The sequence below is a fragment of the Pezoporus wallicus genome, unplaced genomic scaffold, assembly GCF_028554395.1.
Source record: "Pezoporus wallicus isolate ANWC-B61680 ecotype Strahan unplaced genomic scaffold, APGP_CSIRO_Pwel_v1 contig_6275, whole genome shotgun sequence".
NCBI lineage: Eukaryota > Metazoa > Chordata > Aves > Psittaciformes > Psittacidae > Pezoporus > Pezoporus wallicus.
The window spans coordinates 1,816,290-1,952,243 of NW_026636901.1; the positions used below are offsets into that span (position 1 = coordinate 1,816,290).

The 135,954-nt window shown below is 41.6% G+C and overlaps 3 protein-coding genes across 7 annotated transcripts; 2 read left to right on the top strand and 1 right to left on the bottom strand.

The window, feature by feature from the left end:
- The first annotated feature begins 1,516 nt into the window (after positions 1–1,516).
- Positions 1,517–59,727, top strand: MAMDC2 (MAM domain containing 2). 4 transcript variants are annotated; one of them, XM_057402163.1, is made up of 14 exons: positions 1,526–1,818; positions 1,934–2,047; positions 30,818–31,083; positions 31,816–31,900; positions 32,835–32,972; positions 36,238–36,494; positions 39,133–39,226; positions 41,830–41,976; positions 42,819–43,084; positions 52,786–52,879; positions 54,592–54,744; positions 57,592–57,851; positions 58,977–59,061; positions 59,387–59,727. In XM_057402163.1, exons 1-14 carry the CDS (start codon positions 1,788–1,790, stop codon positions 59,446–59,448), a joined length of 2,052 nt encoding a protein of 683 aa, XP_057258146.1. In that variant the 5' UTR covers positions 1,526–1,787; the 3' UTR covers positions 59,449–59,727. The 4 variants fall into 4 exon arrangements, with proteins under 4 accessions (XP_057258147.1, XP_057258148.1, XP_057258149.1 ...); XM_057402164.1 differs by lacking the exons at positions 57,592–57,851; positions 58,977–59,061; positions 59,387–59,727 and adding an exon at positions 55,364–55,462 and having other exon boundaries at positions 1,517–1,818; XM_057402165.1 differs by lacking the exons at positions 57,592–57,851; positions 58,977–59,061; positions 59,387–59,727 and adding an exon at positions 55,364–55,417 and having other exon boundaries at positions 1,517–1,818; positions 54,592–54,740.
- Positions 59,728–65,120: 5,393 nt separating this feature from the next.
- On the top strand, positions 65,121–110,481 carry SMC5 (structural maintenance of chromosomes 5). 2 transcript variants are annotated; one of them, XM_057402155.1, is made up of 24 exons: positions 65,121–65,275; positions 67,240–67,381; positions 68,484–68,536; positions 69,893–70,055; positions 71,131–71,265; positions 72,343–72,483; positions 79,704–79,865; positions 81,560–81,631; positions 82,561–82,816; positions 83,933–84,087; positions 85,742–85,855; positions 86,960–87,054; positions 87,260–87,392; positions 88,555–88,728; positions 88,861–89,030; positions 93,906–94,029; positions 96,736–96,858; positions 101,836–101,961; positions 102,656–102,751; positions 103,147–103,251; positions 103,465–103,584; positions 106,878–107,057; positions 107,153–107,248; positions 110,074–110,481. In XM_057402155.1, exons 1-24 carry the CDS (start codon positions 65,139–65,141, stop codon positions 110,212–110,214), a joined length of 3,213 nt encoding a protein of 1,070 aa, XP_057258138.1. In that variant the 5' UTR covers positions 65,121–65,138; the 3' UTR covers positions 110,215–110,481. The 2 variants fall into 2 exon arrangements, with proteins under 2 accessions (XP_057258138.1, XP_057258139.1); XM_057402156.1 differs by lacking the exon at positions 85,742–85,855.
- Positions 110,482–120,306: 9,825 nt separating this feature from the next.
- Positions 120,307–135,359, bottom strand: KLF9 (KLF transcription factor 9). The gene is made up of 2 exons (XM_057402175.1): positions 134,299–135,359; positions 120,307–121,404 (listed from the first exon to the last, which is right to left on the bottom strand). Exons 1-2 carry the CDS (start codon positions 134,765–134,767, stop codon positions 121,172–121,174), a joined length of 702 nt encoding a protein of 233 aa, XP_057258158.1. The 5' UTR covers positions 134,768–135,359; the 3' UTR covers positions 120,307–121,171.
- Positions 135,360–135,954: the final 595 nt, after the last annotated feature.

Below are 135,954 nucleotides of genomic sequence, written 5' to 3' on the forward strand. Positions count from 1 at the left end.
AGGAGGCCGTGAAGATGCTCAGAGGGTTGGAGTACCTCTGTTACGGAGACAGGCTGAGAGAGCTGGGCTTGCTCAGCCTGGAGAAAAGAAGACTCAGGGGATACCTTGGAGCAGCTTCCAGTACCTAAAGGGGGCCTACAAGGAATCTGGGGTGAGGCATTTTACAAGGGCATGTAGTGACAGGACAAAGAGGAATGGATTTAAGCAGACAGAGGGGAGACTGATATCAGATATTAAGAAGAAGTTTTCACTACGAGGGTGCTGAGTCACTGGAGCAGATTGCTCTGAGAAGTTGTGGCTGCCCCATCCTTGGCAGCGTTCAAGGCCAGGTTGGACAGGACTTTGAGCAACCTGGCCTAGTAGAAGGTGTCCCTGCCCATGGCAGGGGGGTTGGAACTGGATGATCTTTAAGGTGCCTTCCAACTCAAACTGTCCTATGATTCTATGATTTTGGCTCTGAAACAAAAGCTAAACAAACAGTTGTAAATTTTGTAAAGAGTGCAGGCAAATGACAGAGCAGAGTTCAGGGCACCGCCAGTATAGTAGCCCCTGTGGAAAAGGGGACAAGGAATTTTTGGAAGGTGAACTGTGCAGCCAATATTGTGTACACTACTCTCAGAGCAAGAAACCTGAGACTGTTGCTCTGGAAACCCATGAATGAGGAATCTCAGTATTAGTATGTCTGGGGGAAAACTGAAGGAATTGCAAAGCAAACCTTAAATTGCCGGTGGGCTTCTCTAAGGTAAGTGCTATTCTAACCATCCTAGAATGGATTGGCTGAAAGTAAGGATCTGCTGTTTATGCACAAGGAAGTCTTGGGTAGGAGAAGGGTGGAGAGAGGGGAAACGTAGTTAATAACTTTATGCAGGTTACAAGACTTTCCATAAACCTTTCACTGTTGTTTCCCAAAGCTAGTAAGCATGTCTTCCCCATAAGAATACAGAGTCTATTCTTCTAGGTACAAAACTAATGTCTTCTGAACCAAACACATTTGGGAGTCATGTATTAAAGAGGCAGATTATGTACATGGATTATCTTCCCTCCAAAACATAACAAAGACTGTTGGCCAAAAATCTTTATGGGCAAAACCTGAACTAGGCAAGGGCTGGAGGGATCATGCAAGGTATTACCAGGGCCATTAGCAGAGCTGACTAGAAGCAGTATCTAAGTCCATTTAAGGGGAAAAGCCCTAGGGGATTCAGAAAGGGTAATATGTGTGAAGTAGTTACATCAAAGTTACTCAGGATTTTAAAAACTCTGTGAGTGCAAAGTGAAGCCACTTGTCTTCTGCAGGTGGGCACGAGTGGGCCTCTTACTGAGGTGTGTGCAAACACCTGGCAGTGGATTACATCAGAAGGCACCAGGCTTTCTTAGTGGCGCCCAGCGGTGGCAGCCAGGCCGTGGGCACAAGCTGAAACACAGGAAAGCCTACTGACACCTAAGACAGCAAGTTGCTGTGTGGGGTGATGCACTGCAAGCAGGTTGCCCGGGGAGGCGGCGGTCTCCTATCCTCGATGGCGCTCCAGCTCCAGCCGACCCGACCCTGCTCCGCGCCGGGGGTGGGAGGAGCGGCCCACCAGGGGTGCCCGCGGGTCCTCCCCGCCTCTGCCCTCCCCTCCCGCGGCAGCGGCTCGGCTCCCTGCGCCCCTACGGGGTGCCGAGGGGCCGCGCTCATACCCGCTATCGCTGCCGCCGCCTGCCCCGGTTAGGCGCGGCCGCGCCCCGCGCTCGCGGCCGCCGTGCCCGCCCGCCACACCGCGCCAGCCCCGGCTCCCCCAGCGCGGAAGATGCTGCGGCTCTTCCTCCTCGCCGCGCACGGTAAAAACGGCGGCTTGGGGCACGGGGTGGGCCCTGCTCCGGGCTCGGCGAGGGCTGCCGACCCGCGGTCCCTAGGGCGGCAGGGCTGTGACCGGGACTCGCTTTGTCGTTGCAGCTCTGAAGCTCGCCGGGGCGGCGTTGCTCTCTCCCGGGTCGTGCAACTTCGAGGACAGTGCCTGCGGCTACGAGTGGGACTACGCGCATCTGCCCTGGGCGCTGCATGGGGAAGGTAAGAGCGCTGCCGATCCCCGGGCGCACATCCCCTCTGAGGCGTACAGACCACCTCACTCGCGCAGCTCCCTCTCCCGGGCGCTAGTGTCGCCCCCCGGTCGGTGCCGTCTCCCCGGTTTGCACTGCTGGAGCACGGTGCCGGGCTGCTCAGCTATCCCAGGGAAACTGAGGCCGTCTGATCCGTCCCGTCTGCAGTTTCCTTTATCTGGGTGACAGTGCCCTGACGACTGATCTGCCGTTGCTGCGGGTAGGCGACTGTCCGTATCTGCATCCGTCTGTCCACGGCCCAGAACAAGTCTCTACTCAGGCTTCTGCAGAATGCCTCCAAAACCTCCTTCCTATTTCTTTAATGCTGGGAAAAGGTGTCTCATCAAATGGGCTGTAGGTAACTTACACTCTTCCTGTCAAATTCCTATGAAGCTGCATTATTGTTTTTCTAAACATACTTTGAGTTCTACAGAACAAGCGGCTGCATTCTCAGAGCAGGAGACAATCTTTGTGAAGAGTATCTTTACAACATGTTCAGTTAAGACACTTTGTCTATTTTATGGTAGCTATAGTTCAATAGGAAAAAGATAAGCATTAGTGTCTCAGTAATTTTTCTTAGACTTTACAAAGACTGTTGAAAGAGAGAACAAAACCCAGTCACTGTACAGAGCTTCCATGCAACTGTAACTCTCACTTGGTAAGTTCTTCATGTAGGCTCTTGGTTTGACAGAATCAATGGGAGCAAACCAAAGACTGAACAAAAATAAATACAACATGATTATAACTTGGCTAAAAAAACCACCAAACAGTCTTGCTTACAGTGTGTTGGTGACAATGTCATTCATACAAAGAAAGCTGTGCTCACACAATAAAAGGAATTATGTGTTTTCAAAGTTTTTAAACTCTAGAGCAGGTGGCAAGAATAATGAAGAGGTGAGTACAGATACAAAGAGATGGACTCCCCTTATTCCCCCTCATTGGTTCCCTGTTCAAAACTGACTGGTCCAGTTTTGTCATTCCACTTGTTACTCAATTGGTAATGAAGCTTTTTTAAATTCTTTTGTTTCTAATTTGTATCCAGATTTGTACCAAAGTAATTCACCTTAATTGTTTATTCTTAGGTTAATCATTAGGGTTTGAGAATGACTCAGAACACTGAATTAGAAGAGGCTGTGAGGATGTAATGAGTAAAATAATTGCTTTTTCTCTTAGTTTTTGTTATTTAAGTATACATAGATTTTCCTGTATTTTTTGAAGGTGTACTCTTGTAAATCTAGTAAAATTTAGTAGATTTAGAAATCTCAGTTTTCATAGATGGGCCTGTTAACATCATGCCCTCTTAAAGCCACCTATCTGGGAAACCATGCGTCCTCCTTGTGATTAACAGGGAGCCGGGTGGTAGTAGTATTGATTCAGCTCCAAGGGACTGTGAGATGCTGAGAGGAGTACCTGCAGAAATGGATGTGCCTCATGTTGTGCATATCCATGCTGCTGTGTTTCAAGAATCAGGGAAATTTGACCAGAGATTTGGATCAGCACTAGCTGGTCTACCTTTATGTGGCTCACAGAGCCCTATTTCAGTTGTTGTTTGACTTTTCTATGTGAGCATAAGCATACCAGTGGCTAGATAGCTTCTGTCGTGTTGTTTTTCAGAGATATACAACTGAACTGTTATACTCTGGGAGCATATGTGGTATAACAGCTCTCTTAATAGGCATAATTCTGTCTGCATTTCCATTATGAACCTTTTTTCTTCAGTCTAATTTAATAATAGTAAGTTGTTCTGTGCAAACATTTGGCACACAAGGGATTAGCCTCTTCAAAAATATATTCATGGAATCATCACAAAATCTAGTTGAAAATAGTTAATCCAAGTCTATGTAGCAGCTGTGCAAAACTAGTCTTCCTTCGATGCTCTTTTACTCTTTTATCTTGTAAAACAGTCCTCCATTTGGCAGCACTGAGCCCTGGTATTTGCAGGTCAGTGTATGTACATGTGGTAATGTACTGTGGCAACAGAGGAAGTTGAGGATGGGAGTGGCAGCTTAGCTATGAATTGTTGCACTTCTTGTGTGGCTTCAGAATTGTTTTATAGTTTTAAGATACTACTTGTAATATAGAGTTATATACAGCAAATCTCTTATAGAGATTATCTGACTTGCAGTGCAAGTTCTTTCCTCTTTCAAATCTCTCCATAGTGTGGTCTTGTGCCAAACTATCATGATGATGTAAATATAACTAAAATCCTGCCCAGAAATTTCCACTCCATACTTGAAAGTTTTTTGCCCAGTTGCCAAAGAAGCCAATATCTTCTGAAGGGACAGAAACAGAAAGGAAGTGTGAAGTTAAATTCTGCTTTTGTTTACAGCTATGCATTCACACTTAAATGAGTAGGTTTCTAAGGTTCAACTGTTTTTTTAAATGTCTCTGGCTTCTCTTAGTTATGCTGGTATTTCTGGGATAAGAGGGGTTTCTGGCATTTACTTTTGGAATTATTGGTTTATTTGATTTATTTTTTTTTTTTTTGTAGCTAAAGTTTTTATACCTACAGTTGGCTGCATTTTAAGGCCCATTTGAATCAAGTGCAAAAGGAAAATAAAATCAAAATAGGCAGTGCTAAAATGGATAGCTATTTCACTCTTTACTGCTTCATTCAAGACTGGCAGATCAGGCCCTAATGAAGTGGGTGTTTGTAGGATAATAGCTACACAAGAAATAACTCAGGCCTTTTACTGTGATACCTACCTAGTGGACCTGTGCTGCCATAAAATTCTGCTTCGCTCAAACCCTCTGTAAGCCTCAAGCTCTTACATGGCTCTGAATTCAGGAATAGGACCTTCAAGTGTTAACATCAAGGTGCTCTTTTAACTGTCAGCTTTTTTAGTCAGTCATTTTCTAACTCGGTGCTTGTATTTTAGAATTATAAAGATTTTTAGCAGACAATCACTGTGCAAAGAAAAATGTAAAATATAGAAACAGCTGAGGATATATATTTCTTGCAAGCTTACCTATGGCTGAGAAGCACACCCAGCTGAGGTCACTGCCCAGGTTGGGTAAATATAACATCATGCTGGAGGCAGCATGTTTCCTAATGTGCCAGTTCTCTTTTGGTGTAATTTGGGAAATCCCATGCAAACATGATGTGCTTCATGAAGTGGGTGATTGTAGGATACCAGCTACACAAGAAACACAGTAATGTTGTTGCTCAGGAAAAGGGCATCATCACGTAATCCTGGTTCTCAAATCTGATGAGCAACAGATAAATTTGTGTGTGATCAGTGGACCAGTGATGCAATCTGCAAGCTTGAAGTGATTTGCTTGTACACATAAACCAAGGTGTCAGTGGTCCATTTTAACTTCAGAGGTGTAGCCATGCTCCCATAAATATTCTTGCATTCATTACACCTCTGAACAGATGATTTATTTTTGCAAATCCAGATACAGAATGTAAGACAAAGATCAGACTGCTTGGACCCAACTAATAGATGAGAAATTCAGAAACCAGTTCTATATCCATCATTACTGTGTTATTTAGAGATAGCTGAGAAGCTCGAATACCATGCTGCTTACCACTAACACCTACAGGTATATTTCGCATGAGTTCATGTCCAGTTGCATTGGAGCATAAAGTTTTGCAGGTGCATAGCAGGTGGTTTCCACAGGAATTTACTTCTGTGTAAGTAGTGTATGTATTGCAAGGGGAAGACCTGCTTCATTCTAACACTTACTGTCAAACTTTGTATGATAGTATTTCATCAAATACTCTTGAAACTTTGTTTAAGCAAATTGTACATTTATTTCAGAGAACACATGTGCTTTGTAAGCGTAAAATAAATGAAGATGCTGTACCTAATAGGAAGAAATCCTGAGTAGAGTAAAAAGTGAAGCCATGTAGACTCACTTGAAGTGTCAGTAGGAAACACAGCCTTATACCTGCTGCAGCCATTCTGCAGGGTTGGATTTTGGCATTTTTTGCTTTCCTCCCAGCCCCCTCCAGCACAGACCCAGCTATAACCTGAATGTGAGAACATCCAGCTCCTAGCATTATACAGACAAGTTTCATTAGGCACAATACCTATGGCATGTCTTTTCTGTGACTCTGGACAATGTTTTTTGCCAAGAATATCTGTACAGCATTTGGTGTTCCTGTATCTATGGGCATGTTTTGTTCTCAATCTTCCCTCATTTTAACAAAACCAGTTTTACAGAACTACAAATAATGTGCATTTGGGCTTTCAGCTTGAACTTGCATTAATAGATTTTGCTGTGCTGCATCTGCTTGCCTGGATTTAAACATAAGGTAATAAATTTGTCTACAACCACTGCAAGCCATAAGGAAGGTAGTTTTTTCATACTAGCAATGTGCTTCAAAACACAAGTGATCATAGTTAAATGTTCCCATCCATTGCCAGTTGCCCTGGACTTGGGGCTATTTTAGTAGTAGGAGCAACAGATTTTGTACAGTTGTCTCCTTATCACCTTGACTCTTCTGTGGGGTGTTCTTGAGTGACTTTTGATATTGACATTCTATAATGATCTATGTGGCACTCAACTGCTAAAGCTGTAACTGGTAGTGGATACTGCCGTGTGCATCTGGTTCTCATATGATCATAGAGAGCTCTAAATGTATAGTTTTGTGTCTGTTCCTTTCCTTCTAAAATTTTGGGAGTGTGTATTACTTCAAATGGATATATTTTAATTGAGTGCATTTCAGAGTTGTTTAATAATGTTTTCTCTTTCTGCAGTATTCCAAAGGAGAATACCCTTTAAAAAGAGATAGGTTTCATTCAGAAGAGTGATGTAGTAAATTGTGATATATATATAAAAATAGCCTGATTTTCTTCTCCCTTAAACATGTCTACTTTTTGCTGCATTAGTCCAAGTCTGTTTCTGTGATACACTCAAAATGGGCGTCCCCCAGGGAACAGTTTATGGTAAGCGAGTAAGCAAGCAACATCACTAACAACAGCGTCAGGAAACCAAACTTGTCCTTCGGGACATACTTATCATATACCTACACTTCAGCTACGCTTTAAGATGGAAAATAATGTCAAGAGGCAAGGACAGCCATCCCAGGGCATCAGATAAGTCAGGCATGAGAGCAGCAGCATAAGGAATCTCAAATCTAAACACTCCCTGCATAGCATTTAAATAGCTTGTATTTACAGCTGTGCTATATGACTTAAAACTGACCTCCTTTGACTTAATCGCTCTTGTTTGGAATGCAACATCATTCAGTTGTAATATGCAAAGTTAATGAAACAGGTAACCACTGGTGACGCTAGCTTTTGTTGCACAGCAAGCACGATTTATATCTGATGTGTTCTGCATTGTGCTCAATTGCCAACAGATAGACTGGGACGTCTGTAGTCTCATGTTTTTTTCCAGCTCTCTGCAGTACTTTCCTGTACATAGGCAAGGAAGCAACTTGAAAATATTAAAAAGGTGTAACACTGCTGGCTTTGTACAACCCTAAGATTAGACGAGTGGTCTCACATGTTCACATGTGATAACTGTAATAGGGAGCAAAGTAGAGGGTAATTGAGGGAGACTTGCACCAGCTTGTACCTAGCTGGAACCGAACCAAGCTGGCATTCCACAATGCTTGCTTGCTGGCAAGGTTTTCAGCTAATAAATCCACCCTGCTACGGGAATTTATTGGTTTGGGTCTTCCAGACCTGTAACCTGGGTATCTCTGCTCTAAATGCCATGTGATAGAGTGGAGAAGCTGTTAGAACTGGAATACAGTCTGTTTTCCTTTGAGTTATACTTAAAATGTTTGTCTTCCTGGCCAAAATAATTGCAGTTAGAGTGACAACTCTTCTTCCTAGTCACTCCCAAGGAGGAAAAAAAGAGCTGACTCTCACATACTTCTGGTACACTTAGACCCTTGTGCTTTTATTTCTCCTTCACCTCTTTAGTGACATTTCTCCTGTACACTCCGCTTTGACTACTCAGCCACTACTCTTGTTTTAGCAACTCATTTCTTCTTGCTATTTTCTTGTTCAGCTTGTCACCAGCAGCTTAACAGGCCTTGCCACAGCCTATCCATTGTCTTGCTGACACCAGCAGGAAACCAGACATTTTGCTTGCCCAGGTATTATCTTCTATCGTAGGCTTCTGGACAACAGTGTTTTTATGGAACTATGCCCAAATTACAGGTATTAGCATACTTTCTGATCATTGTCAGAGGCGTGTCTTGTGCAAAAAAAGATGGCTGAGAGCTCTTTATGTTCATGGAGGGCTTCAGCAGCACCTGCCTGTGCGTGACACTTTCAATATGTCTTGGCTTTCCATTTGCAGTAGGAGAACAAACTAACCCTAAATTGTTATCAGTGAGTCACTGCATGAGAGATGAGTTTCAAAGCATTCCTCTCTTCCACAGCATAGTAATGTTTTCTGAAGTGTATTTTCACATACAGATGTTAATGATTCAGTGCTTAGAGAGTCAACAAGCCATTTTAGTGCATTTTATGCTGAGCTGTGGTGGCTGGCCATGAGGAAGGATAAACATAAAATTAGCGATTACTGAATATACCTGCAACTCCCAACAACAGGCTGAGCTTTGTTTTGCATGAAAACAACTGAAAATAAGTAATTTACCGTTAGAATCTGGGGAAAAAAAACCCAACCTGTAGGATAGCAAAACAGTTTTTGGAAGTTGTGATGGAGGCCAAAAAACCTCAGTCAAACAAACAATTTGTATGTAACCCCAGGTAAAAACTGATTCCCTCCACATAACAAGGTTTCTAACTCATGAGTAGGGTGGAGCAACTTGTACAATTCTCTGCCACTGACACAGCACTGTAAACCACACTTAGTAAAAACTGACCTGCAGCTTCATGTTTCAAAATGCTGCATGTTTACAGGAAAAACATCTGTGCACCTGTGTAGCAGCTACTCAGTATGAACCTTCAGCTCATTTAGACACAACCTGGGCTAGCTTTAATTCGTAATGCAACAGCGCATGCTGGTAGCACAGCCTACCCAGATAGACTGCAGTCACACCACTGCAGCTTGCACATGTGTGCAAGGTGGCTATACCCTCAGTTTCCTTGAAAGGCTGTAGGTATGTGAGCACGTCTCAGACAGATGCTGGAGGGTGAGATACAGCTTCCTGGCTGAGATCACAGCTGTTACAGCTGGCTCTGATGGAGATGGATAGGGCCCAGGATTAGGAAATCAGTCTAGATTTGTATGGTTATCTTCTCCATTAATAGGAAGTTGAATAGTGTGTTTTCAGCTTCTGTTATAAACAGGATGGATACTGACCTTGCAAATATTGTTGAAATTTGATGAAAACAAGTACAAACATGCAAAATCACTTGCTGAAAACAGCTAGAAATGTTTTCAATTTTCTTAAAAAAATAAAAATTTCAATGAATTGACCTAAAGTTTCTTTTTAGGAATTTCAGGGTGCCTGCATGGAGTAAGTTTTTGTATCAGTAAAACTGGTAACGGGCAGTTCTTTGTGATCACTGTGGGGGTCATGTGTTACACTACATCGTTATTTTCAGCACTGTCAATTTTCAGTATAAATTTTGGTCAATTTCTAATGTGGGTCAGGATCTGTAGTGAGGAAAGGTAAGCTTGTACTTGTGCTGAAGGGTGACCACAAGCATTTAAGAAACATTTCTACTAATAAAAAAGACCTTGTATATATGGTACAGACTGTTCAGAGTTGTAATACTATCAGCCTGAAAATACACTAATAGTCTGATTATATAGGGTGCTATCAAGTGGAAATCTTTGAAAGCTTATTGAAAAAAAAATAGCTAAAACCAGTTGGAACTAGTTGTGTGTGTTCCCTCTTGTTCTGTAGTTTTCCCATTATATTAGCTTCTGAGATTTTTTATCTGCTGCCACCGTGTGCAATAGTGTTAGTCAATGCTATGGTTTGTTGACTGACTAAACTCATCAAAGGAAGTAATTCTCCAGATTTCAGTAGAAATGCTGAAAAGCATACTTCAAAAATGTTTTCAAAGGGAAAAAAAATAATTTGTCTCTTTGTTGTATAAAGGCACCTTAGCCAAGATCAGTTTAGAAATAGGAAGCCTATGCTTTTCTTCCTAGAGAAGTAACTGGAAACAGCTGCTGAGGCTGTAGCGTTGTAAGCAATGAGAAGAAGCTGAAGAAGAAGGGAAGAGGGCTTCCAGTCCTAACTTGAAACTTTTTCAATACTTTTTGCACCTATTTACATTTCACATACCTGGAAGTTCTGGTTTGTTTATTTTTTTTGTTTGACTTTTTATATGTTTAAGAACCTCATAGAGAAGCTGATGAAGACTGAAAACTGGTTGAATGTTTGGGCCCAGCCCAGAGGGTGGTGATTACTGGATAGATGCCTGATTGGAGGCCAGTCACTACTGGTTTATTCTAGGGGTCAATACTGGGTTCTATCATGTTCAACATCCTTATTAATGGTCCGGATGATAGGGTAGAGTATACCGTTGGGAAATGTGATGATGACACAAAACTGAGAGGAGTGATTGGTGAATGGAGGGACATGCTTGCTTCCAGTGGTACCTCAACAGGCTGGAGGAATGGGCTGTCGGAAACCTCATGAAATTCAACAAGGAGAAGTGCACCTGGGGAGGAGCAACCCTGTGACAGAACATATGCTGGGGGCTGCCTAGTCAGAAAGCAGCTTGGCAGAAAAGGACCTGCAGGTCCTGGTGGATACAAAGTTGAATGTGGGCCAGAAATGTGCCTTTGCGGCAAAGGCAACTAATGATGTCCTGGGCCTCATTAGGAGGAGTGTTGCCAGCAGGTCAAGTGAGGTGATCCTTCCCAACTGTTCAGGACTGCAGAAATCCTGTCTGGAATATTGTGTCCAGTTCTGGCCTCCACAGGATTAGAAAGGTACAGACGTACTGGAGAGAGCTCAATGAAGGGTCATGAAGGTGGTGAAGAAACTGGAGGATCTCTCCTATGAGGAAAGTCATAGAGCTGGGACTGTTCAGCTTGAAGAAAAGAAGGCTCAAGGGTGATTTTGTATAAATAAATATAAATACCTGAAGGTTCTTGAAGATTCTTTGAAGGTTCAAAGAGGACACAGCCAGGCTCTTTTCAGTGGTGCCCCATAACAAAACTGGAGGCAACAGGCATGGACTGAAATATAGGAGGCTCCCTCTGAACATCAGGAAACACTTATTCACTGTGAGGGTGGCTGGAAGATAGTGCAGTTTCCATCCTTGGAGATACTCAAAAGCCATTTGGACATGGTCCTGGGCAGCTGGCTCTAGGTGTCTCTGCTCTAGGTGGCTCTTGAACCAGATGACCTCCAGAGTTCCCTTTCAACCTCAACCAGTCTGTGATTCTGTGGTAACTTCATAATTTTTTAACTGAAAGCTAACAAAAGCCCCACTGCAGTGGCCTTTCAGACAGACCTCCACCCACAATGGAGAACATAAGAATTTCCGGTACTTTGTAATGTAAGAATTAAAGAGAATATTGACATGTATGTGTATGTCTGAATCCATTTATGTGTATGTATGTATTGAAATCTCTGCACACTCATTCAAGAGAAGACATGATAGTTTGTTGTAGGTCCTGTTAGGTGAAGGATCTCTGAATTGTTGTTAATGGGATATGAAGAACTTGTTCCTTACTGGTATTTTTGGGGCTTCATTATCATATAGCTAAAGTTTTCTAATGCTCACGGCTGCAAGGTTTCATAGGAAACAGGTAAGTTAAGGTGCAGCGCACTCTAATGCATTTTGCAAAGGGGTCTGTTCATCATTTCCTACTTTTTTTTAGTAATTCACGTTTGAAGACTTACTGTCTTTGGTGTGTGCTGTTTTACACATAGTTGTTATCCTGAAGAGGCTTTAGCAAGGCAGTTCTGCTCCATCTAATCACTCTTGGCAGACCATTCTGCAAATGAACATCCTTGACTGAAAGTACCATCTCACTTTGGCTGTTTAGCCAAAGTGACTTGAGTTCATTTAAGGCCATACGACAGAGTTGACAGTAATTGGCATTACTGTTTAGTGGAGTCAGCAGGGAGGCAGAGTGTAGACTCTTGAGTTGCTCTCAGCTCATCAGAATAGGTTCAGGCAAGTGATGAAACAGACGTAGATGTCTACACTGTCTGCTTTGCATCTGTTTGGGAAATAAAGGCCTTAATTCTCCCAAGCCATATGTCCCCAAGATGACCTACAGTTCATTATCAGTATTTATTACGGTTGTCAGCTTTTTGCAGATCCCTTCTTCTCTCCTTCCCCATGTGCCAGGTGCCAGAGAAGTGTATTCTTTACTTTAAAGGTGTAAACTCTTGTGGCAAGCAGTCACAAAAATTTATAAGCTCTAAGTAGGGGCTGGAACTGCAAGACAAGATACTTGAAGACACATTTCTGTGTATCATGCTATGCTTCACAATATTACTGAGACCTTTTTTATCCCATGAAAATCATATCTGAGTACCCAAGTGTAAGGTGATAGCCAATTTTGTCATGTATGGTTATGACAGAGCAACAGTGAGAATCTGTAGCAGAGCTGGGATAATGCCATTGTTTTTATATCTTGCCTATACAGTGAGTAATTTTACATTACAGAGCCCTACAGTTTGGTGCCTTCCTTAAGCGTTCAGTAGAAAATTGACTCAATACAGGCAGCAAAAAAATGAGCTTTTAGTACTGCTCATGCTTTGAGCCGTTACTTAAGCAGTATACTCCCATGGCTGCAAACAAATTTGGAGCCTTCCCAGTAATCAGGAGGTAAATGGTTATGGTTTTCCTGAATGTAAACTAATTTGTGCTAGTTTAAATTCCTAAGTTCTTGTAAAATGAAGTAGAGGCTACCTTAAGTGCTAGAAATGTAATGAAAACTGTAAATACAAGCATCCTGGTACCCAGATTTTTAAAGTGTGCCCAATATGGCAAAAACAAATATGTTTAAGAAAACCAGATTTATCTGACTTATTTTTTTGTCCCTTGGATATATGCCTTGGAGATATGATAAGGTCCAGGGCACAAATAATGATAAAATCTGTCAGTATGCAGGACAAAGTCTGTGTCAGTATACTGGTTTGCTTAGCATCTACATCTGCAGTTACAGATTCAGCTTCAAAGTACTGACAGCAAACCAGTAGTAAACAGCTTCATGTATATCCTAGAAAACTTACATGTAGCTTTATGAATGCTTAATTTTAAGCTGTTGCTTACAGCATTTCAAGCAGTGTGAGCTGCAGAATTTCAAATATGTATACATACAGTTAGTCAATGCTAATCTAAGATGTTGCTTTGTATAAGATTAGTTGAAGTTTAGTTATTACAAGCAGGAGGAGTTCAAACACATGATTTTTTACTAGTTCCTATATAGCCATTGCTTTGCAGTTTAATTCTTGCAAGGCCTTTTGCAGAGGGATTTCTTTCCTGGCCAAGCTTAAGTGGAAACATGAGAAGACTTATACCAACACCAGATTGCTCTCTAAATATAGCCTCTTCCAGTGTCTATTTTAAACAGAAAGTGTCAAACTGGAGAGTTATTAGGGCATTAACTGTAGTTTGTTTGAAAAAAATGAGAGACCTTTGCACAGTGAAGTTGTCACATATGGAAATAAGATGAGTGGTATGTGTAGTTTGATCACCACATGTAGGTAGAAACCAAAGAACTGTAATCTGTATTTGTTCTTATGTAAAAAAGCACTCATGAATTTGGAGACTTTACAGCTGGTGGGTGTTCCGGCCAAAAACAGAGTTACATGATCAGTCATGCCTTACTAGCAGAAGACTCCAATCTTTTCCTGTGCTGGGTCATCTAGATCTTTTTCTGTTAGCTAGCCTTTCCATTGTCACTTAGCTTTTGTGCTGTTTCTTTTTGATATGCCGTTCTGTGGTTTTTGTTAATTCTGCACTTAGGAAGGGACTTCACTGCTATGCCTTTACTCAACCTGCAAGTTAGTCCACTATTTTTAAAAGAAATGACCTAGCTACTTACTGCAAGATTGCATGTGGCACCCACTTGTCAGTTGAGGTATCTCTGTTTGCTACTGAAGAGAGAAAGTGAGAAGAGAGGAAGAGCTCTAGGCGAAACCCTGAGCAGTAGAAGTTTCAGAATAAGTCCATGGTTTGAAAATGTTCAAATGATTCTGTAGAAAGAGAGGAAAAAAAAAACCAACAAACTTCATTTTGAAACTTGCTGGAAAATTAAATTGTTGCCTGCTGGACATCTGCACTGGCTGAACCTCCCTCTTTGAGGCCTTTTTCAGTTTGGTTTCTAATTTCTAGTTTATTCAGTGTGTATGACAGGTATCATACTGCAGTAAACACCCTGAGAGGGAAGGGTGACAGTCTGAAGGGTCTTCATAGTAACGCATTGCTCTGACCTGTTAGAAGAAGGCAACCTCTAAGATCTTTTGGAGGGAGATGTTTGCAGTGTACCTGCACAGTGGGTCTGTACATTTCGATGGTTACTCTTCTGACATGTTGCTGAGGAGGCTGCAGGATGTGCACAGGAAATCTGCTGCAGGGTTTCCATTATTACTCCTATTACCCATTGAGCTACAGAGCTGCATGGGCATGGGTGAGTCTAGAGTGACAGAGATTGTCTCAAGTCATGAAGGCATTAGACAGATCACAGTGAATCTCTTGAGAGAGGGGTGCTGAAGGAGTCCAGGTCAAGAAGGAATTGATATGCACCATGGAATTTTTGTACTTAACCTGAAGTTATGGCTCTGCTTTTTAACCAACTTAGCTTTTCCAGCATTTTATGAAGGTGAATTGTCAAACAACAAATCTTAAGATTTTCCCAGAAAGCCACAAGAATTATAAAAATTATTAAATCCCAAGGCCTCTATCCCAGCTGTTTCTGCTGCCCATCACCTGTAGCTGATAGTAACGGCCTTGTGTCAGCAACATGTCTGCAAGCACCCATAACCAAAGAGCAATAACCTGTGAGGGAGGATAAATCCTTTTATGTATTGAAAAGCTGCAGTAACATTGCTCTGGGACCTTCTCTTCTTCAGGCTGAACAAGCCCAACTCTCTCAGTCTGTCTTCATAGGAGAGGTGCTCCAGCCCTCTGATCATCTTTGAGGCGCTCCTCTGGACCCACTCCAACAGGTCTACGTCTTCCATGTTCTGGGAACTTCAGCTTTCTGGGCTTTCTGGGGTGCGAATGCACACTGTGGGCTCATGTGTGACTTTTCCTCCACCAGTACCTTCCCAAGTCCTTCTTTGCAGGGCTGCTCTTGATCCAATCATCCAGCAACCCCACATTCTGCATTGATACTGGGGATTGCACCAGCTTGGGTGCAGGACCTCACACTTGGCCTTGTTGAACTTAATGAGGTTCACATGGGAGCAGTCCCTGAGTGTGCCAAGGTCCGTCTAGATGGCTTCCTTTCCCTCAAGCAAATTAATGCCACCACTCAGCTTGGTGTCATCCGCAGACTTGCTGAAAATGCACTCAGTCCCTCTGTCTATGTCACTGATGAAGATATTAACCAGTATTGATCCCAGTATGGACCCTTGAGGGATGCCACTCTACTGGTTTCCATTAGGACATTGAGCTTTCGATTATAACTCTTTGGATGTGGCCATCCAGCCATTTTTTTATACATCAAGTAGTCCACCTATTAAATCCATGTTTCTCTGCATCAAAGATTGTTCCCGGTATCTGAGAATTTCCTGAGGTTAACAAATGACTGCTATTTTTTAATGTAATAATTAATACCTGACTCATCTTGTGCAGGCCTTGAAATTTATTGAACCTCATTTTTATGTTCAGCTATGCTACCAAGTTTCTTTCATAGTGGCACAGAAATTACTGCAACAGGTCTATTTGATGAGTACAGACCTGTCGTAGTATATTTGTAGTATATGTAATTTGGTTGCAGTGGAATTTTCTTTCTGTTTGTTTACACACTACAGTATTATGATTACGTCTGTTCGCATGATCTGTTGCCCAGTTTTCCGTATGTTGTGATTCTATGGCAACATTGTACTAATACACAGTATGACCATGTAGGCAAACTAAAAGTAAAGTTTCAGCTCTCCTGGAGTAGAAAGTATGCTTCTCCTTTACAGTTAATGCTTATTAAAAGGTCTCCCTGAGGCTAAATTCTAGCACTTAACTCTGAGCTGTTGTGGAAGGGCATTCTAAAAGGTGAGGTGTGATTTTATTTGAAAATTCATGCTGTGATGCTACAATGGGAATCTCCTTCATCATTGCTGCTGCAGAAGAAGTAAATGATGTTAACCAGCCACTCTCAAAGTATGACTAGTTTGGTTTAACTCGTTTGTTTTGATACAACCAGGAAGTCCCACAAGAAGGGCAAGTATCTTTAAAAAGTGGCTCACAGTCGCTTTTCAATGAGAAAGACTTGCTAAACAATTTCATTGTCCTGTCAAATGTCTATGTACACTTTTTCCCTGAAAGGAAAGGATATAAAATGTTCCCAGAAGGAAATGTTGATGTTAGGGATTTTGGATGTCCTGGAGATTCAGCAGAGGGGTAAAGAACGCAATGAGCCTGACAGAAGACACTCTATTTATGCATTGTGCTGGTCACACCAGCTATAGCAAGACTGCACACTGTGTTCTGTAGGTGAGTGCTTGGTGGGGAATGTCTTCATCAGTTTTAACCATGAAAATTACTCAATAGGGAATGGCAATGTCTGCCTCACATCCTGCAACAGAGGACTCCTTTCCTGTCTAAATGAAGTTACTTGATGCTTCTTGTGACACATTTCCTCCATGCCAAAGAGCAAATGTTAAATGCCAAGAGGTCTACACAAAGGTGCAGCGGGTTTTGGCAGCTGCCAGCCGTCTGCCTGTCACTGATTTGCCTGTCTGCAGGCTTCTTTGCTGTATAGTTATTTTGCATTATCTGGTGGCAGCCACAGGGTTTGCTTAATATAAAAGGTAGCTTGTGCTTTGAGTTTCTTTCCAGTGATCCGCTGGCAATTCCTTGGGCCATGATTAAACAAAGTTTCCAGTTGATACCGTTTGTTTTCCACTTTTGTAGCTGATGCAGAAGTTAAGTCTTTGCATAATACTAAATTACTTATGGAAGGAGACGCAAAAGTAACTACAGGTTTATTCTCCCATTAAGTAGCTAACCAGAGGTTGAGCCATTCAGTTAGATCAGTTTTCGGTAAGGCTCTGTGGTTTTAATTTTCTCCTGACTGGTCTTCATGTGGCACAGAGATGTAGAGGAAGAAAGCAGGTGTGACATTTGTTGTATGCTTCCCCTCCTGGACTCAGTGTATATTCTCCTGAAACAGCTTGGCTCATGAGTCTGAGAACAGCAGGGAAGCAGAGCCATGTTCCTCTCCAGAGGGTTGCAAAGACAACCACGGGCATTTCTTGAGGCCAGTTTCCTGACTTTAATACTCTATACTTTGCCTCAAGAGTCAGAAGCATAACAAGGAAACAATTCCTTTATGTGTAAATATAAAAGATATTGCAGACTTTGATTTTTCTTTTAAAAAGGATTTCTAAAAAGCCGGGGGGGGGGGGAATAAATTCCTGTAAAAAAGGAAATAGAGCGCTTTTAAAAGAAAGGAAACAACCATGCATATGAATATCTCATTGGCTGCTTTCCTTGTGTTTCATGCTTGTATCCCTTGCTCAAAAAAACATTGATTTTTTTTTTTGATTCTTAAAAATTTGCAGAAAATGTAGTTACCTGTTTGCATGGTGTACTATAGTGACACACACCCATCATTATAATTTTCCTTTTTAAAAGTGAAAAAAACCCCAAACCAAATAGCAAAGTTTTGGTTGCAAAGATCTTGTGAATTTACTTTTTTGCTAAATTATGAATGTGAATATTTTTATCCTTAGATGATTATTGTATACTATATACTACATCAGCTTGAATCAGCTTCTTGGTAGTGTCAGAGACCAGACTTTTGACGGCTGGTGTGTGAGACCTTGTGTTTTCCTCCCTCAGAGCACCTGCAGTTACAGGAATACTGGCTCAGTACTTTGGGTTATTTCAGTATCACACATTGAAAAGTTGTCTTCCCCAACCCCGACCCCCAGGTTCCCAACGGTCATAAATATTTCCCTTGTTTTCCAAGATGAAACTTGGCAAGCATCTATTCTTCTGGCCTAGTTTAATGTCAGCTTTTGAGGTGGGGGGGAGGAACAGCAGCTCTGGGATTTTCAACCTCTCTATGCTGTGGAAATGGGTCTTTCTCCTGCTCCACATTAAAGGGAGAGGCTGAGGACCATGTCAGAATGCTGCACTGATAACACATTCCATGGCAAATGTGTCTTGTGTATGACTTCCAGTGCAGCTGTCAATGTTGTTTGGTTTATAGCTTGGAGAGAGGCTGCAAAAGACAATCCTATACTTTCACTTCTAAGAGAATGGCAGCATATGTGTGATATTTGAACCTAAAATAAAGGTTATGGAGCCAGCCTAATCACTTGTTAACATGTAATAAGGAGTTAATTGCCTCTGCAATCCCAGAGATGTTCACTGATGCATCTCGGGGAGTACAACTGCAAGTTTCTTCTGTAAACACTGAGCTTTCTCTGTGGGCAGGCAGCACAAGTTCCTGTCTCTGCAGGGTAACAGGCAAAACTGGTGGGATCAGCTGCTAGGACAAGTTTCTTGACACCAGAAAAGCAGTGAGTCACTGCCAGTGACCAGCCAGGCACGCAAAGGTTTCAGCCAGCACTGTCAAGTGCAGAGGGCGGTGTATGGGAGCACTTGCATGCACACAGAGTGAGCTCCTGATGCCAGTTCCCCCCTATAGGCTGCGTGTTTGCAGAAAATACTCCAGCAGAGAATTCAGTGTTCCTGGGGAAACTGTAAACATGCAGAAAATGTACTGGGACCAGTACTGAATGTGTTCATTGACTCTGTTTAAACCTTGGTTGCACCTTCAAGTGTTCCAGCATTTGCTTTGTCTCAAATAACTTCTGAACTACACTTTATGGCACACACGGCACTAAAAGGCTTTCTCAGAAAAACTGGACTGTGTTTAGAAAGACCGCACAAAGCTTGGTAGATGGTAGAGCAAATTTGTTTCTGCAGGGTTTATTTTCGGCGTGGTTGCTTTTTATTCAGGATAAATACATGCTACTCATCTGTTGTTACAGCCAATACCAAAACCACCTCAGGCAGTCCTGCACACTGAAAAATGGCAGCAGGGGCTGGGAGGGCATGGGGTGAGTGTCTTCATGTGCTCATTTTGCACTTAATTCTTCCCTGCTCATCCATCTGGGATCACTGTTGGGTACTAATAGCCAGCTGGGAGGATGTTGGGATGGATCTGCTAGGCCTTTTGGGGTTCTTTGATTACATTGTGAACAATAAATCAGGGTGCACATTTGCAAGGGAACTGTGCCATGTGGGTAGTTTTAAGTGCCCAGTGAGATTTGGCAGCCCAAGTGCGCAAAGGTAAATTACTCTAAATGGTCTCTTATGGATCTGTCTAAAGTTCATTAACATCTGGGTGATCACCTTAAACTATTTAGGATGTAAAGTAACTAGAAAGAGGCCTAATAGACAATAATCCAGTAGGGAAAACCAAATAATAATAATAAAAAAACTAATGAGGGCCTGTAAACTCTAATACTTTGGAAAGCAAGTAAGCTTTTACTTACTTTGGCAGCAAAACTGGAGTCATTGGGGATATCCTGTAGGAAACAGTGTCATGAACTGGCAGGGTCAGATTGATAATGACCAGTTTATATCTCAAGTGCTATTTCTATCTTGATAAATTTGTCTTATATAGATCAAATATAATCTTATAAATACCCTTGCAAGTGAATGCCTGAGGTTATTACTAAATATTCACTGGAATGACATTACAGTAAGTGCTGAAATATGCCAAAACTTTCACTTCTGAAGTCATCTTGGAAAAAAAAAGCAAACAAACAGAAATATCTGGGGCCTGTCTAATCATCTGCGATGACAAGTGCCCCTGGCAGCTGGAGAGAGTGTGAAGTGGCTGCCTGGAGGAATTTATTTATTGACCATTGCCTAGTGAGGGGAAACAGAGAGGCTACCACAACGTGACAAACATGTGAACAGTGGACTGAGCCAGACAGATGGCAGAGCCCTGTGCATAATCAGGGTGACATCCGATGGCCTGAGAAGAATTCAGATGTGTAAGGTGGTTCACTAACTTGGACTCACTCTCAAAGAAGAATTTGAATGGCTGTTTTAATTAAAAAAAAAGCCCAGCAAAGCTAAAATTATAAGAACTCTGTTGATTAGAGTCAGCAGTTAGATACCTTGTGGAAAGCAAAATACTGGTTTCTAAATCTCCTAAATGCCTAAACATTCACAACATTCATTGGCATCTGTTTCATACTGTCCCCTTAGACTGGAGTTTGCACAAGGAGGTGTTTTTTGCTTTTGATACAAAGTCATCCTTACAAACATAATTCTGGGTAGTCCAAATGTCTTTCTTGGAGCAAAAGCTCCACAACTGAATCTCCTTCCAGTACTAGAGACTGCAGCTATTGAGGCAGAGGGGAGGGAGTCATAGGGCTCCTCCCCACAGCATTCTGTAGAATGCTTTGTGAGCTTTTGAGTTTTGAGACCAACACTGAATTTATCAATGCCCAGTTTTCTGCAATCCCTGTAGAAACTATAAGGTCTTTATGGGATCAATGAATACAAGCAAGGGTTTTTTTTTGGGAAAAAAAACCCAAACCAAACCAAACAACGAAAAACCCAAACCCAGAGCAAACTTTCATTCCTGCCTTTTGATTTGTATCATTTTATATTTTTAAGATTATCCACTCAGCAAAGAGTGATAGAGAGTAATAATTGAAGAATTAAAAACAAAAGCTCAGAATAGCCTCGATAGGTTGAATTCTAGGCTTCCTGGGCTGCAAAATTAGCTTCTTACTTAATTTTGCCAGTTTAAAGAGTTTCTGTGTAAGGGTACGCAGCCAAATGTTATCATTCATGTTTTTTGACTGAAGCGCCTTTCAAGGAGTAGGGTTATAACTACAGCCCCATGCTCAGCTATCAATGGATGTACTCTACTACTGAGTAAGAATATGTATAATTCAAAGCGTACTTTCTGCTTGAAGGGAAGAGGCAGGAAGATGGGTCTGTTATACTTGAATGAAAAATCCTTTGGCAGACACCTCTGGACACAAGGGATTTGATACCTAGTGAATGTGGTGGTACAACAGGTTATACTTAAAGCACAAATGGCAAATGTAGATTTCAAGATTAAATGTACAACTACTTTCCATTCTCCTAAAATGTGCATGAGATGTTTTAGAGATTACAGTTATCTAATGTGGGGCTTTTTCGATAAACCCTTGAAAAACCCCATTCTCCAGTTCTGTGGATTTTGGCACGCTCTGCATTGTACACACTCACACATGTCTTCAGTTGCTACCACCTGCCTGCCAGGCAGGAACGATGTGCAGGACTGCAAGCCTAGAAGCATCCCTGGTAAACTGAAGCTGGCAGTGTTGATCTCTGAAGTGGTAACTGATGGGTGCAGTTTTGCAGAGCTCCAGGAAATACTAGCCGTGGTCCTGGTGGTTGCGATGTTCAACATCAGCAGATGTATTCCTTGGCTGCAGGTTTAGTGGTTGCAGATGCTGAATCTTCACCATTCCGTGTTTGTGGTCCAGGATGAAGCTTGCTAGGCAGAAGATGAGTCACTGAGGCTGCTTTCTTGCTTACAGTGGATTACTTGAGAGTGGCCATTGAGTAAACACAGCAGCAGCTAAGGGGCTGCCACAGCAGCAGTGGTGATAAACTAGTTACAAGACAGAAACCTCCAGCAGGTTTTGGAAACTGATGGTGTGGCTAGGCTGGTTCCCTCAGGTGACCTTCTACCAGGTTGCTGCTAGCACCCATCAGGGTCTGATTAGCTCACCTGCAAGCACACTGTAGCCAGCTATTTCAGGACATGGATATAAATATGTACCTCATCTGTTAGCAGCTCTGTATTTTGTGACATGAGATCCCCGAAGAGCCCACCATGAGCCTGTTAGTCATCCTAACGATTCTGGTATAAAAAAAAGGAGTATAAACCAAAAATGGTTTATGGAAAGCAGGAAACTGAACTCAGGACTTTTGAGGCCAGTGAAACCAGGTAACTATTTCAATTATTCTTTCAATCTGTGTAGGACTTAGTGCTCAGGTGAGTATGAGAGCAAATATAATTTATATCGGAAATCACATTTGCAACTTTCCTTGGAGGAATAAGACTTGTGTGGAAAGGCTACATTTTATTACTTAATCTGGTGTAGCTGAGAAAGATAGACAAGCATTTAGGTAGATGAGCTGTTCTTTAGGGTAGTGCGGTAGGCCAAGTGATTTGACAGACACAGAGTGAGCAGATCCATACAGTAGAAAGTTTTGCTTTTATAGTGTTTCACTGAGTGAGTCCCTGTGGTTGCAAACACACACCAGAAGTTTACTGGTTGAGGGGTTTTCATTCTCCATGGGCAGTGTTGCAGCCTGGCTCAGGACCCCCCCTGCATGCTGAGATCTCATGCATGCTCTCTCATGCACCTAAGCCAAGTCATGCTGGGCAGATTTCTGTTCCTGCTCACCCTAGCTCCAAGGCTCTTTTGTCTTCTCCCTCCTGGGCCACTGCTTGCTGTGACAAGAGTGTTTCTGCTTCCCTGGCTGAGGGCAGGTTTGCTTCAGGGTTTTGCTTAGATGTGAGCACCATGGGCTTTTAGTTTAACCCTTTTGGAACATACCAAGGAAGTTTATCAACCATGAATTCTTTGCTTTTGAAGCAGAAAAGCATGATCTTCCAGATCAGTGTAAATTCTGACAACAACCAAATCAGGGTTGCTGGGGTTGGAGTATGTCTTCCTTACCTCTCTCAAACTCTTACTGCCATGACTGTGCTTATCACTCTGGTCTGAGGAGAAGAATAGCCCCAGAAACCCCCCTTCTTAAAACAAAAGGAGATGTCCCTTGTCTCATGGTCTGACTCTCCAGCTTCCTCCTGTTGGTTCCTGTATGGGATGTGGGCCAGCATTTGGTCTGGTTGCAAATCTGACAGGTTTTTCTTCAGAAAAGTGCTATTGTTGTGTGAACTATGGGTGTGTAGGTTTGCCTTCTGCAGGCTGAGACATGTTCAGCACATAATACACAGCAGAGCTCATACTACATACTCGTACTCATACTAAATGACAACATAAAGTAAGGGAATACTGTAGGAGTGAAACTACATACTCTTTGCTGAAGGATGGCAGCCCAGTGATGCACTCTGCCAGGACAAGCAGCTGTGCTGGAAGAGCCATCACAGTTCTTTCTCCTGTGTGCTTGATCCTGGTGGAAACATGATTTAGCAAAGGAATGGAGCTAGTAATAAAAGAGATGAGTACTGTGAAAATATAGATGCATGACGATTTCAACTTTATCTTGGTTTTATCTTTAATATTCCTTGTTCACTGGGAACAGAAACTGATTTAGGATGCCAAAGAATAAAGAAAAAGCTTTTCTGAGTTACTTCCAATTCAGAAATTCACAGCAGAGTCTTGTGCCTCCAAATCTCACCTACATCCTGCTCAAGTGTACTAGCTAAAAGAAATCATGGAGAAGGCTTTTTGAAAAATCTGATGCAAGGGAAACTGGAGATAGCAGAGAAGTATCTGGTAGCCTTTGTGTCAGCAGATAGAAAGTTGTCAAAATTATGTAATGAACAGCATGAAAAGGAGAATCAAGTGATGTGAGCAGTAGCTGATGTGTCAGTTGGAATACGCAGAAAGAAAACTTGAAAAGGATATAAAAATCCATGAGGTCATTGTGAAAGAAAACAAACCCACATGGCTATGTTCAGAACAAACAGAAGACCTGATAAAGTGTGTGCATGATGTCTCAAGAGGGAGGGCAAGAAGAGGACCCAGCTGTTGCCAGCAAGCTCTCACAAGTTCAAGCATCCCCTGCAGTGAAGCAACCCTCTAAATCAGCAACAGAAAGAGGCAATACAAGCTGGACTTGTGCCAGATGTTCATAGTCATCCTGACAGATGGAGGCTGGAATGTTTTGCCAGTATGGTGGTAGCTGTGATCAGATGCCACAGTCACAGAGTGTTTCAGGGCTGATTGTATTGCTTTTATGGTTTCTAACAGGCTTGCTAACAGCTGTATTTCTGAACTTTCTGGTGAGCAAAGGACAGGGCAGGAGCTGGAGCTGGTAGTTAAGCCCTCCTCTGGGAAGGAATAGGATCCTTTGAAGATTCATTCCTCTTGGCTGGGAAACACGACCTCTCTTGCCTGGTCTGGTGGCAGTGGCAAGCAAAGTGTCAAATGATAAATCTCCGTGGGCAGTAAAGTAAGGTGAGCTGGAGAGAAAGCTGCTGGGGAGCTCCAGTTGCCAGGGCTGTCAATCCTGCAGGAGGAAGGTGTGTGAGTGCTGCAGTGTTCATCACTGGAGGCCGTGCTTTTGTACAGAATGCCTTTGTTTTACATAAATACTTCTCAGCTCTGTGGAAGTTGTGTGGAATCACTGTTCTTGGCCCTGAAGAAGCTGAGCAGTGCAGGGGCAGATTTAGTGGGATTCGCAGGTGCCCTCCCTGGCTGGGAGAGATAGGGGTTCAGGCAGCTGGCAGCAGCCTGGCAGGATCACAAGCTTTTGCTGCAGAAAGGTGGCAGCTTTAGGCTTGGGGTGCCCCTGTAGACACAGAAGAGAAGGAAGAGCTTCACAGTAGCAGTGTATATCAGCCGCTGCGGACAACAAACACAGAGCACCTCCTGCTTCTCCATGCCTCAGCTATTTTCACGGAGCTGCTTTTAAGAAACTGCAGAAGAGACAAGGAGGTTTCCTATGATGACAACAGTAATTGGTCCCAGCATATACCATGCAGTTCTTCTGGTGTGAATCTGTGGCTTGAAGGGAATGAAAATTCCAGTTATGCCCTACAGAGTCAAGTAGCTTTAATCATGGCACCACCCTGGACTGAGCCTCTACGTTCACGAGCCAGGCTTTGCTGCACTGTGCCCCATATGCATCTGTCTGTCCCAGGGAGAAACTGCTGCCACAAGTCTCCTGAGGGCCAGGGAGAACTGGTTAAACACCAGCTCCCACAAGAGTGGACCACTGCTGCAGCACTTCCCCGTCTGCCAGATCCGGCTGGGGTGATGCTACTGGGAGACCCTCTGGGGGCCTGGGGGTGGACAGACCTCCTAGGGTCCAGCACCACTGGTGAGAGGTGATGCTTTGTCCAGTTGCCTGGGATGCACTGCTGGTACCGTGACAAGAGGTCTTGGTGGGTTTTGAGGCACCAGGTTTGGTGACACTGTGGCCAAGGCTGCCCAGGGGGGATGTGCCCCCCAGAACAACACTGTAGGCCCTGGTTAGGTGTTTGTGCAGGCTTTTGTCCATTTGATCGGTTTCAGGATTTCTTTTACTTTACTGGAATTGTAGCACAAATCCTTTCCTTCCAACTGAAAAGTCACTTGTTAATGCAATTATGTGCTTCCCAAAGCACTGCCTAAAAAATATTGAAAAAAAATTGCACCTCACCCCCCAACTCTCCCTCTTCACTCCAAAAAGCCTTAACAAAATGCATGGTGACTGTTCCTGATTAGAGAGAGGATTTTCTTCAGAAAATCTCAGCTTTTCATAGATGGACAAATTTAACATTGACCCACACAGTACTGTTTTCCAGGACAAATTATCAGCAAAAAATGTCCACTTTAGTTGAAAAGTTTGCTTTCTACTGGAAAGAAATTGAATGAAAAGCAGAGTGTCGATTCTGAAGCTTTCCTATTCAGTGCCACCAGCCTTCTCCTAGGTTCACCCAAAATCTCATGAGAAGTAGCTGGTAAAATTTCTGTGCTCTTACTCAAACTCTGAAGCTCCATCTAAACCTCATACGTACCCAAGGATAGTCTCCATGTGCAAACACTTGCAAAATTACGTGTGCCTATCTATATCAGTAATAGTTTTAACTAACTTTTCCTGGAGATTTAAGTTTTAATAGGTCCTAAAAAATTTACTGTTTTTTTTAGCCTGTACAAAATAAAGCCATGGCCCAAAATCCAGGCACTGAGATTCCAGAGAAGTGGTTTAGATTAATTTTTGTCTTAAGAAACTCTGATAATATTCTTTCCTGTTTCTGCATGGGAAGTACAGAGAAAACCCAAACATGACTGGCAACTTTTAAGTCACTTCCTGAAACTTTTCTGTATAAATGAGTGCCTAACCAAATGTAAATTCCCAGACTTTTCCTGCTTCATATTTCCTTAATACTGTTTCTCTTGTAGCTCACTGCTTATATGCAGTTTTTCTTACAAAGCTGCACTGTTGCTGAACTAAGAAAACAGCTGTGTCAGATATAAACCCCATGAAGGGCCTAACACATCTGTGGTTACCCTCCCAAATTTTTAGAGGAAATACATCATTTAAAAGCTAACTGGTAATTTTAGTTATCCCAGCTGGGTTTTTTTCATTTGTCAGTGGAATTGGGTTTAGTTTATTAGCCACTGTCTGGCATTTTGTGTTTGTGTTATTTACAAAGAAAGCAATCAGTGTAGTTTCTGTGCTGTTCTAAGGAAGAAGTAGTGTTGCTGGTCTCAACCCCTCTTGACCTCCTAAGCCATTGATGCAATCACTGTTGACTGATGTATTGATGCTTATTTAGTAAGTAAATTTAAATATATATATATATGGAAAACCTGGGTGGATGACTCATGATATATCATCAGCAGTAACTGAGGGAGACTCTCTATGGAACTGCTTATTAGAGCAGTTAGATGAGAGACATGCATACAGATGGATTTTAAAGGTTTCGTTTTGTGAGTCTTACCGCTGCAGTGCATAGTTCTATTGCGGAGGGGTAGGTTGGAAACACTGGGTCCTAATCCCCCCTGGGCTAAATATTTTGCTAGGACATGGAGGAATGTAAATTGAAACACATGCTTGGTCCTGTGCAGCTTGATTCAACTGTCAAGTAGAAGAGAATGAAGTTACACTGTAGGTAAAAAGTCATTGCAGAATGTTGGTAAAAAGTGCATTACACACCAAGCCTGAGGAGTGAGTGGTAAGGGAAATACATCCAAGAGTTCCCTTTCTCTTCTGGTTGTGTTTGCATTCACCAAGGAACTGCTGCCTGTTAACAAAAGGTCCCTAGCTTTTCTCATCTGTGAAGGAGCTTGTGTGGTATCTTCACCATAATGGCAAGGTCCCCATGCCATTCCCTAAAAATGGAAACAAAGTGCAGCTTTCCTGTACTTGCACAGCCCCTTATACTGCTTCAGGCTGCCTCTACCCACTAAGAAAGTAATTGTGAGAAATGGTATGCTTGTGTTTCTGTGTGTTTCATCAGGCTTTTTCTAGCATTTTGTGACTACCCCTTTTTGCTTTCCTGTGATTTTGAAGAGAAGCCCTCTTTTGCTATCTCCTGAATGATGGCTATATATTAAGTGCTATGGGCATTTGGAGGAGGAAGATTTTGAGGAAAAAAGATGATGTGGCATACTGCAAAATGAATCATAGAATCATAGAATGGTTTGGGTTGGAAAGGGCCTTAAGATCATCTAGTTCCAACTCCCCTGCCAAAGGCAGGGACACCTTACACTACACCAGGTTGCTCCAATCTTGGCCTTGAATACTCTCAGGGGTGGGGCATCCACAGCTTCTCTGGGCAACCTGTGTCAGTGCCTCACCACCCTCAAAGGGCAGAGCTTCTTCCTAACATCTAATCTAAATCTCTCCTGCTTAAGTTTGAACCCGTTACCCTTTGTCCTATCACTACAGACCCTGATGAAGAGTCCCTCTCCGGTACTCTTGTAGGCCCCCTTCAGATACAGAAAGGCTGCTGGAAATGAAGCTGCACGTTACATTTTTAATGAGAGATTTCAGGCGATAGCACTGTGCATTCATCAGTTTCTCCACAGACTGCTAAATATCCTTCTGTTACTCCCACAAACACATGTGGAAAGTTAACTGCTTCTTTACTCCAAGGAGCCCTCTCTTTGCATTGATTTGCTCTCACAATTGCTCTGTGTCAGCCCTTGACGTCTGCATTGTGAGACCTTCCTTTCTGCAGCAATGGCACATGTCATTACTATTACTGAAATACAGTTTAATATAAAGGTCATTTAGTCAATGCCAGCATTCATTTGGAAGAAGTTTAGCCTTAGTATTTTCTATGCTTGATACTGTGGAGTGCCAGGCTTCCTGATCCTGATTAGCAAAGCATTTAAACTTGCACATGAAGATCCCTATCAGTGCTCCCTTTGATTTCAGTAGAGCCAATCACACATTTAAACTTCCAGAAGATGCTAAAATTATTAGCCGATCAGGAATGAGACCACTTAATTTCTGGGCTTAATGAATGGGTCAAATTAATCTGTGTTAAAAAAGCAGCCCTCACCCCCCTGATTAAAAAGAGAATTCACAATCTTTCTCACATATCAGTGGGGAATCAGACCAAGTGAAAGCAAGTGTACAGCAGACAGAAAACATAGAGGCGATCATCCCAACTGGAAACTCATAAAAGGTTTTCTTTTTCTTTTAAATCACTGTTTTTGTAGAAGAACCTTAGTCTACTTATAATCAAGTCTTAAAGCCAGGCAGCCATTTAAGCCTTATAGCTGGTAATTTGAGGTCTTCATGTGAATGTGTTTTCCTGTGCCAACACTAACTTATTTCTGGGGGGAAAAAAAAAGATGAGTATTATAAGAAGGCCGTTTCCTATGGGTTTTCTCATGAAGTGCAGACAAAAATAGGGCTGAAATCTAAACTGAAATTGCCAGGCATGGATTTCGAATTGTAGGTTTCTTTGTAAGCAAAATTATCCAAATTCAGACTAGCCTGAAAACATAGATTCTTTATCTGTACTAGATATTGACACTTATATCAATTAAAAACAAATGTGTGGGAAGAATTTGACTTCTGATATAGCCTTGGTGATTTCACTTCAACCTCTGTGCATGAGAAAAAAACATGCGTATCTTCGGAGTAGAACATGCCAGCAAATAAATGCTCTGCGTACCAACTCTTGTGAACTAACTGAATGTCTGTATGTAAGTGAATATTTTATGCACTCACATTTTGCGTAGTGGCAGATTAAGTATTTGGCAGGCACATTAGGTGCCTATTTTAAAATATTTATTCCTGTGTTTATTTTTCTTTCATATGCTCCTGCAGTAACAAGTTACTTGTACTTAACCAGTGATTTGTGTATTTCTCCAAGAGACTGAAACCAGACACATTAGATGTAAAGAGAAGGCAAAGAGACAAAAAAGATTCCATTCCCTAAATAGGGAAAGAAAATGCAGCTTTTCTGTATTTACACAACCCCTTATACTGCTTAGGGCTCCATCTGTCCCCTAAGGAAGTAGCAATCATTTATCTTACATCTGTTAAAGAAAAATGTACTGTACAAATGGGTTGCTCTGCAGTGTCTGCAGGTGAGAAAGGGAGTGGATGCAGGGGGATGCAGTAACATGCATTACCCAAGGAATCAGACGTTGTTGATTCAGGAATCAGATCTGGTACCTGCTTCTGGCATCTTCCTGGAGGTGCATGAGAGAGGACTTTAGGATCTTCGTAGACCAGATCTGTACCTGCTCTTTGCCGTGGAAAGGGGGGGGGGGTGTGTGACTGTCCACGCAGATGATTTTTTTCACATTGGAGAGAATACTTTTGTAAAGGCAATAGGGGAGCTCCTAGGAAGCAACCCTGGGGTGGCTTGGTAGAGTTGGAGGGTTCAGGCAGGATTTGGGATGGGAGGGTGTGCCTCAAGGGCAAGCAATATATATTTAACATCAGTCAGGCTGCTGATGTGTCCAAGTTACGCAAGTGTTTACGTATGTATGGAAACAGACAAGCTCTGAGGTCGAGTGAAATGAGATTAAAGAAGAAATATGTGGTCTGAGGGAGACCAGCAAAGATAAGTGTGATGTTCTTCTGCATGAAGGACTGACTCAACACAGTCCCTGACAGCTCTTAGGACTCTTACTTGAGCCTGACTGCTGAGAATTAATATCAGGAATGGGATTTGTCTGATATGCATTGCATTCCAGGTTTCTGTGACTCCTGCATTGTGTTTTACCCTCCTGGTCTTGGTTTTGGTGTGTTTGTAAAGTCACCAGGGCCAGGCTTATATTTCACTGAGATTTATTTACTTTTGCCTCCTTTTCCTGCATGTTGTTTCTTTGGCATTTTTTTGGCTGCCTTGTGCATTTTTAGCTTGTCATCACATCCTTTTTTCTTGTTTGTTCTTATGAGGAAGGCTATGTTTTATGCTCTGCTCCTAAAATATCCCCACAGACAGTAATTTTAGAATAATCCCATTGAGACTCTGATATGTTTAAACGTAATTTTACATTTAGCATTTTACAAATCAGCAGACATATTAATTCTAGTACTTGAGAGTATCCTTCTAGTTTTCTTCTTTGAAAACAGAAAAGGTTAGGGGGTTTTGGCTGCAATGTATTTTTTATGTGTTGGCTTAACATATAAATTATAAAAATGGAATTTAAAAGTTTTGATGTGTAAAACAACTAAATATTCCTGCAGTATATTTCTGCTTGTGTAAATTATCTTGTCAATCAAATTGTCTGTCTAAAGATACCAGGTCTGGAGAGCAGTGTTTACTTAATAATCTACTTTACACTGATAAAACATCTTTCTGTGAAGATTTCCAGTAATTTTTGGGTTGCAATTAAAAATGCTTCATGCACATGAAGTGATGTTTATGAGACTACAGTGGGATATCAAGAGGTTAAATGACTTGCTTAACAAATGAGTAGTAGTCTCAATCTCCTGACATAGCCCCAGAACAATTCCTTTATAAGTAAGTACTTCTGTCCAGGGATGCAAAAGCAAAACTTCTGACATTTATTATTCTGATGTGTGTCTGTTCCAAGGACATTACATTTCTGTGGATACATCTTACGAGGGTGAGAAAGCAGTGCTGTCCAGCCCTGAGCTGTACTCTGAGGAGTGGAGCTGTGTCAGACTGATTTATCAGATAGCAATGACTTCAGAGGCATCACCTGATCCCGCCAGGCTCAACCTGTACCTGCGGCAGGAAGGAGAGAGCTTTGATCGCTTGCTGTGGTCAGCCAATGAGCCTTCAGATAGCTGGCTCATAGCTAGCTTGGATTTAATGAACAGCACAAAGAAGTACAAGGTAAGCCTGGTTTTAGAAAGTACCACAGGCTTTCTGGTGCACGTGTTGGGGTGTATAAACTGCTTCTTGAACATTTCCACCCTGGGCCCTGTTCTGGGCTTTCACTTCTACTGTTGGCAGCATGTGAGCCAGTTGACCCCTCTGTCCCTAAAATCAGTGAGCAGAGCTGGCAAGAGCCAGGCAGTGGATGCCATTCCAGTGAGTCTGTGGCATGTCTCATGGGAATTTACAGCCAGCTGAGCCATGGGGTGAGGATGCCTCACCTCACGGCACCCCTGCAAACCTCCTGGCATCCTGTAGCACATAAAGAATCTCCCACATCTTGGTCTGCAGCTGCACTTACTCCTGTCCTCTGTGCACATGTGGGAGGATTCAGAAGCTGAGAGGACAGTATTTCTACCCCAAACCCATCAAATCATATCTCTCACAATAACATCCTGTATAGCCACACCTGAGGAATCTGGAGTCCTATACCCGTATATGAAGTGTGGGACATTTTGGCCTTGTCTCCTTGTCCTTCACTAGGCCCTCTGTCCTCAAGGAAGGGCACTGACTCCATCTTTCTTGGCAGCTTTCTGCCAAGCTCTTCCAGGAAAGGCACCTTTTCTGACTTCAGAGATGGTGAACCTCCCACTATATTTAATTTGTTCTCCTGTTTATCCCATTTAAATGCTCAGGGTGGTAAAGGAAATACCGAATCCCTAAATTTACGGTTTGGTTTGTATTGTGCAGATTGTACTGGAAGGTGAAATGGGACAAGACAAATCTGCCAGCATAGCAGTTTTTGAAATTAAAATAACTCCTGGATATTGTATTGGTAAGTACTGGCTGTTCAGCTCCCACAGTATTTGCATAGAAAAAGAAAAAAAAAAAAAAAGCCTTGTTGGCAGTTTTAAATCTGAATTAAAGGCCTAAGTTTAGGAAAAAGGCAATGGCTTTTTCCTTACTGAAAAGCAAGCTGCCATACATATAGACATTTTTTAAGCTAAGGTTGAACACACTAATACGGGGTTTTCTTCACCCATCTTTGTGATATATATAGACCTTTCACATACAAGAATTCATTCTAAAGCTATTTATTGCTCAAGCAGGAACAAGTGGTACATTTTCACAAAACTAGACTGCTGCAAATATCAGGCGTAACAGCTGTGACATTAATTTTTGCTGTCTGCCTGATTGTGCTTCCTTACAGTGGCATCCTGCAGGCTGCAGAGTGAAAACTCTGTTGATACTTACTGCTATTTCCTTATGACATCTGCCAAAACCACTAAAGAAGTTCAGTATCTAGGAGGCTGGGAGACCTTTGCATTTCTGAGGAGCTCTGGTGGACTCCAACCAAATTGTCACAATTCTTCCAGTCTGTGAAGGAAACAAAGCAGTCTCATTACTGCTATTAGTCCTGCTTTGTTTCTAGCCATCCCTGATTTACAAGGGGAAGTTCTGCCCACACCATTTAATACTATGAGTGGTGTATTTGGTTCTAAAGTACAGCAGTCCCGTATTGCCAGATAATGAAAAGTTAGATCAGAGTGAACAGGATGGAAATGAGAATTTTGCCTATTACTGATCAAAATCTATTGGCAAAGTTTTCTTCCTTTTTCATAAGCTGTTCATTGCTGTGTCTAGTTTTATAAATATAGATGTCATTTGCCCTGCCATATGTAAAGTGAGGCCAGTGATTAGCAATAGTCTCTCTTCCAATTTCTGTAATGAAAATGTGTGCACTTAGCTGGTGATGTCTGTAATTGCAGAATGTGACTTTGAAGAAAATCATCTTTGTGGCTTTGTGAATCGCTGGAACCCCAATGTCAACTGGTTTGTTGGTGGAGGGAACATTCGTAATTCTCAGTCCATCCTGCCCAAAGACCACACACTTAACAGTGAACTGGGTAAGCAACAAATGTAGAACAGAGTATAGTGGAAAATTTGAGTCTGAGATCCATGTCTGACTCTTCAAATTATTATATGAAGTCTTCCTTTTCTCTTGGCATGGGGGGTGGAGGGTAAGAATGACTTATGTAAAAAAGGGGATTAGAACAAGATGGGGGGAATTTGCAGAAGTTTACACAAACTTTCTTGTAAGCTTTCTAATAAGGTTGCTATGCCCTTTGCTAGGCTTCAGAATTACTTAAATAAGGATAAAATTTTGGATGGAGTGGGGGGAAATTCTGTGGATTCTAAAAGTACAGGACACAGTAAATTTTAAGATCTTGTACCACTGATCTGTACATAGAATCATAGAATAGTTAGGGTTGGAAAGGACCTTAAGATCATCTAGTTCCAACCCCCCTGCTATTGGCAGGGACACCTCACACTAAACCATCTCACCCAAGGCTTCATCCAACCTGGCCTTGAACACTGCCAGAGATGGAGCATTCACAACCTCCCTGGGCAACCCATTCCAGTGCCTCACCACCCTAACAGGGAAGAACTTCTTCTTTATATCCAGTTTAAACTTCCCCTGTTTAAGTTTTAACCCGTTACCCCATGTCCTATCACTACAGTCCCTAATGAAGAGTTCCTCCCCAGCATCCCTGCAGGCCCCCTTCAGATACTGGAAGGCTGCTATGAGGTCTCCACGCAGCCTTCTCTTCTCCACGCTGAACAGCCCCAGCTTTCTCAGCCTGTCTTCACACAGGAGGTGCTCCAGTCCCCTGATCATCCTCGTGGCCCTCCTCTGGACTTGTTCCATCAGTTTAATGTCCTTTTTATGTTGAGGACACCAGAACTGCACACAATACTCCAAGTGAGGTCTCACGAGAGCAGAGTAGAGGGGCAGGATCACCCCCATTGACCTGCTGGTCACGCTCCTTTTGATGCAGCCCAGGATACGGTTGGCTTTCTGGGCTGCGGGTGCACACTGAAGCCAGCTCATGTTCATTTTCTCATCAACCAACACCCCCCAAGTCCTTCTCTGCACGGCTGCTCTGAATCTCTTCTCTGCCCAACCTGTAGCTGTACCTGGGATTGCTCCCACCCAGGTGTAAGACCTTGCACTTGGCATGGTTAAACTCCATGAGGTTGGCATCAGCCCACCTCACAAGCGTGTCAAGGTCCCTCTGGATGGCATTCCTTCCCTCCAGCGTTATCAACCAAACCACACAGCTTGGTGTCATCAGCAAACTTGCTTAGGGCGCACTCAATCCCACTGTCCATGTCAGCGACAAAGATGTTGAACAAAATCTGGAAGGGCTTTTCTTTCCAGTGATTTTGGGAAAGTTGACCAGGAAAGCTAAGGTATTGAAACATGTTTGAAGAATCTAGGGTTAAATTGCGTGGTTCATGGGTTTTGTTTCTTTCATTTAAATGTGGTGCTGTTAATACAGCCTATTGGAGGCAGAATTTTGTGAAGATTTAAAGGATTTTCGCCGCTTGCCCTGTATGAAGTACTTGTCCCAGGCACCTCTTTGAGAGGAAAACATTTTACATAGTCACAGAGAAGGGCTGGGGTTTTCTTAGCCTTTGACGTAGTGCATGAAGAACCACAGCAGGGAGCAGTCAGAAGATCTGGCTGCTGCAGGACACTGTGCATCCTGTAACAATGTGACATCCTTGTTCAAGGAATCGCATCATGTAGAGCAGGGCTGATCCTCTTTCCTTAACTCATGCCGCTGTGCCTTTTCTTATTTATTTCACAATTGTGTGAGTTGAGTACAGAGTGTCAACCCAGCCCAGTATCACCCTGCAGCACGTACATGCTGGTAAAATTTTCATGGAAGCTTAATTCACTGCAACTTCAGCAGCAGACAGTGGCTCTACCTATTAAATAAAGTACTTTATGTGATAGGAAACACTGCCAAATTGGAATGATCTGTTTTCTTGTAGCCACAGTGTTTGTTTTTCACACCAAACCCCCACTGCTGACTATGGACTGAGAAAAGCCCAAGAAGCCAATAGTCACAGAAGAGCCTTGTTTTTGCAAGGCTTGTACTATGAAGGTACATCAGTGATGGAGATCATAATTAAGCTACAAAATGTGGTAAAACTGCAGAGCAAAAGTGAAGCGCAGAAATCAGGCAAGTCCCACTGAAGTGTCACCAGTCCCGTGGCAGTGGGCAGGGTGGTGGAGCCAAGCAAGACCTTTCCCTTCCTTCCACTGGAATGAAGCAAGAAGTGACATCTCCAGGTTTGAGAACACTATTAGCTGATTAACATAGAGGTGTAGATACAAACCTAATGGCACAGCTTGCAGTGTCCATGCTGAAGTACCCTGTCAGTTTGACATTTGTGAAGAACCATTTTTCCATTCATCAATTGGTACTGTTTGATGCTGTGCTTCTGGGGGTGTAGAAGAAGATAAACTACAGAAGCACGTTACATCCATCCACATGTATGTGTCTTATTTGAATTGAGATAGTTCTCCTGAAATCAACGTCTGAGAAGCTGTACCCTTCGAAAATCCTGCAAGTCATATTGGCGGTTGGGGGGGAAGCAGTCTGCTAACCCGTAAAGATTTTTTCTGTTTATTAACATGTCCCAAAAGATAAAACAATTAGAAACCAAATCTTAGATAGACCAAGCAGAATTATACAAGCAGTGAATTGTATAGAATAAAGGTTATTTGTCAAATTCTTTGATATATATTAAATGAACTGCTGAGTAAAACATGTGAGGAAACACATGGCTTGTGGTCTTGTTCATTCACCTGGGTTGCCTCAGTAAAAACTGCACTTGGAAAAACACTAAATACTATAATGAGCTGTTGGGAGACAGAGAATTTACTCAGTTGGGTTTTTTTTTCCCTTTATGAACAGTTCTCAAAATTCAGAGAGTTTATTACTTTCTTTAATATAAAAGTCATTTTTCCCTTTATGAATTAATTTTTCCACTTATGAACTCAATTTTTCCTTTATGAATGGCTCCCAAAATTCAGAGAGTTTATTACTTTCTTTAATATAAATGTCTCAAATAAAGACTTAAGAAAGAGCTGAGACTGACTTTTGTCAGTGGTATCTTGCCAAACAACTTTGGGCTGTACATAGGAGGAAAGTAAGAAAAAAAAATCTCTTGAGAACTACTAAAATTTCCTAGGAACCACCCATTGCTGTCCAGGTTGTAGAAATACATGTCTAGTTCCTGCTTATCTCCTGATACTTCTTGTTAGTGTTATCCTCTAAAAAGTGTCCTCATAGCAAGTTTCTTTTGTACTTCTAGGTCACTACATGTATGTGGACTCTGTTTACGTGAAACTTTTTCAGGAAGTGGCACAGCTAATCTCACCAAAGACCATGGCCCCAATGTCTGGCTGCTTATCTTTCTATTATCAACTTAAGCAGGAGAGTAGCATTGTTTTTACTGTTTACTTGAGAGACACAACTGGCTTTTATGAAGAGATCTGGAAAACAGACAGTGCACCAAGTGTGGACTGGGCACTAGCGGAAGTTGACTTCAATGCGCCATACCCCATGGAGGTAAAGCAGTCATTCCTGTACAGTCCAGCTACAACTTCCAGGTTGCATCAGACAACAGTGCTGACTCAGGCCAAATCATGGACATGGCGGTGGTTGCTGAGAGATGGTTATAAAGATGTTGGTGATCTGTTGTTTTCTTTGTCCACTGCATAAGGGTCAAGGACGAATCAATTTCCACATGGGTGCTTGATTTTCAGTGTAGATGAAGTCAAGTGGTAAAGTGCTTAAAAAGAATTGCTCGATAGGTTGTAGAGTCCTACTAATATGAGGTCTTACTACATAATGTCACATAAACAGGCCCCTAATAGTAGAGTAGTCATTAGATGTGAAAGCCAGCTCTCTGAGGTTACTTTAATTAATTTCAAGAATATCAGAAAGAAACTGCATTTTTTCTTCCCTCTGTTTACTAAAAACATCCAAACCTCAGAAGACTGGAATAAACATTCACATATATATGTATAAATATATATATACACATACATGTATATATGCATAAAAATCTATGGGTACGATATATAGAGTCACATATATAGACTGTATCTTTATATATGTAAAATATAAATTCTTCTAACACACATGTAAATATCTTAGAAGACTGCAATAACAGTGTATATGTGTTATCTATACACATATATATTTACACATTTATAAACATATATACAATATACATATATGTAATTTATATGTCTATACTCTCTCCCAGTAAGTATACTTCTAAATCTAGGATTACAGCTAAATTGGCTTACATTATAGTTGCTTTAACTCTACATAAGTTACTTGTTATTTGATGGTAAGCCTGCAGATTTTCAGAAATCACTAGTGGTAAAGTTAATTTTTGCTAGATGTTAAATAGTCCTTTTATACTCTGCAAAGTCAGTGACTCCATATGATATGGGAAAGAGATTAGATCCAATAAGGTCTCATAATAGTGAATGGTACATAAATTGTGAATTCAGTAAACATAAAGTAACATGCAAGGAGAAAAACAGTCCTAGCACTATAGATAGAAATTAATTAATGATTGCTTAGACCTTGACATTACGGTGGTTAGCTCTGTGAAAATATCCTCTCAGTTCTTAGTCGCATTCATAAAACCATCTGGAATGTTGGAAACTATCTATATGGAAATAAAGACCAACAGAGGATGTCATACCACGGGCTGAATGCAGAGAGTTCAGCAGAGATGCAGCCTCAACCTTCCCAATTAAAAAAGAGTATCCTAGAACTACAAGAGGAATATAGAGATAATCAAAAGTATGGAGAAGTTACATTAATAAAATAACAGTTTTCAGGCTGTAAAAATTACTTTAGTAGAATATGGTTAGAGGTTCATAAAAATAATAACACAGAAAAGATTAACTGTTCCCTTTTTCTCATAATTTATGCTGCTGTTCCAAATTCTTAATCACCAGGTAACAGTTTTAAAAGAAACCAAAGTGAGGATTTTTTCCTACATTGTATAACTGTAGAACTCATTTTCATAGCATACTATGGATACAATTAATCTGATCCATTTGAATACTGATTAGACAAATTAATGGGAAAGAAAGAGTCCATGCGGAATGCAATGTGAGGGAAGAACTGAAAACTTGCCATTGTCTTCAGTTCTTTATGTATGTGACCTCTGCTGGAAACAAGACTAGATGGGCCTTTATTCTGCTCAAGGAATTTTTATGTAATCCAACACAGTCAATATTTTAGAGGTCACTTTAGAAGTAAGATTATAGAAGTAAGATTAGACCTTGTATATCATTTCTTCAGTTGCTTCAAAAAGGTCTTCCTCTTTGTTTCATGAGGCTAAAGGATATCGTCGAGGATTCTTTCACAGCTATATTTGTTTGGCTCCCATCCCTAGACAAGACATCACAAGCATTTTTACTGGACAGGATCTCACTCTGGAAGCATTTATTATTATATCACTGCTTGGTCTCTGGAGTTGCCATAAGATTCAGGCCTTTTCTACATGCTTTTCCATAGCTCAGAAATTTTAAGACAAGAATTATGGATTGTCTTCCACTTACTTGAGGAAATGATGTCGCTTGGCAACAGCTAAGTACAAACATTGTTTGACTTGGTAGCAGTGATATGTTTTCTAGCTTTTCTGGTTCTTAATAAGTTTTTTAAAGCAACTCTTCTCTGCCAGCTTATGCCAGGACATGGGTTTCAGTGTGTGATGATGTTTAGGGAAAACAATAAAACTTGATATTGTAACAGCAGAATAATCCACACAGTCTCATTTTAGCTCATGATCCAAATAGATTCTAGATATAGTAATAATTGGGCAGCTTTGAAGTACTAGTTGTTACAGACTGGATGACCCTGAATACTAGCTTTGTATGGTATCATGACAGTAGCCTTACTGCACATTTAAAACTATTGCTTCATAAAGCAGCAGAAGAGCTATGTTGCCCTTGATCTTTCCTTGACCTTGAGTGCATAAAGATCTGGTGCCAGGATCAGGCTCTGATTTATATCCCTAATAAGTGATATGATTTTATTTGTGCCAATACCTCAGTGCTGTTTGAGATACCCTGAAATCTGTCTGCGACTTCTGATAAGAATTCTGTAATACAAAGATGTGTACCAAAATTATTGTTGTGTATATGGTAGATGAATAACAAAAGATTGTCATTTCCAGCTAATATTTGAAGTTGCTTTCAATAGCGCCAAGGGAGGTTACGTTGCCCTTGATGACATTTCTTTCTCTCCGGTTTACTGCAGCAATCACACAGGTATGACTTCTTATTGCTATTTGCCTTCTTTGTTTTCCCCTTTTGCTTTGCCCTTCTGAACTGCCTGTAAGTACTTGCAGTATTTGGTAGTCATATGCAGATAACACCTTCTCAACTGACCAGCACCACTGGGCTACTCTTCCTCCTGGTGACAAAACAGCAGATAAACACTGATACCATTCATTTGATGCAGAAACCAGACCTTGCTTCAAGCATCTGCAATTGAAGTGCAGGACTGAATGCTGTATTTGCATACCCCCAGCTTTTGAACAAATTACCTCTTGTAGGCATGTCACAGAAAGAGAGGGGTATTTTCCTAGGTGTGATGGTATCAGGAAGAAAATGTCCTATGCTTTTCATTATTGCCAATGTAGGGAATATTTTCTTCAATGCCGTGTGCCCTGAGGTGTTTTTCAGAGCCAAAACAGGAGCCTTGCCTTCCTGTCTTCACTTTTCCAGGAGGTATTATTTATCTCAGACAGTGGTGTGTCTGTCAGATTTTCATTAAGCTTTCACAGCAGCAGAAGTCAGCTGAATCCATGTGATCTCTGCTGTAGAGACACTTGGGATGAAGGACTTTGTCATTTCTGAATACAGCCTCTTAAGTAGCTGTGTACTGGTTCCTTGCATCTTACTGTAGCACTGAGCAGTAGTCAAAAGTAGATTAGTAGTTTCCCACTAAGCACATCCATTCTTTTGGTAACAAGCTTGAATTTTGGGTTAATGTTTTGAAGTGATCAAGGAGAAAAAGATTTGTTACCTGTCTTTAACTTCTTGAAGTCTCTGCTGCACTGTTGAAGTATCAATAGCAGGTAGATTCCAGTTACGTTATTAATCCACAACTCTTGGCTGAGTAAATCTAGTTGTTTCATTAACTCCTCAATGCCTATTCTGTTTTTGCTTTGGTTTGCAACAAAAATAATGGTTTATATTTTTAGTATGCTAAGGATTGAAGCTGTTTGCTCATGGTGTTTTCCATTTTAATTTTCAGATGGCTTATATGTTCTGAAGTATATGATAAATTTTGTAGTAATTTCTGCCCCAATCCTAATTTAATCACACTATCACAGCTCAAGTTCAGATCTTCTCTAACTGGGAAATTTGATAGGGCCAGTTAGAGCTTTCCCTACTAACTCTGATTTTGATGTTTTGTGGTGGTTTTGGGTTTTTTGGTTGTTTTTGGTTTTGTTTTGTTTTGTTTTGTTCTATTTGAGAAATGAATGTCAATCATTTGCTTTATATTTTGTTGTAATACAACAAAGCTGGTTAATCTTGCAGACTTATCTCCTATTTCCATCTTCAACTGTTTTAATTAGAGATGTTAAAAAGCAAGAGATCTTTATTCTTCTTATCATAGCAGTTTGTATAAAAGCATCAAGTTTTTTTCTGTATTCGTCTGGAAGTTTTGGTCAACAAAGGTCTCAGTGTTAAATAAATGGGAAAAAAAAGGTATCAGAGTATTAAGCTTGCTCACCAAAGGATGAATCAAAAGATGGGTTTAAAATGCTGCATGGACCTGTGAGGGCTCCAACTGTGTTTTCTTTATCTAGGAAACCCATGGGGAAGGGCCAGGCTGCCTCCTTTTTCTCTGTAGTCAGAGAAAGACACATGGGCAGTGCTTAAATTTGTCTTATTCGAGGCTGAAAAGACCACAGGAATCTCTCCAAAGCCAAAATCTCGCTTCTCCTGAAGCCGATCGATCACCTGTGTCTCTGCCCGTGCCAGGAAGTCCCTCTTAGCCTCCATGCAGAAGGGTGGTATGTGTGCTGCCATAGGCTGATGCTCACAGGGTCCTGACTCCTGATACAGCCAAACCCATGACTGCTTTGGGTTGCACCCCTGCTTCTCCCAGCATCTGATGCAAGTGACTGATGAGGCTTTCAAAGAAGTACAAATGTTATATTTAAAAGCATCCATTCACCAAGGGGATTTCTTCAGGCTAAAGCACATCCTGACCCATGAATTCCACACTGCAGATCAAGGTGGAGCCATAGGCAGGGCTGGGGGGCTTCACTTAGCTGCAGTGCTAAAACATGCGAGGCATAGTTCCAGATGTCAGTAGTTACGAGATGAAGCAAATACATGAAGCAAAATATTACATACTTACAGCATGCATATGCACACACATTATGCATTACTACAAAAGTTTTTTTAAAAGTGCTCTTTAAAAGACTATTGAATGTTTATGTAAGAAAGTGATCCCCTTGAAAACTGAAATATGCGTCACCCATGAACACACATTAGCACAGTCATGCTTATTTTGTCCAAACATCTTTTGGATGAAGGAGCAGGATAGAGACAAATGGTCTGAATGCCTTTGTGCCTTATGTCCTGAAGGAAGAATCTTCTCTTAATATCTGTATTTTTTTTATATTTTATAAAGTCTGTGAAGGAGGTTACACCCCATCTCCAGCATAAAATACAAGAAAATAACACCCCCTTGCAATACAAAGTTGGTTGTCTGATATCACTGTGACTGTGCACTCATTTTCCATAATACAAAAAAAAGATGAAACAGTATACTTTGGCATCCTTGTGCTTCAAATACCTATGCTTATAATAATGTGCTCTTCCTAACAGGACATACGTGTCTTATCTTTTAGGAACTCCTTTCAATCCTGCTGCAGCAGGCTGCAATTTTGAGGAAGGTCTATGTAATTTTTACCAGGATCACAAAGATGGCCCAGGATGGAGCAGAGTGAAAGTGAAGCGTAATGTGTATAGAGCAGGAGATCACACTACAGGGTTTGGTAAATCAAAACTCGTTTCCACTAGAAAGTCAAACTGGATTTAAAGGTTAACCTGTTGTATCACTGTTCCCTCTCTTAAACCATGTCATCTGGTTAGATTGCCTCACTGCAACTCCCTGCCATTAAAAATCTGTGTACACCCCTCTGTCCCAGCTGGGCCTCTGGCTGTGTTTCCCCACATGTATCACCCATTGAAGAGTCCCACAGGGCCATAAATCAGAGTATCTTCACTGTACAAATCTCTAGTCACTGAAGGGATGATTCCACAAACATATGCAAACAAATATAATACTAGCTTAATGCATTGCTTTTGATATAGAGGAATGGTGGGTTCTTAGTTCTTCCAGGCTTAGGACTGTTGGCATTTTTAAGGGAAAACTGTGAAATGTTGTGTAGGGAAGCCATGTAGTGAAAGGCCTGATAGCAAGTTCTGAAACTCACACATCTTTTTGTGTATTCATGTTTCTTAATCAAATGTGCTGAAGCCTCACCTCTTTATACTTGCTGGAGGGAATACAAGGCCTCGTGCCCTATCCTTCATTCTTTGGTCGCAGAGTGCTACCCTTGAAACAGACAGGTTTCCAGAATGGCCAGAGAATTTTTCATTGTAAATTTGAGAAGTGCTTATTTCGGGTAACTTAGCCATGTGCCAGTTTAGCTTGAAGCATCTGGGATGCTTTTAGAGAAATACTTCCTTTCAAACAGAATGTGATAATCTGTTTCCTGCCAGTAGAAACTGTTTTTATAACCAAAGTCTGATGCAATAATGGAAGCTGCTTTAATACCAAATCAGCTCTGCTAATTGTGTATTAGAAATACTCAATAACTGAACTGTCTTGCAGGCTATTACTTGTTGGCGAACACAAAGTTTACATCACAGCCTGGGTACATTGGACGTCTGTATGGGCCAATCCTGCCAGGAAATTTACAGTTTTGTCTGCGTTTTTATTATGCCTTATATGGGTTTTTCAAAATGAGTGGCACTCTTGCTGTTTATATCTTTGAGGAGAATCATGTCGTTCAAGAGAAAATCTGGTCTGTCTTGGACTCTCCAAAGGGAGTTTGGACTCAAGCTGAAATCTCCTTCAAAAAGCCTATGCCTTGCAAGGTAAGAGTCAGCTCTTCAAATCTGCCAAATTCTGGATGGAGATTTTCCTTGCCTTCTCATCTGAGGGCCATTTGTTATCTAGGGATTAATCCTAAGTGAGCTATACCTGCAAAGTGAAATACTGTTCCTAGGCAGTACTGCAGGGCTTAAGAGTATTTCTTTGCAGCCTGACTCCCATGGGAACCCTGATACAGGATATCCTGACACCAGGAATGGAGCAGTGCTGCCCTGCTGTCCTCAACTGTAATCACAGTATTTGTGGAGATTTTACCAGAGGAGCTCTAATGAAAGCTAGTTGTGTCTTGGTTTCTCTATAGGCTCCAGGTTCACTCATTTTTGTTTGTTTGTTTCCTATGTGACTCGGATCAACGTACTTGATTACAGATTTTAGTCCATCTAAAAAGTCAGTACTGACGAGTTCTGGTCAAAATGGGGAACTGATCCTACTATTCTAAGCTCAACCACTGGGTTAAAATATGGAATCAGAAGTCCGTGTAATTTAGAGCAATGGACTTGAAGGATTGAACATCTGGTTGGAGAGGTCACTTTGTTATCTCAGCGACTTAATAAAAATAACATAGTATTTCATATCACCTCCTGAATAAGTCCTCAAGCTGCTGTTATTCCTCATCTGCACTTTGTTAGTCAATCAAAAAAGATTGACTTTTACACAAATTTGTGTAAGTGCTACTTGTGATTTCTGTAATAGGTTTTCACTATCTGTGAGTCATCTAAGGAGGACCAGATGGATAACTACATGGTAACACTGAGATAAATCCAGCTTTTTTTCCATTGTGATAGTACTGTGAATATATGTCTGAAAGCCTGACTTACAACTTAAGTATTTCTAAAATACAGGCAACCATCCTAGGCATCTTCCCCACTATAAAACTAATTTTTGAAGTGGCAGTAGTTACTGAGTTTAACTTTTCTTGGGAAAAAAATAAAAGAAAGAAGAAAAAAAGTGTTTTTCTTTGAAATAAACACACTATAAAAGAAAAAATTCACAAAAAAAAGGTGCGTAACTGTATTGAAAGGGAAGTTTAAGCTGGAAATTCAAGTCCTAATTGCTGATTAGTGTTTTCTGTCAGGCATTTGATATCTTAAAAATTTGACGGGATTTTATGTACTTTTTTAATGTATAAAATTTAATAGAATTTCTAATTTGCTTCTATTGATATAGGAAAAAAAAAAAATCTGCCAAGCAAGTGCATGATAGAAAAGTTTCTCATAGTACCACCCCAAAATATTAACTGAAAAGTATTTTTCTCTATTTTTAAAATCATGAAAAGGTATTGGTTAAAAAGGCAAGCTTATAGCCTGCTTTTGCCACCTCCTGTTTATGTATTTCTTTATTATTTTTAAGAAGGTTTGGTAGCTTGTGTAATGCAGTACATTGTGTGAGTACTGATGACAGCTGAGCATGACTTAAAAATGGTTTATAGCCTTGGAGGTGGCAGTGTTTTTACCATCTGACATTTACATGGAAAGACTTTTCCAATATGAATTTATGAAGAACTAGTTTTATGTTTTCCTAGAAATTGGTATATCTAAAACACTTGTGAAGAAGTTTGCCTAGGATGGAAAGCTTTTCATGAATTGCAGCTTTCAGGACTGTAGTTACCAGTCTGCCTGTAGGCAGTAACAGATAGGGAGCATCACAGAGGATAATAAGGAAGTCAGGCAAATACCCTCGCTGCTTCTGAGCCCCAGGGATGAAAAACTGGTGTAGTTACAGGTTGTCTGATTGAAATATTCACAAGCAGGCTTGAGTGAAGTTGCACAATGGGCCAGATTCTGGCTTTTCCTTGCAGTATCATGCCCAGATCTTCAACCTTAATACTTATTTTGTTTGTTTCTTCTTTTCCAAGCCAACAGAAAGAAATGAAGGAGCACTATATGGCATTGTATAAATACGTAGCTTAGTTCTCTGTAAAGCTGTGTCTGCCTAGCACCTAGTAAAATAGCTGTTAAGAAACAGTAATTTCAATGGCCATTTTCAATGCAGACCAAAGTGGAGGTGGATCAGAGCAGTTTTGCTTGACAGCAGGGAGAGGTGGGAACCAGCAAGTCAAGGTTCAGGTTCTGGAGGGAGAAACAGTATACAGAAACATGAGAGAAACTAGCTCACCAAAGCTTGACTTCTCTTGTTCTCTTTCCTCCAACCTGTCCTTGTGTCTCTTGCCTTCTCACTGATGCACATTTGTCTTGTCTAGCCTGCCCCACAAGCAGCAACACTCCCCTGCTTCCCTTCCCCATCTTACTCCTGGCATCTCAGCTCCAGGTAGTCCAAGTTTTTGTCTCTAATCCTGCCCATGTTACAGTCTGTTTGCCCTGCTTAGCCCAGTTCTTACAAATTTGTTTTTAAAAAACTAATGACTTGGCAGAAAGCACAGTTCTGGCACAAAAAACAAATCCTGACACTTTTCATGCTCCTACTCCAAAACCTAGGAGTGCTCAAGCTTTTCAGAGAATTTTTAAATAGGGGTAAAATAAAACCTTTTCCATTTCCGAGACTTGTTCTCGGAAATCATGGAACTGTTTTGGACTAAATCTTCCAAAACAAGCCTGAAGGAAGGACCCATCATGGAAAATCTGAGCTGAAATCATTGTGCCTTGGCAATGTTATAAACAAGTTTAAAACAGTCTTTTAATGGAGTGAGGGTGGTCTCAAAATAAGATAGAGATACTACCTTTCCTCTAATGCAGATGTGATGGCGTTCCATCCCTGGTGGTGTTCAAGGCCAGGTTGGACAGAGCCTTGAGTGACATGGCTTAGTGTGAGGTGTCCCTTCCCATGGCAGGGTTGGAACTGTGTGATCTTAAGGTCCTTTCCAGCCCTAACTATTCTATGATTCTACGGCTGATGTGCCTGTTGCATTGTTTTCTGAGATGCATCATGACTAGACTTGGATGATAAGATGTTGTAGGCATGCACAGTAGTTTGGCTGATCAATTTGTTGGTTACCGGGTGTGACTTGTAGGTTGGGTCAGTGCCTGTGGAAACAGTAAACAGTCTCCTGTCAGTTCCTTAGCAGACAGTAAAGTCAGCGAGGCAGCTGTTACGCTGCTTTGCCAGGGAGTCCGGAAGGTCGTTGAAGATTTAGCAGCCAATTGATCTAAAATACCTGGTTACCTATGTCCTTTATCTTTCTTCCACTGCAAATACTGCTCCCAAGGCATTGAAAACAATATAATATCCGTTTGATGTGTTTTAATTTTAATAAATTTGTTTGCATCTGGACAATAAGAAAGCTAAAATTTTCATCCTTGGTTCCTGTCATGGTTTTTGAAAGTTCTTTTTGAATTAGCTAACTGCAGTCTGGCACAGATTGCTGGCTTGAGTTGTGTGAACAGGAAATGTGAAGCTGACCAACAGGCTTTAATGCAACACTTTGAAAATATCATGTTGAAAAAGGTTAGGTGGGTATGAGCCAGCTAAGCAAGTCATAAATGTTTATATACACTCATATATATATATGTATATGTGTACATACTGCAAATATGTAAACTATGTAATAGGAAGAAGGCAGGAAATTTTAAATCCTGATTTCTCAATTTGTACTTGAGCAAGTCTCTTTTTTAGTCAGTGTAAGTTCCTATGACCCTATACACATACAGTATTGTTTTCATACTCTGTTGTGCTCAGGAAATAAATGTGAGAAGGAAGAATTAAAAAAAAAAAAAAAAAAAGAAAAGAAAATAATTTCCTAACCTTTTTTTTGAACAAATGGAGCCCTTCATTCGTTGTTGTATAAGCCTCTTAAAGGGCAGTGTAAAAATCTAAGTCTGAAATATGTAGATTCTTTTGATCTGATTGAACATACTGAAACTGATCTAATACATGTCAGGAGAATGTCAGAGCCAATTGAAAGAAAAATTCACGTACGGTATATGTAACCTGGAGATGCTCACATTCACTGTGGAACAAAAATCTGTATTTTAATATTGTGTCTGTGTATTTGTGTGTATATGTCACCATGAAAAGATAATTATTTTATGCAACTTCACATCAAAGTCTAAATGCCTAGATTAAAATGACCCGGTTTGAGTGCAGCTGGGTCTGCTTTTATCAGTTCTGTTCATTTCTGCTAGATTTGGCTCAGCATTCTGAAGCTCAGGTTTTCAAAAGCAAACATCTCATGTTGTTTATCCATCCATGCAAGTTACATAGCACTGTAGTGATTGAATACCTTCCACAGAGTTTAAAAACATACCCTCACAAAGACAGCTGGCATTTTAACAGTCCACCCTACATCATCAGAGTGGTTGTGGCAGCATTTCCTGGGTTTTCATTCTTTTATTCTGCTTTTTCTTCCTCTTTTTTTTTTTTCCCTGCTCACTCTCCTTGAGTTCCTCTGTTTGTTTTCACTTGTCTTCTGTAGCTAATTTTAGTTGAAGTTTCGAGAAAGCAAAGTCAAGTGACTGAAAGTTGCACTTCAATATTTACATGTTTTAAAACAAGCAAAAGGGAGGACTTTTTCAGAAATGGCTAAGCACTGAAACCCTTTGCTGTGCGATGCTGTGGAGGCCAATAGCATTTATGCATTTAAAAAGGGATTAGGTAAATTCATGGAAAATGGACCTCACAGTGACTGCAAACATAGTGGTAATGAATGACCCCCAGTTCAAGTTCTTCAGCTCTCTGGGGGGTTGAACACAATATAACCCTGTACTCTTTTCCCTAAATATGTTACCACACTCCACCTTCCGAGGGCTTGATATGAGGGTTTTCAGACCTTTGTTCTCATATCATCACTGTGATGCTGCTCAATATTAAATCCTACAATTTTCCGAGCATTTCTCTTTTTCTGCTGAGAAATTTGTGTCTCCTGCTTGTCCACGAAAGTCATAAGTAACTAAAGCAAACTTGAACACAGGATGAAGTCCTAGGTCCCTGTAATCAAGTCACTAGTATAAAGGACACAGTTATCCGGTCTGGCACCAAGTAGAGAAGAGCTGACATCCTAGTCTTCATCTCCTCCTCCTCTGGAAAACCCCCACTTGTGTCAAATAAAGGAGCATTTTGGTACTGTTCTGATGCAGCCCTTGATCAGTCATTCCACAATAAGGTATGCAACCTAAAGAGGCTGAAATGACCTGCAGTTTTATAGTATGGCTCTTCTGCCCTTCCTTCTCTCACCTCTAAACCAAGAAACTTGTTAAAGAACAGTCACCAGAAATGCCTGTTTAAAATAAGAACATTAGGATCTGTAACAGTAGGATTAGTGCTTGCAAAATGTGAATCCCACTGTCTGTGGTGTTTGACTTGGTTGTGGAAACGACATACTAAAAACTAAAAATTATTCAGGCTAGAAAGTGCTGTCTAAGTGGCTTGCATTTCACAGTAGCTAAGCAAGGAGATATCTTGCATGAAATATTTATTACATACCTCCTTTTGGTATCTGTGATATGTAACTGACATTTCCTTTTTTTGCTCCATTCTGGGTACTTAATATTGTGATATTACCATGCCACATCATCTGACAAGACTCCTCAGTTTAAAGGCAAGAATCTTCCCCTCTTATAAAAAGAGCCAAAGAAAACTGTTTCACTGAAAAGAGGATAGAGCCCATAATAACAGATATCTGGAAATCCAGGAGAGGCCTGTCAGGCAGCTGAGGACACCATTTCTGTGCAGGCAGTATTCTCTACTAGATAGTGCAATCCAGTGAACATAGATGTAGCATTAAAAGCCTCTTGTCCTAGGTAGTTCTGTTAATGTTTTTCTTTCATTGTTTGTTTCTGCAACTCATTTATTTGCCCTTGGACAGGAAAGATTTTTTAAAATATTTGTTTAAACGTCACAAGCTTATTACCAGTATTATCCAATTATTTACGTAGAAGCTTTCATAATCCATTGTTTTCCTGCAGAAGCTTATTGTATTTACTTGGCAAGAAATTGAACTTGCATGGTGAATGCCATTTTAAATCAATACATTTTTAAATGACAGATGCTTGCAGACATTCTAATTTTAGCATAATAGCTTACTTGCATTCTTGATAAATGAGATTCTGACTGTTTAAGACAAAGAAAAACAAGCCATTTATAATCTGTTTTAATTAAGCTTGCTAAAAGTAATTTGGATTACACGGATAATGCTTATATTGAACAGCCCTGGGACAATCAGAATGGTTCTTCCATTCTCCTGTGCTGGCTTACACCCTTGTACAGCTGTGTACTAGTGTGACTGACTGGAAAGTCAGGCTTACTCTTTTGTGAAAATATCTTGACTGCTTCTTTGTGTCATGTCACACTTTTGTTTCTGGTGCTTGAATTATTTTTGGATTTCATAATACTGAGCTTTTCGTTGCTGTATGGAAGTTACAATAGTTGATTCTCACAAAAACCCACCTCAGACTCCACTGTAACTGCCTTTCTCCCTTAAGAAATTGACCATAGATATGTGTATAAGCAACAGAGTTTTGGGTCTACACTAGTATAAAGTATGTAGCTTAGTAATATTCACTAGGCAGAACCAGGTAAATTACTTTGCTGCGGAGGAAGAGCTTGCTCTTAAGTCACCACATTTGGCTGCTGTCACAGTTTTTCTTCCATTTGGCTGCTCTGGCTCTCTAATTGAGCAAGAGCTACACTCCCTGGGATAAACAAGTAGGAAAGAAAATACACAGAACCCATAGGAGTCTAGGGGCATCTTCTTTTATCCTGTTCTCAATCCAGCTCCTTTTACAAGCTTCCCCATTAGTCCTTCCTTAAACTGGAGTTACCATACTGCATGTCCTACTCTTTCTTCTCCTCCAAAAGAAGGTAAAAGTTACATACATATGTTTTAACTCGCACCTTCTTGTAGAGATGCAGAGTGCTCAGGATGAGAAGTCCCTTCTACCTCACTCAGTACCTGCAGCACAACTCAGCAACATGCCATGGGAAAAGTGAAAATCTGCTTGCTCTACCAGCTGTTCTCATCTAGCATTGCTCATTTCTGATATAATACAGAACAAGAACTGATTATCGATACTTTGAGGCTACACGGCAAGGGAACATTAATTGAGTACTGGAAAATAAACAAACCAGCTTCCAAGAGCAAGGGCAATGATTTGGAAGGAAACTAATGCCCTGGCTGTGTCCTGTTACTGGAACAAAAAGAGGCATGAGAAGAAAGTGTGTTTTATTTTTCAGTAACATAGGCAACAACTGAACTTTGATAATGTTTTTAATTTAGCCTCCAAGATAGCATGCAAGTCCAGGAGTTACCTAGTTTGAAACAATTAGTATGTTGTTCATCTGTTATGGTTTATGAACAAAGTGTGAGCTGAGCACAAAGATCCCCCTATTCTCTTCTCCAAGGCATGAGATAACTTCTTAAAAATTTACTTTGGAAGAACTGACCTAGGAAATATTTTAATTCAGACCAAGAACAAATGTAAAGCTTCATGAGATTAGTCCTATAAAGACTGTAGAAAGGATTCAGAGATCTGATGCAGGGTGAAATTGAGCAGCTGAGTAAATCCAAATCGACACAATTTTGGTAGGTAAAGTTCAAATAGTCAAAAATGTCTCTTTATGAAAAAAGAAAAAGAGTGACCTGTAAATAAAAATATCTTCTATCTCATTACTTAAAACTAAATCAAGAATATAACAACAGTTAGCCAAGGGGACAATGAACAATTTCAGTCCATTTGCTGTAGCTAATACTGGAAACCACATTCCCAAGCAAAGTTCCCCCATCCCTTTGCAATTATAAAGTCTGCCCATGGCAGCATGTCACTCAACACCACAAAAAGCAAGTGGAGAATTGGTAACACCAAAGCTACAGATGACAAAGCTGTACAAGTTTACAAGTGTCACCGAAACGGATCAATACTTTGATTGTACAAAAGCTACTGGGTTAATGGCCTTTGAGAGACCAACAGTTACTGTTGCAGTGCTTTTGAAATAGAGGGCTTTCTGCAGATCCAATGGGTAATTATGTACCTTGTATGGAACAAATTATTGCAATTTAAGAATAAAGAGCTTGATCCTGCTCCCAGTGATGTCAATAGGAAAACATCACTTAAAACATGATTCCACAGTGTGGAAATGTTTCACAAACAAGGACTGACTGATCTCACCCTTTCATGTGTGGTTTTCTGAAGATTCTTGGGTTTAGGACTATAATATGTCTTTAGTTTATTACAAATGTTCACCAGAATGCTTCCATTAAAAGCCTGGTGAATGATGTCTACCCAATGTCTGTATTTATTGTATGCTTAATACCAAGAGATGCCACCATTTTTAATAGATCGTTCCTGTTTCTTGAGAATGAACATTGAAAGTAGGAAAGTTTTTGTCCTGTTAAAGTTTAAGACAGCAAAAAAAGAAGGCAGGATTTAGGCTACTATACACTCAGCAGTTCTGCATGCTATGCAGGAGCACTCCTCAAAGTCCTGTAACACTTTACAAGACAGATAATCACTATTACTGGGATTGGTAGCATTGAATGGAAAATGGTTTTAAAAATTGCTCCATCCTGGGCAGCATCATCCATACATGCCGCAAAGGTTTAAGTGTAGTTATGTCCCAGGCTGTTTCCTAAGCAGATAGGTAAATAAATACTACAGAGCAAAGCAGTCTTGCAAAATCAGGAATAATGACCACATTGAAGGTGTTACCAAGCCTGCTAAAAAAGGACATATTATAAATATACTTGACTTTATAATGACATGAATGACTTTATAACCTTTTTGTGTCCACATGAAACTGTGTATTTCTCATCCAACAGCATTTAACCGCAAATATGTAACTGAGGTGTTTATGGTTATTCCAGAATACTAAAATGTTAGAAGTCTAACAGTCTCCAGTCACTAGCTCAGACCTCATCACAAAGGAATTGTTTTGGAAAGCTCCTCCCAAATTATGGTCATAACTTTAAGGGTCAGACAGATGGTTTGCAGTGGTTAGGCAAAGAAAACTGTCAGCAGTGTTTTCAGAAAACAAACCTTATTGTGTCTTCTGCAATTTGAACAGACTTTGGTCAACCTTGGGAGAAGGGCAGATGGGAATCTTACAGTCTCTTTAGATTTTATTTTGTCATCTCATGGATGACATATTTTTCATGGCAGAATTAATGTGTAGACAAATAAAACATCTTGGACACTATTTTTAATCTTCACAAACCCAGATAAACACTGTGAATGATGCTTAGCATTTCCACCTTCCTGCTTTATGATATGGCCTTGTGTCATTTATGAATAATCCCGATTTATGCAGTAGTTTCATCTCTATTGTTCTTTGTATTTTTGCCATGGCCATTTCTTTTGGCCATTGCTCTGCATTACTCTTTCAGATGTATTTTTCCATGAATAAAACCTCCTAGTTGTAAGGATAAGATAGCCGAGGACATTTTTTTAGCTGTTCACGTTGGTTGTGCGGGGGGCAAAAAAACTCAACAATCTCAGTGAATCATGTTTTGTCATACACTGAGAAACACACACTCCCCTAATAAAATGTTAGCTACATATAGACATATATCATTTGCCTATAAAAGTGAGAAAACACTCTCGAATGAAAACACACATCTAAATCCCACTGGATTTGAAATTTAAGTCATTGTCTGTATTAGTATGTGCCAAAAAAAAAGTGGGCTCAAAATTTCTGTTCTGTAGATGTGAAATTATTAGCACATTTGGAAAAATCTAAAATTTCAGACTCTTAATCCCAGCTTTTGTTGGATACCTGAAACTTTCTTCATGTATTGCAGGTTGTCTTTGTAAGCTGGTGTAAAAGCTTCTGGGACTGTGGACTTGTGGCCCTGGATGATGTATCATTGAGCCTGGGAAGCTGCCAGGCTGCTGGTAAGACCATGTATAAAGACCATGTATATTTGTCATCCAACAGCTGCTACCCTTTTTACTAAGAGTTCATCGCATACCTTCGTTTTCCAAGCCTATCCTACAGCTGCCTTCATCCCACTGTGGTTTCTTTTCCTTTTCCAAAAAGTACTGCATAAACCCTATTTTTGCAGTAGCAAAGACCAGTTTTTGTTCACAGGCGTGCCACCTAAAACCTAATCAGCATCACATAACTGACTCTGGAGCAGAGTATATATATATGAGCATCCCTTGGGGCACTACAATATAAACCAAAACAAGCAAACAAACAAAAAAAACCCCAAACAACAGAAAACCAAAACCAATAGTCCAAATGAGGGGAAAGGAGTTTTCAGATGGCTTTTAGGAAACCAGGAATGGACCCAAAAGAAATATTTTCAAAACAGTGTCATTCTTTTAGTCCAGAAGTACAGTTGTGCCAGGCCAATACATAGTCCCTTATCTGAACTACAGTTCTCTAATGAAGACAGATGAGTCTAAGTCTCTCTTTTGTAGTGGGAGGAACTGAATGTTTTTGAGCAAGACTTCACCCTCAGAAATGCACAGGCTAACTTCTCTGAATCCACCCAAACTCCCTCTTCTGGGGCTCTTTAAGGCTTGACAATGCAACGATTGTATTCTAATTTGGAAACCATTCTCATGAGACAGGCATCAATCTATAATCCCATTCTTCTTCAGAATAAAGCCATGCCTTTGAAATGGTGATGAGGGCATGCCATTTATACTCCCATGTAAGAATAACTTTTTAATGACCTCTTTTGACTGTATTTCATGCATTCAGGCATCTAACCATTACAGAACCGAGAGAAATTACATGTATAAAACAAGGTGCTATTTTTCTAAAGTATTTTCAATAGCAGTCTGTTACCTTTCTGTAATTACTAAGTAATTTGAAAAGGAACCAAAGGTGCAGAACTGATACTTGGATGTACAGTCATACTGGATCTTGTCACTGATGGCAGCAGAAACATGTCCCAACAATGCCCCATGAGGGCATACATAAAGTTATCAAGGTTTCCTTCTTTGCAAAAGGTGAAAACAGCTCAGAGTGTCTGCTCCTGAACTACAGATTGAGATCACAGTAGAAGAGCTGACAGAAGCTTCCTGGCAAGCACCTGAATTGTCAAGTTACTGTCTTCTGCATAATCTAGTAGAATTGAAGTAATGAAAATAATCTAGTAATTGCAGCTCTGTGGTCTGTTGTATGTGGTATTTGAATCTGGTGCCATGGCAACATAGGAGAGCTAAATGTGGTGTTTGATTTCAGATAGAAACTCCAGTCTTTGGCAAGGCTCATTTAAAATGCATGTTATACACACTGGAGCTCATTAAACTGCTTGGGGTGCCACAATAGTGAAGAAAACTACACTGGTATAGCCCATTGCGCAATAAGAGTTAGAATGAGGTAATAAACTCTGTAAGATGTTTTACAGAATACTAGTACATGTTAGTGAGCCAGACACGGGTACAGATTTCCCCAAACCTGTGAAGAAGATGAAATTACTTTTCACAAATCAGTTTGAGGCCAGCTTTTTTAAGCTTGTGACTACTGGAAATATTGCTAGGTAGATATGAGTGATTTCAGCAGCTGAGTGAATGCAATACATTACTAGTACAATTTCTCCATATATCTGTCTAATACATTTGCAGTTTTCAACAGTGTCTTCTCCTTATAGATCCACTGCTGCCCAGTCCTGGAGAGTGTAATTTTGAAAAAGATGAGTGTGTGTTTACCCAGAAGAAGAGAGGTCGTGGGAGCTGGCATAGGAGGAGGGGTCCAACTCCCACTTCTTACACTGGACCAAAAGGAGACCACACTACTGGGGTAGGTGAGTTAAGCCCCACATTGAACTTTCAGAACACAGATCGGTAGTTAAGCAAAAATTCTTTGAAATTATAACCTAGAATAAAGTTCTTACTGTTCTGTTCAAAACAGTTATCAATGAAATGAAGTAGGGACATTCTTAGGGACATGAAAACGATTTTGAGAATGTGACATTTAATCTGAATTATCCACAAGCCAACTGGATAATTTAGTCTTCATGTTTTAAAGTAGCCCTTTCCTTTGCAAGAAAAAAAGACAGGATGACTTTCTAGACCCTGCAGAAATGTCTGCTTCCGAATCCCTAGTTTATATGTGAATATTTAGTGAATATTTAATGAATATTCACTACAACAGGCAAACAAGTGGCTGGGATCTCTTCTACCTGAACACCTTGCTGTTCAAACTTAGAAGAAAACATGAATAAGAAAAGAAGTCCCATAGACTCTTTGTCTTGAAAATCTGCTCCATAACCTCACCTGTGTAATTTAAGGTATTTAGGCAAGCGGGGCCCTATTAGCATGAGCGAGCACACAGAAAACTACAGCAGAATTGCCCCCATACTTGAGGCAGTACTGATGACTTTTGGTAGTGATGAACTGCACTGGGTGCTGGTGTTCCTCCAGAGAAGGACCTCAGTAACAACTCCACTTACCTTAGCATAATGGGGGAAATATAACCCCTAATTTCAAGAAGAGGAAAATGGATGACCCAGGGGCCTACAGACCAGTCAATCTCACCTCTGTGCCTGGCAAAATCTTGGAGCTGATTCTCCTGGATGGCATGCTAAGACACATGAAAATCAACAAGGTGCTTGGTGACAGCCAGCATGGCTTCACTAAGGGGAAATCCTGCCTGACCAAATTGGTGGCCTTCTATGATGGGGCTACAGAACTGATGGACAGGGGTAGAGCAGTTGACGTCATCTACCTGGACTTGTGCAAAGCATTCGACACTGTTCCACACAACATCCTTGTATCTAAATTGGAGAGACATCAATTTGATAGGTGGACTACTCGGTGGATAAAGAACTGGCTGGATGGCTGCATGCAAAGAGGTGTGGTCAATGGTTCAATGTCCAACTGGAGACCAGTAATGAGTGGTGTCCTTCAGGGATCGGTGTTGGGACCAGCCTTGTTCAACATCTTTGTTGGTGACATGGACAGTGGGATTGACTGCGCCCTCAGCAAGTTTGCCGATGACACCAAGCTGTGTGGTTCGGTTGATACACTGGAGGGAATGGATGGCATCCAGAGGGACCTCAACACGCTTGTGAGGGAGGCTGATGCCAACCTTATGAAGTTTAACCATGCCAAGTGCAAGGTCCTACACCTGGGTCAAAGCAATCCCAGGCACAGCTACAGGCTGGGGAGAGAAGAGATTCAGAGCAGCCCTGTGGAGGAGGACTCTGGAGTGTTGGTCAATGAGAAAATGAACGAGCCACCAGTGTGCATTTGCAGCCCAGAAAGCCAACCGTATCCCAGGCTGCATCAAAAGGAGCGTGACCAGCAGGTTGAAGGAGGTGATCCTGCGCCTCTACTCTGCTTTTGTGAGACCTCACCTGGAGTATTGTGTGCAGTTCTGGTGTCCTCAACATAAAAAGGACATGGAACTGTTGGAACAAGTCCAGAGGAGGGTACGAGGATGATCAGGGACTGGAGCACCTCCTGTATGAAGATAGGAAGAGAAAGTTGGAGCTGTTCAGCCTGGAGAAGAGAAGGCTGTGTGGAGACCTCATAGCAGCGTTCCAGTATCTGAAGGGGGCCTATAGAGGTGCTGGGGAGGGACTCTTCATCAGGGACTGTAGTGATAGGACAAGAGGTAATGGGTTCAAACTTAAACAGGGGAAGTTTAGGTTGGATATAAGGAAGAAGTTCTTCCCTGTTAGGGTGGTGAGGCACTGGAATGGGTTGCCCAAGGAAGTTGTGAATGCTCCATCCCTGGTGGTGTTCAAGTGCAGGCTGGACAGAGCCTTGGGTGTCATGGTTTTTTGTAAGGTGTCCCTGTCCATGGCAGGGGGGTTGGAACTAGGTGATCCTAAGCTCCTTTCCAACCCTAACTATTCTATGATTCTATGATAATGGATGCAACTGCCCATAGGCTTGTGAACTTCAAATGCTTACATAAGCTTAAAAGGCTTTGGGGGCCTTTGGATTTGCCCTCTTTCACATTGGTTAGCATTCATTCAATAAGTTATAAAGTCAGTTGCAGACAAGCTGGTTCATTCACAGTAGCTATCTATCTATCCAGTCTGTTAAAAATTTTAGCCAGATTACAAAAGCAGTTGGACTGCCTAAAGGCTCACCAAAAGCTATTATTATTCTGTCAACTGTGATCGAGTGTAAACCATGTTAAGCATTATCAAGCATTGTTATTTCAGCTGTGCATTTGAAGTTTCACTCTATGAAAGCTCAATTCAAATTACTCTGGAAAACTAGTTTGGTTTTAGCTAACAAAATATCAAATACTCCTAGTTAACAAAGTAAAAAATGTTTTATCTTGTTTCAGATATCTTTATCTAAAAAGATGGCTTTGTGCATATTCAGCAAAATCTCCATTTCCCATCTCCTGGTAAAATTTCTGTAACAGCTGCATCCTGCAGATTGTATGGCCAAAATTCTACATGTGGAATTGAGAATGCATACGGGAATATTTCTTTTTGGCTTGTAATATCTGATCACCAGCTAACTATGTTCTTCCATTGTTAATTCTAAATAGTACTGACTCTGGCATAAAAATCTTTATCAAAACAGTTTCAATAATAGTTTTTTACATACTGAGCTTGTTAAGCATAGTGAACATGCCAATAGAATGTATTCTACTTTGCTAATATTTGCTTGTGTATCTTTTTAAGGATATTACATGTACATAGAGGCATCTGACATGGTCTATGGACAGAGAGCATACCTAGTTTCAAGATCACTAAGAGGAGTCTCTGGAAAACAGTGCTTGACATTTTTCTATAATATGTATGGAGCTGGGACTGGATTATTAAGTGTTTATCTAAAAAAGGAAGGTGATGAAGACGAGATTCCTTTGTGGAGGAGGACAGGGGAACAAAGCATCTCATGGCTAAGGGGACTGATAGAATATGAAAGTGATAGAAATTACCAGGTAAGAAAAAAAACCCAACCCCACCCAACCCACAAAACAAAAACAAAACAAAATCAAACGAACAAAAACCAGTCAAAACAGAATATTGAACTGAACAATGTGCTAAAATCCAAGTTTTGGATTGTATGAAGAAAAAAAAAGTTAAATGTAGATAGCATTGAATGGACACCTGAACAAGCTGAAGTAACATGTAATTTCTTACAAATGAAGGTAGGGAAGGAATTACTGAAGACATTAATAGGCTTCAAGTATGAAAATAGTTCATTAATTAAAAAAAAAAGTATTTAAATGCTGTTTTCCCATTATTTCTTGTCAGCAGTAATATATTCTTATTTATATCACTTGCAGAATTTCTTTTCCTTTAGCTGTCTAAAGTCCTGTCTAGATCTGACATAACCACTATGCTGTGATAAAACGGCTGCTTCTTGCAGGACAGTCTTTTTGAGGTGGCACCAAAGGCAAGGGAAGTTAACCAAGCCAGAGCTCTGCCTTTGGTTTCAAGAGTGCTATCATTTCAGTAGTGCCAGAGACAAAGCTTGCTTCAGTTTCTCTGTCAAAGAGGAAGCTGAAATTACTGGCCTGATCATTAACCAAAGATGTTGTCTGTGTATTTTTATTCACTTTGCCTTAAGAGTCTGGAAATTAATTAGGAAACAAACAATGAAATCAAAACAAACAAAACCAACAACAAACCCCACACATATGACAAAAAGAAACCTTTTTGAAGAAAAGAAACAAGTTTACCCTCATCAGTAAGACCACAACAATATTGTCATGCTTTTTCTCCCCTCCAAGTTTTGCTTACCTACGGAACACACACAGCTACACACCTGGGCTGAAAAGCAACACAGAAATGCCACATTGCTAGAGACAAATTATGAGTGGTCTATAACACACAGCCATTTCCTAACAAACTGTGCAAACAGATTTGCTTCCTTTAGCACACCACACACCCAAATTCTCTGACCAGGGCAATCAGTCCACTGACGGAGCATAGAGGTTTCCTTCCGAGAAGCAGGCTTTCCAGACACACTAGATCATTGAACAGACTGCTTGGGTACTATTTTTTTTTTTAGTCCTTCCTCTCCTGTGGGATTCATGAAAAGCTGTGTTTTACCTTTACAGATTATTTTTGAGGCGATCCGTGGTGTGTCAATAAGAAGTGACACTGCTATTGATGATATTCTGTTTCAGGCAGGACCCTGTTTAGGTAAGTTTAAACAGATTGTTTATCTTAGGAGACACCCAGCAATTCACAGTGCATCTTGTAATTAGAGAAGTGATACTTCTTCCCTTGAACCACCCTGAATGGATCTGAATTTAGTATTGTGCTGCTGGATTAGTGAAGAATTTTTATTTTCTAATAAGATGAGAGACAATCCTCAGAATCTGCACTAGTAGAGATGCTGTAGACTTCAAAAAACATATGGCAGTCTCACTTTAATACAGCATGGTAATTACATTCTGTCTTATGCATTCTTATGTATGATAAAAATACAAATAATTACAGTATTTTCCCCTTCTTTGTATTCTAGAAGTGGAAGAAATTCAATTCTCATCAGGCTATCCTGACAGCTTAAATGAAATTGAATATTAAATACAGTCCGCTGAATGGAATGAAGTGCACAGAAGACCCATATGTGAGAAACTGCACAAATTGTTTATTTTAAAACATGTTTTAAGTAAATACTGGTTTGAGTATGCACCAATGTATAAGAACACAGAGCACTTACGTTCCTCGCCTTTGAAATGAAATTACTGACTCAGGGCTTCTTAGACTGTTGGGGGATTTTTTTATATTTTTTCTCTTTTGCATGAGTTTTGCATCAGTTATTACGTAAACGCTTCCCATTTTGCACAGATCATTCATTTTAATGCACCTTTTAAAAAAATAAACAACAACCCACCTTTCTGGTACATAGGTAAAAAGATAAAAGGTGCACAACTAGGATCCAATATTGTGTCATCTTAAATCTGCATTCAGTGAATGTTTTGTGTTGGGTACAGAATGGATTTTTGTTAAGGAAATTATAAATATTTTGAAATAATAAAGAAAATAGTATTACCTATAGTTATTGCTATAGGTAATACTACACCTATAGCAATACTAATACCTATAGCAATAGCTATTACCTGTAGCAATAGCCTACAGGTTAAGTGCTATTACTCATGATGACAAATCTCTCTGGGAAACTCTTAACACTCTGCTAGCAATTTTTTGTGGTTTTGTATTCTTTAACAAATATATTTGTCTTCCTTACCAATAACAAACTCACTTTTAGTGTTCCAGTATAATTCAGTGTAAGCTGCTGACATTTTGAACTATATGAAATGAAACCCTTTGAAGCCATGCTTTCTGGCATACAAGTCTTGTTTGGTTTTTTTTTTTTCAATTGTACACTCACAGTGAATGTACTTACACTTTACCCAACCACAGATGCCTTGCATTGTATTAGTAGGAAACTGAATTCACACAACTTACTAATTTTTAAAATTTGATGTGTTTGTGTACAAAGTTTTGTTTTGAAATTATAACTTCCTAATAAAATGTAACTTTGAAAATCATCTTATTGCTCTGCTCTAGACTTTATAGTTATCAATGCAATGAGAAAAAACTGACTCTAACAGCCTGAATTCACTATTTTGAATATGCGTGGGTCACATCACCTAAGACATCTGACAGAAAGCAATCTGATCTGCTACAGGAAGTTCTTGTATTAAGCCATTGAAACAGTTCTTACAATCACCAAATTCAAGTTGTTGCCACAAAACGTGAGCTCTGAATAGTGGGAATAGCCTTTTCTTTCAGAACAAAGCATATTTTTCCAAACAGCCTGTAAGGGTAAACAGCACCCAGGACAATCTAGCTCCTTGCATCTGCAGTCAGTTTTCATGTTGGTGACACAAACAGTTGAAGAAATTGTTCAGTTGAATACATTCAGTATTAATGTGTTTATTTGACCACACAGATTGAAGCAGTTTATTATTTCCTAAAGACTAAGGAAGAGCCAAAAGTAACTGACAACTACCTATCCTAGCTATCTACAGTCCCCATTGGCAGCTGATTATGAACACATCACTTTTAACATTATTCTGAAAATTAAAACAATCAGAAACAATGAACTGTTTCTTAAGAGTCAGTGTTGTTCTGTAAAGCATATGCCTTTGGGATCGACATTCAGATCAAATTATTTAAGCAGAAAATAAGTGAAAATGAAGTGGTTAAATTCATCAGGCTTGCTGGTTTTCCGTAATTCTGATGGGACTTTTCTGTAAACAAAATGAAGCACAAAATATAACTACTGGATTCCTGTCTCTAACAATTTATGCAGCTCTGCATAATGCCATCCAAGTAATCAGATTTAGGCTGACAAGAATAAGAACATAAGCAAAGTACTCCATCCTGCTCTCCATTGAGTGTCCTCTAGAAACCTCACTGATAAGATGATTTTGTTGATATCACCGAGGGTAGTTTATCCACAGGGTGTGAAGCACTGTCCTGACTGCAAAAAAAAAGCGTAAATTCTTCCTTCAGTGGGGAACAACAGCAACCTTCCACACATTTCTGCTGAAGGCACTAAAGAATAGATGGAAAATTTCCACAATTACTTTACATTACTTCAGTGCCTGCTGAATATCAGTCTATAGAATAGGAAATTCGGAGACTAATGAAAGAATGGCTGCAAAACATCTGAAAACTAAGGAAGGTGCATTTACATTTACCCCCCATCAAACTTCAGTTTTATGCTGATATAGAAAACATTCCTTCAGCTCTGTCTAAATAAGAAACTCCCCATGCAACTGATTTCTGCCCTGGATCCGTTAATATTTATTCTCGGATCCCTTCTTACTGCGGCAGTAGCCATACAGGGACCAGAGCAGGGCAAAGAACAGTCCTGAGTTGTGCTATAATAGGCTTGTTTACTGTCTGAAAATTTCTTCAAAAGCTACTGAGGAACCTACAAGTAACTGATTTGATTCAAAAGGAGCTGTAAAATCCCAGACACTAACAAGCTTGTATGTGATGGCTCTAAATGTAGCTTTGTGCAGAGTGGAACCGAATTTGTCTGAGATAGAGAAAAAGCCCTTTTACTGCCCTCTTGTTTAATCCTGTCTTTATTATTTAAATATCTTCCATTGGTTAACCTTTTTTTCTTCACTATCCTTATTAGTTATCAAAAAGAGAGCCCAATTTAGATCTTAGTTATGCCAAATAAAACACAAAATAACACAATATATAACTGTCATTCTAGCTTTACACTGACATAAATGAAACCATATTCTGGCTGGCTATTGTATCACAGAAAAATAAGCCTAACATAAATCCAACTCCACATGACGTCATGAAGCTTCACTAGAACAGCTCAAGCTGAGCACTTAAAGACCTAGCATTTTATTTACCTGGGTCTGAACACAGGTTACAAGTGTGACTGCCCACACTTCAAGAGACCCACTGCTCCATTTGGACCACTGTGTAAAATAAAAGGCTCAAGAAAACACGCTTTTCCTGAAACATGACACACTGCGTCAAAAGGTTCTACCCTTCATATTTTTTGAAAAAGAGAAAACATCAGTCTTGTCCTGCCCCAAAAACCCCACGAGGTGTCAGATGGCAAATTTGTTTAACATTTCCTTTGGAAAAACATTTCAATTTGTGATACCAAGTTTCTCAGTTGCTTGAGCATGAATGAATGAATAAACTTTCAATATCCATTACATTACTTTGCTCGATATTCATCTTCTTGCTGTTTTCTTCTAATACTTCCTCTGTTGTTTCCCTGTCCACCTCCCTCACCTTTCTATTTTTCCCACCTGCATATGGTTTTCTTAAATATAAGCATTTTGGTCTCTTAGCCATGTTCTGCTATGTTCCTTTGCTCACTGCTAAATACTGTAATTACATCCCGCTGCTCTTACATTCTGTATTGGCTTTTACATCCTCCCTCCATTCTTTCAAGAACTCCTCTGGGTCTAAGAACTGCCTACTTGGCAGCCTCTGACATCTCCTTTTTCCAGCTGTCACTGGCACTCATACCCATCAGATCCTGGAAAATGCTCCCTAACAAGCTCTAGTAAAACCAGATCTCTTCAGCAATCTTTAGTGGGAATATCTTGAAATGGCTCCTTAATTTACCTCCTCCTTCTCTTTTGGCTTGAAGTCACTGTTTGTAAGTCCAGCTCTACCCTTTTGGTCCGCAAGCGTGAGACATAACTGATTTAGGAGACTATATTAACTAAGTGAAACATTGCTTACTCATAAATCAGCTAATACTTTAATTAGCTAGACACACTGTCACGGTTTATGCCTAGCCGGTAATGCAGAACCATGTAGCTGCTCACTCACTCTCCCTTTTGCCCCCCCTCCTACCCTCAGCGGGACAAAGAGGAGAATCAAAAGAATGCAAAACCCATGGGTTGAGATACAAACAGTCCAATAACTAAAGTATAATACAAAACTACTACTACTAGTAATAACAATAAGGGAAATAACAAGTGGAGAGAATATAAAACTAAAAAGGGAAGGAACACCACCCCCCACCAAACCAACAATAAATACAAGTGATGCACAATGCAATTGCTCACCACCCACTGACCAACACCCAGCCTGACCTGAGCAGCAATCTTGGCCTTCTGGGTTACTCCCCCCAGTTTATATGCTGGGCATGACCTGCTGTGGTATGCAATACCCCTTTGGCTAGTTTGGGTCAGGTGTCCTGTCTCTGCTTCCTCCCGGCTTCATGTACTCCTCCTCACTGGCAGAGCATGAGACCATATTTGAAGCGTGGCTACAAAGAGAATGGAGACTCCCTTTTTACAAGGAGTCACATGGAGAAGACAAGGGGTAATGGGCACAAGTTAGTCCTAGGAGATTCTCATTTGACACAAGGTGAAAATTTTTCACAGTGAGAACGAACAGCCATTGGAATAATCTCCCCATGGAAGTGCTGAACTCCCCAGCACTGGGCACATTTAGGGTGCTGGGACATCTAGTCTAGGTCATGCTTTGCCAAGAAAGGTTGGATCAGACAGCCCTTGAGGTCCCTTTCAACATGGTATTCTACAATTCTATGATTTGCAAGATACTATAGACACAGTTCCTTAGGTACAGGTACAGGCAAGCCTCTGCCAAGTATCTGGTTGATATTGAAAAAACACTGTTTTCCTTGCAAAATTACTAGGACAAAAACCAAACACACTCTAGTTACGTGTTGATTCCTTTACCTAGTTCCACTTAAGCAAAGCAGTTTCTTATGTCTTTGCTTTAGCAGTCTTATCAGCCTCCATATCCCTCATAGAAAATTTGGCTATTTAAAAGGTCTTGTGCTCCATCAGGAACTCTTGCTCTGGGAGGAAAAGTAAAGCATGTGGAAAAAGTAACGTAACTTCAGGAGTCCGAGTACCACTGGTGATCGTCCAGCTGTCAAGGTGCCAAAATCTCACACACAAGCATTCGTCTAGGATCTATAGGACCTGTCCTTTGTGCGGACTTTCTGAAGGAACAGATACTTTTCCTACTGTTTCGTTAAAAACGAAGAAAAAGCAAACAAACTCAGACAGGTGCTGGAATATGAAAACGAGGAGAGCTCGCCCGCCCGGAGCCCACGCAGAACTCGTGAAAGACGGGGGGTACCAAGAAGGTGCCCACGCCTGCAGCACCGGCCGCCCGACTTCTCGGCTGTGCTGCCACCTCGTGGGACCGCCGCTACACTACTCCCTCCACGGGGTCTGCCGCCAGCCCCCGCAGAAAGGCGGCTACCGGACAGCGATATTCGAGAGGCCGGGTGGCCAGCCCCCTCCCGCTCCAGCCTTGGGCCTCCGAGAAGGCCGCTAAAGGCGGGCTCCGGTGCTGGTCGCTCCTCTTCTGAGGGAAAGCACTGGGCCGAGGCCGTGGTCGCCGGCACCAGCACAGTCCCTCCGCTCCACGGCACCCTAACGGAGGCGGGCCGGATAGACGCCGTCCTCCCTCCGCAGTACCCACCGGGACGTACGGCCAGCGAAGCAAGGGGGGATGCCTCCCACCGGCCGGGACTGGCCCAGGCCCCGCCTCACGCCCGTTAGGCCGTGCGATGCCTCAGATAGGCACAGCACGTCCCTACTGCTACTGCTCCCGCCTCCGCGCAACACCCCAACCTCCTTCCAGGGCCATATCCGTGCCTGAAACCCAATAAAAAAGCTTCAGTAGGGCTCAGTCCCTCCCTCTCAGCCAATGAGCGCGCTCTTCACCTGCCCGCCGTTTCTTGCCTGCTAGTGAAAGCAAGGCGCGGTGTCGCGGCCGGAGCGGGGAAAATGGCGGTGCCGGAGAAGCGGAATCAGGATGCCTGTCATTTTGGCGCCAGCGGTAACCAGGAGACCGCGGGGAACGCTAAGGAATGCCACCGCTTCGTCGAGGGCTCCATCGTCAGGATCTTCATGGAGAACTTCCTGTGAGTGTGCGGCGGACGGTTTTTCCTCCTGGCTGGCGGCCGCCGAGTGGCCGCCATTGGCCCCAGCGCGCCTGTGAGCGCTGGCGTACGGACTTTAGCCGTCCCAGAGGTCGGTGGCTAGTTTGGGCGACCTCGGCTTCTCTCCCGCTCCTCTGGCGCCCGGGAGCTGACGGTTAAGAGAGCAGCAGGGCCAGACCTGGCGTAGCAGGCTGGTGGGGCAGGAGCGCGCTCGCTGCTGCCGGTTTCTGCCGTGGTGCACGGAGCACGGTGTCACCCTCCGTTAACTGCGGGGCTTGATAAGGCCTTAGGTACCGAGGGGAGGGGGGGCTGGAAGAGGGAATAAGCGAAACGTGTGTTCCCGGGAAGGTGATGCCTTGCTCAGAGCTGTCTGGATTGTTGGCCTCATGTAGGCTCTTAGTGTAGTGTCGCCGCTGCGGGGGTGCTTTTCCCGCTGGTGGTCGTGTCGGCCATTCTTCCCCGAAGGTGTTGGTTCTTATTTGTATTAGCCTCTGCAAGCATTTTTTTCTCCCAGTTACGTGATTGTTAAGCAGTGAAGAGGGGAAGAGTGCAGAAGATGTTCATAAGGCAGTAGTTTCCAGCAGGTCCTGGGAAGCATTAGAATAAAACGTGGCATTACTTTTTGTGTATGCTTTCTTCAGCTTCGTTGTTAGTAAGAATACCATTCTATTTAGAGCTGTTATACTTCTTAGTAGAAGCCTTCAGGTTCTTTACTTGTGGCTGGTGTGCTGACAGAATCATTAAATCATAGAGTGATTTGTGTTGGAAAGGACCTTGGAAATGATTTAGCCCCAACCCTCCTGCCACGGACAGGGACATCTCATACTAGATCAGTTTGCTCAAAGCCCTGTCCAGCCTGGCCTGAAGGGCTTAGAGGGATGAGGCCATGCGGCATAACGCTGTAACTTAACATATAACTTCCAGGCATGGGGCATAAATAGCTATATGTCAGCCTTGAAAGCAGTTCTGTGTAGTTAACAGGTCATGCTACAGATGTCAAATGAAGCTTCAAACATAGTAGTTTAAGCCTCGGCATTAAGGGTTCAAACACCTCTTCTAGAAGTACCTAGACTATGTTACTGTGTCAACCATTAACTGCTTTTTCTTCTTTGGGGTTAGTGTCTCATTTTGTCTCTGTGTGTTTAGTCTAGTGCAGGAAGACAATGGAATGATGGAGATCACTATAAATTCAGGGTGTTACTATCGTACAAACATTAATAGTTTGAGTTTGTGTGCTGGGGCTTGCTGTCTTGTAGTTGCAGTAGGCATGCTGGATGCACGCAATGAAAGATGTCTAATATAATTTTTAGAAAATCACTGATAAAAGGCTAATTTTTTAGGTTCCTGTAACTCAAGAAAGCTATTGCGTGATGTATCAAGATGGAGTTCCACAGGATTCTTGCGGAGCTTAAGACCCAAGTGCATTGTATAGGCTAGATGAGTGGAATCTCCTGTGAACTGCAGTGCAGCAGGCAGCTGGAATTAAATGTAACAGACTTGACTGAATTAATTCCATTTTCAATTTTCTGTCTTTTTTTTTTTTTTTTACTTAACATGTAAAATAACATGATGTCGTAGTGAAGACAATAGAAATTGTCATTATGTGGCTGAGTTTCATCCTTCATAATAATTCATTTTGAAGAAAGTTGTAAGTACTCTGGTAGGAATGTATTCCACAGTGTTTCATTGTAGCATTAGTTTTCACTCTGGGATTTTATTACAAAACAGTATTTGGTAAAATTATCTGTCAAATATCTTTAATATAATCATAAAGTGTTTTTAAGCAAGCAGATGTTTTTTGTTTTCTTTTTTGTGTTGGTTATAGTGGTTTTTTGTTGTTGACGGTGGTTGTGGGTTTTTGGTGTGTTTTTTTTGTTTGCTTGTTTATTTTTCTTTCTAAGGTGACATAGTGTTTGTAATGTTCAAGAAATTATTGTGCTTTCCAGAACATACGACACCTGTGAAGTACATCCAGGACCCAATCTGAACTTGATTGTAGGGGCTAATGGAACAGGAAAGTCAAGCATTGTTTGTGCCATCTGTCTGGGACTGGCTGGAAAGCCTTCTTTCATAGGGCGAGCTGATAAGGTAGCTATGAATTTATGTAATTTTCATGTTTAATCTGAATTTCATCAAGAGTCCTCTCCAGCAGAGGAGGGGGGAAAAGACTGTCTTCCTTCATTTGCTTTATTTTTATAAAAAGTGGGGTGTTTAAACTATAGAATAACCTGCTCCAGAGAGGTTTGGGAAGGCTTTTCCAAAGGGGTTTTCTCTTACTTAACTGCTTGTTCTCTTGACTGAATTATGAAGTGGAAATGCCAAAATTGTACTGGGGCCTGAGTAAACTGGAGGTTGTATTTGAAGATATCTTAAGCACCCACAGTTGGGTGCAAAAAAGCCATCTAATGCATAAATGACATTTTATCCAAAATACTAACTAAAGGAGAAATAATTAAAAAAAAAAGAAAAAGTCTAACTTAAATTTCCAAGTAAATAGAATCTGTAGAAATAACGTATTCTTAACTTGTCTTAGAGTTTATCTGAAATCACGAAGCTGCTGATCTTTGATTTAAATGGAAGTTGGATTGTTTTGAGTTGTCCTACTATTATTTTAAATTTTATATTTTTTTTTTTCTCCCAAGAGATCATGTGTTGACTTTACAGTAGGAAGCTTTTATTTGTCAATTTTATAAGTTTTGTTTCTTGCTTTCTTGGCTGTTCTGGTTGGATATAATATATTTCAGTAGATCTTTGGAGCACCAAATCTGGGTACCTAAATATCTCTGCATATTTTGGTTACAGCGTAGTTTTGAGCAAATGTAGATATGGATATTCACTGCGTGGCAGCACTGTGTACTGGCATTTTTATTGTCATATTTACATATTTTTAAACTATTAGAATGGGCAGTTCTCTTAATGCGGATGTTTGGCAATTTCTTTCATTTGTATTTCTTTGATCCTTGAATTCATAAGAACTTCTTCTTCTCCGTGGATCTGTTGATTACAATTGGTTCAGTTTTAGAGGTTGAAATAGATCAGAAATTGTAAACCTTTGAGGAAGATTTTATTTGTAAATTTTCAATAAAATATCCTACAACAGCAACTCAGTGATTCAAATATGTATTTTTGTAAGAGATTACTTTGTAATATAGTTACTTTGCAATAATAACTTCTGTAATTAACTTTGTAGGTTGGTCTCTTTGTAAAGCAGGGATGCTTGAAAGGTGTAGTAGAAATTGAACTGTAAGTAGTAAAACTGTATTTCCTCATGTATTTTTAATGAGATTATTTCCTCACATAGGCATTCAAAAAGTTGTGAAAAAGAACCTGATGTTCAGAGGTCTGTCTTTATGTCCGTGATTTACTTTTTTATGCAGACTTCAGTATTTTAGGGTTAAATAATTGTTGAACAGTAAACAAGCAGTGGTGACTGGTCTTAATTTCACTTTCTAAAGCATTTTACCATGTCTTGATGTACAAAGAATATATCTCTAAAGATGAATATATGTGGTGTGTTTAGCTTTTGCTTACATTTAATGTTCAGATGATTCAGATGATGTAGTGGTTAGAAATTATGTTTGAAGAGGAAAAAAACAAAGTCTAAATTTTAAAAACAAATGTTCTGCCTTTCGTATACTGCAACTGCTGGTATGTGGGACTCCTCTTCATTCTTACTGAAAACATCACAACTGAAATAAGAGAAAAATTCCTTAATTTGATAAAAGAAATGAGTATGGTCTTTTGAAGGAAGTCTGGAATATTAAAATAAGGTAGTAAGCACTTATGAGGAAATAATCATAGAGTCTTCAAGAAGCAGGCTCATATCCCTGTGGTACTTATTGCAAACACTGGAAGTTGTTGAATTACTTCTACTTTGACTGCTGTCCTTAAGTCTCCTAAGGTACATGGCTGCCAAACTGTTACAAGCCCTTATCCTCCATTTTTAACAATATGCTGATTGAACAGGTACTAGACGATTTCTAAATCAAAATAGCGGTCAAAATTCTCAAGAGTTGACTGTCTCACTGCTCATTTGTTATTGATGTATCTTAACCAGACAATTTTTGAAGGTAACTATTGAGCTAGAGAATTAAGTGTACAATTGATGCATGCTTGCTGTTCTTGAAAAGCAGAAAATGAAAACAAATTAGTATTTTTCATACTGTATGATACTACTTTTATTCTCAAATGGAGGCTGTTGATATAGTTCTGTGCACTAATATGTAAATGTCTAGCTTCAATATGCACCTCCTGCATCCCAATTTTAGAACTTCATCGCATAGAAAAAAGTACACTCTTACATAAACTATGCACATCTGTAACAGTGGCTTGTACTTTCAGCAGGAGTATGTAATTTATATAAATAACTTCCTCTGAGTTAAGATGTGCAGATGCTCTTGATGTTTTGTGTGTGAGATTAGTTTACCACTGAAGAACAAGACATTTTCCAAGGCACAAAGTGTGAATCTGCTGCTATTGTCCAGTTAACTTATATTAAATATTTAGCTATCTAAAAGTTTTAATACTGTAAGTCTGACATGCTTTGACAGTAACTTTTGTGTATTCTCAAAAGTGTAAGCACTCCTTTTTATTAATCAGGTCTAAGACACCTGAAAATATCGTCATCACACGAGAGATTCATGTGGTGAACAATGCATCAGCATGGTTTATCAACAGAAAGCCAACAACCCTGAAAACAGTAGAAGAGCAGATTGCAGCCTTAAACATCCAGGTGGACAATTTGTGCCAGTTTCTTCCTCAGGTATGAATGACTTCTGAAAGATGGTGCAAATGGAGCGCTGTGTTTTGAGAAGGTTTTGGTGCTTCTTAGGTTTTGTAGCACTTCAGCAATTTTATGGGACAGCACAAAGAATGGAAGTGATGAGGTAGACATACTGGTGTGATGGTGAAAGAAAGGAGAAGTATGTGACCTTTAAGGCTCACTAGTTGAGCAGGTTTTGTAACTGTTGTTGACAGTGAAAGGAAAACTGCTGATGTTTCCCATGTTAGTGTTTGAGTGTCAGCACTGACTGTGGTATCTCTCTGTCCTGTCTGTGCTGCTCTAGGGATATTCTTAAGTAGCTGATCTGTAAGGAAATTTTTAAGATGTCTTGAGGTCTAGCACTCTCTTGTACCTTTACCTTCATGGTTCCTATAGTCCTGCATCCCTGACTTTCCCAGTCAATCCCTGCTTGCACTTTTCTCTCATTATCTCCAGTCAGTTCCTCAGGCTTGGATTCTGAAGTGGAAGAGTTGTCTGAATGTCTTTCTCCATAAAACAGGAGGTAGTTCTACTAGATAACTCTATAGCTGCAACAGAGGCCGTAGCAAAGCTTCCTGGTACCCTTGGCTTCCAGCCTTAATGTTAACTTCTTTATGGTTTAACTTTTATGTTAATCATAGCATTCATAGTGGGAAGGTGGAGCCTGAGAACCAATTTTAAAAATACAGTTGAATAAAACCTTTAATTGTCTGTACTAGATTGTCTTGTTCAGAAGAATGATAGCCAATTCAAAAATAATGAGCTAACCCGTGTTCTCCACAGCTACCCTCAAAAGCTGCCAAAGAGCCGGCGTAGCTAAGGTTCAAGCTTGAATCATTCCAGAACAGCTCCAAAAACTCTTACTAATGTTGAGGAGGTTTTGGTTGCTAGTCTATGAGAGGATCATCCTATGTCAGAGCTGTCTGGTGCAGAGGTATAAGTGAGGTTATTTTCATAAGTAAACTGAAATATTTAAATCCAGTATTATTGTATTGCACTGTCTTAACTAGTACTGTATTTTTTGCTACTGTTTTTTTTGTGGGTTTTGTTTTTTGTTTGTGGTTTGTTTTTTTAGGACAGAGTTGGAGAATTTGCAAAACTGAGTAAGGTTGAGTTGCTTGAAGCCACTGAAAAATCCATTGGCCCTCCAGAAATGTACCAATTTCACTGTGAACTGAAAAACTTCAGAGAAAAAGAAAGAGAACTAGAGGTAAACATGTATATTAGAGAGCAATGACTAGGAAAGTTAGCATCATAAATTGTAACAGGATGTCTTACAGAATTAGAAGGTAGTCCTTATTTACAAAGTCTGTGGAAAGCTTATTTTATCAAATCATGCTCATCTTTTTAATTCATTCACTCCAACACTCACATGCTCATAAGCATGAAGACATATGTGTGCAAGTGGTCTGGACACAGATGACAAGGGATGCCTGTTATCAAGTACTGATCACTTCTCTGTGATTCTTGACTGACAACAGCTTTTCTGGACAGATCTTTTATGGCTTTTCAGAATCACCAGTTCTTATACTGTGATCCTTTGCTTTAATCTTGCTAACTTCAACTTCCGTAAATTACAGACAAAATTGTTACCTGTTTTTCCTAGTTTGGATTATTAACAGATAAAGAGGATAAGGGAGAAGGAATGCAGTGAGCTGCAACCTTGTTGCCATCCTGGTTTTAGGATGCAGGCTCTTTCCCTGACAGTAACTTGTACTGTGATCTTAACCGAGTGCAGGCTTAATGGTCTTTGCAGAATTTATGTGTTCCATGCAGTTACTGCTGGGAATGGTGTCTGTTGTTAGCCATACAGGCCATTCTTGTAATCCTTTGTTTTGCTGTTTTTTCTTGTGCTAGTGTCCACGCATGCATTTGCACTTTACATACACATTCTCATAACGACCTTAATGTTTCTGTACAAATTTCTGCAAGATCTTTCACAAGCCTTTTTGCTACTTATATATATCAAAAACACTTATGATGCTTTAGAAACTAGTAGATTAATGGAGGCTGTAGGGAGTAACTTCCTGAGAAAATTAAAAACAAACTTCAACTTAAAATTTCTGTTCAAATTAGATTTGTTTTCACAGAAACTATGTGCTAAATACACTTGCAAAAGCTGGGCAACTGTTCCTAGTTGGGTTGTTCCCCTCTGATTACTGATTTACAAAAATGTTCTCTCTATTGTTAAATTTTTGCTTTAATATACATGTGAGGTGTAGACTATTTCTGAAAAGTGTTTTCACAAAGTACATGTTTTAAAACATGAAAACATACATTCTTACAGAACTTGTGCAGAGACAAAGCTAACTCTTTGGAGAAGATGAAACAGAGGGTTGAACGATACAAGCAAGATGTTGAGAGATACCATGAGCGCAAACGCCATCTAGACTTAATTGAGATGCTTGAGAGGAAAAGGCCTTGGGTGGTAAGTTGTTGTTTTTTTGTTTTGTTTTTTCTTCTTTTCAGAAGTTTTCTTATAAAAACCGTTTTTCCTAATACTGCAATATTGGAAATTTGAACATCATTACAATTGCTTGGTGCAAATAGGTCAAGTCTTGAAATACTGTTCTTAGCCTAACTTTTATTATTTGCTTACATAGAATCATAGAATCGTTAGGGTTGGAAAGGACTTTAAGATCATGTAGTTCGAACCCCCCTGCCATGGGCAGGGACACCTTACGCTAAACCATATCACTCAAGGACTCGTCCAACCTGTTCTTGAACACTGCCAGGGATGGAGCATTCACAACCTCCCTGAGCAACCCGTTCCAGGGCCTCACCACCCTGACAGGAAAGAATTTCCTTCTTATATCAAACTTAAACTTCCCCTGTTTAAGTTTTACCCGTTACCCCTTGTCCTGTCACTACAGTCCCTAATGAAGAGTCCCTCTCCAGCATCCCTATAGGCCCCCTTCAGACACTGGAAGGCTGCTATGAGGTCTCCACGCAGCCTTCTCTTCTCCAGGCTGAACAGCCCCAGCTTTCTCAGCCTGTCTTCATACGGGAGGTGCTCCAGTCCCTGATCATCCTTGTGGCCCTCCTCTGGACTTGTTCCATTAGTTCAATGTCCTTTTTATGTTGAGGACACCAGAACTGCACACAATACTCCAAGTGAGGTCTCACGAGAGCAGAGTAGAGGGGCAGGATCACCTCCTTCGACCTGCTGGTCACACTCCTTTTGATGCAGCCCAGGATACGGTTGGCTTTCTGGGCTGCAAGCGCACACTGCCTGCTCATGTTCATTTTCTCATCAACCAACACCCCCAAGTCCTTTTCTGCAGGGCTGCACTGAATCTCTTCTCTGCCCAACCTGTAGCTGTGCCTGGGTTTGCTCCAACCCAGGTGTAGGACCTTGCCCTTGTCATGGTTAAACTTCATGAGGCTGACATCATTCCCCCTCACAAGCATGTCAAGGTCCCTCTGGATGGCATTCCTTCCCTCCAGTGTATCAACCGAACTACGCAGCTTGGTGTCATCGGCAAAATTGCTGAGGGCGCACTCAATCCCACTGTCCATGTCAGCAACAAAGATGTTAAACAAGACCGGTCCCAACACCAGTCCCTCAGGGTCACCGCTCATTACTGGTCTCCAGCTGGACATTGAGCCATTGACCACAGCTCTGTGTGCGGCCATCCAGCCAGTTCTTTATCCACACAGTGGTTCACCTATCAAATTGATGTCTCTCCAATTTAGAGACAAGGATGTCGTGTGGGACAGTGTCGAACGCTTTACACAAGTCCAGGTAGATGACATCAACTCCTACCCCTGTCCATCAGTTCTGGAGCCCCATCATAGAAGGCCACCAAATTGGTGAGGCAGGATTTCCCCTTAGTGAAGCCATGCTGGCTGTCACCAGGCACCTTGTTGTTTTTCATGTGCCTTAGCATGCCATCCAGGAGAAGCTGCTCCAAGATTTTGCCAGGCACAGAGGTGAGATTGACTGGTCTGTAGGTCCCTGGGTCATCCATTTTCACCTTCTTGAAAATGGGGGTTATATTTCCCTTTTTCCAGTCATCGGGAACTTCACCTGACTGCCATGATTTCTCAAATATGATGGCCAGTGACTTTGCAACTTCATTTGCCAGCTCCTTCAGGACCCGTGGATCTCATCAGGACCCATGGACTTGTGCACATCCAGATTTTTAAGATGGTCTGGAACCAGATCCTCTCCTACAGTGGGCCCAAGGTCTTCATTCTCACAGTCCCTGCATCTGCCTTCCAAGACTTTGCTTTGGTCAGAGCCTTTGCCAGTGAAGACCAAGGCAAAGAAGTCATTCAGAGCCTCAGCCTTTTCCAAATCCTGTGTAGCTACTTCTCCCGAGGGCTTCCTGAGGGGGCTTACATTCTCCCTAGTCTGTTTTTTATTTGCTATGTACCTGTAGAATCCCTTCCTGTTATCTTTAATGCCTCTAGCTAAGTTTAATTGTAACTGGGCCTTAGCTTTCCTAACCTTGTCCCTAGCTTCTCAGACAACATCCCTGTACTCTTTCCATGCCACCTGTCCTTGCTTCCACTTATTATAAGCCTCTTTTTTTCAATTGAATTTTCCTCAGGAGCTCCTTATCCATCCAAGGAGGTCTCCTGGCCTTCCTGCTGCACTTCCTTCTGGTTGGGATGCAACACTCCTGAGCTTGCAGCATTCAAGGTGATCCTTGAATATCAACCAGCAGTCTTGGGCCCCTCTGCCCTCTAGGGCTGTATCCCATGGAACCTTACTAAGCAGGTTCCTGAAGAGGCCAAAATCTGCTCTTTTGAAGTCCAGGGCAGTGAGCTTGCTGCACGCTCTTCTCACTGTCCTGAGGATCTCAAATTTGAGCATCTCGTGATCGCTGCATCCAAGGCTGCCCTGGAGTGTCACATTTCCAACGAGACCTTCCCTGTTGGTGAGCACAAGGTCAAGCATGGCACCTCTCCTTGTTATCTCCTCTATTACTTGCAGAAGGAAGTTGTCCTCTACACAATCGAGGAACCTCCTGGATTGCTTGTGCTGGGCCATACCATCCTTCCAACAGATTTCAGGGTTGAGAACAAGGGCCTGCGAGCATGAGGCTTTTCCTGTCTGTCTATGGAGTGCTTCATCCGCAGGTTCTCCTTGATCAGGTTGTCTGTAACAGATCCCCACAGTAATGTCTCCCATAGCTATATTCCCTTTAACTCTGACCCACAAACTCTCTGTTGACTGCTCACCTGTCCCCAGACAGAGTTCCATACTCTCCAGCCTATCCCTAACATAAACGGCAACTCCCCCTCCCCGACTGCCAGGCCTGTCTTTTCTAAAGAGCCTGTAACCTTCCATTCCAACACCCCAGTCATAGGAGCCATCTCACCATGTTTCTGTGATGCCTATTATATCATACCCCATAGACGTGCACACATCTCTAATTCTTCTTGTTTGTTCCCCATGCTACGGGCATTTGTATAGAGGCATCTGAGCAGAGCTCCAGCTGAAGCTGTCTCATTGGCTGGAGAGGCTGGGATATCTCTACATTGCTCCAAGCATTTATTATAGGTTCTGGCAACTGACTGGGTGTGTTGGGATGGAATGATGCCCCCCTCCCCCAACACATCCAGTTTAAAGCCTCCTTGACCAGTCTGTCAAGCCTCCTACCAAAACTGCTCTTTCCCTTCTTTATCAGACCAGCTCCACGAGCCCCCGCTAGGCCTGGCCTACAAGCCTGGGTCCTGTGTTCAAGACACCCAAACCCCTGACTATGACACCACCCTTTTAACCAGTTATTAACCTGGCTAATTCTCCTAGCTTTTTTTAGGTCCTCCCCTGTACCCTGGAGAATTGATGAAAAGACCACCTGAGCTCCAGAGCCCCTAACCACCTCCCCCAGGACTCTGTAGTCCTTCTTTATGTTCCCCAGGCTACTACTATCTATATTCCTAGCACCCACATCTATCTCCAGAAGTGGGTAATAGTCCGTGGGACTTACTAGAGCAGGCAGCCTCTCTGCCACATCCCTGATCCTTGCCCCTGTCCCTTTCAGTGTAGAGTCCCCTACTACTACGACCCGCCGCTTTTTCCTAGCAGCACCAGTAGATAGACTTTAAGAAGTTGCTTAAGACGTAACTTAAGTACTTACTGCCCGTTTGGCCATTTAGGAGAGCCAGCAGTATGGGCCAAGAGCAGTATTCCTTATCCTCCTTGCAGACACAACTGGCTTAATTGAAGTGCCATGCCTAGGTGGTTCCACTTGCTTCTTCCAGAATGCAGAAAACTTTTGTAAGTTATCTTGTTGAAGTTTTGCACATAAGTGAAGTCTCACATGAGTGTACAAAAAAACTTTGTCCCTTGTATCTTGAAAAGCAGGATTCAGGGGGTTGTACCTTCCCTGTTTTCAAGCCTCTGTGGTAATGACCAAGGGATGTAGGAGCAGCAGTAGGAATAGGTGAATGTTGGTAGGTGCTAAGAAGGTGGGCTGTGCACTCTGTGTCTTTAGGGTTGGACTTCCACACTTCCTGACTGATGTGGGTTTTTCCTACTACACGTGCATTAGCCTGGCTTAGTTAACAAGAGAGTGTTATTTTACTAGGAGAGATACAAGTCTTGTATATTTAATGTAGGCTGATACTGATCTCTAGTGTAAGATACTTGCAGATAGACAACTCTGACTGGTCATCTGAAACTGGTGGGGGTGAACTCTGCTCTCAGTTAAACTGCCTTCGGTAAGTTTGAGAACAGTACTGTTAATTACATGTTTCTTAAGCAAATTTAGACAGACTTCTTCACACCTTACTCTTTCATAGCTGTCTTCTGGACAGTTTGCTGATGTATATTAAATGCTTTTGATGGTTGCACTCAATTAGGAGAAATTCAACTTTCTGGCCACTGAATCTCTAGAAACAATAGTGTTCTGACAAAAATGTCAAAACAAGTATGCTTTGACACCTATGTGAAGATCAAATTTGTAGTACAGAATCAGTAGTGTGTACCAGATTGTTTACCAGAAGTCACTTGCCTGTGGGTAATTTACAGTTCAAATCAAGGGTCATCAAGATAATTGTTTTACTAGAAAGAAGATATTTGAGCTACAGGCTGCAACAAAAATTTGCATTCCATTGTGATCTTCAGTGTACAGAATTGTTGCTCTTTTGTGTTTGTCAAATCCTTCTGATGAATCACTTGGAGTTCACCTGTATTGCAAAATACCAAGCTCTCTAAGTAAATGCATTCTTTTAGAACGGGATATTTCTTTTTCATCTGACCTAAACTGTTTGATCCTAAGAAAAAAGGGGTTTTTATGTCTTAAAATTGGATTCAGTAGAGTTGAGAGTACCACAAAAGTTAATTCTTCTTACTGTGGATGTTCCCTCTTCTTTATCCTCCCTGTAAGGTTGGTTTATACTTGTACACCAGGCTTGCATAGGTGTTTAGAATTGCCTCTGTAACAAAACAGAATAGCTGGGTGGGCCTCCGAATCAGCCAGGAGACAGATGCATAAACACTACACTATGTTACGAAATCGAGAAGAGGCAGCTTGAATACCAGTCAGCTGAAATATTGCATTAGGTTGTATCTTGGGTCATAGTGGAAAAGAGGAAGCCTAGTGCTGCACTTATTTTACTATTTGACCACTGTAGAACTATGGTTTTATTCTGAAGACTACTATCCTTCACCTAAGGAGTACTTTTATAGTCAGTTCACCTGCTTCTGTATATGAAGACTTATACACAATTTTATATATATCTAGTAGGTTTCTCAGCATCTGCTTTAAATTCCGTAAATTGGACCCTAGGGGTTCAATGTTAAATATTTGGGCTCAAGGAGTTAAGGGACGTTTTATGCTTTTTTGTGTACTGTAATGGGGCTTCCATCAGATGATAGTGTCATCTACAGTTGGTGAACAAATTTAAGGAGCTGCAGTTTTTCTAGCATAGATAGGCCTTGTAGGTCCTTAAAGAAAAGGTGTTTCTTTTCCTTCCAAGCTTAAGTTTAAGGTAGTACTTTATACCATAAGGTATATTGTTTAAAGGTAGTATGGCAGCAGGAGGTGCTGTTCTGCCTGCTGTAAATGCCCTGGGCACATGTAGTTCTGAAACCAAGCTGTGTCCATTCTTCTTTTCCTCCTGTTCTGTTCACAATTGAGAAGCTTTGTTACATAGCCGAGGTGCAAATATCTATATGGAGGGCTGAAATCCTATGGAGGTTTTGCAGCTCTTTAGCTAAGTGCATAATTACAAGCATCAATGATATAAAAATACAGAAGTCTGGTGAAAGTCAGTTTTTTTTAAAGTGTTAAATGGATTTGCTGAATTAAAACCATGTCACTTCAATTTCTAAAGAAACCTGTGTGTAGTTTATATCTGAAGAAATGCGGTGTAATTGTATGTGGGTGCATTTGCTTTGACCTTGAAGTGTAATACCTTATTTAGAGCAGAGCTAAATTTTTAGCTTATTCTATCAGCTAAATGGAAGTATAATTGCTTTGCCTCTAGCTTTGTAATGGTGGCTACTGAGTGTACTCCACATGACGGAATTACAGCAGCTTATTTCAAATACTTCAGTATTTTTACGCCAAAGAAACTCTGCAGAAAGAATTTGGGTTTAATAGCCCAGGTTCATTTATTTGCAATTAATTGTGTGTGTTTACAAGCAGGGTCATTAAATAACTAACTGGGAAAAAATGGTAGCAGAAAAAGCAAAGTTAGCTGTCACAGATAGATAGAGCTGGCATGCTATCTTTATTTATTATCTTTTCAATGCTCCAAAGCTTGGAATAATCAAGACATATGCTCTAAACTAGGGGCTTTCTCTAGTGCTTTGCCAAATCCGACAGCCTTCCCTTCCTCTGTACCGCTACATTCATGTGCCTGCTTCTCCTCCCTCTGGTCCTCTGAGTATCTTTTTTTTTTCTCATAAATGCTTAATGGTCATTGAGTGTCGTATTCTTTTCTTTTTTTTGTTTGATTTATTTTTTTAGTGTTTTTTTTTTTGTCAGTTGGTTGCTTCTTTGTTTGTTTTGTTTTTAATTTCTTCTTCCAGAGATCATGACATGAAAAAAAAATCATGACAAATGACTCCTTCAGCCTAAACTACTTTTTTTTCCCCGAATTCACCCTGCCTTGAAGTGGAGGTTCTTAGGAATGCATCTCCAGTTAAACTCACTAGATAGTGACTTCTCTGGTATTTATGGTGTATGGTGGAGTTTTAGTTTTGTTTCCTGAAGTTATGTTCCACTCCATTTGTCTCCTTGGTTTACCTCAGTTTGACATCTGTTACTGGCGCTGATAGATCTGTCCAGCCCCTTCCTTTTCTTTTTCCTGGAGTTTTCTATGGTTATTTGCTCCTTAGCTTGAGGACTTCTGCCTAAACTAGTGCTCAAACTATAGGCAGAAGAGGCTAAGGAATTACTTTTTCCACGCAGTCCCGGACAGATTTAGAGACAAGGTAAAGCAGACAAATCGGTCATTTCTTCTCCTACTTGAATTGCGTATTACTGAAAAACGATTAAATGTGTGTGTTCTTTTACTAGGGACTGAATGATCCCTACATTCCCTAGTCATAAGACTAGTAACAGTAGCTTCTGAATGAGATTTTTCATATAAAACTTGTGTACAATTAAATAAAATGTTTAGCAGTATGAAGCAGTGGAACAGAGGACAAAAGTATGTAATTGTTTTACTTTCAACTCTTGCAAGGAATATGAAAATGTTCGTGAGCAGCATGAGGTAGTGAAACAAATGCGAGAACAAGCCAAGGAGGAGCTGAAGAATCTAAAAGAACAGCAGTCCCCACTGACAAAAAAAATCCAAGAAACTGAAGAATCTTTTAAGAGTCTGGATATGAAAATAAGACATAAGGTAGGTATTTTAAGTCCTCAGTTAACATATGTAATATTTCATGTGCTCTGTGTTCAGTTTTTAAACTGTAAAGCTATAACCTCTTTATTGTGACATAATTACAGAATCAACTAGGTTGAAACAGACCTTTCAGATTGAGTCAAACTGTTACCCCAGGACTGCCAAGGCCATCTCTAAACCATGTCACTAAGGGCCTCATTTTCATGAATTTTGAACACTTCCCAGGATGGTGATTCCACCACTTGTCTAGGAAGCCTGTTCCAGTGCCTGACCACCATTTCAGTGAAGAACTCTTTCCTAATATCCAGCCTAAACCTCCGCTGGCACAGCTTGTGGCCGTTACTTCTTTAATGGCATTTGGACAGAGTGGACTCTGTGGTGCAATTCTTTTAACAGTACTTGACAGTATAAAGCAGTGTATTGTGGTTGTAACTTGAAAACCATGAAGGCTATTACAGTTGTTAATTGTTCTGTAAGGGTGGTATAGCTAAATATAATTGAGAATATAATGATTATTTAAAAATTTAATTTAAAACACTTCCTTACAAGTGTCCTCATTTTGAGGGCTTTCAGGATTGTTTTCTGAATATTTTGCACCAGTTTCCTGAGAAAAAGCTTTCTCTTCAGAATGCCTGCCCAAGGTCTTTGGAGAGAGCAGCACAGAATCGGTACTGCATAGCATTCAGCTGCAAGATCAAGATCTATTGTTCCATGTTGCCTTCATGCAAATAGCTGTAGTGAGGGTCTTAATTTTTTGTGCATCTTTGAGGCTATGGGAGGAAAAAGTTCCACGTTTTTAATTCTTGATGCATCTTAGCACTTTCAGTATGACTCAGTTTGTAGAAAGACATTTCTTCCAGCAAGAGTGCTGTGTGTGTTTATTTCCGTGTCTGCACTGGCATTTGCTTACAGTCCTTCCATTCTTTTGCAGCATTCCAGTATTATGCTTGCACTGTTTTCAGCCTTGAGGGATCAGGGAAAGAGGAGTTAAGTTCATAGAGAAATCATAGTACAATTCCACTGTGTTCAGGACTCAGCTGTACAAGTGTGTAGGCAACCTGACAGAAGACCGCTTTGAGCAAGGGATGGGACTGGGTGATGCTCAGAAGTCCTTTCTGACCTTTATTATTCTACAACCCTGTAGAAGCTGAGAAGGATAAAGACAGAGTAGAGACATGGGTGCCTAGGTGTGAGCCAACAAGCTGTCAGGCTTTGCAGCATAGGATATACCTTTAGCACAAGGCATTTCAGAACTAGTATGGTTTGACAAGTTGTTTTGGCTGTCCTGTGCCTAAGAATTTGTGCCTTTCTTGCTCTGCTCTTTCCTGGTAAAGCTGGTTTTGGCAAAAGAACATTTTGTAAGTGTTATGATCTAAATGTATCATTTTTATTAAAATTGAGAATGGAGTTATTTTACTCCATGGAGGTTAGGTTAGCAGACTTTAAGTATCTGTCATGCCTGAATTTGCAGATCTGTAGTTAAATGGCTGTGAACAGTTCATAAGCCGTTATTCAGTTCGTCATGTTATAGGTGCAAGTAAGAATAAGAGGAAACAGGAAAGTATGACTTTGTCAATAAAATGTGGAATAAATGCTTAGTTATGCATATGCAGAATGTCCTGTAAAATATGACTGCATTTTACAAATATAATTGAATCTATGACTATCTAATTTAAATATCTCATCGTATGCAGGCTGCTGAAATCAAAGACATTTCTCAAAAATGTAAACAGAAACAAGATGCTTTGGACCTGAAAGATAAACAAGTAAGAGCCTTTATATTTTTTACTTTTTTGGTGTTTCTTTACTAATGTATTAATTCAGTACTAGGTATAGCTGCATTCAGATGGAATGTTACTTCTTGAACTCTGCAATAAAACACAGATATGTGAGGAGTTTGTCAGCTCTTCTGTTAACGGAGTGGGAAATCCCTCTGAACAGGCTGCAAGTGCTTGCATGCTTCACTCCCTCCAGTACACAATCTTTAAAACAGCTGTTAATCAAATAGGTAAGGGACAGGTGTATACTACATAAAATGAGTTGCCTTGATGCCACAAACTTAGGACAGACAGTGTGTGTATGAATATTATGTATTTATATATATACATATATATGTAGGTTTCTTTGAAAACCTACAGCCCTTACAGTACAGTATTGTACTCAGTATTAAACATGTTTCCAGATGTTCTAAGAGGCTGGGGTTATTGCTACTGTTAAGTGTATAAGTCCAGCATTTCAGCATTTTTGAAAAAGAAAATGCAAAGGTATGTTCTGAAACAGTTACAGCACTTCCGAGCACTCGGTCAAAAAAATGTATAAATTAAATGTGTACATGTGCAGAGTCATGCTGCACACTGTATTTGTGCTATAAATTTTATGCAGTCTTTAGCTTTCAAGCATGTTAAGCAAGATCTTGAGCTTAAAACTTCTGCTTTTGTAAAAATATGAGAAATTCAAAAATTACTTTAAAGGCTTGATTGTTTTTTGCTTAAGTGCTCATAAGAAATCCTGCCAGTTCTTCAACTCTCAGGGGCTATTAGAACTATAATATACTCTTAACAGTTTTAGTGCATGGCTACATTAGATTTTAATACCAGTCGCACAGATATGACAGATACCTTAAACCACGACAGTTATTTGTCACAGGTTTGTATACCAAACTCCTGTAATGTTGGAAATAACTCAAAATTCTTAGATTGAAGAAATTCATCAATGTCTGAGAATGAAAAAGGATGAAGAAATGGACAGAAAGAAGAAAATACAGAACACTCACAAGATGATAGAGGAGTGGAAGAATGAGCTCAATACAATGGCAGGCTGTGAGGATCTTCAGCCACAAACTGATGCAATTAATAATGACCTGAAAAAGTTACAAGAAGAAAGGGCAGTTATTGATAGTGATATCACCGATCTAACAGCAGATAAAATGAACCAAGAGAGGGAAAAGAAGAGTAAGTTATTTGGAATTTTTGTTTGTTTGGTTTTTGTTTGTTTTTTGTTTTTTTTTGTGACTGTACAGAGTCTACTTGTCTTGCTGTAGTGAAATAATTTGGGGCATTTACCTAAAGTACAGCTGTCCTCTTGTCTGTTATCAATTTTACTAAAAGTAACAGAAACTGCTTTCAAAATAGAGTAAGAGGATGGCAATTGTGGCAATTGACCTTAAAACTACCCTTCTGAACATTAATTTCTTCTGGATACTGCTTTGCCAGTTTGATCTTTTTTTTGTTATTAAGTGAAGGTGTCTGTGGTTAGTACAAAAAAACGTATTTATCCCAAACCTGAAGCAAAAAGGGCAATTTGCTTTGAAGATGCAGTGTTTAAAATTGTCTGTCTGGCATTCTAGTAGCTACTGATGCCGCTTTTATCCTTTCTATATTAACTTGAACTGACTTTAATTGTAGCAAATTGCTTTATACTAGCCTAGGATTTGCAATCAGTTCTTTCTAAGAAATAAAAATTGTAGCCTTGCAGGTAGGCAGTGTATATGTATTCTTGGTGAGTATAGTACATTTGCACATACTGATGTGTATGGCACTTAATGTCATAGAATCCAAGCAGAAGCTGAGGCACTGAGAGACCAAGTCACCAAGGGAAGGAGACATATTTTGAGCAGCACAGAAAGTATCCAATATGTGTTTCTTCTGAATAGCAAATGTTTTCTCAAGTGTTCTGTTGTCACACATCGTGTTCTCTGCAAGTATCAAATAACATTCAGAGACTTCATGTTGCTAGTCACTCTCCCTCTTTAGTCTTGAGGCGTTTCTGGTTTTAAATATAAAGCTAGAACAAGTTTTTGATATTTTTAGGACTGAATTCATGCATTTTTAGTGTGCTACACATTTCATTATCTTTCAGGTAAGTCTTCATTATATTTTAGATTTTAAGCTTTAAATAATTCTTAAGATTTCTTTAGAATAAACAAAAACTTGATTGGGAAAAGAAACTCTGAATTCTTAGGCTCCCCTAACCAGCTTACTGCTGGAGTAACAGAGTCAGTAAACACTGGAAAATGCTTGTTAGAAAGTGTGCTTGCTGTGGACTCAAGAAACTGCCTTAAATTACAGGAATAATTGATCGCCTTGGACAACTTAATAATGTAATGAATATGAAGGAAGAGAATCTTAAAGGGAAATTCAGAGACACGCATTCTGCTCTTATGTGGCTAAGAGAGAATAAAGACAAGTTTCAAAAAAGAGTTTGTGAACCCATGATGCTTGAAGTAAGAAACTTTATTTGCATATCACTCTAACCAGTTAATATTTAGGTTTTTTATGCCTCGCAAGAGTTCAAGAATGACTTCAAGACTTTCAAGACACATCTTGAAGCGAGCTGCTGATTACATGCTGGATACATTAGCATGGCAAACTATTTGTAATTTCAATTACATAGGTAGTAATACTCAACATTGAGTTCCTCCCTCCCTAAGGAGCAGTCCTTTATTAAGGTGCCTATTGCAGATTTCCACTAAGGTGCATCCAGTCATTTAGACTTAAGTAATTCTTATGTACTGCTTAAATGAAGCAGGAGTACTTACATTTTAATATCTCCTGCTATAGCACAACCTTCTCGGCAATGGTTACAATGTGTCACTGTGGTTCTCAGGTGTGTTTGTGGTTTGCTTTGTACACCCAGCTATGAACACAGAAATATGTGACCTATTGCTAGTTTTGTGTTTTGGTTCAAGAGATGCTGTAGTAGCTGGGAATAGCATGGCTAAATTTTCAGAGAGGCTGTTGGCTTTCTAGTGCATTCTTCCACCATTATCTCAGCCACTTGCAGTGGCCCTCCAGGCAATGTGAAGAGGGTGAGAAACTCCAGCACACTCCTCCTCTTCCTCAGAATTGCAATTTTAAGAGTATATTGCTACAATTTAAATTAAATTGAATGTTGAATATTTTTATGCCAATTCTTATACTTTGTGCATGTGCTAGAACTATTCCAGATTACTTTTCTTGATTATAAAATGCCAAATATTTCCTGTTATTACCAGGAAATTATTTTACAAATGCCTTGTTAGTCTGCCTTTGCTTTTACTTTAAGGCCTCATTAACCTCTGTGTCATCCACTAATGCCCAACTTTTGTTTGAGATGTTGTAAGTTGGTCTCAGGTACATACAAACTGTAGCTTTAAAATTGCTAGTAAAGTGTACATAGACTTTGATTAACTTCAGCATATTAAATTGTGTAGTTCTGTGTAATTTTGCCTCTGTCATGTATAGTGACATAATGTCTAATTACTAGAGAGAGATACTAAGGAATTGTAACATTTAATTCAGATATGAAAAACTTCATCTTAAAAGTGGAATTTTTTAAATTTATTTATTAAGAATTCAAAGATAATCCATCTGTGAATCTGTCTTTTTAGGACTTCATAATTCTGTAGTTGTATTTGGTGATGTTGACTATGTCCAAATGAAAGGGAACTGCATATAAATGATTTGTGGAGTGTGGTATTTTCTGGGGATTTTTCATTCCTTAGGTTAATCGTTTCTAAACAGTGAGATATACCTTCACTAGTACTGGTGCTGAACCACTAGAGAAGGTTGAGATGAGATGGTTGTGGCTGCAATTGTAAGGTAAGGGCAGTGCAGAAGAGGGAGAGATGGTATGCTGGAAACAGTGATAGCTCCAGGAATGCTGAAAAAGTATACAGATGGCTAAGAAACAAACACAGTGATGTATGAGTTACTGTAGGTTTCCTCCCAGTAGAACTGGATGCAGAAGGACAGGGAATAATGTCTTTTAAAACATTAAACGTTGTGTTTGGTTTTGTTAAACATAGGCTTGGATATCATCTGACTGCTTAAAATGTTTTGAGGGGGGTGTTAAGTCCAATTGTATTAAATAATTTTCTCATTAACTTTCTTTAACAGATCAATATGAAAGACAACAAACATGCTAAATATGTTGAAAATCATATTTCGGCCAATGACATGAGGGCTTTTGTTTTTGAGAATCAACAAGATATGGAAATGTTTCTTGTGGAGGCAAGTAGGCACCAATTTTAAAAACTGATTAAGTACTGTTGCAGGAGCCCTAAGCTTTGGAGTCTACCAATTAAGTCTGTACTTAACTAAGTTTTGATTGGCAAGGTGAACATAATAGCTAATACATAGTATTCAAAAGCTTTCTTCTGGAGTAAGATTTTTTTCAATTATTATTTATTTAAAGCCTAGACCAACTGGGGGAAAGCAGGAATATTAAGAACATACTTTTAGAAATAACTTCTGTCTTCCTTGACAAGGCAATAATCACTTTTGTACAAGAAAATGACAAAAGCAGAAAGATACACATTTAGTACGAAGCTTTTCCAATGCCTCCTAAGTTAGGAGGTGAGGGGACGTCTTTTGTGAGACTGCAATGGTCCAAGCAGCAAATCAAGCTTTTATTTTCTTAATATTGCTGTTTCTTGAAGCGATAAGGAGCTAGTTCCCTTTGAGATCCAGGCAGATGGTGCAGAAATAAAAAGCCACAAGATACGATATTAGCTGTCATATTACTTCCCAGCTGTTGTCTACAGCATTGTGTGATTAATGACAAACTGTCATGCAATTTTTGTAGACCTGTCTGCTCTTCAAAGAGGCTAGCCATTTTTATATATGTGAACAGTAGTGGTGATATCTGAGAACTTGCCTTTCCTCCATGGTTGTGGAACACAGTGCAAGGCGGCTTTAGACAGCTAAACTGGTCTTTCTGTATCCTCAATCTTTTCTACCCTGTGAGGACCAGGGTTTTCAGAGCCTCTGTACCCAGTGGTCTGACATTGTCTCTGCAAAATGGCCACACAGCCTGAAAGAGGGGGCATCCCTTATTACATACAGCTTGACATTTAGACTGAGCACCTGGCTGTGGATTTGTTTGATTGCTTTTGTTTTCTCCTGTATGTGGCATGTTCATGGAGAAACATTAACTGCACTTGGCTTTTAGAGAACTCAGCCATGCCTGAATGAGAGTGAATTTTTGTGAGCTTTTCAGCAGGTGGTCAGTTTAAAATAATTCCAGTTCTGTAATCAAGAAACAATACTTGATTTTCATATAGTGATTTTTTTCTAGTCTGTTTTACCAAATAATTAAATGTAATCTATATTTAGATGCGTGATCATCAGAAACTAAGAGTGAATGCTGTATGTGCACCTGCTGAATCATGTGCTGAAAACTTACCTTCGAGACCTATTGAAGAATTGCAGTATGTATCAGTCTGTATCAGTGGGGAGAGGTCTTAAATAGTGTTTTGGGGTTGTTACTATATATTAGAATTATCTATGCAAATAAGTTTTTCACCAGTTCAGTTCTGAGTTAGCAGGACTTCTTTCTTGACCCTTCAATAACTTAAGCTTGCTTATCTGCCAGCTCTTATTTCTGATGTATGTTGGGTTTTTTCTCCCTTTCAGCCGGTACGGATTTTTCTCATATTTACGAGAGTTATTTGATGCTCCTCATCCTGTGATGAGTTATCTTTGCTCCCAGTACCGTGTTCATGATGTCCCTGTGGGAACAGAGAAGACCAGAAGCATGATTGACAGGGTGAGATGTCCTAATTAGCACAAACATGCCTGTGGTCTAGAGTTTTTCTTTCAAAAATTCTCTTGCAAATTAATGTGGAGAAAGCAGAAAATTGCTTTAGCCTTATATCTGGCCTTTAGAGGTGAGAACAGTTCATCATACTCAAACATTGCAAGGCTTTTTTAACAAATCCAGTCCGTCTGATGCAGTACTTCATAAAAAGTTAAATATATCTTTTATTTGCAAGTTCAAATAAACTGTTCCAAGTCAGTTATGTGAAATTGTTTTATTGTAACTTCCACTTTAAGTGCCTGAGATTCTGGGCAAATTTTAATCCGACAGTTATTTGTACATGACAGTTTTGATCCGTTGTGTTTAACAAAACAATTAGAAGCTGCCTGGTTTTGATGGGTTTTTGGTATGGGTTTTTGGTTTTGGTTTTGTTTTTTTTTTTTATTAATGCATTATGATGTTCCTTCTCTGCAAATACAGTTGTATAGTTTCAGTCAGAGTTGCTGTAATAAGTAGTATATAAACTTTTTGGATTCACAGAAACAGGGTAGGAGCTCTGACCAGGAGCAATCTCTACATTAGTCTTTTATGGATTATTGCAAGCTGATCATTGCCGGGTTACAATGGAGTAACACACATGACAGTTTTCAGCTTAAATCCTCATTCACTTCTTTGTCTATGCTGGCCATCTGTTGTCTATCTTGTACAGAAAGTGAACTCTTCTTTGAACACAGAAATGCTTTGGGATCGCTGAGAGCAGCAAGAGTTGCTTTTTTGAGAAGCTCAGAGAGCAGGCTTTATGAACAGAGAACAGTTCCTGTTTTACTGGGAAAGCTGTTCCTCCTTCCTATATGCTGTGTTTCTGAGGCTCTAAGAATGAGAAAGAGGGAAGTAAAAGTAAAGGGAGTCCTACATGAAAAGCTCTTAACGTTTTTCTTTTCTAAGCATTTTTCTCTTTAAACTGCAGTTTTCATGGATTAAAATTATCATGATATATTAAATTTAGCATCTTTTTTTTTCTTTGCAAATGCTTGTTAACAACTCTTGTTAACAAGTCTTGATAACCTGAAGTTCTTTACTGTGGATTTTAGCTAGTTAATTTCTTGTTCTGAACGAGCATTGCCACAAATAATGCTTTTAACAAATTAATATTTTTGTATGTTTCTTTTAGGTCATACAAGAAACCAAACTTAGGCAGATATACACAGCAGAAGAAAAATATGTTGTTAAAATATCTGCTTATACAAACCTACCCCTCTCTACCAACACATTTGTGAGGGCAGCACAGTTTCTCACTAGTTCAGTGGATACAGATGAAAGGAGACAGTTGGAAAAGCAGCTACAGGTAGGGATTTCTTTGTGTGTTGTACATGATGTGAAGTACTATCCATTTTATTGTACAGTAAACATAGTCTACTTGAATGTGTTAATATGGTATGTTTGTAGTAAGAATGCTAGTGGTGTCCTTTTATTTCAGGATATCAATAATACATTAAAGACATTGGATGTGCGTTTGACTAAATCACTGGAGAAACAGAAGCATCTGGAACACAAGGACAACGAGCTCAGGCAGCAGAAGAAGGAAATCTTAGAGAAAGGAAACAGGAGGAGACAGCTGGAATCAAAAATTAGTGTGAAATATGATAGGTAAGAAACAAGCCATATTATCTGTGAAACATTAACAATTTTAATAACAAAGGTATTTGGCTTCCTCTTATTGCAGTGTGCTTTTATCTTTACAAAGTAACCAGTAGTTCAGCATCAGATACAGGTGGTAATCAAGACAAAAGGTGTTTAGAAGTGGAGATTAAGACAGTATTTGAGAAACCATGTAATAATGTTCCAAATGGTTTCCTGTAATAAAATCAAAGAAGTCCAGTAAGAGAGCATTTACATAAATATTGTCATAGTCTTGGTGGCACATGTCAAGATAATACTATAATGGGCATAAATGATACTAAGTAAGCATGTCAGGGATTGAGTTGGACCCTGACCGCATTATTTGTCTAAACGTATTTTCTGGTTTTGTGGGCCTCTGCAATTAGTTCTTCTGTTACTGTTTTGTCATAAGTGAGAACCTGGGCATGGTTCAAGATGTATTCCACTTAAGCTCACACTCCCAGAAGGCAGTGAAGGTGAGATTGCCTTAGGTTTTGCGCCCTCCCCTCCTTAACCCAGTCCCAGCAGACCTTGTAACCTCAAATACTCTATGTTTTTAGGCCACACTATTTTTCTGGAAGTTGGTGCTGATGCTTGTGTGCACAGCTCTTGCATTACTTACAGTGCATTAAACTGAAGAAGGGCTTTTCTTCCGTGAAGAGGGACCAGACTCAACTGCTGTATAGTCAGCAGTGTCCAGGTTGCTGTGGAAAAAAACCATCTTGAAACAGTGTGAATGTGAGTGCAGCTGCAAAGCCAAGTACTGCTTTCAGGTTTCTTACTAGGGATACATGTATTGTCATGGTGTTTAACTATAATACAAAATATGGTTTGGAGGCAGGAGGTGGACCCTTTGACTTAACGAACATCAGTTAAATCCTTCCCTTTGAAAAGAATAATTGCACTCTTTTAATTTTGAATCAGGGTAAGAATCGTGGCACAATTACAGACAAGGTTGTTACACATTTTCTTCTATAATGTGGATGTTTTTATGCAGAAATTATTTAAATAATCTGTACACTGAGCATAACTATTTTCAAATACTCATGTTTCTAATTGATATGATATCTGAATAAAGCTGGATATAATTTTGAAAGTAACACACAATGACAGAATCACTTAGTTTGGAAGGGGCTTCATATAGTCTGTAGTCTCAAAGCAATGCAACATTGAATTCAGACCAGGTTTTCAGGGCTGTATCCGACTGCATCTTGAAAGTCTCCATGGAGATTGTACAACCTGTTTGGACATCCTGTTTGACTGTTTGGTTGTCCTTATGGGGAAGAAGTTTCTGCTGGCATTGTCTGGATTTTTCTTATTTCAATTTATATCCACTGTCTGCCATCCTTCCACTGCACACCTCTTATAAGAGCCTGATTCTATCCTGTGAGTGGCTTCCTGGTGGGAAGGAGAGTGGGCGGCTGCTATTAGATGTCCTGAAGCTGTCACTTGTCCAGGGAGAACAAGCTGAGTGCTCTCATCCTTTTCTTGCAGGGCATGTGCTGTAGACCTTGACCATATTGGTTGCTTTCCAAATTTGTTCCAGTTGGTTGCGATTTGGGCAGGGGGATAAACTAGGTGCAGTGCTGAACAGGGAAGAAACATCGCTCTTCCGCCTGTGTTTCTGTTCATACAGCCAGGGATGCTGGGGTACCTGGCTGCTGCCAGGGTGCACTCCTGGCTTAGGCTCAGTTCATTGGCCACCAATACCTCAAGTGTTTCCCTGCAGAGCTTCTCCACAGCCAGTCTGTCCTGAGCCTGTATCACTGCCAGACCCATTTCCTTCCCAGGGGCAGGACTCAGCGTTTGTCCTTGCTGAATCTCATGAGCCTTTGGTGAACCCCCTTGCTCCAGCCTCAGCAGGCCCTTCTGAAAGGCGGGCCTACTGCTCCCCCCTGTATAGTGTTGTCTGAAAACTTGACCAGAATGTTGCTTCTTCATCACTGCCAGTGAAGTTAAACAGGACAGGTCCCAGGACTTAATGCTGTGGCATCCTACTTGATGCTGGACTCCAGACAGAATATGACAGACTAACCATGACCCTCTGAGCCTGACCATCCAACCACTTTTTTTTTTTTTTTTTTAAACCTCTATAGTCTTCTATCTACCCAGACTGAATTTTTCTAACTGGAATACAACAATACTGTGGGAGGTAGCATTGAAAAAGTAAGGGGAATGAGTGGATCCAGCAGCCTGAGACAAAATGGATCCAAGGCCACTTAATGCTCCCAGGTGCCACCACTACTGAAGCTTCCCAGTAGACACAGTCACACAAAACACATCTAAACAGCAGCTACGTACATACTTACACATGGCCAGCCACACAGCACAGATGGACTCATAAAGAAATCAGACAAGCACAGCACCACTGGACTCATCATGTTCCTATTCTGTCTGAACAGGACAGGACTCCCCTAGTGAGGGTACCACACACACATACACAGGCAGCGTGGATCCCATCAGCAGCTGGGTCCAGACACACTGAATCTGCACAGTACTTGTTCCTGGACCTCAGCTTCCTCAGTTGTTGGTACCTGGACATGCAAACTCCCAAGGCTGCAGCCCTGTTTCTGTTGGTTGTATGAGCTGTGCTGGTCACCCATGTGCAAATGCATGCAGAACTGGTTGGGACTGCCTGGTCACATAGTCGTACAAATGAGCAGATGTAACCATGGCTCCCATAATGCCTCCCAATAACCAGTACCCCTGTCATTTTACTTTTAAATATGTACACATGCCAGCAGGTTTTGCCTCTAGAGACAACAGATCTCATGGTTTCTGGCAGCAAGGCTGGACTTTGCTTGGTCCCTTACCTGATTTCTTCCTGAGGCCTCACCCTTTGGCTCTCAGGCTACTTCACCTAATAGCTAGTCTGGCCTGCTTTTCACTAGGCATCAGACATTAACTTGCACATCTGCACTTGTACTAGGTGCTGACACCATGGACACATGGGCCTCTGAACTGTGGTCCCACTCCAGCGACTGTCACTGGCCTTTCCAGTTGCTGGCATCACAGACAAGCAAGCCTTCTCCTCTGGTTTATGATCTGACTAGTTGCTTGTACACTGAATAGAGAACCACTCACCCCGGACAAGAGTGAAAAACGCAGTTGACTAAAAGGGAATGTGCTAATTGGGCATGGCTGGACCAGCCAGGTATTTACATGCTTTTCTGCTATATTCTATAGTGCTTCCTATACCCCCAGGAAACAACCATCCTCAGTCCAGAGGATGCTGTGGTGTTGACTTTCCTTGTTGAGTTTCACACCTTAACACTGGAGCTGAGGCTGTCCTAGGACAGGGTGTTCCTTCCTTCGAGTCCTTAATTTGGAGTCGTGCCTGATAAGGTGCCCATGTGCTCCTCTGGGCTTTCAGAGATGGGCCAGTGGTTCCCCCCCCTCCCCTGCTGCTCCTGGATAGAGGGAGATAATTGAAAGAATGTAAATACCACAGGTTGAGATAAGAACAGTCCAATAACTAAAGTATAGTACAAAACCACTACTACTACTACCACCAATAATAATGATAAGGGAAATAACAAGGGGAGAGAATATAAAACTGAAGGGGGAAAACAAAAAGAAAACAAAAAGAAAACAATAAACACAAGTGATGCACAATACAATTGCTCACCAGCTGCCAACTGATACCCATCCTGACCTGAGTAGTGGTCTGGGCCTTCTGGGTAACTCCCTGCAGTTTATATACTGGGTGTGTGATGTGCTGGGGTATCCAATACCCCTTTGGCTAGTTTGGGTCAGGTGTCCTGTCTTTGCTTCCTCGGGACTTCCTGTGCCCCTCCTCACTGGCAGAGCATGAGACTGAAAAGGTCCTTGATCAGAGTAAACATTACTTAGCAACAACTGAAAACAGCTGTTTATCAGTGTGTTATCAGTGTGTTATCAGCATAGTTTTCAGACTAAAGCCAAAAACACAGCACTGCACCAGCTACTAAGAAGGAAAAAAACAACTGTTAAAGCTGAACCCCCGGGACATAATTTCACAGGCTGATGGTTCCTGTGATGGGCCTGGGGGTAACCAGGGTAGGGTTTTATTTGGGCTTCCCCACCTGCTATTGTCTGTTTCTCCTTTTTGGGTGTGTAGATGAGCTTTTATCGGACAACCTAACAGAAAGCCTTGGTAAAGCTTAAGTAAATGGCAACCACTTGATCTCTCATTATCTGGTTGTTTTACAATTGCATTCATTAGGTATGTTGATTACCTTTGGTATATGCTTGCTGTTTCTTCCTGATCACCTCCCTTATGCCCCTACAATTGTTTTCCAAGGGGATCAAAGAACGATTATTTTGTAGTTTTCAGGATCATCCTCTTGATCTGTTTGGCCATTTTTTAAAGATCTTCAAATGCTGTGCAGCTCATTAAGCATTATTATTTCATATGAAGTTCTTCAGAATTTTCACTCATTTTAAACTGTGTTTCTCTGCAGTAAGCTAAGGACATGGGAGGTTTTTTTTGGTAGCGTATATAACAAGAATTAAGCAAACCTCCTGAACTCTGCTAAGTTGTATCATTGCAAGGAGCTAGCAGTAGAAGAAAAATGTTATTCTTACATAGATTTTTTTTTTAAGTGTTTTTAATCTGAAATCTACAGAAGTAAAGAATTGTGGTTGGTGAGTGATAGCCTTAGTAGCTAAAATCAGTTTCTTTATGATTTTTTTTTTTGTCTTTTGAATTTCTTAGGTTTAAAGTGCATAGATTGGGGATGTCTTTAATGGGTTTGGAATATTTAGGTATCAGATTCCTGTTGTTGCTGACTGTTGCTTCATCACCAAGATAAAGAATTTTTTTTGTATTTGTGTACAGTTTATTTTTAATCAGGATTAATCAAATATTGATTCCTCCCATAGTTTAAGACAGCTGGAACAAGATGCTATCGACTTAGAGGACCAATCTAAACAGGCAGATGTAAAGGTCAAAGAAATAAATAACCAAAAAGCAAGACTTGTTACTGAATTAATGCAACTCATAAAGGTATGGATTTTTAACTTTGTATGTGTTCCACTATTAAGTCCAATTATTGTAACTCAGGGAGGAGGTACACAATATTTGCATGTGTTACTGTAAATGTTTACAAGCCAACTTGCTTCAAGATAACATCTTTCAAAGATTTTATGAACTTGAACTTGTTCATCTGTTGTTGATTTGATTTGTAGATAATTTGCTTGTGTTGATTTACACTCTCAAGGACTGAAGTCTTACAGTCCATGGTCTGATTCAGTAGATACAGGCATGAACTAGGAATGAACCATTCACCTGTTTTGGCCTGTACATTTTCAGAATGTTCATAATTCTGTGAACTCTTCATTGCACCCTAGTCCATAATACTTTTTTTTCTTTTTATTGAATAAAAAAGTGTAGCATTAGTCATGTGAAAAACTGGCCAGAAGCTGTAAGGATCCATGATTGTGGAAGAGGGTGGGGATGTGGAAAGTATTTGAATCTCAGGCTCCAACGTCATAAGGTTTTCTTTAATTCCAAAAAAAAAAAAACATTCTGAACTTAATTGTTGCTTTCATTTAGCCTGTAAACTCTAGTAATAGGAGCTGCCAGGAAGTGAATTTTCTCAACTAAGAACTTTCCTTAACTAAGGAACAAGAAACAGTTACTTTTCGTTCCGAGGGAATCTGTTTATGTGTTTGCACTCGGCAGAAAAAATACTGGCATTTTTGCAGCCTCTTCGAGCATGTATGTTTTAACTTTACCAGGCCTTACTAATGGTGAAATGTGTTCTTGCTTACCCTTCAAGAGTTTAGTATTACCTTTGAAGTGAGGGTGATTTCAGTACATTTATTGTTGGTATTTACATGATAAAAAAGGAAGTAAATGTTCCAAGTGGGTGGGCTCTTTCTGTTTGTTGAATAAGCATGGACTGCAACAATTGGAGTGTTTCAGAATCACCTTTGGTCAGCTAGCCAAAGCAATTTTGAAATGCCAAATAGCAAAACACCTGCCATGTTGAAAGGGTTGCTTAGGTTCTAGATTATGTTACAGAACTTGTACAGGTAATAACAATACTGAAAAGTAGCACTCTTCAAAACGTGTGCAAATGCTTTAAGAGAAATTTCTAGAACATACTTTTGATATTTTTTTTTCTTTAATTTGATGCGCATTTCCCAGCACATAATCTGTCCCAGTGTGTTGCTTTTGTAAAGTGCTCCTGGAGTTGTTTACTGACTGCTGTATGACATGCCTGAAGGAATGTCTTCATCTCTTTATCACCTAGTGTAGAAAACCAGATTTGATACATACTGGGTATTTCTCAGTATACCAGGGGTGTAGGGGAGCAAGGATGGTATTTGCTTGAGATAATTTTTGATTATCAAAGGGATTTATTTCAGTGATGTGTCAGCTTAATTTTTATATTTGGCATACTGTAGGAAATACATGCTAGTACATATGAAGAGGAGAAAATGTTTTGATACAAGAAAGATGTTTTATTATATGTTTTATCAAAATTGTTGAAATCCATACATTTCTGGTCATCCCCAAACGAAACTTCATGAAGGCTTCTGAATTTGTGTGTCTTTGTGCTTTTCCAGTAAGTTTTGTAGTTATGCTAACTGTAGGCTATTAAAATGATAAAAAATTTACACAAAGATGTGCCAGACTGCATCTGGACCATACCTAATACTTCACAACCAGTAGACAGAAACAGCCTTGTTCTGCTGTTTCAGATTCTGCACCGGGTTTGCGTGTAGTTCTCTTTGTGTTGTTGTATTTGAGTAACCTTTTTCCATTTTTCATATCCTTTTGTATGACTTTACTCAGTTTACTTTCCTTACAATGACTGGAAACAGATAAATAGTAAAGATCTCAGACCTTGGCTCACTATTGTGGTCAGGAGCTAACACTGAAAACTTCATCCTACAGGTCCCTTGCAGTTGGAACAGACCAACAGTTGGAACCTTGTTCTCCTTTTCATTAAGAGAGAAGATTTTTTTTTGGGGGGGGTGGGGGTTGTGTTTGTTTGTTTGTGTTTTTTTATAATTGGCATATTATAAACTGGTGTTCTCAGTGCCCCATAATTTGAGGTTTAAAGCTGCCCTTCACACAGTCAAGATTATGTTGCTAATTCCTGTGGCTGACTCATTTAAATAAGCAACCATTTAATGTCAAAGATGTTAGACCAGCTTCTGGGGATCCCTAAAGTCTGTCAATAAACTTCCAAAATAGAGCATCCTTCTGTTGTCTGTTCCAGTTAAGATGCAAGACACTAGAGTCACTGTCAGTCATCTCATCAGTGAGAGAGACATCTTATGTGTTTATTTTTTGACCTTTTTCCATTTTTGTGTGTGACTTACAAAGACCACCAAAATCCACCTGTTTTATTCTGTCTCAGAGAGAGAATTGAGATGGCTTAGTCTTTTCTTGCATTTCATATGTGAGTATCTGGCATAAGGAAAGTGAATGTGCCTTTTAATGTAAAATGCTTTGGTCACAAGTGAGATTTATATGCTTACAGATTAAAAGTAGCTGGGGGAACTATACATCTTGAAGAGCTTGTGTCACCAGTAAGGCACCTTCCTTTTTTCGTTGAATTTGTTGAAGAGCTGAACAGTGTATGAGATTGTATGGTATGACTAAAAAATTAATCCATTCTAAAGCTTGGTAGTAATTGTATCAGTTTTGAGTCTTTTGTGGAAAAAAAAAAGAGATATCTGCTGTTTTCCTGTGTAGAGCTGTGTATCACTGAACATCCTCAAGGCAGATTTGATTCTTCAGAGCACTGCAGTGGCTGCTGAGAAGATCAGACTAGAAACAGAGTATAAAACAGCAAGTGGACAGCTAAAAGCCGCAGAGGTAACTATTCCTATGAATACTGGGATATCTGATATGAAAGCATCTTCTGTGGAAGCCCTTGTATAAAAAAGGATGCTTCTGTGTCTGTGTTAGTACTGCTAAATATTTAGCCTTGATTTCTGTAGTTTGACTTCAGCATCTTCATTTAAAACTGAATAGGTGCTTTGTCTTCCTCAACTAAGCCCACTAAGCTTCTGTGAAAATATTCTGAAAGTCATCATGTCCTGGATTTTTTTTATTATAATGCATGGTGTGCGTAAAAACACTAGCTGTCATTTAGAAGTATTTTGCTTCCAAGTTTGTCATAGGCAAGTAACCCCAATGCATACAGGACATGCGAGCTCAAGATGAGCCAGAAAGTACCATGTCAGAGTAAGGCAGATGTGTTTTACCTTTCTTTCATAGCTCATTTTATCATACTGCAATTAAATGCCTTCTTTGGAGGGAAAGAGAAAGAGGACAATAAATGGTCATTGTATTGATCGTATTAGGAAGCTATGTTGTGTTCAGGGAAAAAGACAAGTGTGAGAAATTACTTCCACACACATGCTGTTTTTGAAGAGCATAGGATGCTGTGGTGTCTCCTGGATTGGTGCACAGAGGTCAATTTTTGTATTTGTGTAATAATAGTACAGTCTTTCAGTCTACGGGAGGAAAAAACTCAAAGTACGGGATCTAAGTTTTTTCCTTATCTGAGTATTGAGCTGCATTGTAAGTTTTCAGTTGCGTGGAACTCCGAAGTCACGCTTCTCCATATACTGCATTTTGAGTCTTTGAATTAAGTCTTTAGTCCCTTTTTTTTTGGAAGTTCTCCTTCCTGTATTGTCCTGTGAATCGTGTATGTTGTATACTCTGTGGTTTATTTCTTATTTTCTGCCTGAGGACATGAATGTTGATGGGGTAAACTCAGTAGTTCTTAGTTTCCTCTGAAATTCATTTATTGAAATTGTGTGTTTAAATTGGGCCTTCTCTCCAGCTTCTAAGTGGCTTTGGCTGTTGTTTTTTTTTCCTACAGCAGTAGAAAGCTGCTGGGAGGATGCCTTTGCCGCACCTCAAGGAAGTCTTGAGAACAGCTGCTAACAAGGTTTTATAAAATAAATAAACATGCAAAAAGAGGAAGCCAAGCAGAAATAAGTATATTGTACAAAAGCTGTATAGTGAAGTAAATTGGAACCTAAATGTTACAGTTATGGGACCATTAATTATGCATTTAAACTTCAGACATTTTTGTAGGTCATATGCTGGTCATGATGCCTTCATTGAAAATTGGGGTGGTGGGTATCGGGCAAAGAAGCCATGAAGCTTTGTTAATACTTAGCAGTCATTTATGGTCTTCCTCTCCCAAGAAGTCTTGAGTCTTTATGGTACTTAAGTAGATACTGATTAAGATTTGAAGCAAACACAAACCCCACTTGGTCCATCGAAGATATCGCATATGTTCGTTTTGTGAGGTGTTGGCACTGGGATACTGTGAAGAGAGCATCGTGTTTGTTGCTTTATAGTGGGGGTTTTTAACCATTTATGTTAAGGCCAACTTGTTCAATGGTTTTGAACAAGTCAAGTTAGCTAGCAGCAACAGATTTCTGGGGTTTGTATTATATCATTGCAGTTCAAGTGGGAACCTTGGTGTTATTTTAACAACTCCTTGTTTTTAATTTATTTAGTGAGCCTAAGAAGGAAATCTGTGTTTGTGACCCATACTGAATATTAGGGAGGATTGTTAGCCCCATCTGCTCATTAAATAATTGGCAGAGTTTGCATGCATGTTTATGATGGTTGTTTGAAAGAGTCTTGCTAATTGTCTCGCTTTGATAGCTTGTTAATTTTCAGGTTCATTTGATAATAATTTGTTTAAATAATTGGCATTAATACTCAGTATGTATATTGCAGCATTTGCTCCTTAAGCCAAGTTTTAAGAAAATGCAGATTCTGTTTTTGTATGGTTAAATTTTCAAACTTCAGATAATTAAATGCTGTCACCAGGCATGTGTTTAAGCACAAATTCATGAGAAAACGTTGGCTACCGGTAACTGTATTTTCTTTAACCACCTTATTTTGCACAAAACTGGTTGTGGTATTGGTGAGCACAACAGAATGCCAATTACTCATGCACAGAGTATAGCTGGTTTCTGCTGTTTGGTAGGTGCGTTTCAGGAAACTGTAGTCATAGCCCTGCACTAGTACAGAGCTTTCCTGAAGTACCTAGATGTAGCTCTTTCCAAGGTGGTGGTGGTGGTGTTCTTATGGTGTTGGTTGAAACAGATGTAAAGCTCTGCCTAGACTGTGATTTTTTTCATGTAGCATCTCTGTTCAGAATGGTAAGTTGTTCTATTTAGAGTTTTTTTTTAACTAGATTGTTCTATTGAGTCACTGTAAGGAAATCAACAGAAACTTTAACATTGCTATGCATTTTTTAATATGTAGGAGGGAGAAGAAACCAAAACTAGTGTATTTTTATTTATTTATACTTATCTATGTTTTATTTAGTGTGTGGCCATGACAATCAGCTGGCAAAGCTGGATGACAACTGAAACCTTGTTGAACTTTCAGTGCGTTTATTCTAGTACTTTCTTCATAACCACATCAAATATCTATTGCTTCCCAGTCTTGTTGAATGCTGAGGTTTTTCTCTCCCCACACATTTTCCTTTTTACATTCTGAAGAATTTTGCTTGCCTTAGGCTTGGTCAGGCATATTCAATGTTGAATCCATGTCAGGTTTTCAGTGTTTAGAGAGAAACTCAGAATCTTACTCTGTGCAGCTTTGCAGGGTTTCACATGAGAGCTGTATGTACAATTGTGAGCTGACATTCCCCACTTCAGATGATTCAAAGTTGCCTTTGGCTCTGGAGTGGTCAAACACATAAGAATAAATTCACGTTTCTTGTATGAAGAAAGTATGGGTGTGATGTGTTTCACTGGATCCTTTGCTTTTGTTAGCATGAGGTCAAACACATTTTAGATGAAGCCAGTTGTTTTTGCAATTTCTGGGATCCAAAATACAGTTCAGTTTTAATTTAGAACTTTCTAAGATTTCCCTAAAAATGTTATTGAATGCATTATAGGGCATATGCAAATATATAGTGGAACATAAGTGTTGTGCTGTACAGTTTTAGTTGTGTTAATTCAGAATGGTGTGAGATCTTTCCTGTAACCAAAAGGAGGGTATCTTCCACTTACTGCACTTTTAGGTGTATAAGTCTAATGCCAGTCCTTTTTGCCCTGCCTTGCGACATTTACCTCCTTCTCTACTGTAGACCTAGGGAGGGGGTGTAAAATCTGAAAAAAGCTTTTATTTTAATTCTTTTTTATTATTTTTCACTTCTGAAAACATCAACACAGTGTAGAAAAATACCTTCATAGTGTTGTAGTTTGTGAAGATTCTGAATTGTTTACCTCTAATGCAAAATCTGTTTCCTCATGTTTGGTGACAGAAAGGAAAAACAGGGTTTTTGAGTTCATACATGCTGTAGAGATCAGCTGTCCTAATTTTTGAGTGAAGGAAAGAACTTTATGGAAGACCACTCATGATAGTATCTTGTTACTACTGCATCTGTTGCATTTAGTAAATAAAGATTAAATTGTCAGAAAGTGATGTGATTTGCTATCGGTGTCTGTGTCCTGTGTTTTAAAAATGTGGAATAAGCCTTTAGCTAACTGTATGCTCTCCAAATGAAAGCTTCAGGTTTGCTGTTTTGTTTTTTGGGGGGTTTTTTTGCCACTGGAGGGCTCCCGTATTTAACTGAAGTTCACAACAAAAAAATTGGGAAGATAAAGCTCTCCCAGGTATAGGAACATAACTAAACTTTCCAAACTGTCAGAAGAAAGTTCTGAAGCAAAGTATTGTGCTTACGGAGTATAAGTTAGAATTTTGTACCTCTGAAAACTGTATTCCTGTGGTGTAACTACTACAAAGATGGATTGCATGTGTAATCACTGAGTAAATGTATAGTAAAATAACTTGCATTAAAAGTTGTGGTATCTTAGTATGTATTGGTATATGCACCTTTTTACTTCTAAGTGGCTGGAGCTCCCAGCTGTCTGCAGCTATGTGCTCACCTGAGCTGGGAGACAGCAGCAAACCATTGCTCCCAAGCACTGTCAGCTTGGCATTTGGAAGCAGCAGACCTGCAGGAGGGATGATGTGTATAGAGATATGTGATTGAGATTTCTGGGGCAGAGGCGAAGAGATGCTTTTGTCCAAGGTTTTTGCCTGAATACTGCTTGAGATGACCTTTAGCTTGGTGTTTCATGAAGGTACTGTATTTTGTGCGTTGTATTTTAACTACTGCTGTGATAACACTGCATTATTAAAGCCATTGAGCAGGGCTGGCCACTTACCTGTCGAAAATTCCAGACAGTTTAGCTTTGAGACTGCTGTTGAAAACCAGAAATTAACTGTGTTTTACTTATGTTTCAGCACTATTTTGAAAACTATGTGTGTTTCCATTTTGTATTTTGCTGGCTGTATTATAGAGGTGGAATATGAAACAGCAAAGGAAGTACTTCTGATTGTGTAATTATGGGGTTTACTCTGTAAAATTTCAGCTAAAATATGTCATTCAGTGTACATCATATCCATTGTGTTTTCCCAAGCAGATAAATACAGTTGAATGAGAGCTAATAAAAAAATAAGGCTCACAGTAGTCGTGTTTTGGTGTATAGGGAATTTCCTTTAAAATACTCTATTTTGAGACATCTATTGGATCTACATGCGTAGTGTTCTAATTGAGGGACAATAAATTTGGCTGTATTACAAGAATGCTTTTGATAAGTCTACCTTGGCATCTGTTGACTTCAAGCAGAGAGGCAGAATGAGTTCTGTGTGTTAAAACAAAGATTTTCTGTCTTTAAGGAGTCTGATTTCACCTGCGTTCTCTGATTTAGATGTTTGTTGCCAATGTGCTAGTGTCACCTCTAGAAATTTATAATAAAGTAGAAAAATGGGGTTTCATATCTTCAATGTCTTTTCTGACAGCAACGATTTCGTGAGCTGGATGATAAGAAGCGAGTTCTTGTAGAGAACTGCAAGGAATTGCTGAAAAAAGCTCAGCAGGTCTGCAGGCTGGGTCTGGATGAACATCTTCCGAAAGAATTTCAAACTGTATGTACAAACAAGATCTCTGCATACCTCTTAGATTTTGGATGCTGTACACCAGTCTGACTTCTCCAGCCAAGAATACTGTGTCTTTATATTAGAAGGCTACCAGTAAAAGATCATGAGTACTTTTGTTAGTTTTGCTTCATATATTGTCACTTAACCTTTTAAAGCGCCTTTAAATAGTGCTTTAAATAGATATCTGGGGATATCTTCTGTCACTTTGTTCTGTGCACAAGGGACAGAAAATTTGATCTGAAATTTCAGTTAAAATCCATAGTCTTGAGTTCACACAAATAATTAGAGGCCATATTTTTCTACCTCCTTGCTCTAACGGAGCAACAAAAAAGAACTGAAGTCAGGGCCCACCTTCTTACCTGGAAGTCTTCCTAGCCCCTAGAAGCATTTGTATGGCTTAACTAGCGTAGCCACTGGCTTATACCAAATCTGTGAGCATCTGTACCTGCACAGGATGGGCAACTAAGGAGTAATTAATTGTGTATTTGTTGTGTAGTAGCACTTCAAGCCTTCTTTTTCTGTCCAGAACAGTTTGTGGGGGAATCTTGCTATGTTAAATTTTGAATATGTGACATCCTAATTAAAACTAATAGAATACTTTATGGCTTATTCAATTTCTTTATAGCAAAATTGAGTTCTTCATTAGCATTGCTGTGTAACACATACATCCTCTCTCTTGCAGGCTTTTCAGGCGCTTCCGGCCACACTGGAGGAAATTGATGCTTTCCTGAATGAAGAGAAAACTAGGGCCTCCTGTTTCACAGGCCTGAATGCTTCAGTATGTTCACTGCTTTCTCCATGCTCTCCCTTCCTCCCCCTCCACCCATATTGTACTTGCTTCCCACTCTTGTGTTAGATCTCTTGGTATAATAAGCTAGATAGCAGGAACAATGTGCTGTAAATGCCAGATTCTGCATCTATTAGAATTTTAAGTAGATTCTTCCAAAAGAACAGTGTGTTCTTTGTCTTTTAAGAAAAAAAAAGTTGCAGTAACCTGAAAGAAGCAATGCTTTACAGTTTCTTTGCTTTAAAGCTAGAAATGCATCTTGTTCAGTGTGCAGTGCAATAATCTGTAATGGTGCTGAATTGAATCACTATAGTGTGATATTTTTATAGTCAAGGTTAGAACTGGCAAACATTTTGTTGACTGCTTGGGGTTTTTTATTTTGGCAGGTTGTTGAAGAATATGTTAAGCAGACACAAGAAATAGAGCAGTTGACAGTGTATCTAGAGGAAAAGAAAAAAGAATTGGAAAACTATAGGCAAAACATTTCACAGGTAATGGCTGAAATTATCACTTATGTGTCAGTATGTCTGTTTGAATAGAATATATATGCAGAAATAAAGGGTAACATTCCAAGTAGTCTTGAGTGTAAACTGAGATGTTGGCTTCTGTAATTAGAATTATTTTTTTTTAATTTATTTAAATGCTATCTCTAAATGAAAATTCAGTTATTAAGAATTGTTTTATGTGGATATGTGTACTTCTAGGTGAAAGAAAGGTGGCTAAATCCTCTGAAAAAGCTGATTGAGCAGATTAATGAGAAGTTCAGTAACTTCTTTAATGCTATGCAGTGTGTTGGTGAAGTTGATCTTCATGTGGAAAATGAGGTATGATTTATTTTCATATGGAAGAATAGTGTTCTATTTTCATGCCTTTAATGTCTCCAGGCATGGGGCATCCACCACCTCTCTGGCAACCTGTGCCACTTTACTACCCTCACTGTAAAGAATTTTCTTCTCACATCCAGCCTGAATCTCAACGTCTTTTAGTTTAAAACCATCACCCCTCATCCTATTGCAAAAGGCTCTGCTGCAAAAGTCTCTCCCCATCTTTCTTATAGGCCCTTTTTTAGAACCAAAATGCTACAATAAGGTCTCCCTGGAGTCTTTTTTTCTCCAGGCTGAAAAACCCAACTCTGTCAGCCTTCCTTACAGGAGAGGTGCTCCACCCTTCTGATCATTTTTTGTGCCTTCCTCTGGACCCTTTCTAACAGGTCCCTGTCTTTCCTGTACTGAGGGCTCCAGAGCTGGACACAGTACTCCAGGTGGGGTCCCACCAGAGCAGAATAGCCTCTTGTGCCCTCAGTACATTTACAGGCATGGTTTACCTGTGATGAGGAGTTTAAAGCATCTGCAGTACCTTGGGGAGAAATGTTCAGGGAAGTGGGCTGAAGAGAAATCGGGTATTTTGTTTCAAATTGGTCTCTGTAATGACAATTTTAAGACTCGTGTATGCAATGCATAGACTCCAGAATAGTGAAAGTTGACAGACATTTTTTGCTGTTGTAAATTACTTGAGCAGCTTTTCTTAAAATTTTTTAGGTGGTAGTTATTATTGGAGGCAGAACAGTGAGTGGCTGACAAGGCTGTTTACATGAACTGCATAAAAAATGTTTACATAGAAACTAATATTCTGAAACAGTAAGACATTAAAACATGGACTTTTCAGTTCTTTTGGTAGTTAGATAGAGAGTCAGATCCATATCACACCGATATCATCTTCTATGTAAAAGTAATCTGGGAGAGGGTACATAGAAAAATAGTAAAGCAGTTTAAAAGCAAAGGGAGTCTGGACTGTCATTCTGAATACCTTCTTAAAAAAATTTTGCTTTTCTCTTGCAAAGATGTCACAAATATTTTAAGCGGTTAGTTAGTGTTACTGTGCCAATGACTAAAACTTTCCTCAAGGGATCAGTGCCTCTAATACAGAAGGATGGATAATCTGTTCTAGAGCTTGGATTACTTCTTTATACTGCTTCTCTGCAGATAGCTCTTTTGCCCTGATCTGTCAATATCAAGAGAGAGATGCTTGAGGCATCTTTCCTAGAAATATTCTTGTGACACTGAATTTCAAACCTCTGTTAGCCTGTTCTGCAGGAACCTTGTGGTCTGATGTTGTCCTTGGTGGTAGTACATACTGTGTGAAGCACTTCACTAGGTTCTTCCTTGATTTCGTAGCAGAAACCTTAAGTGAATGTTTTGACTTTCCTGGTAGCACTTGGTAGTGCTATTCAGAGTAATTCAAAGTAATAACCCTCACCTTCCTCGGTTCCCCACAGGGAGTTTTGAATGTCAGTCTTGACAGCTCCTGGAATATCTGTCAGTTACGTGAACTGGCACTCCCAGTAGTCTGGAAAGAAAGGCCTTACTTTCTGATGCTATTGCAGCTGTGCCAAAGGGTGGATCTTCTTTACTGGAAATTTTGCCAGCCTGTACCTTGTACGCTTCTCCAAGCCTAGTTTCAATCAGTTCCAATGCAGCTGAAAGTCCAGTGGGCCTATAGAGACCTTGGGTCTTGTATTTTATTTCTACTTACCGGAAGCTGTTGTGTGATGTCCCTCAAAGATTCACAGTTCCTTGTTTCTGTTAACACTGGTACCCCAAGAACACCAGAGGTTTGTAGTACATGAAAGTAAATAACCAGGATCAGACCTTCCGGTTTCCAGTCCTGAGGATGTTTGTCTACCTGCAGGTGTAGTAAAACACCAAAAGATAGCTTGATTTTCTGATTTAGCAGATGAGCTCATCTGAGAGGATTTAATAGATCCTCTCCAATGTTGAATGCTATCTGGTATATACATTACTCATCCCAAAGCAAGACCTGAAGGTATCAAGCTGAAAATTATTCCTATAGACTTGAAGTTCTTTAAGGGAGTTTTAAATCTTGTAAGGTATGACTTATTTACTTCGTGGTAAGTAGAAGACCATTTTAGACCTGTTCATCATAAACCCCAGCCCTAAAATGACTCAGCTCTTCCAGGTCACCCAGGTTCATATGCCTGTTGACTGTGGTATGTGGCAATTTGAATCAAACTGGAATGTGCCAGCTTCTGTGGGCTGGGGGTCTCAGTGTTCCTTTGTCAGGACTGTCCTTTCTGAGTCTAGTATTCCAAGAGTAACCATTAGGAATCACCTCTGCTCCTTTCTTCTACTCTAGGCATTACAACTGTTACAAAAAGATAATGAGTTAGTTACCTTCAAGTGCAGGATAATAGGCATCCATAGTGAATATAGACAGTCCTCTTGGAACTCATATTTCTGAAACTTTTGAATCTTTCCTGTAAGTCTCATTAACTTGATTAGGTGCATATAAAGATTGCAGTCAGTATGGGTTTTCAGCCCTGGGGATTGCATTCTCTTTCCTGCACTGAGTTTACCTGAACTTCAGAAATACCAACAAGTACTTGGAAAATTTCTTCCTCTAATTATGAATGTATTTCCTTGTGTGGGTTGTCTTTTGAACCACATGGGTTATCCTCATACCTATGCATCATTGACTAAAACTGCTGCTAAGTGTCTTGTTTTCTGTTAAAAAGAAAAGGCTGGGGTCGGAATCCACGTGTAGTTTTCCTGACTGAGCATGAAAGTGAAATTGCTGTCATGGTGGATTTTGTATGAGCTTTGTATCTCAATCTACTAGTGGAGGAAAAGTGAAGGATTTAATTAGACTGCTTGCACTTTTAAGAGTTTCAGATGGGATTTTAACCTACACACACACACCACCACCCCCATCACCCCACTGTTCAAGTTGATAGGATAATGTACCCTAATGCATTTTTTCCAGTGAATTTATAGAGGTATGGTTTGTCCTTTTTCTAGTCAAGAATATTTCTTCTTGTTGCTGTTCTTAATATTTATTAAAGTCTTCCTTATGAGGAATTAGAATTTAACAAATCACTGTCACAGGGAGAGAATGGTGTTGAAAATTCTCTATCTAAGAAGAACAGATCAAGAGTTAAGAAAAATATATGAAACAGAATTAATATATTGATACTAAGTTGAACCTGACTAGCTCGTATACCCCTGTAGAACACTTGACATAAATTTCCTTTAATTTGCATGTCATTATCAAATAAGCTGTAGTATAAGAAACTGAGTTTAATGGGTATTGGTTGTTATAGGAGGAGTACGACAAGTATGGGGTTCGCATTAGAGTCAAATTCCACAGTAGCAGTGAACTTCATGAGCTGACTCCGTATCATCAGAGTGGAGGTGAGAAAAGTGTTTCCACTATTTTGTACCTGATGGCTCTACAGGAACTCAACAGATGTCCTTTCAGAGTCGTAGATGAAATAAATCAGGTGAGGATCAATATTGCAGTATCTACCTCTTACTGTACAGATGCTTATAACATAGTGGAGAGAGCAGACTTCTTTTTTTTTTTTTCTTTTTTTAGGGAATGGATCCAGTAAATGAGAGAAGAGTTTTTGAAATGGTTGTGAACACTGCTTGTAAAGAAAGCACATCTCAGTACTTCTTTATTACACCAAAGGTGCGTAGCAGAAAATGAAAGTTTAATATGTAGAAGAGTTGAGTTTTGTGTTATATCACCCCTGTAAAACAATGCAAAACTTACCTCTGTTTTACTGAAGAATTTCATATTAAAAGTTAACTGTAAGGGAATTTGTCCATTTTAAGGGCAGTCCTGGCAAGAATTCAGGCAACTTACACCAAGGCTCACCTGATCATAAACGCGTTATGTAATTGTGGCCTGTATGGAAGTATTACAAGTTAACCATCAGTGGACAGGGTACCATGTTACAAGGCTGTCAAGTGGAATGCCTCTAGCTCACACAGAATTGGGATTGTATCAGAGACCAGCTTCCAAACAACTCAGATAATGATATCGGAACAGGCTGGTGCTGCTGACATCGAAAGAACTAGGGAAGTCCCACAGTAATAGAGGAAAAGTATTCAAGAAGTAATCTGAAATTTACAAGCTCAGATATGGTCAGTGCTATGCTCTGTGGAGAGTGGCTTGAAGAGGACTTTACAGTCAAGAGTGACCAGTGCTTAATTGTGCTCTTCTGCTAAATTAAATATATATAATTGGCTTACTAGATGATGCAGTGATAGATGCTGTGGCTTAAAAAGACTAAAAAGTAGGGTGGCTGTTCACCTGAAGAGTTAACAGAGGCTAATATTATGTGCAACTTGATCCAAAACAGATTGAACTAGTAAAGGTTACTTGTACACCACGGAGGTAGCGTTCAGTAATGGGCTGTATGCTTTTTATTAAGATACCAATTCTCCTGCATCCTGTACTTCACTGTGTATTAGAAAATCTGGCTGGTACATGCTATTCTTACCTGTAAACAGCGGTTGAAGGGCCTGAGAAAAGACTCCTACAGCAGGTACTTGACTGAAAGTAGAAGGAAGGTGACGTTTTTTGTTCCTTTTGATCTTGGAGTATACTTACCTCCACACAGTTTGGTCATTTCCTGTCCATATTACTTCTTTCTATCCTGTCATCTTGCTATTTCTGTCATTATTGGATTTGCTTTTCTGTGCTCTCTTCTACTTTGAGGAGTGAGAGAGTGGTTTGGTTATTAATAGGATAGGAATAGCTCCACTAACTGTAATGCTTCCCACATATAAGCACCTGTAGAGCATGACTGACTAAGGTTCAGAGTCTGTTTCAAAAGTTGTGCTCATTGTCAGATTACTATGAATAGAGAAGGGGGAAAACTGAATGTGAAGAGCTAACCGGAAAGATTAGAGTAAAACTGAGAAAGCAGAAGTAAAAAAAAATTCAGATGCTAAAAAAAAAATCCATTTAACATATAGTAAGAGGAAGATCAAGGAATGTGCTGCACTACTATTCAGCAGCAAGAGATGCATTTATAAAGGTGACTGAAGGTATTTGTATTTCTTCTTTCCTCTCCCTCCCTCTCTTCTGCAAGTCGGTGATCACCACAATACGGTGAAGTTGCAATGGCCTACCACAAAGAACATTATTGAGAGCATTTCATGTAAAGGTTTTAGCTGATGATATGTTTTGAGTGGGCTGCATCAGAGGATAATTACAAGGCTATACAGAGCCGGCCGAGGAGAAAGCCAGACTGCTCTTCGAGTGACTTACCTGCAGTTCCTGAGGCTATGCTATATGTCATCACATACTAGAAAGCATGACAAATTGTCATGCTAAGCTAAATTCTGTGTATGTATCCAGTGGATACAGGGAAAAATGTTATCATGGTTTTGTTCAGTATGTCGACACTTACCCCAGCTATATTTTTAAGCAAGCTACAGAGTGGAAGAGGTACAGATTTAATATGCAGTAGAGTTGATTCAGAAAATTGCATTCTGAATCGTGATTTACTGTCAGAAGAAGTAGATGAACTGATTGTGTTCTTTAGGAGTGAGTGGTGGGTTTGAAAATCAATATTTTTAATCAATATTAAAATCAGTATTTTAATACCAATCCATGCTGAATTGTTTGCATGTTAGACATGCAAATAATCACGAATGCTTCTTTGCAGTAGAACAAAATTAGAATTCAAAACAATCTGAGTTGAGGTAACTTGTTTTGAAAATGGAATGCATTTTAGAGTGGACAAGCAAATAATAGGGTATTTGAGTGGAAAAAGTTAACAGCATCAGTTCTAAGGCATACATGCCTAAATGACACGAGAGAAGTTACTGTGGATAACAAGCTGAGCATCAGTTACAAGGCGATTGCAGAAAGTCATCTCCAGAGCACTGCAGATAACCCCACGCCTTGCCTGAAAAATCTGTTGGGGTTGTGCCTGAGAAGATCTAGACTATGATGTGTCGAGTTTTGGCTGTTATACTTCAGAGAAGAAGTGCAGTGCCTGGAGTTACTCCAGAAGACAGCAAGATTCCAGAATCCAACAGTGCAACTTTAAGAAGTTTTGAAAGTTTTGATTTTCCAGTAGTGGAAATTGCTTGGTTTAGAGGAGCACAAGCACAAGAGAGAATTGTACCCAAGTAACTCTACATCCTGCCCTGCCCTGCCCTGCCCTGGAAAAAACAGCCAGTATTCTCTGCCTATTGTGGATACAGCAAAAAAGTAATGATTTCATTTGCACATGAAGGTACAGGTACAAAGGTTTTTAAATACCAAGATTTTTCTGTAGTAAGAACAGTGAAGTATTGAAATGGCGTGAAGAATGAGTGGAGTCATTTGGGGCATTTCTAGGAACAAATGTGCGGCATCTGTCAGAAAAGCTATAATCCTGCTGTATTGATCCTTTGAGCTCTAAGGCTTTATGTAGACCTCCTTCACCTTTTGTAAGTAACATGGAACATTCTGACATCAGTTATTTTGACTTTGGCTTTTGTGTTTTTCACCAGCTCCTGCAGAATCTCACTTACAATGACAAGATGACGGTGTTGTTTGTCTACAATGGACCTTTTATGTTGGAGTCAATCAAATGGAACTTCAAGGCTTTCTCTAGGCGGCGGCGGCGACTTGGAAAGATAGCTCAACAGTGATACAGATATACATATAAATATATATGTAAATATATATAAATGTATTCTGGGTTTGTAGAACTTTTTGGAACATCTGGCTTTCAAGACTTCAGATATTGAGAAAGATGAGAACTGCAAAGAGCTAATTAAGAACTCTGATTCTTAAAACTTGTGTAACTGATTTGAAGTACCTATTTTTTTTCCCCAAAATCTTTCGTAGTGGCCTCTTTTTCCAAAGAACCTACTTTTTCTCAATAATAGGTTTAAATAAAAAGGAAGTTTCTTGTATTTTGCTCTTTTATCAGTAATGTAGAATCAGATGTGCAGTTAATTTTTATAGATTACACTGGACTAGTTCTGTGTCTTTGTTTTTCATTTTTTGTTTTGGAATTTAAAAAAAATTGCTTTTGATAATAGTGTTTCCTTAACACAGTAAAGTATATTCTCTGAAATTTTCCTATTGAAATAGAAACTTTGAATGAAGAACATATTTGTAGGAAGATAATAGTTTGTAAGTAGATGTGTATTAATTTTTGTTTTGTGAAAACATACCTGAAGTTAGTATAAAGAATGTATTATTTTTAGAGTAATCTACTATATTATTGTTATTTATTATTTTTGCACTAATATTCTATTTTGTATTCCTGGAAAGAGATGGTCTTTATTTTTCTATCACATCTCTCAGCAAGAAGATTGACAAAGAGACAGGTGTTTTTGAAGTAATGAGCTGGTTAACTTGCAAAAGTAAAACTAAGCAATATGTAACTTTTTTATTGCTTTTATAAAGTAAAACTTGATATGTTTTTGATGATAGATGGTGAAAATAGTCCTCCTGATTTCACATGTAAGTTAAAACCAGGAGGTTTTCTACAAAGGTTCAGCCGCATTGAAGTGGTTGTGTATGCAATGGCTTTTCAACAGATAGCCATAAAATTCATGAGTGGAGTTTTGACAATTTTTAAGCATTTGAAAATAGGTATTATGAGAAGAATGTTGATTACCAAAAAAACCCCACAACACTTTATACCGAATTGTGAAGGGTATGATTTTTAAAGAAATGGAAACTACAATTGGTATGTAAAATGTATGAAAAAAATGATTGAGTCCCAGGACACCATCTGAAAATATGCAGCATCCTTGTTTCCACAGGGGAAGTAGCCTTCAATAGAACTTTATGCAGAATCTGGTGGGCAGCTCATTTTGAGTGGGAGTTTTCATAACAGCATCCTGTTAATGAACTTTGCCAGTGGAATTCATACATTAGAACATTATAATGAGAGAAACAAAATAGCCTTTCTGCAAAATATAAGATAGGATTTAGAAGGTGTTGGTATTACAAGTTATGTACTGCAATTCTTGTGCTGAATAGATTTGTGTTAAGGAAACAGAGAACTACACATTCTTCTGTTGCAGACCACTGTTGATCAATGGAGCTCTGTCTGTGAAACGAGTTCCTGCAGTAAGTTCCATAAGGATTAGTGTCCATACACAAATATTTGACAGAAGAACTAAGAGTGTGGAAACTTGGGCTATAGTCCAGGGACTGAGTGGGCCAGCATAGTATCCTCAAGTTAATTTAGGCTACATGCCTATGTATTCACTGTATTGCAAGATTAGGGTTTTAAATGTGTTCTTTCATCTTCAGAGTACTTGGCTTCTCCTAACCCTGAACTTGTGAGGTGATTTTGGTTTTGGATTGTTTTGGGTTTGTTTTGTTTTTTTTTTTTTTTAATTCAGTGAAAATACAGACATTCTATTTGGTCTCTGAGGATCACTGTATGAAAAGTGTAATTTGTTTTCAATGTCTAAATAAGTGAAACTACTTGCATGACTCATTTTTTCTATGGCTAGACAGCGCTGTTTGTTCTTAATGCTGTCATCTTAGAGAACTTCATGGGATTTCTTCAGAGTTCAGTTCCATTCTCATATTTCAGACTGAGGTATGACATATAAGTCTGACTTATTTCAAGAGGATGGCACTTCAGATTCTGTCATAGAAATTGTCTTCTGAATGCATGCCTGCCATACCGCACAATTGAAGAGGATGACGGGCTTGTGGGTGTTTGTTTTTTCCTTAGAGGTACGTCAGCTACTGACCAGAGGTCCTGATTTTGATGTATCTGGCCACAATCTTAGTATGACACTCTCATTCATATTAACTTACCCCAGAAGGTGTTGTCAGCTGCAAAACTGTGCCACTGTCATGCTAGTGACCAACAACGCTTCACTGTCCAGCAGCTCTGCTAGCTAAAGCCCTTAAAGAGCTGTAAAAACAACTTTGTGTATGAAAGCAGCCCTTGCTATTTACATGTGGGCTATACAACAGGACTGTAACCACCCATACCATGTTAGTAACCTGCTAGTTCATGTGACAGGTGTATCCTGTCCACATACAGAGACTGGCTACAGAGGAAGTCTCTTTAACTGAATAGCATATTCAGCCATGAAAATCCCCAGAGTCACTTAGTGTAGTTACAGCATTACTTTTCACTCCTTACCTGTATATAGGGCCCTTCCAAGCTGCCGGCTTTCTTGCCGTTCCATGTGCTTTGCTACTGCTATTCAGCTCCTCAGGGACTCTTGCTATAAAACCTGTGGAGTTAATTTCAGTATAACTTGGAGGAGCAGGGATGAGTGGGAGCTTAGGTTAAATATACATGTAGGATCCAGCTTTTCCTGCTGACTAGACAGGACCTCTCAAAAATGCAGAAGTGGAAAGACCTCAAATAGTCCTGACAGCTGAAGCATAAATTGAGCTTTCTCCAAAAATAGGTACTTTTCCCTGTTGCTTAGACCAACTAAAGACTGGCAAAGATGCTCTTCCATCACCATCTGCAGTTCTGACAAACATCTGTGTCTGCTCACATATTGAGACAGAAGCAGCATGGAAATTGTGGCTTACTGAGAGAAATATAAAGATCTTGAGAAACCAAATACTGGAAAGCAGTTCTAATTCACCTTTTACTGTGTTTTGTGATTATGAATAGCACTCATGCATGTGTGTTATTGTTAGTCGGATTTTTAGTCAGATGAAATTGCAAACTAGAAGGAAGAGGGACTCTTGCACAACTGCAGTTCCTTTAACATGCTTATGTGAAGCTTAGGCTTTTACTGGAAAAAAATAGATGAGGCCTGTCAAAGCTGTTGCTGGCTGGGAACATCTGCAGGGTTTGGAGTTAGTGAGAGATGATGAGACACATGGAGCTGGTCTGGATTACAGGGTGCTTACTGAAGAGTGTGGTAGGTGCTCTTTAGGGGACAGGACAGGCACCTGCTCCAGGCCTGACAGCAAATTTGACTTAGAGTTAACACTACTGGAAGCTTTTCTGTATGGTTTGTGCCATGTTGCCATCTGTTTTGTTACTAAACTCTCTGATTTATTCTTCCTTTCTAGAAGCTTCTGAACCATCTTCAAACACTCTGCTATGGATAGTGGAAACTGACGGGTTTCTTCTGTGAGCCCGCAGTTACCTGCTTGTTCCCTTAGCAAGGCCTCTTAGTTTTTTGAACATCACTTACTAAGAGGTTGTAATTTTCACCTTCCTTTCCCAATTCCCATGCCATTCCTTAATGTCCTCTTGAGAGTAAGTGTTAGAGGAAACGGATTAGTAAGATGTGGAATTTTTCATTCTGTTTTACAAATACGTGCGTAACATTTAAGATGTTTGGCACTGTCTACGCTGTCCATGCTTAGGCTTTGGATAGCAGGGTTTACCTGGGGGAGGGAAGGAAATGTGAGGAGATCTGTAATTCAAGATGCTTGGTGTCTGCTGAGCTGGGCAAGGGTCCTGTGGCTGTCCCCAGGGGTTGGCTGAGGGGTGGTCACACACATTCTTTCTCTTGTCCCTGCACCGCACAGCCTTCAACACCACCTGTGCTGGGCAAGGAGCACCACACCAATGTGAAAAGCTGTGTTGGTTCAGCAATACCTACTAACTGTACAGATAGATAGTAATTTTATGGAAGTTGTTTTGATGATCGGTTCCTTTCCTCTCTCCTGTCTTTATTTGGCTGCTTATTGAAAGGTGCACAGTAGTTTCTTCAGATTTGATTTGCACAGTATCTGATGGGAGGTGTCTGACAGGAGAGCTACATCATGGGAAGTGGAGGAAACCTTGGCACTGTAGCTTCACTGTAAATAGCTCTGAGCCAGAATTACTCTCTTCAGTTCTGACTCACTGAAGCGCAACGTTCAAAGCACATTTTCCTAGAAATTTTTGTTACACAGGCATTTTTTTCCCCCAGTACCTTGATAATTAAGACTAAGCCCAGGTTTTACTGCATCAAACTTTGGAGAGGAAGGAGATGGGTAAGGGATTTAAATCTACCTCTGCTCCAAAAAAAAATATTCCCCCTGCCCCAGGATGAAAATTGCAGGAATGTTTCTCTGCTGTTGCTCTTGCAGGCTAGGCTTGCCAAGAGCCATGCTTCTCCTGTGGGCCTCACTGATCCAGCTGCCCTTTGAATATTACAACAGCCTGGATGAAGGGCAGTGTTTGTATGTGGATGTAGTAGTTACTATACTTCATTTTACTTCGGTGTTAACTTTAGCCATTGACAAGTCTGAACGTTAAACAGGGAGAAGGGAGATGAGTGCAGGGCCAGGTGTGTTTACCCATTGAAAGCTTTTCAGGCATCACTGTGGCAGCACTGAAAGTCAGCAGGGAAAACATGAAAAAATAAAGGCCAGGATCAACAGCCAAGGCAGAAGGTGCTAGAGGTGATAACCTGCACTATTGCAGCCTACCCTCCTGTGGCTCAGCTCTTTTGCAATGGCACAATCCCCTGCCCAGCAATTCCCTTCTCTGGGCTTTCCACCACATCCCACCATCTTTTCTCCACTACTCTTCTGCTCCCTGGTTGCTCTGTAAGTAAAACCTCCAGTCTTTCTCCTGTTGACCTAATACCCCCCTAAACCAGTGTTCATTGATAGTTGTATTGTTTTTTGCTGGGATAGAGGTAATTTTCTTCACAACAGCTTCTTTGGGGCTGTGTTTTTAGGTTTGTGACTGGAACACTGTTCTTAAACTAGGGATGTTTAGCCATTGGTGAGCGGTGCTTGCAAGCCACCAAGGCCTTCCCTGTTTCTCATGCTGCCCCACCTGCACAAGAAGTTCACGAGAAGCTCAGAGGGGGCACAATGACCACAAGCAACCAGAGTGATAGCACATGATGTTGTGCTCAGCAGTAAAAGCTGGGGAAAGAAGAAGGAAGGAAGGACATTTGTAGTTAAGTCTTCCCAAGTAGCCAGTCTGTGTGGTGGAATCCTGCTGTTCTGGAGAAATGCCTGAAGGCCTGCCTGCCCGCCCATGGGAAGTAGTGGCTGAATTCCTTATTTCACCTTGCTTGTGCACATGACTTTTGCTTTCCATATAACCTTCTTCTCAACCCTGGAGTGTCCTCACTTCTTATTCTCTGACCCACTCCACTGCAGGGAAGTGAGCAAGTGGATGCCTAGGGCTGAGCTGCCACCCAGCATTAACCAACAACTATGATTTATGTTGTTCTCGAAACATGACATTGTGCATGTTATTAGCTGGAGCTTAGTACTGCAAATGATTTATAACAATTATGCACCTGGGCTACATGAAATCTTGGCAAATGTACCAAGTGTGCATTTGTAAAAGAGCAAAGCATATGCTCGCAGACGAAGCATGGAGATAAGAACACAGTAGGTAAGCTGGACAGGAAAGACAAAATTCACTTTGTTGGGGATAAGGAACCATGCATAGTAGTGGACACAGCTGGTTTTGCTAGGAGCAAGAAGGGGAGAGTAGATGGTAACTGAGAGGATGGTGATAGAGGATAAGGAGGAACCTTGAAAGAACAGAGAGCAGAAGGTGGCCAGAGAGCAGAAGGTGGCACAGGTGACATGCAACACGGGTGGTTTAAAATGAATATATGCTTTAAGGTAATTGGGATCATGTAATTTAAAGAAGAAAAGTCTCAGATTCCCCCCTCCCTAGTTTCTAACCAAAAATGTAGACCATGAACATTATGCTGCTTGATCTTGACTGCAATCCACTAACTGATTCTCCTATGTTTGGGTCATGTAGTAGCTTTTTCATTGACAACCAAGGGGGTTTTAGTTGTTTGTTGTTCGGTTGGGGGGTGTTGGTTTGGTTTTCCTGAAGAATTACAAATGCAGAGTAAATCCAAAGCAGATGACCAGCACAAGGAGAGCAAATGGGCTTGCTCTCAGACACCACCATCAGTATCGGCCCCACACTGTGCTGCTGCTGCAGTGATGCTTAAAGGTCTGTTCAGGTGAAGAGCCACAGATGTTACAGTTTTATTTGTGGCTGAGGACTCTGGATCCACTTTGTGTTTGCTTCTGAACCCAACTGTGCTGTTCATAAAGGACTTTTTTTTTTAATCAGAACTTTTGTAGTATTTATTACACTTTGCTGAATAAAATGTACTGGTTTGATGCCAATATAATTCAAGTGGCGCAGCCTCCAGGGTGTATGCAGTTCAAGCACAGAAATCAGTATGCTCATGAAGCAGACACCACTCTGAAGGCATATAACTGGACTTTTGTGGCATTTTATGGCACATTTCCTTTCTTCCATCGTCAGCAGAGAGGAAAAATTAAAATTCACCTTATAGAAGCTGTGCTTTCTGCAGGAGTTGGTTTGTGTTCAGGGCTGTGTCTCCCCATGCCACTGACAAAGTCTGACAGCATCCACAGGGGTGCACCCAGCCTTTGCATGTCACACGTATTCCAGACAAAAGTTACATCACTCCTGGCAAGACTTTGCTGCAGTGTATTAGAGCTTGAAGCATCTCCTAAGGCTCAGGTCTTCTCTCCACTAGGAAGGTTTTGGTAGCTGTTTCAGTTACATCACTAAAGACAAATATTAAAGGGTTTAAGGTGAAGAATAATAACTTTAGGGCAAGTCTTTTACGATGGGATGGCAGGAGAATAAGGCCAATGCCACAGCCCTGCGTGCCTCATTCCTAAAATCCATGACAAGCTAAAAACCAGAAAACCCTGTGGTGAACGTATTCATCTGTATTTTGGCCACCAAGTCTGAGGACAGAAAACTCCTCCTCGGCATCTGGTCAAACCTGGAGGTTGCCTACCAGTTTTGTTCCAGATGCAGGTGGCATGCTTCCACCCCTCTGTCTCTGCCTGTGTTGCTGGAGGGCTACATGTTCCCCTGGGCCCAGGGTTCCACCTTGCAGTCACACCCTAGCACGGTTCCCACATACCAAGTTAAGTCAGGTTGTATGAGTAGTTGTTTTTAGCAACCACAATGTCAGCGACCACAAAAGTCAGCAAGCTTTTTGGCACAGGGTTTCTTGCCTTCCCCTCCTTCAGCAGCTGAGCGCGTGGTTTGTTATTCCTCACACCAGAAACCCCTCCAAACCATGGCAATCATCTCAAGGCAGCAGTGTGGCTGCGCAGGCTGAAGCATCGTTGTCTCATGGAGCAGCTGCATGGTGTGAGGGGCAGTGCCTGTCTGAGCTCAAAAGCCCCTGAGCAATGGGACAGGGCCTTCCTAGAGTATGCTGGTGAGGGGACACTCCCCCAGTGCAAGTTGTGCTTGTGCCTCCCCGCAGTAGCAGAGAAGGAATACCTGTGAGAACACCTGAGGAGCAGAGAAACAAGCTAAGCAGTGGGTAGGCACACCATGACCACTGCCTGACTCCAATCATGCAAAACATGCTTGGGTGTTTTTATTCCTTTTTATTTGGACAATATATATACACATATGTACAAAAACATCTATGCCTACTTTTTTTTTTTCCTTTTCTTTTTTTTACAATTTCATGTGATTTACAAAACAGGACAGCAAAATAACTTATAAAGGTTACGAATACTGTACAAAAATAAAACTGATTAAACTGTTGGAAGTTGGTATTTTACAGTGTTTACAGATCGCCAGTCTGTAAAACAGCATTTTGAAGTTGTGTGTTCAGTCTGGTGTATGCTGGGCTAAGTCCCTCTGCAAACTGAAAACAGACCTGTAATACAGGTCATGAAAAACTGTCGAAGAAAGAAGTTATGTTGTATAGCTGTACCTTTAAAGACATGATCTCTCTACAGTGATGGGTTTTCTTAATCAAAAAGAGAAGCTGTTCTAACTTCAGCACTATCAAGCACTTCCAAAGCAGTACAAGCACATAGAGTATTAGAGAACCTCATTTTCCTTTTCTTTTCTGACACTTGCAATGCTCTTAAAAACTTCATCTTCAGGATGCAAAGAACTAGCCCACAGTTTGTTTTATGTGTTAGAGCCATTGTCTGCTTTTATTTAAAGAAAAACCCCAGAGCCCCCAAATGAAGACAACAATAAAACGAAATCTCCAAACCTGATTATCCCCATGTATTCTGTTAGTGGTTGATGAATTGCATTAATCCCGTCTGTCCAACGCTGAAATACAGCAAACGTTACAATGTTACAGCAAATGAGTTACCGTTTAGAAAGGCTTTTTTCAGAAACAAGATGTCACACTATCACACACTATGACCCCCCTTCTCCCCCCCGCCGCCTGTTCAGTCCTTCAGACTTTGTAGGAACGACCGCGTTTCTTTAAATGTGCATTCTACCCCAAATACACAAGGTGGAAACCATAGATCTGGCCAATTACTTCTATGTATCCGTTAATCCTGGTAGCTAAGTGACCAATACATGTATGTACTGATTTAGGAGCTGCTTATCAGCTGTGGCTTCCCATCGTGGGTGATAAAATGTGAGGGTGTCTTGTATTTCACAGGATCAGACCTGAACTTTTCCAGGTGCTGCATCCATCCCACAAAATGGCAGGAATCCAGACTGCAGGATGGACTCAGAATGAATCTCACTGGGCTACACGTGGCCCTGACCCCACTCAACAAGGCAGCATTAACAGTGCTGGTAAGCAAAACACTTTCTGTATTTCTCAATCAGCAGAAATACAGCAGAAATACAAAGGCTACCTCTTTTTATCAGGAAGAATGGATGTCCTTCTGACTCGATTTGGACACCAGAAATTAAAGTTTGGTTTCTAAAAGAAATGTTTCAAAAAGCTGAAACGGAGGTAGAAAGTGTGCTTGGTTTCCTGAAGTTTTCACTGAAGAAAACACATCCCTTTTTACTCCACACACTGTTCAATATCCCCAATGCCTTAAAAGCAGTTCTCTTCACATAGACGGAATTTATCATGAACTACACAGATTAAAAACACTATATGCAAACTGGTTTCTAATGCCGAAAGCCTTATACAACAGTAGAAGAAAACACTCTACTCTCCGAGTTCATTTTTTTATGTTTGTTTCTAAGAAGCAAGCTTTTTATCAGGTAAAACAGTAGGATGCTGTAGTTGCAGGTGTACTAGCAAGATTGTTTATGTACAGAATTTTACAAGATGACCTAAATTCATCTGCAGTGGAAACGTGATTACTCACGAGATGAATCTGGCCCCAAGTCTCTATAGTAGGGCTGCACCTCCCCTTCCCCTTTGGTAAAAACCAAACAGGAAAAGAATGTTTCTGGAAAAAATGTGTAAACAGAAGTCTCCTCCCCCTTTTATGCAGCTGGGGAGGGAAAAAGAGAAAACCACTGATAACCTCTTACAGTTAATGATTTCAACATAAAAAAAAATAATGCAACAATCAGCTAAATGACCACAGCTGAAAATTCTCCTTCAGTGACCTTTCTGCTCCCCTTAAGGAGCAACAGATAGCTTTAAAATAAAAGTAATACTGCCATTATCAGTGTCTGACGTGCCATGCATGACACAGCTACCCAAGAGAAGCTTATGTCATAGGGAGTGTTATGACACACCTTGCGTGCTGTATTTCCAGTCAGCTAATGGTTTTCACCCACACTCTATAGAAACAGCTATCAAGATATACTGGAGCCCTCCAGAAGTGCTCCTTACAACAATTCCAGGAGTTTCCATTAGCAGAGTGCTTTTAGGGAAAGGTCTATTCTCTCCATAAACACACACAACTCCCATAGGACTCCATGGGAGTTAGGCAAGGGTATGAAGAGAGTAAATCTTTAAGGCAAGCGTAGGAAGAGAAAAAACCTTCAAAAAAAGCGCAGCAGTTTATAAAGATGGTAACTGCTGTCATACATCCAAACAAAACACAGCAGAATAAAGCACTGTTAGTGGCATGTCTATAGTACAGTACTGTATTTATTGACAAATTAGAAGTATAGGATCAAAGAAGAGACGTGCTTCTGCTCCCATACCCCTGCCACATATCTCGGCTGACTTGTCTTCTTCCAGATAAATGAATAGCAGAACTAAATACACACATGGTCAGAAAATGACTGAACTGTTGTGGGGGGGAGGGTTCTGCTTTAAGTATCTTCTTGATGTCTTTACTGGAAAAGTGCAGCTCATATTCAAAAGTATAGTTAATACAAAGAAAAATTAAAAAGACCCATTTACTTTAATGGGCCTTCTTGAGTATAAATTCATCTTATCATCTCAGATGCTATTAGTAACATATGTAACGTTTTTTCTTAACAGTCTCTTAAAATGCAGGATCATTCTGAGACAGAAGTAAACCCACTTCTACAATGTGCTATGGAGCTTTTATCTGAGTTATTTATGTGACTCGGAAAGTGTTTTTACTCAACAAACTCTAAATACAAGCAGCATTACACTGTTCAACAAAACATGTTCATGACACAGCAATCACAAAGACTTTGGGGTCTCACTACTGCAGGGGCACAGGCCAGACCATCCAGTCAGACATATATACACCAGCATCAGCGTTTACGTTGAGGAGATGGGTCACCTCCTCCGCTGGCCATCCCTTCCCTCCTCTCACCCTGCAGTCCACTTGCTCCAGATCGCTGTTCCCAGCGCAGGGTGGGGAGATGGAGGACGGGGCGAGGGGCACGGAGTACTTTTTGAATGTCAGCAACATATGCTTTCAGATGGCAAGGGCGACCGGCGCCGCAGCGGATGCTCATGCTCTGATGCCACTGCCTGCGTCCTCCACTCTGCTCCCATCCCCGGGCTGGCCCTGCCTTCACAAGGAGCTACTGGAGCTGGACTTTTTGGATCGCTTGATCATGCTGGGGTGGAACTCGGTGTGGCGGCGGGCGTGCTTTGTCAGGTGGTCGCTCCGCATGAACCGCTTCTCGCAAAGGGGGCATCGAAACTGCTTCTCACCGGTGTGGGTTCGGTAGTGCCGGGTGAGCTCGTCCGAGCGAGAGAACTTCTTAAGGCAGTCAGGCCACGTGCAGGGGAACGGTCGCTCACCTGCAGGGAGGAAAGGATGACAAGAGATTTAGGGGACAGCAGTAATGCAGGCCAGCACATACCAGCTTCACCGAGGAGCCAGGGAACACACTGAGGAGGGGAAAATGACACTTGTTTCTTGCCACGGTGGCAGCGTCTGTGGAGTTGCTGATAACTCGCTTCATCAGGTTTCAGTCTCACCTCCATCAGAAACCAAAAACCCCTCTAACAGCATGGAATTCGCATTCTGGTGCAGAACCTTACGTGACCCTGAAGACTGTCAAAACAACAGATGAGCTCTGCCTGAGCCTGTGCGTTTTTCATGTCAGGCTCCCTCTAACACTCCCATTCTGCTGAATAATTTGTACAGTTAGAAAGGAAGCCAAAAAAACCTCTCACCTGGAACAAGCCATTCCAGCATTGGGAGAACTGACTGGGGAGGGACTGGGGAGAGCAGTGCAGTCTTCTGCCTGCAAACACATACAGCAGAGCTGCTGTGGCTGCAGGGAGAATTCCTATGTCCCCTACACTCCCTTCTCCCAGAAACCCAAGCTGCTCCACAGGGTATCAGTCTCTTAGATGGCTGATTTGAGGACAGGAAAACTACTTCATCATTCACAGCTTTATCAGCATAAATGTTTGCTACAGTGGTGAAGTACCAAACCAAATGCCCCACACCACCCCTCTGCTTTCAAAAACAAGGGTCTAAGTATTGAACAGCACTCACTGTAATCTTCCTGGCACCCCACATCCTTGCAATTCACCTCTGCGGGTTGCACAGCCTTTGCCTACTGCATAGACCCATTGCCTCCCAACCAGCAAGGCTGACCTTAGTCGACGGCACAGATGGAAATCAAAGATGTTTTAAGTTCACACAAAAGCTTTCAGTCACAAACATCATGCACCACTGCAGTTTGATGACTTAATTCCCTTTCTTAAGAGTCTCCTGAAGGGAATATAAATGACAGCGAGTGACAGCTATTTTTAGCCAACCATGAAACATAAAAACTATCCCAGGAGTTTTTTTAGCTTGGAAGAGTTAGAAAGAAACACAGGGACTCCAATATTTCTTGGTACTCTGAAGTCTGGCACAACAGGCAAGCTTGCTTTACATTTACAGATCACAATAAAGAGAGTAATTTACAAGAAAGCATGCCTTGTAGTCCTCCCCAGACACAATGGCAGCCAGAAAAGGCTAAAGGCTTGAATGAACAGCCCAAGTGCCAGGAGGACAATCAGCAGTAGAAAGTACTGCAGAGCTGTAGGGAGAAGGAAGGGGGCTGGGGAGAGTGACTGACAGCATTCAGGAGGATGACTGACAGCATCCAGCGAGGAGGATAAGAACAGACAAGGTAAGTTGAGGTGTAGCTACACCAGGGGTTTACACAGTGATGCAGCCATGTTCACAGTTCAGGCTCCCAGTGTACGGTGCCCCCTGACAGGCAGCTGCCCCATCCCAGACAGACCAGGGTGAAGCTGGGCAAGCAGAATCACATACCTTATGGCTGCCCCTCGGGCATCCTGTCATACTGCTTCCCCTGAACCTCCTTCCCTCACTTGGCAGCGTTACTGGTCCCTGGTCAGGAGAGAAGGGTGCAGAGGGAGTACAGGGAGCCAAGCCAGCCTGGTACCCAAGCCCAAAGGAGGCACAGCTGCCAGCCGTCCTGACCTGGGGCTATGTTTTGTATGAACAGGTTTCTTGACTCCCTGCTGTATGCTGCTGACATGGCTGGAAGCCTTTCCGGACACCCGCCGCTTGATGAAAGGAATTAATTAAAGCAGTACACAGGCTCACACGTGCGTGAAGGCCACGACCACAGCCAGGCGGCCCAGCAGCAGAAGCAGGAGCTGTACAGAGCACTTCCATCACCATGCTTCCCTGGCTTTCCCAGCCCTGCCCAGGATCCAAGGCAAGTGTTTCACTTGTGCTGCTCTTTTGCTATCTATCTCACGGTTTCTGTCACAGCTCCTGGAAGCAGGCAGCAGTGGGAGGCGTGGAACAGCTTTCCAGCTCCCCCCGGGAATGTGGGAGAAGTGCTATACATCTTGCATGTGTGGAGCCATCTAGTACAGCTCTGTGTCAGGCACTTACACCCCAGAGCAGTGGGAGCAGAGCAGGCATCCTGCACCATCCCTAGAAGCCGTATTTCCAACCATCTACCTCAGGACAGCTCTTCAGCCTGTGAAAGTGCCTAACTGTGCTACAGGGAGACCTGGTGCCCAGGCTAGATAGCAAGGATCATAGCCTTTGGGGTGCAGCATCTACATTTTAGGTATGGCAGGAACTAACCTGGTGTCTATAGTGTTCCAACACTTGCCCCATGCAGCCCTTGCAAAACTGAGCTTCCAAACCCTGCTCCTGGAGCTGCAGGTGGAAAGACAAAACAGAGGCTGGTTACTAGAATCCCCTCTGAAACGTGAAACATGACCTCCACTGCTGCAACCCTGCACACCCATTTTGTGTTCCAGAGAGAAGCACTTTCAGGTTATGCAGAGTGAACACAAAGCCTTAGGGAAAGACAGGGCTCACTCGGGATCCCCTGTGTGCACCTGGCACCGCACTTCCCAGGGAATCGGCCTGAGCTTGGCGGGGGGAGCACAAGGAGGCCATGATGCGCTTCGCACAGTGGGGACAGGCTCTGCTGAGGTAGGAGAGCAGCAAACAGCAGAGACCCCCTGCCCAGGCGAGCGGCTGTGCTCCCTCACACACAAGAGCTTCCACTGGGACCCATGCTGAGCCCCCAGGTAGGGTCGTTGTGAACACCTTCACCACCTCAGCAATACAAGCCCAGGGAGGCTGTCACGGCCACTCTGGAAGCGCACATATGAAAGTAGGCCAGGCATAATCCCCAGCACCAGGATGCATTAAAATCCAGACTTCTCAGAGCAGAGACACAAAGGGGAGGGAGGCTTTTCCAGGCCCACAGGGATTGTCTCTGAGCCTCAAGATCTGCTGCTCCCCTGGTCAGAAAGCTGTGACATCAGGCTGGAGGGATGGTGCTTCAGTGATGGACTTTGTAGGTGCAGAGCAGGAGTGGATCATGCATTCAGGAGGCTTTTAAGGCAAGGTAAAGGTGCCTGATGACAGGTGATGACTGTCCACTCAGCAAAGCTCACCGCTGCATTTGGCACACTATTTTTGTGTGAGATGTTCGAGGAAAAGTCCAGTGAGGAAACACATCTTGCAACTCACATGCAGCAGGGCAGACAATGGCCTGCAGAGCTACAATACAAAGCTGTGACGCAATGCTGCCTCCATCTGGAGATACACGGATTTCTGTGTCATGTCTCAAACAAGAAATACCTGTTCCATACGTTTTTTATCCCTTTAGTTTTGGGAGTAGTAATGCTTGAGCTTAAAAAAAGCAGAATTAACCATCAAACCGGGGTGCTGTTACATACCATTTCCTGGTAGCAGTATGCTACTCACATTTTAAGATATGCCTTAGAAGGGATTCCCATCAAGAGATGAAGGAATGGCCAACGGTGTTATCAGCATACCTTAGAATTATTTGTGACAGGATATTAACACAAGAGATACAAGTTGTAAATTACTTTATAAAAAAAACAAAAACAAACAACAAACATATATCCAGGGCAGCTTACAGAAATAACAAGTGAAACAGAAACTGATTTACAGGTTATAGGAATAGGTATATCTGCAGAACTCCCATTCTCTGTCCTGTGTGTCCCAGGAATGTAGTAGGAGACATAGTTCATGCTGAGCACAAGCTGGTGGTGGCTCTTCACAGGTTGCCTCTGGAGTCTAAAGAACTACTCTCTGCACCCTTGGCTTGCTTTAAATGCCATATGGATATAAAGGCTACTGCAGATCCTTTCGGTCTTTGCTTTCTTGCTTCACCTGACTTGCTCCTTCTTCCCACCCTCCACTGGGTACTACTACTGATTAGTTTCTTCTTTCTCTCTGAGTTCAAACTCTGTATCAAAGTTACAGTGTATGACCTGAAGCAGGCCCACTGTATTTTATTCCTTTTTATTCTGGATAGATGATAAATTATTTAGGTTTTTTTGACCTATCCTGGGACATCACAGATTTTCCCACATTGTAGTCTTGTACAGGAAGGGTTTCTGAAAAAGAACACAGAATGGGCATTAGTTGACTCATTGACAGCGCAAGTAGTACTGGTATCCTGAGTAATCATCTGCCTTCTCACAACAAAATGCTCCTTTATACGTGGATGACTGAGGTCAGGAGCTGCAGTTCATGGTGGCTTTAACAAAGATGAATTAATTTGGACAAACAAGGGGCAGAGAAGTTCTGAGTGACTGTTTTTTTTTGGGAAGGGGGAAGCTGTGTTTGAAAAAGCTGAAGACAAAGTTGCTGATCAGACACTTGGTCAATTCTCTTAGTATAGGTAGTACATTCACTAGGACTGAGCACACTGAGCCTCTGTGGTGGAACAAAGTACTGATTTTATGTGAGTTACTAAAATTGCTTGAGCAATGGCTTTACAGAAGACATTCTGCCCACACCATGCTGCTGGTGTGGACTGAAGTCTGGTAAAGATGAATCGTTTGCTATGCTCACACTGCCTTCCTCAGTGACAGAAGTGAACACAGCCATGAGTCCAGAGCCTGGCATCAGTACTAGCTAGCACAGAATAGTTGTCAAATAATGCCAACAAGAAAGCCAGATGGACTGTAGCTACAGCTGCATGAATGGATACCTAACAAGACACCTTGACTGACTTAGGTTATTAGAGATGGGATGATGGTAGGTACATGGTAGGACCATGTTGCCAGGTATTCATAGCAGCAACTCTTTCAAGTATCAGAACTGAAGAAGGGTTCAGAGTGCTCATGATGCAGTGTTTGGGATGCATGGTTCCTACTATCCACCAGGCTGCTGACTGGACACAGCTAGCCAGTACCTCCTGCTGCAGGAACGCCCTGCCTGCCCCGAGGCACAGACCCACCAACTGCAGCCAGAGGTGGCAGATGGAAAACAGGGAAAAGGGGAAGCACAAGAATATGGGAACCCAAACAGCGAAGTCTCTTGCCACCAGGGGAGAGCAAAATTACTTGGCAAAACAGAACTGGCATAATCAGCTTTGCATGGTTCAAATGAGAGAATCTGATCCCCACCATCATCTTCCAAGATCCTCCTGTACCTCTGTGGCTGCTGGAGCTCAAAATTTCCAAAGGAATCCTGATACCCTATGCATATTCCTATTTTCTTTTCTTCCCCCCCACCCCCCATGATCCCACTAAGCCACCACTCCTCTGTGTCACAGTGTCTCCCAAAATACATTCTGTAGGTGAATGTCAAGAACACAGTCCAGCTTATTGCAAGAGATATAAAAAACCCAAACACTCAGGCTATCTTCTCTGCTGTAGAACAGCTACTGTCTCAGGTCTCTTTCCTTTTTTCTCCACCAATGTGCTGTTTGGCCCACACACCCTGAGTGAGCAATTTCTTGTGGGACACTGGATTATGACTGAGTGATATTCCGGTGAAGATGGATCTTGGGCATCCATGCATCCACTTCAGAGCACAAGCCTTTTGAACAGCCTTTTTCTTCTGAGATATTCCAAAATCAGGTCACTAAAGCATGTGGCAGCCACACGATTCACTGGTGCGAAACAGCACAGAGCGAGATCAGCAGTGAGGATGAGATACTGTATGCCTAAAACAAGGGTTTCTGTAACATCTAAACTGCGGCCACTCAGTCTGGCAATATTTCAAACAGTCACTGCCTTCAAAATAGACAATGCATGGATGGGTTGCAGCAAGTGGTTTATTCTGCCAGCAGACAGGACTAAACAACACAAGACTATTCAGGTATTAAAACTGAGCAGTTTTATATTTTTTATATATTTTATATACCTCTCCTTCCAGCAAGTATTTAGACTGCCCTGACATCCTCAAAACCACCACTCAACAGCTGCTTGCACACACAGGTGTTCTGAGTCTCTTTCAAAAGACCAGACGCAAACCCACCTGCTAGAAGCCACCGCTGCTGAGCCACTGGGAGCCCAAATCCCAGTGAGACTCAATTTTGCTGTTATCCCCATGTGACACAGCAAGGGAAATCCTTACAGCTTTTCTGCAAGATAACAGCCCTCCCTGGCTTACAAAAGCCTTTCTTGAGGGACTGTGCCTCCTCACATATATGTATATAGATACATTTATACATATATGTATAGAATCATAGAATAGTAGTTAGGATTGGAAAGGACCTTAAGATCATCTAGTTTCAACCCCCCCCGCCATGGGCAGGGACACCTCACACTAAACCACGACACCCAGGGCTCTGTCCAACCTGGCCTTGAACATCACCAGGGATGGAGCATTCACAACTTCCTCGGGCAACCCATTCCAGTGCCTCACCACCCTTACAGCAAAGAACTTCTTCCCTATATCCAATCTAAACTTCCCCTGTTTAAGTTTGAACCCATTACCCCTTGTCCTATCACTACAGTCCCTAATGAAGAGTTCCTCTCCAGCATCCTTATAGGTCTTCTTCAGCTACTGGAAGGCTGCTATGAGGTCTCCACGCAGCCTTCTCTTCTCCAGGCTGAACAGCCCCAACTTTCTCAGCCTGTCTTCATACGGGAAGTGCTCCAGTCCCCTGATCATCCTTGTGGCCCTCCTCTGGACTTGTTCCAACAGTTCCATGTCCTTTTTATGTTGAGGACACCAGAACTGCACACAATACTGCAGGTGAAGTCCCACGAGAGCAGAGTAGAGGGGCAGGATCACCTCCTTCGACCTGCTGGTCACGCTCCGTTTGATGCGGCCCAGGATATGGTTGGCTTTCTGGGCTGCAAGCACACACTGAAGCCCGCTCGTGTTCAGTTTCTCATCGACCAACACCCCCAAGTCCTTCTCCACAGGGCTGCTCTGAATCTCTTCTCTGCCCAACCTGTAGCTGTGCCTGGGATTGCTTTGACCCAGGTGTAGGACCTTGCACTTGGCATGGTTAAAATTTCATGTGGTTGGCATGAGCCCACCTCACAAGTGTGTCAAGGTCCCTCTGGATGGCATTCCTTACCTCCAGTGTATCAACCGAACCACACAGCTTGGTGTCATCAGCAAACTTACTGAGGGCAAGTATATAGATAGATCGCAGTTAGGGAAGCTACATGGGAGAGACCTCTCCAAACCTCACCAGAGAGTCATCTCTACATTTTCATAGCTGAGGAGTGCCTTCTTGGTGTACGGGACAAGTTCTTACCTCTTCTTTCCCACCTTACCTCCATTTGAACTTCCTCTGTTTTGCAGTAGTGTTTAAATATTAACCGAAGAATGAAGACCAACTCCTAGCCTTGTGCTGAGGGCACCTACCTGAGATTGAGAAGCACTGGCTTTCAGGTCCTGCTCTGTCTGAATGCTTAAATGCTTGCTAAATGGAAACAGCTTTGACAGGGGAAGGAGGAATGCAGTTTTAGACATGCTCACAAGGATCATATAATTTCTGTTATTTCACTATGAATTTGTTAGCTAGTGTTTCAACAGACTCTTACCTCAAGTTCAAGGTATTTGTAGAGTGCTCTCAGGATATTCACAGTCATTATGACTTGAATGCAGACAATAAATTATGCTACCACAAAACAGCATCTGAAGTGTGCTTTACCATAACTACCCAAGATGGGCCATTTAGTCTTCACTTAGCCCTTCCTTGCTCTTTCACTTCAGGTCTGGGAGTTGTGTGAGGCTATGAGCAGCAGCCTGGTGCACAACAGCCAGTGAAGGGCAACGACTGTTCCTGCAGGGATCCTAACACCTGGTTTGCAAGATACACATGCTAACAAGAGAGGGTGACACCCACCACACAGTCTTCAGTATCACAGCACAACAGCGTGCAGGAACCCAGTAAAGCTGCATTTTCAAGACATCTGTCTAGAAACAGGAGTCACACTCTTAAGTGATGCCTATTCACTGCTTCCATTCTACACGTGCACTTCTTTACACTGACTCAATTAATATACAGACCTTTCTAGAGTGCTTTCTCACTGTGACACATACACCTGCTTAAAGCTTTTATTTTTTGGCAGGAAAAAAAAACCCAAGCACACACAAAAAAAGAAAAAGAAAAAATCCATGCCCCCAACCTCCCCCACCTCCCAAACCAAACAAAAGCCATCTGGGAGTCAGGCAACACTGAACTTAATTTTGAGGAGTTTTGCCTACCTTACTCAGCTGGCAGGGTTTCCAGTCAGTAGGATTGTGTTTCTCCAAGACCTGGAAACATGCCGATTAGAACTCCAGCAATCTGCACATTTGCGTTAACCCTCGAGAATGGGAGTTTCAGATGGAGGTCTGAATTGAGCAAAAAATGTCTTGCTGACTCCACTTTCTGCTCTTCAGTCTTATTCTAAAGGATCTGGCAAAGTGACATTGCATAAGATGGATAAGAGGGGCTTAAAATACTAAATTTCAGATTACGCTCCCACAAAATACCCAAAAAAAGCTTCCAGCAAGAAGAGGATTGTCAACACAGTAGCATCTGTACAGTCTGCCCAGTTAGTGATAGTCCAGAGCACAAATAACAAAGGAGCACAGTGAAAACTGAACTGATACAGGGGCTGGGTCGAAGCCATGGTATCTAGACTGCAGTGTTAACTTTTCCTTTGTACCAGAAATGCTCCTCATCTTCACTGTGCAGGCTGCTGACCTTTGGGTCCACACCTCTGCCTACTGACCTGCTATCAAACATCACTGAGAGCCAGATGCCCAGGAGCGCTCAAGGGCGCATCAGCTGCCCAATGAAACAAAGCTCTTGGTATTGATTGGTCCTGATTTATATGATGATGTAGTTGGCTGAAGAGTGCAAACTTTTCACATATTTTGTTTTTCTGTGCCTAACCTCGTACTTAAGGGTATCTGACGCAGATGTGAACTTCCCATCAATCTGCTGCACCACGTACTGAGAAGTATCTGGGACTTGCCTCCCCAGGCAAGTGAACTCCTACAGATCCTGTATGAGGCGGCATCTGATAAACTAGCTTTATGGCAACTTCTCTGTCCCTCTCTCTTGACCAGAGAGCAGGATCTGCTCTCAGCAGCTGTGTGCCTTTTAACTGGCTTGTATTCATGCTATTATAGCAACCGTACATTCCTTAAAGTTCGCTTCTCTTGCCAGTTTCTCTCCCTCTCCTGCCCTTTGCTCCACACTCCTTGTCCAAGGCCTTCCAACTGAGATTGCTTGTTTACTCTCATACGCCTTTATTTTCCCTGGAAACCCTCTGGCCTGCCCATCACTCCCTGTTAAGCTCTCCTCCCTCCCCATCTTTGAGGCTAATAGTAACCCTACACATTACTGGCCATAATGAAACCTCTAAAACTACCTATTTAGGAAAGTCTGTGCATCTCCAAGGTAACTGCCTGCAAATCTGCTGCCGCTTGTCGTTTTCTTGGTCAGCCAAGTCCCTTGCTTCCTCCTGATAACTGCACAGCTTCCAGGACTTGGGTTTTGTGCAGGTCTTGCCAATGTGTCTGGGCCATTTTCTATGCTCTGAAGGGAAAGTCTACAAGACTTGGTCACACCACCTCAGTGCTGAAGGCTCCCAAGCAGACAAACTGCTCACAATCCCTCCTGCCATCACCAAACTTCAGCAGAGTTCACGTGTCCTATACTCCCACAACATTATACCATAAGGGACCAAGAAACCTAAGGCATGGTCACACTGTGGAGCTATCCCTCTACCTGCCTTCCTGACAAAGGTCTTTTGGCTTGCAAGCCACCCTTTCTCTCCTACACCAAGTGCCACGTGCCTCAGAGATGCTACCAGCCTACACAGAACAACCTTACCTGTAATGTTCTTCCTGCTCAAGACACCAGAACTTAAATAATAAATCCCATCTCACTTTTGGATGGTACTGAAGGGACAGGGGAGGCAATAGCTCAGTTTCAGGGATACACTTGTCCTTGTATCCTCAGGCCTTTGTGAATTAATGTATTTTGAATGTAAGTACACACACATGACAGAATGAAGAAGTGTCTGATCGTACCGCAGAAACACCAGGGGCCTGGCAAGAAATGAAAGGAGCATCCCCCCGGGAAGGGGAAGAGTTCACACTTCTTGGCTTCCCCCTACAAATCCGGCTCTACTAAGTCAGGCTGAGCTCAGCAGGATTGTGCAAACAGTCCCCTTGCTTGTGCCATCAAGTGAGATGTGCAGTGCCACCCGCTGACCTTGTTCTGTTAAGATCAATGCAGAGACAATTTCTGATGGATTGCTAATTCTGGTCTTCTGGAAATTGAACTAGAGTCATCATCAAAGGCCTGAACTTCAGGCAAACATTTACACAGACATTTTTAGTCTCTGAAGGAAGGAATGCCTTTGAACCAACAAGTTTATAGAATCATTATAAGACAAAGACCTCTAACCCCTCAGCACCAAGTCTTTGGTCCTCTACTCTTCTACCTTTATTTGGTATTTCATTTCTTGCCTTTGCCTTAGCTTGCCAAAGATGGCCTGCTGAGTTTTTAGATTCCCACAACACAGGGCAGTATCTAGAGCTTTCCAACATGCTCACTTAGTACCCTTGAGTTCAGAGAACTGTGGCTATAAGTAAGCTCACAGGTGTGAAAGCAAATCCTAAAGACATTTTCCAAGACACAGAGACTGGAATTAAATATTAAAAATTTAAGACCTGGAAGATTGTACTGGTGGCTCTGTACCTATTTCCATTAAAGGCTGCACAGCAGCAAAAAACTTGCTTAGTGGCTGGATGAAAAATAGCAGGTAGGTGAATTCAATTCAAGAGGCTCAGATATACAGAAGAGAAATTGTTGGGAGAAAAAAAAAAGGAAAAAAAGGAAAGAAAGGAGGGAGCATTAATGCTCTGCAGTGCACAGTTATGAATAACTCCAGAGGTCCCATTGAATCTCACCGTTGCTAAGGAATTGTTCTGCCATCTATAAAAATAATTAGCAGTATCGTTTAGCATTTCAGTTAGCTACAATTAACTGCTCACATTAGGAAGCTCTGAAGGTTCATTACTGGTGGTATCTGTAGCAATTTGAGTCACACAGAACCACCGTGGTGGTATACCAGTGCATGTGAATCAAGTATCTAATACTTGGAGCTAAGGCAGCACACACTATACCTCACACTGCTTCAGGAGATACTTATTATAATGCTACTGCTTACAGTAAGCAGTGTGGGTTGTACAGTACATTAATTTACATGTCATCACCCAGAACACTAACCCAGTCATGTCTATTTTGGTTCCCATGTTGGGGTGGATATCTGAACACTGGGTAGTAAGTGCCGGGTAGTAAGTGCATGTGAAGCTAACAAATTTTTTTTGTCACTTATGAGCCAATATTTTGCTGGGCATCAGTTACATTCAGCCTCCAAAAGAGCATCAGAACCGTGGTCTCTGAGCCAGTAACACACAATCCTTGGCACTGGTCCTGAGGTCAGTACACGGTCACCACTCACCATCCTCTTTCCCGGCTCATGGAGACAGCCTGAACTCCGCAGAGCTCACTGCTGAGCCACATCCAGTAATCCTCCTCCTCCCCCTGATCTCCGGAGCTAAGCATCGGCAGATCTGCCAGCAGGGCTTAGGTAGGCAACCAGCACCGTGTCTCCACTGCAGCGCACATACACCTGGGCACACAAACAAGGCAGAGCAACCGAAGCATAGCTGGAGTTCAGATGCGCCCGTGCCCTACCCAGGCTGTGTGAAATACTACAGCAGTGCCTCGCAGCATGTTCCTCGGGTGATAAACTGGTCGTGTACTTCACCATTTACCATTACTGCCAAGCAGACAAAATACAGAAAAGAACCTCCGACTAAAGGACAGATGTGAGGCACATGAAATAAGAGCCGGCAGCATTTGTCTCCTTTGATCCGCTCCTTTCCATACTCACACACAACCCTCTAATTTAGTGCAATTTTTAAGCAGCTTCGTGTACCACACTCTGTCGCCGTCCCTCCCTCCTTGCAATTCGGACATGTAACGGGGTTTATTCAGCCGCTCCCACTAAAGGGATTAAAAAAAATCCTCAACAAACCAAAACAAACACAACCCCCCTCCCGACACAAGACCCGCACAATAAACGGAGGAACGGTGGGCCGCTGTCCCCTCGGCGCTGCGCAGAGCACGAGCACAGCGAACTGTGGCGGCAGAGGTGTTTCACCGGCAGGCTCCGACACCGCCACACCCTCTCCCCCCTCTGACCGGGTAATGCAGCCCCCGCGGGACGGAACACGCCACGGCCGGGTCACGATAACCGGCACCGCGACAAGCCGCCGGGCGGAGCAGCCGCCGGTCCCCCCAGGGGGCCCAAACACTGGAGCGGCTCCCGGCTGTGGCCAGCTCCGGTTTGAGGCGATGTGCGGCTCGAGTGCCCTCGGCCCGCTGGAGGGGGCGTGCCCGCGGCCGCCGGAGCCGCTGCTCGGCAGCCCGCAGCCCGCTCTGCGAACGCGGCTCCGGACGGCAAGGGCAGCAGATGGGGCAGGCCGCCCAGCCCGAGGCGGCTTTAAGGAACGCCTTCGGGCCAGGTTCTGCCTGTTCCCGCAGCCCAGGAGACGTTCCCCGCCGCCGCCCCCCGAACCGCCTCGGGTTCACTCCGGCGGCTGCCGCCCGCCCCGCTCTGCCCGGGGTACACCTACGGGCTTCGGGCAGCGGCCGGCAGGCGGGGTGCAGCGGGAGGTGCTGCCGCAGCCCCACCCGGGGCGGCCGGTCCGGCCCCGCGGCGGAAAAGGAGACAGGAAGGGAGAAGAGGGGAAAAACGGGGCCGTGGTGGAAGGGGGAAAAGAGAAAAGGAGACAAAAAGGAAAAAAAAAACCCGGCCGAAAACGGGGGCAGGGCGCGGGTGAGCCGAGCGCGCCGCCGGCAGGGTTCACGCGAGGACAAGCGCTCGTTCTCTGCTCGCTCCCCCTCCCCTCGCCCGCTCCCTCTCCCTCCCCTCGCCGCCGCCGCCGCCGCTGACCTGTGTGCACGCGGTAGTGCGCCTTGAGATGGGAGGACTTGCCGTAGACCTTGCCGCAGCCACTGTAGGGGCACTTGTGTCGCTTCTCGGCGGCCAGCTTCCCCTTGGGGGCGGCCCCGGCGGCGCGCAGGCGGGGGGACGGCCCCGGCGGCGGGCTGCGGGGAGGGCTGGAGCCCGGCTCCGTGGCCGCGTCGCTGTCGGAGCCAGCGTCCTCGTCGGGGCTCTCCACGCTGTCGCTGCAGACGGAGGGGGCGGGCAGCGGCCGGTACTTGTTCAGTTCCAGCAGGCTCTTGGCGATGGCTAGCAGGGCGCAATAGTCCTTCCAAGCATCGCGGGGGTCGCGCAGCTCCCGGGCCGCCTCCCCCTCGCCCGGTACCTTCAGCCGCGCTGCCTCGGGCACGGCCGAGCGGTTAGAGATCGAAACCAGGCACTGCGCCGCCACGAAGTCCACGTAGGCGACGGCCGACATGGTGCGGCCGCGCCCCGACGACCGGGGTGGGTGTGTGTGTGAGGGGTGTGTGTGTGTGTGTGTGTGTGTGTGTGTGTGAGGAGGGGTGTAGCTTCGGGCTCTCCTCAGTGCGCGCCCGTCGGACCGGCAGCGCCAGCCATGGCTCGCCTGCGGCGCGAGGTCTTTGCAGCGCAAGGGAGAACGGGGCTGATAAATAGCGGGACGCCAGGTAGGGGTCTCAGCGCCCAGCCCCAGCGGCGGCGCGCAGCCGGCAGGGAGGAGCGGCCGGCCCGGGTCCGGAGCGGCGGCCGGGGTAGAGGAGAACGCCCGCCGCGCCGCCGACCGCCCCGCGCCCCGCGCGCTCCTGCTCGGGGACGGCCGCGCCGAGTCCCATCACGTCAGGTTGGGAGCCCCCTCCCGCCCCGTGCCGTCCCGCCCCCCCGATTGGTCAGCGGGCAGGGCCGGCCGGCTCTGTTTACCTTCTCCCCCCACCACTCGCGGCTCCCCTTTTCTAGCAGGGGGTGTGTCCGCCGGGCGACAGCCCCGCCAATCATTGCGCTCCCTCCTCAGGCCGCGTGCTACTCTGGGCGCCCCGCCGCGCCCGCTTAAAAGGGCCACGTCTCGGGCCCGCCGGGCGGCGGTGGGAAGCGAAAGGACGAAAGCGCCGCGGCTCCCTCCCGCCCCGCCGGCCAAGGCCGCCGCCCAGCCGAGCCGGCGGCGGCGCCCGGCCGCAGGTCCGCTCAGGGTTTGCGGGGTGCGACCCGGCGCGGCCAGGCAGCCCGGCGCCGAGCGGGTTAAGTGTCTCCCTGGAAGCCCTACGGTCCCAGCAACGGGCCCGCCAATGGGAAGTGAGCCGGTTGATGTCACTGGCGAGGCCCCCGCCAATCAGCGCCACGTTCCGAGCAGTGCGCAGCACTTGTAAACCCGGCGGGCGCCCGCGCACCGCCCGACCCCGCCCACCTGGCCCAGGCAAGGCGCCGCCGAGCGGGGCTGCGGTGACCGGGGCTCGTAGCGGAACCAGCGCCGCGCCCCGCGCCAACCAACTCTCGTTCCGGCCAGGCGACGGGGCTCCCCGGCTCTGTGCGGGGAGCCGGATCCCGGCGCGATGCCGTTACGCATATCACAAGCTCACCCGCGAGACGCGGTTCCCTTAGATGCAGCGGTGGCATGGGGAGAGGTCCCTGGGGTGCCGCTGCTGATGGCCGGGC

Coding starts and splice junctions, on each gene's coding strand:
- MAMDC2 (XM_057402163.1), top strand. CDS start 1,788: ATGCTGCGGCTCTTCCTCCTCGCCGCGCACG. Junction 2,048..30,817: donor CTGGGCGCTGCATGGGGAAG/GTAAGAGCGCTG, acceptor GTCTGTTCCAAG/GACATTACATTTCTGTGGAT. Junction 54,745..57,591: donor AGACCACACTACTGGGGTAG/GTGAGTTAAGCC, acceptor TATCTTTTTAAG/GATATTACATGTACATAGAG.
- SMC5 (XM_057402155.1), top strand. CDS start 65,139: ATGGCGGTGCCGGAGAAGCGGAATCAGGATGCCTGTCATTTTGGCGCC. Junction 72,484..79,703: donor AGAGGAAAAGGCCTTGGGTG/GTAAGTTGTTGT, acceptor AACTCTTGCAAG/GAATATGAAAATGTTCGTGA. Junction 107,058..107,152: donor TCGTAGATGAAATAAATCAG/GTGAGGATCAAT, acceptor TTCTTTTTTTAG/GGAATGGATCCAGTAAATGA.
- KLF9 (XM_057402175.1), bottom strand. CDS start 134,767: ATGTCGGCCGTCGCCTACGTGGACTTCGTGGCGGCGCAGTGCCTGGTT. Junction 121,405..134,298: donor GCACTACCGCGTGCACACAG/GTCAGCGGCGGC, acceptor TCCTCCCTGCAG/GTGAGCGACCGTTCCCCTGC.